The following is a 115529-nucleotide window of genomic DNA, read 5'->3' as shown; positions in this document are numbered from 1 at the left end:
TCAGCTTTCGTCATTTATAAATATTGATTTCACTATTCGCAATTTTGGTATGTTTTTATCTTAATATAAGGATCCCCTGATGTATCCGTATAAATATGACAGAAAATGATGAAAAGCACAAAATGTCCATCTTAAAAGATGTTGAAAACAGGAATTTCCCTTCTATCTTTTCTACATGTAAAGACACACCCAAATTCCTACAATGATTTCAGTGTGACAGATGGCGATGAAACTAACTTCCTGACTTCCTTATTTCACAGAGGAACTTGTTAAACACAGTGTTATTGTTTTTAACATGACTGCACAAAAACAAAGTTTCCACAGGACTTGATGGAGTCCCATTGCATGACCAAATTTGGACCAAGCTTTAGCGTTGGACAATATGGCCTCACATTTGACAGGGTCATGTGACATGAGCCCAAGGCTGTTAAAAACATGTTCTGCAGAAATATGTGGTCCTCCAGCACACCTGCATTTGCAAAAGGTCCTAAGCCTGTGAAACACCTCTTGCTTAGTCCCTGTTGCAAAGGAGAGTCATCACACCAAATACCAAGACTATAAGACCCGTAGTGCTCACCACATGTCATTATGACGCTTGAGGGGCTGGTCCTCTCGTATATCAGAGTTTTTGTGTCAAATCAAACCTTATTACAGCTTGCTTCCTTAGACCACAGTATGTGCATTAGCAAACATCATCTCTATATGGTAGGCACTGCACGGCCTGTTTTTTGTGTGTCCACAATGGAGACAAACATATCAAGAAGACTAGCTCTGTGTTACAGTCTCAAAACGGAGGTAGTCCATCAGGTGGTGGAAGAATAATCCTCTTGAAAGTGAAGTCAATTATGATCAACCCTGCACACCCACGCCATGCCCTGGAGGTTATCAACAGTAGCATCTTCAGCCAAAGACTCAGTGCACCACAGTGCAAGCTGCTATAAGACTGTAATGCACAATAATATTCGATCCAGGTTTGCATGTTATTGGCAGTTGTATTTAATTGTTTATATATTATTGACTTTATTAGGAATTAATATTGTTTTACTGAGGAGATAACTGACTGTGAGGTGCCGGGGTGTGTGTACTGCAAAATAAGCATCTGGTCTTCATCAGCCTTCCAGGGACTGATGATGAAAATTAGCCCGTATGTCTGTGTGTGCCATGGCTACGGAAGAGGATTAGGGCCACTGGGAAAAAAAATCTGAATTCTGAGATTAAAGTCAGAATTCTGACTTTTTTCTCAGAATTCAGGAAAAGAAGAAAAAAAAAGACGTGCCCACTTTTTTTCCCCAGTGGCCCTAATCCTCTTCCATACATGGCTTTGTGAGTAAAATGAATATTATCTGGTGTGAAAGGCTTAAAATAAAAGACAACCGAATCAAATACACTGACATTTATTTCAATACAGTCATTCATACATAATGAAACAAAATAAATACAAATCCGGAAATAACAGTACTGCAGTATATGCAATTTTCCCTTTGCATATGATATGTTCTGCATATCACAAAATGGAGTTCAGTACATCTTCAACTTATTTTTGTTCTTTGCAGACCCCAGAGAAGTCTGATGATTCTCAGTTCAAAGTCAAAAATGAAAGAAAAGGGAAAAAAAAAAAAGCTCATAAACACAGCTGGGTTTTTAGTTTAGGGATAATTTAATGTGGCTGAAGATATCAGAGCTCAAATAACTCAGCTGAAATATCCATTTAACAGTCATTTCCGAGTGCAAATATGCAAATTACGTTTTAAACTTTATAAACACTCATCTCAAATCTTCATTTTTAATGTTTTTGCCACACAGTTATTATTAAATTATTTCATTAAATGCATGAATAAGCAGCATAAACAAATCTCCTCTGTGAGCCTTAACAATTGCCTGTTTAATCACACACACACACATATATATACATATATATACATACATATACATACATATATATACATATATATATATATATACATATACATATATATATACATATACATATACATATATATATACATATACATATACATATATATACATATATACATATACATATATACATATATACATACATATATATATATACACATACATACATACATACATACATACATATATATATATATATATATATATATATATATATACATACATATATACATACATATATATATATATATATATATATATATATATATATATATATATATATATATATATATATATATATATATATATATATATATATATATATATAGAGAGAAACATTCCACAAAGCGCTCATATTTACACTAAATTTTTTTATTGATCAATCTAATTTTTTTATTGCATGATTATGGGTATAAAAAAAAAAGTTTTGGCCCCGTAATAGTGAGATATCATGGGAAAACTGTAACGCTTAAATTAAAAAAAAGAAGGCACAATCAAGATCTGTTAATCAAAACATTTCTCATTATTCTACAAGTACAGTACTAAATATTAATGCTGGAAATCATGTCTGAATAATTTGTGCATTGAGAGAAACAGAAAACATACTGTGGATCACTTTTGTGTAAACATGATGGTTAAGAAGACATTGACAAGCAAAGTAAAGAGTGTGAATGGTCACTTTTCCACTGCACAAACTTGTAGCAGGAACCAAGTTTACAGGAAGTCCCCATGATCAGCTCTTACAATCTGTGGAGATCCTGAATGCACCAAAAAAAAAAAAAAGGCGAAGGGTAAGACAACGCTATGATTTCTGCTCATACCTTGGTTTTTCTCTACTGATCGGTGCATTACAGCTTTTACCAGACTAGTATGTTTTGGTTCAGGAAACTGAAATAAGTCTTTGACGCAGTCTCCGAGACTTTCCATCTTGATTTCGGTCTCAGTTTCAAAATTATTAAACCACTAGTTAAACTATGAATCTGTGAAACCAGATGATGATGGTTGTCATTCGTTTTATCCACTTAAATTTTACAATTTGAAAGACTCCTAAACTTCTTTGTTCGAATAGGTTTGGGGGTTTTTCAAAGATTTTCTTGTTCTGAAACTAAAGAAGAAAAAAAAAAAAAAAGTAGTGTTTGATAGTAGTTAAGAACCTCTAAGTACAGGCTCTTATTCTGGAGTAGATTCTGATCCAGAAGCAGTCCTACAAGAGGTTTTACAGGAGTGGGTGTGGGGATTCCTGAGTTTAGAATAGGTAATGGTGCAAGCTACTTATTAGTTCCTGCAGTGGAAAACGGCCAACTGTAAAAAATGTTTGGATACAATAGATTGGCAGCACCCTCGACGTCTGACCAGGCCTTTTTTGATGTCGTGGCTGAATCAGAAATCAGAGAGGTATTTAAATCACTGGTCAGTAACATTTGGCTGCATCATGTGAGCAGCACGAGGCTCTGAATGCCTCTACATTAGTGCAAGAGAGTCTAGCTACTGTAGCACTGTGACTTCAAATACCTTCATCTTCATGCTTGCTTTAAGTCAGTTAGGGCAGGCAAACTCATAATTGCACTTGAGGTTACATCATGTGAAAGCTAAATTTTGTTTTCTTTACTCTCCACCAGCTTACGTTTAACAGTCTGGCCCCGTGGCTCACAGCTCAGCACTGTCCCTACTGACCGTGCTCAGTCCTGCAGATCCCTCTCCATGTATTTCCTCATCCGCTGACAGCGAGGACAGGACTGCTCATCAGCCTTGCAGCTTATATGAAACAAAGCTTTGCAATCTTCACACCTGGGCAAGAGAAAAAACAAACCAAATTAAAGGCACTGTGGACACAATTTCCACACCACTTCTAGTAAAAATACTAATGACCAAATTTAGCATATGTTAAAGGTTTTGTTTTGCTTTTCCACAAACTTAAAGTATGATTTTCACAAAAGAATTTCTCAGTCAGTTGACGGTGTCAGCCTTAAATCCTCCGATAGAGAAAATGTGTTTCCCCAATAATTTCCACACATATAGGTGTTATTTTTATAGCTTTGGAGACACAGATTTTAAGATCTTATCAATATTTTAAAATGAGGTACAGGACAAGACAGTCATTTATATTAGAACAGTTTGAATTCACGTTCTATAAAGCGCTTCTTTGGTAAAGCTGAGCGAGTGGTTGCAGTTGTCACACTATACCTTAGGCTCCTTCCGCCTCACACCCACTCTCACTCAGAAGCTCAAAGCCCCCTTGGACTTTCTCCACACTAATGAGTACACTGTAATTTTCAAAGCCACCAGACAGCAGTTGCTAATCTAAATCTAAAGTGTGTTCTCAGGTATAATTACTATTTTTGTTAGTGGAATCTGGCTGGTTTGACAAGAGTGCAAAGACTTCAGTTCCACTTCAAAAACAGCACATGAAAACAGGGCATTGAGGGATTTGTAGATGAGAAGATGGATCTCGTAAGTAATGCGTTACTTGATTGGGAGCCAGTGGAGATTTATGAGGGTGAGTGTGATATATTCCCCGAGCTTAGTGCATGTTAGAAGCCTGGCAGATGAGTTCTGGACATACTGGATTCTGTCCAGGGCTTTGCAGGAATTTCCGAACAGGACCCCACTGCAGGAAGCCAGCCGGGTGGTGACAAAGACACGGATGATCATCTGTTACAGATTTTGTGTGACTGATGTCAAGAGATGTTCATTAGGTTGGTGACAAATCCCATATGAGCCTGGAAGCAGTGATTGTAGTGAGACCTACTAAGATGGATGGTTTGGAGATGGTGGCACTGGCAGAGTTGCAGGTAGACAAGTTAAAATGCTAAGAGTTTCAGTGCGAGTGAGCAGGACAGACAAGTTTATTGTAACAGAAGGACTGTTCAGGATGAGCGTTTTGAATACAAAGTTAGAGAGGCAAAGCCGAGATGGTTTGGACATGGAGCTGCCAGACAGGAGGAAAAGCGGAAAACCACAGAGAAGAGAAGGAGGACATGCAGCGGGTTGGAGTGACAGAGGAGGGTGCTAGATATAGGGTGAGATGAAGGCAGGTGATCCACTGTGGCGACCCCTAAAAGTAGCAGCCAAAAGAAGATCATTTTGGTCTGTGTGCTTTATTAAAAGTGTTTTCTACGTCTCTCTGGTAGATTGTGTCTTGCTATTCATATTAACAAGAGGGCTTCAGTTTATTTTTGTCCTGTTTACACTTTATATAGCCCACGTTAAAAAGCGACAGACAGTGGCGACTAAAAAGAACACTGAAAACACAAACAAGGGAAAGGAAGTCACACAGAAGAACAGGATGTTTAAAAAGTTGGAGCTGGTGTTTAGCATTTAATTTAGAATATTTGGACAAAAGGCTGGCCTCATTGTGGAGACTTTTTCCTCTTTCTTTTTAAAACTATTTTGTTTTAGGGCTCAAATAAATAAAAAGAATGAGGAATGAAGAGAGATGCCTTTGGAAAACATACCTTGTGGTTGTCTCAAACTGGAAGGGGAAGATGGTGTCATCAGAGTGGCATATCTGACAAATGTAGCCACGCTGGGTGCAAAGGTCGCAGCTGAACACGTGATTAGAGGCATGTTGCACCAGCCTGCGCAGAAAGTTTACATACTGGCCCTCTGCTACCTGACAAAAAAGAAATAAAAAAAATACAGATGCCTATATGTAGGTATTTTAAGGTGGCGGATCCTAGATGCAATAAAAGCGGGCCAGAAGGTTACCTGTCGCAAGTCCTTGACACTGTACAGGTGGTTTGACTCCAACAGGTAAGTTCGCTGCCCCATTCTAGAGAGAGAAATGGAAGGAGATGAAAAAAAGAAAAGAAAGGTGTTTAACATGTTTTATAGCATTTAAATTGATTGTTCCTATTAAAAAGAAATTCAATAGGAACAATGTAGCCTAGAGTAATTTATTGTTATTGCCAAGGCATTCTGCCAAACACCTCGCTTTGAGTTTCTTGCAGGCTCCACTGCGGCAGGTATGCAGATATTCACCCAGAAGGCATAGCTTCTGCCTCTGCTCGTGGGCCTGACCCATGGACTCTGTGTGCGCAACCAACTCAGGGTTCAGCTGCTCCAGGTTGAGCAGAGGCTCTTGTTCTACCTGCTTCAGAAGCCACAGGGCTTTCTTAGACACCTGTGCAGACAAACAAGTGTAAGCAGTCTCATGAGGCTGACATGTTGCTTCAAAATGTTCAGCAATTTAAAAAAAAAAAAAAAAAAAAGACAAACTAGAATATTTAGTTATGAGTGGGTTAGAATACATAAAACAAACCCGCACAGAAAAACTGTAAGAGGACTGTACTGTCAGTTAGCCTGGAGGAAATGCAAATAGTCTGTACTGCCATTTAACTCTATTTCAGCAGATGGCGCTGTATGAACAGTTTCTGTGACAAACAGCAACAACCAGACTTTTTGGTCTTAGAAAGAGGTGACCTCCTCAAAATATAAACACTGTTAGCACATTTAGTACATATTAGCCTAATCCATTCTTCAATTCCTGATTCAGGTTTGCACTGTAATAAATCAATGTTTGAATCAAACCTCAAAACTTGCAAGAAATAAAAAAGAAAAAAAGGTTACTCATTCATATTCATGACAGTGATCACATTTATGCTCATAATTAGTGTATGTGAACATAAATATTTCCTTAATTAAATTTGAGATATTAAATACTGAAATGGCATTTACTTTTTGACTTGATTGTTTTAGCAAAGCCGTCTTTTTATTTAACCTCAGAGGTCACAAAACAGTTAAGTTGCAAAAAAACAAACAAAAAACAAACAAACAAAAAAAAAATATTAGAAAATATTTCAAATGAGACTCAGACCTTTAAGATGCAAGTTCATAGAGTTTGGTGTAACACATTACACAGTGTGCTTCATGCTTCCAGTCTGCAGCACTCGTGTTAATACCCAAGGCCAGTTTCTTCAAATGACACTAAGCTTTCATCTAAATTAGCAGGTAGGAAGTCATATATGTTTGTTTTTTCTAATTGCTGTAACAAATTTTTTTATAGAAGTTTGTTTGCAGATAGTTACGTGTTGCACCTACCTCTCTTTGGGCAACATCCCAGTTGTGTACCATGCGTGAGGGGATGATGGAGGTGTCACCTTTGTGGCATGACTCACAGTAGTACAGCCCAGAGAACTCACATAACCTGGCTCTGCCCAGTGACAGTCCAATCTTCTGAGGACAGCCTGCAAGACACAGCAAAGCACAACTCAGTCTGAGTCACATCCACTCTAACAATGAGTCGGATTCCTCTTCCCGTAGACTCAATCAGTGATACATTATGATTTACAAGGCTATGCTTGATCTGCTCCACGTGTCAGAAGTTGATGTCTTTCATCCCAAGATTTATCCCCCCCCCCCACAAAAAAACCAAACCCCAAAACAGATCTGTCAGCGGGATTACGCAAAGAAACACCTGACCGAGTTTTAAGATACTTGCTAGAAAAGTGGGACAAAAGCAAAGGAATAATACTTTAAATTTCTTTTGGGAAAATAGGTGGATCTTAAAGATGGGTTTTATTGGTTTTGGGGTAAAAGGATCGTAAAAAATACAACTGAACACAAGATCAGGTCTTAGACTCCTAGGCAACATGCTGATTTTTATCATCACACTCAAAACCAAACTAAACAACAGGAAATGAACAGACTGAACAGACAAGTGCAAATCTTCCATAATCTCCAGTTTTCTTAATGTAAAAGTTTCTTCTTTTTTTTTAGTACATAAAATGACATTATCTACTGGTTTATGGATCCTGGATTTTAAAGTTTCAGCATTATTGTTTTGGCTGTCAATATATTAGTTTTGCAGAGCCAGAAGTGAACAATATTTGAACAAGAGATTGAAGTGCAAAGTTATTAGCTAACACAAGCAAGCTCAAGCCATAGGCTCACACACACACAGACGCATCTGCAATGATCAGTACCACACAGCAAGTCAGGTCCATTAAAATGTTCCAAAATGCACATTATAAACATTAGGCCATACCCTTAACTTCAAGTTTTAGTCAAATGCAAACAAATGCATTATTAAAGCATTCATTTACTGTAAAGGTTATTAATGAAGGACGAAACTATCCAAGAGTCCAAAACATGCTTTTTAATGCTGTTAAGCTGATAATTTTAAAACAAGGTTGATTTTGTCCGTCTCAGACTGCTGAAGTCTTAAATTTAAAAAAATGGTGTGCTCAAACCCAGTAAAGGGTTTTGACCCAATCACTTACACTAGAAGTGCAATGAAAAGCTTCAACTTTTGATACTGCAGACAGGATGGATTACCACAACAAGCAAAATCTGCTTGATTTTACATCAAACAGGCTTCAAAAGGTTTAAAGATATTTTTTAAATTCTAACATTACCTGCACATTTGAAGCCCTGAGTGTCCAGGCCCTTCTCTGAGGGAACTTTGAAAAGGTGAACAAGAAGTGCTCCATCTTCTTTTAGCCTATGCTGCACCAGTCTGTACAGATTTCCAGTCGCTTCCAAAGGTACCTCAGAGCCTTCACACTCCCCATTCTCCAGGTATGAGTCAAGAGCCTCTCGGATAAACTTCCTCCAAAAGCGAGCCTCCTTGTCATTCTCCGCTCTAAATCTAAGCGTTTCTCGAATTGTCAGGAGCTTGAAAAAGGCTGGTCCCCCCTGAGAAACATCGGGTACCACATCCCGGATTTCCTCAACAGGGTAATTTAGCCGCTGTAGCTTCCTTCCTTCTTTTACGAGAAATCCTTTCAAGGTCTCCAAGGAGAGAGAGAAAACCATACGTTCCCACGTCCGGGCCTCAGGATCTGTGGAGAAGTACAAAACAGCTTCTTTGATGGAATCTGTTTCTAAATTTGTAGTCGATGTCCAGTCAAATTCCTGCTGAGGAGGAGATGGAGAATCCTGCCCTCCACAAGCATCAGAACCAGACGGGCCTTGCTCAGGGCTGGAAGGGGACAAGGGTGGCGAAGAAACTGCACGTTCATCCACACCATTCTCACACCCGGTGTGCAGCACCTCCCACTGCTCGCCATGCGGTACTGGTCGGCTTTTGTTGACAGCCTCAATAATCCGGTCCACCCAGTCCTCAGCTTCGTCACGATTGGCCGCCCGGAGGTAAAGCCGTTTTCCAGGAAAGGTCAAGTCAAAGCGGCCCTCAGTTGAGGTGATGTGAACGTCTTCACATCGCACCAGGGAGCAGTTTTCGCAGCATGTCCGTTCATCTGCATTCCCATATAGGCGGAACTCAAAGGGTGACAGCTCGCAGTAGTAGTCGCGCCATAATCCTACGGCGCTGCGTCGTTCTAGGTGACCGAGCTTCAGCAACCCTCGAAAGGGGTTTGACAGCCCTGGGAAAAACACATACATAGATGACATTGTCGTGTTTTCACACTGAGAAGGCCTCTTTTATATCCATGTTTACTAGCTGAGCAATACATACAGAAAATTAAGCCACAATTGAACCTTTTGCATTATTTTGAGCAAAGTTGCAGGGTTGTCATAAATAAAAATAAATAAATAAAAGCTGGACTGGTTTTCAATGTAGCTGTCAACTGTGTGTTAAAACTTAAAGACTAAAAGAAAAATCCTCATTAGGACAGGGATTTGTGTCTATGTAAGAAACTATATTATTGTTTGTTAATGTGTTATTACATTAACGTCTGGTAATTCTATGACATTTAGGCCACGTTATATGGTAATGCAAATGTAACATAAGTAATCTAACAAATTACTTTCCCCAGAAAGTAATTCTTCCCTGGCAAGTCCTCTCAACTTGCTACAACACAGTGATGCATTGTAGAGAAAAAAAATGGAGAAGGAAACGGGGTTACAAGAAAAAGAACAGCCCGATATGTGAACTGACATTGGATTTCCAATCAACTATTACATGACTTCAGAGTTCCTGTTAGCAGCGCGAAAACAAAATGAAAAGAAGGCTTGGAATTCAAGTTGACATCCCCAGTGGGATAATTTCACCAGCCAACATTCCCCATTATTTGCTTCAATAGATAAGTTAACATTGACTCACAACACGGTTAAATAATCTAATCTGTTCATGTGAATGACTGAGATTAGCTACTCGTGAACAGTCCCATTATTGACAAAATGATTTTAAAAATAAATAATAACCATAGTCCATATGCTTTGTCACAAAATGTCCCATGACATGCTTCACTATCTGCGCTGTTAACGTTACTGTGTTACACTCTTTCACATTATTTCTATTTTTAAAACAGGCCATGGGACTCATCCAGGTGACGTCCTGCAAATGTAGTAAAATCACATTCCACAGTGATGTGGCCACACGCCAAGCATTATGTAACAGCAGGCGTTTTCTCTTTTGAGACCTGAAGGAAATTACCTGCTGGGAAAATCTGGGGGCGTGGCTTTAATCTCATTCCACGCTTTCTAGTGCTCCTGGACTTTAGTGCAGTATGTTACTTCATTTGTAATCCCTCAGTGGCTACCTGTATTGACCAGGTGTGCGCACACTGCAGGTACCACTAGAAGTGCTGTGGAGCAACGATTTTATATGTGGGCTTCTGTTTAGTTTGTTAACAGCTCTGTCTCTTTCACTTGAATGCAATGATCTATTTGTGATAGAAACAGTTTGTTCAGAGAAACTCAGTTGGCAGAATTCTGAAACTCAGATTTCTTTCCTCGGGCAGTGAGATTGCTGAGATTCCCCATAATTACTTATTCCTTCATTTATGCATTTTTCTTATATTGCATAAAATTCTTACATCTTTTTTTTTTTTTTTTTTTCCATACACAAGCTTGTAGTGCTCAATTACAAAAAAAAAAGAAAGAAAGAAACTTTATTATGTTCTCACATTGAGCACTGACTGCTGTGAATTATGCCCAGCGCCCAAAACTCTTTTCATACAACCGTTTATCATAAGTTTTACACTCAAAGCTTGGGGGACAGGGGATGGTACCTATTTGTCTGCGATGGACGACACTTGGACGTGACGGCGAGATGCTGGGCTCAGGTGCGGGAGGAGAGACAGGTGCGTCATCGCTGTCCGGCAAATTCTCCAGGTGGGGCTTATAAATGTCATCGTCTGAGATCCAAGAATAAGAATGCTGCAAAAAGCAGGAAAGGATGTTTTATTTAGCATTGGGAACTAAAGGGTTTCATTTGCATGTTAATGGTAAGTAGCAGAGTGCAGTTTGCAAAAAAAGGGTTCCCCTTTTATCATGTGTCATTGGTGTTAGTGGTGTAGAAGCTATAAACAGTGGTCTCTAAACGGTCACGTGAATTTAAGCACAAATGTGTCTGTCTTGACTAATGTTAAGAGATTTTCCTATATTTATGTAAAACACTAAGAAATATCTTTAGTTTTTCCCCATTCAGAGATCACAATTAAGAGTTGTTTTCACTCTAGGCATTTGCTGGTATAGTATGGCTACCTTCTGTACTCCATTTTATTAACATTTCGCCACAGGACTGGTTTCATATCACTACTAATTTGCCTTCCGGCAGTATTCTCACAGTCTATTAACACTGAACACTAGAACAGCAGGTTGGTGTGTTTTTGCTGTGCCCATGTGGGTTTCTGCTGCGTGCTTAAGCTACTTCCCACAGATCAGAGGTGTTTTTCAGGTAAAATGTCGCTGTGGATGTGAGTACTATAGTAAGACTCAGTACTCAGTCAATAAAAGTTAGCCCTAATTAGTAGGGGTGCAACGATATTCGTATCGATATTGAACCGTTCGATACAGTGCTTTCGGTTCGGTACGCATATGTATCGAACAATACAACATTTGTAATTTATTTTATCAATTTTCCTTCTGACGATGCTGTCTGTGTTGAGCGCTCAGTGAATCTGTGTTCGACTACTCCGCCTAGGCTGCACTGTCCAGCGCAGATCCACTGAGCGCTCAACACAGACAGCATAGTCAGAAGGAAGAGCGCAGGGCAAGCTAGCGAGACAGAAGTTAAGCTCTCCTTGCAACAGGCAAATTGAACCTCATTCAGATCTGGCGTTTGGAATTATTTTGGTTTTCATGTGACGTATGACCCTGAAGGTAAGCGAGTCATGGACTAAAGTAAAACAGTATGTTGGATGTGCCATGCAATGCTCAATTACATTGGTGTGAACTAGTGTGTTAGCGCAGTTAGCTCGTTAACGTGTTGGCCGTCTAGCCCCATGCACGGAGCGATCGGCGGTAGCTCGTTAACGGAGATTTGCCGTGTTGTGGCGTTAAGGTCATTTCAACGAGATTAACCTGAAAGCACTAGTGGGAACACAACGAATATGACTGCACATTTACGCCGACATCATCCTAGTGCAAAGACAAGTGGAAGCAGACAAAAAAAAAAAGCAAGCATGCTACTAACTTTAGCCGAGTCATTTAGACAGCTGTTAGCACATGATTCTCCTTATGCTGCTGAGAATATAGCCCAGAAGAAGCGGATAGTATAGCTTTTATTTTGGAAAGAGCCATTTCTCTGTAATAAACTCTCTTTTCCAAAGATGAGTGATTCCTCAATCAGATACAGGGCTTGCAATATCGCTAGCCCGACGTCCCGGAGCTAGCGATTTTTTTCAGTCGGGCTACCAAAATCTATCTCTGCCCTGCCCGTCGGGCTATTGTAGGAAAAATATATGTCAATGCTTTTGCATTCTTTCAGAAATGTAGCTGGGTAATTATGTCATTGGCATCGGTGAGCCACTGTCAATATGTGACATATTGAAGTCGCGTTTGAATTTGCGCTTGTTTTTTTGCTTTCACTTTGCAATCGTGCGAACTGTGTATAGAGAGCGACAGCACTGATCTGTGAGTGATGATAATTTGTGCACCAATTCCTCTGACATCGTCTTATTAATCGTTAGCTTACTATGCAAACATGACAAGTGAAATCTCCCGCAGCAAGCTTAAACATGTGAGAGGTTGATCGCGCAGAGAATCGCTGAGCTTATGTGAGTCGGTGTGTAAAAGCAGCAGGATATATATTTGAGTTCTGCTGAGCCAAATAAGACAGGTCGGGGTGAAGAAGTGACAGCCAAAGAAAAGCTTACCACAAAACGGAGAAGTTATGACAAATCAGACTATAAGGCAAAAAGAAAGTGCAGCTTTATGGTTTCATGGACAAAAGAATTTCTGTGGCTGCAATATGATGAGCTAAATAACCAGGACTGCACATAAGTGGTCCGCAGGTGCGCATTCGCTGTCAAAATAAAAAACACACAAGGGTTAGGGTTAAATTTAAAAACTGTACTTTTGAGTTAAAATATATATTTATAATTTTAATAAATGACAAATTAAAAATGCATGAACATTTTTTTGTATCGAAAAAATATCGAACCGTGACACCAAAGTATCGAACCGAACCGAACCGTGAATTTTGTGTATCGTTGCACCCCTACTAATTAGACAAGGAGTTAGACGATGGATGGATGGACAGACTAAGTTAGTAAAACTAATGCGACTACTCACCATTTTTGTGAGGGGTTTTAAAATGGAAAACAATAAACACAAAATAACATTTTTCCATTATTTATTACAGATATTGTGTTGTTTTTTTTCTCTATGCATTATTCAAGATTCAAGAATAAGAGTTGAACATCCTACTTGACATTTCATGCAACAAATATCAAATAGTTTTTTTGCATTCTACGTAATCAGCAACCACAGTATTCATGAACTGATATGAGTGCATTTGACAAATTTGCATTAAGGCCAGATAAAGTTTGTGGTTTTGCTCAAATAACGGCTACCCTCTACAGAGATGTTACACTTACTGATAGTGAATCTGAAGATGGCTTTCTGCTCAAGATGCTTGTAGAGCGACGTGGGCACTGATGAACTGCAGAGTCTGCGTTGGTTTTTTCAGAGCTTTCTGTTGGCTTCTCTTCCTGGACAGGCTCAACAGTGACACTTACTTCCTCCACAGGTTCTGCAGGTTCACTGACTGCTGAGACAAGACATATGTCCGAGTGCAATTCTGAAGAGGCACTTTTGCAGACTTCAGCGGGACACTTATCATCATCAGATGACGGCAGCTCAGTGGTTGTTTCTGGTTGCTCTAAATCAAGCTGTCCAAAGTTTGGAGGCTGGTACTCAGAAGCCTGGGGCTCACTGTCACTGATAATACCCTTCTCAGAGAACTGAGAAGGACCCATGCTGGAGACAAATGAGTCTTCCTGTGTCGAGTCCTGACTGCAGTGTCCGCTCTCCCGGAAATCAGTCAGCGAGCTGCAGAGATACAGATAACTCAAAACATGTATTCTACTTCAAGTTAAATAAAAGAAAAGCTTTTGTTGACGAAAGACCAAAAAAAAAACAAAAAACAAAAAACCTCTGCATCCAAGCTGCTAATTTTATATACTGGTTATTGGCTGCTTTTCAGTCCCGTGCCAGAGCCCATATTGGGGTGGATGTTTTATTGGAGGCTATTTCCTGCCAATGATTAACACATATCTGGTGCTCTATTGATTATTAGAACAACAGGATGGTGTATGAGGGACTGACTAAAAATATACTACAAGATGGGGCTCATTCAGGTGCTAAGAACAGTTATTTAACTCCTATTTGCTCCAGAATGATTAAAAACTGTTTAAAATGTATACATACTCTTTCTGTGGCCTCTTGGTGCAGATGTTGGGATTAATGGCTGCTTCCAAGTCACATGAAGACCAATGCTCTCCTGTCGGGCTGCGGGGGTCCTGTCCCTGCAGAAGGCTGTCAGAGCTCAAGCTGGAGGACAGCTGAGAGGAGCCTGTGGTATCCAGGCTTAAATTAGAAGAACGAAGAGCAGTCTGACTCCCTTGTAAAAGATCTGATCCCCTTCCCACTAAAACTGGGCAGCCTCTCTGTACATCCAGTGCGTCCGAAGAACCCGATGACTGAGACACTGTATCCCAAATTTCCTTCCATATCGGTTTGGAGGTGGGAGGGTCTCCACCATTGAGGGGCAGGTCGAGTAAGTCTGCCTGGGACAAAGGGCAGAGTCCGGCAAGAGCCAGAGGCGTGGTGGTCCACTCATTGAGGACAGATGACTTGTAAGACAGGCTGAATGTGAGGGAGGCCAGACCCTGGAGGTAGCTGAGCAGAACCTCTCGCTCCTCCGGGTTCAGGAGCAAGGCACTGGGCTGATAATGGGCCTGCAGCTTGGAGTCTTCACGGAACAGCGATACGAGGTAGCACTCCAGGAGGCCGTGGTTGAGGGCCAGCCGTAGCCACGCTCGGCAGCGACCCACATCAGTGCCCACAAAGCTTATCTTCTCCAGCTCTGTGATCACATCACTAGGTAAAAAAAAAAAAAAAAAAAAAAAAAAAGAGTGTGATAAACATATTGCATTTTCACAGAATAATACCTTAAATCAGTCATACTTAAACTTAAGAACAGCATCACTCAATATGAACTCTGAAAATCTTCAGGGACACTTCAATTCAATTCGATTAAATTTCTTTATTGTCCCACAAGGGGAAATTAGTTTAGCAGCAGGATATAAATAAACAGAACAATACTATAAAATAATAATGAAAATAATAGTGATAGAAAGTCCAAGGACAGTTATTTGCCATTGAGGAGACAAGATGCAGTGGGGATAAAAGAGACCTGGAGTCTTTTAGTCTTCCTCACAGGTACTCTAAAACGGCAGCCCTAACCCTTTACTAAAAACTCTGATTTAAACACAAGACTCGGATTAATGACCTCCTGACGTTTCTGTTCTTCATTTCATTTGATCAATCATCTCTCTTATTCTGTGTAATTCTCTATTAACAGCCTTCTTTTTTGCCATGTGATAATGATCAGTCAATTTTTTAAATCTTTTGTCTTGTACTTGTTTTGTAAATGGAAATATTAAAGCTTGAAAATGTTACTCAGGGAACTCAGAACATTTTAACTTCAAGCTTAACAATTGTAAATTTTTCACTGACCACACAGACAACCTGCATACCTTCAATACCCAAAAGGAAGCTGAGGGCCACACTTTGGGAATCACTGATTTGAATTTCTCAATAACATTGTTATTGAGAAGATTGAACATTGTATGTTCACTTTTCTTCTTTGCAGCCACCACATGCTGCTTTAAAGAGACACACACACATACACATGAACACACACCAAAACCCCCTCATCCAGGAGACACAATACTGTCAGAATTCTTTTTGCCTCCTGGAAGATAGTCTTAGCCCAAAAAAGTAGTTGTCATCAGATTACTCGATTAATCAGTGGAATAATTGTTAGAATACTTGATTATTCAAGTTGCCTCAAGGCACTTTGCATAAGGTAAAGACACTACAATAAAATGAACCTGAAGTCTAAGATAAAATCTCCAAATGTATTTTTTCCAAAGGGAAAAAGTCCAAAACCCCCCAAATTTAGGAATAATTGTGCCTTGGTTCTGACTTACCGGTGGGTGACACTCTTGAGGAGGCTCCAGAAAAAAGGCTGAGGGAGGGGTCCACGGTCCCCTTTCCTACTGCTGCTTCGAGACTCTGAGCGGATGTACTTGCTCTTGATACCGTGGATGAAGATGGCCTCCAGGGCACAGCAGAGGAGGTTAGCATCGGAATCATCACTGGTGACTACCGAGTCTGACGCTACATATCGTTTCTGCAGGGCCTTGAGCGACTGCGCCAACTTCTCTTTGATCTAAGAAACAATACGTGGAAGAGGAAAAGGATTTTAATAAAACACATGATAGGTTCAAGCTACAAACCTATTCGCTGGAACGTTGAAGGCAATATAATTACACAGCAAACAAGACACGAAGTAGGCAAAGTTCTTCATGTTTCTCGTGCACAGGAGAGAACCGGACAAACGCCGTTCCTTCGCTTGACCCCAGTTGCTCTTGTCCGTTCTCCCGTAACACTGCTCTTTTATTGAGGTTACATGAATATGCATAGGTTCATTAACATATGACGTCTACACACACACAAAGAGTACCTTGCCTTTGTGTGTGTGTGTATGTGATTTGTGTGAGGTCAAGATGTGACCCTGTGAAGACTCCCCAAAAGCTGGTGCCAGGAGTCTAGCGGGTCCATCTGAACAAAAGGCTCTTATACTTAAAGAGATATACGTGTGTTTGCTATATCAACAAAGAGAAGACAGGACCTCTCTTATGCTCCTAGGATGTGGGTGTGCATTCCACTCTAGAATGCACACCAAGCCTTTGCAGCCTGCTAAAGATCACAGTCCTATCACTACACAATTGATTATACACCTCTAAGCATATATGGTTAAATATTTCTAAGCATAAATGACAATCAACAATACAAAACCTAACAACACATTCCTCAACTGGTTCTGATGGGAAGCAGCTGTCAAACAAGAAAAAAAATTCCTGTTCAACCACATACATAGAAAACATCTTCAAGCATTAACTGGCACTTTTTTCCTGCATTTCATTCCACAGTGTGATGACAAACAAGCAGTTTGAGATCAGCTGTGATGTTATGACACTCAACCTGTATATAACCTCCTGTCACATGTCACCCACTGTCAGCTGATGGGGAAAAAATAACAAACACATTACAAACAGACCTACATTATGTAAAAGGTTAGAGGACAAAGGCAGCTTCTTTCGCAACACACAAGAAACTTAGTGCTCTTGAGCACTGAAGAACTCTTCCTTTGCAGTGCTTGACTTGTTAAAAGAAAAACATCTACAGGTCCAGTTCCAAGCACCTGGACATATACGGTACATTAATGCAGCGGGGTTATTTTCTGCAAAACTAGAATTACAGGGTTTTTCCACGGTCCACGATGGGCCAGACAAGCACAGTTTGTCCAACTATACTCAAAGCAATGACTTTGTTTCACCTTACCTAATGATCTGAGGTCTCAAAGCCTTGTTAACAAAACATAAAAATTATTTATGTTTTTTTAACTCATTTTTTTCCTTTCATTGAAACATCTGAAAAACACATTTGAGAAAAAAAAAAAAGCCATAACCCTGGGGTTTTCCTGGCGTCTGGAGGATGACTACGCACGACTGGTCCATAGTGCCGGAAAATAAGATTTGGCATCTAAGCTAACAGAAGTTTCTCCCTGTTATTTTTAGCTATTTTATAAACAACAACAAAAAAAAAAAAGGTATTTTAAACTTGGGTAAAATAAGCCTCACTTTAAAAAAAAAATATACTGGTTACAAATATTTGTAATCATAGTTCTGGTTACTTTTCTTTGGTGAAAGGTCAAAAACCTCTTTAGTGGGTAGCTCCACCTATGACTCAGGCTTCCTACTTTTAAAGGATAATTTACGTCTTCATTTTTATGATCCTAGGAAAGCCTAGTTGGAACACTTCTCCATCTTCTTTAATTGAACCCTCTGGACATTGTGGAGGAATATAAATACCTTGGAGTACACAAAGACAATAAACTGAACTGGGTTAAGAACACCACTGCACTCTACAGTAAGGGCCAGAGTTGTCTCTATTTTCTGAGGCGGCTGAGGTCTTTCAACATCTGTCGGACAATGCTCAGGATTTTCTGTTAGTCTGTTGTGGTCAGTGCTATCCTCTATGCTGTTGCATGCTGGGGCAGCAGGTTGAGGGTTGCAGATGCCAACAGACTCAAACTGATCCGCAAGTTCCTGTTGCAGGAAGGGTCGTGTCTAGGGATGGGTATCGTTTAGGTTTTATCCGATACCAGTGCCAAACCGGTACTTTTGAAACGGTGCCGGTGCTCAAACTGGTGCTTAAAGAATGGAGAACACAAAATTGGTCCAAAAACCTCTCATGTTTAGCTGTTTTTTTGTAAAAAGATAACAATGTTACCTTTTCTGCAGCTATGGGGCATATATGGTATCACTCTTGGCTGGAAGCAGTGCTTAAACAACCGCAGTAGATGCGCTTGGTGTGAGGTCTCGCAGCAAGCTATCAAATACGGCGCATTTTTCGGCTTTTAAAAAAATTTGAGGTGTTACTTCCTTTGACAGTATCACAGTATCAGCTTAAAGCACTTGTTGCAGGCTGCTGAGTTTGCATATTTTGCTGTGAAGTACAGCCAGACTTTTGACCGCTTCGCCTTGGGCATTTTTAATCTGTAGTTCTGCTCTAAAAGAACGTACGTACCTGGACCCGCCTACTATCCTCGGAAACGTAAAATGATTGAATTCAAAGTGTATCACATCTCAGGAAAAACAAGCACCGAAATGTGCGCTGCTTTTCGGTCTGGTCGTTTATGTCAGAACCGGTGCCATGATACCGGTACCCATCCCTAGTCGTGTCTGAGAGGTGGATGGTGTCCAAGATAAGGACAATGCTGAATAATACCACTCCATTACATGCAGGCTAGTCACAGGAGCACGTTCAATGAGAGACCGAGATTACCAAAAATCACACTGCACCACACAGGAAATCATTCCTGTCTGTGGCCATCTCCCTGTACAACTCCGCCATCTAATATACTGTAAACACTGCAATAGTTACACCCTTTAACACACTCTCTACAGTAAAATAACAAATGACAAAGTTCACAGGTTAGAGTTAAATGTCAATCATATATATTTACCTCTGTAATATTCTTGATATTTATAATTGAGCAATTTGTATATGTTAGCACTGTTTCTTAAATTTGTAACCTTTGTAGCATATTGCATTATTTATTTAGTTTGGTCTGTTACTGTCTTGGAGCAACTTTAACACACATAATTTACTTAGGGATTATAAAGGTATTCTGGTTCTGAAGTCTACCATTCAGGCTAGAGTTAGACTCTCAAAGAGTAGCCCACAGACTGGTGGCAGCCCTTGGCAGTTAAGAACACAGTTTAAGTTATACAATCATATACAGTGCACAACAAATCTCTGCAAGCCATCATAACAGATTGAATATGAATGATGTTGAGGGGTTTAACTGTTGTTAGTGGTTAAAAAAACAAACAAACACGTTTGAAGCAATAACATGTTTAACATAACAGCGTTGATGGTGAGAGGTGACCGTCTCACTTGTTGTCATTATTTAGATTCAAGAAACACGGGGTGATTCATTAAAATCTCAGAGTTATAATCAATTCTCAAAAATAGTCACACTGAAAATAAACTAATGTCGCATGTATCAAGTATAAGAAAGCCAATGTGTGAGTTAAAATATTAAAAGTAAACAGCAAATATTAGCCAGATCTATTCTTTGTTAAGTAATTCAGCTTTGTACTTCAGTGGTTTTATATTACAGTTCACCATAGACACACAAGCACAAAAAGTACTAACAGCAAGTTCCTGATTCCTGACACGATCACCCAGGACTGATGCGTCAGTTATGTCTATGAAAAAAATCTTGAAATACTTCTGAAATATGTGAAACTATTTCACATTAATTGTTCAATATTTGACTCTTGGGTTAATTTATCAAAGTAAGTAAGACCCTCTGAGACAAAACATGTCCACCACTGATCTAAAAGGATAGAACTTGTTACATGTTTCTTAGGTTAACCTTCATTCAGTCTTTCAATGCAGGTCCCCTGAAGTGTGCACAACAGCAGCAGAGCGGTCCATTTGGGCTTTTTTCCCCTTCCTGTCTGTACCAGAAGACCTCCTGTAGCCCTGGGACTACACCTATGCAAGACCAGCTTCACCATTAAACATAATGAAAATCCTCTGTTGATGAGCTTAGTACCGGGATTATGATGCATTTCCTCTGCTGCATCCACTATTAGTGGCGTATTGAAAACAGGCTGTGCTGTTGTCGTTTTGTTTTTGTTTTTCTTTTGGAGCACCCCATGTCCCCCACAACCTAAACATCAAGGGGGTACTTTGCATTACAATACTACTTAAATCTCACAAGCCAACTCTCACGCTGTCTCACCAGCAGAGGAAGGAGCCAGACAGAAGTGAAATCCGCAACGTGAAACGAGCTGATTCTTACCTTTTTAACATCCTTAGTCTCGTGGTGAGCTTCAGTCTGCGTGGCGAGCATGGCACCTCCTGGAATAAGTTACTCCAACATGGCACACTGAAACACACACAAAAAGACCTGCCCTTTTTGCACTTGCAGGCTTGACTAACAGCGACCAAACGAGTCATGCGAGTTTGTATCCTGAATATGGCCACGCCTTCGAGCCAGACATGTGACGAGAAGGAAACGAGTTTCCCTCCTCACATCGAGTTTCCAGAATTTCCTAATCACGAGGCTGTGCTCTGTGACATTATTTGCCATTTCATCCTTTCTGTGAGTAGCCCTCCAAGTCACGTGAAGCACAGATTAAAGAAGACGTCTGCAGGGAAGTAGCTTCTTACTTCCCCAATAAAAACTGAGAGGCACTCTGAGAACTAATTAGCATGTAATCCAACCACCCTGACATCATCACATCCAAATAAGATTGCGTTAAATACATCAAGTGCTGGGCTATCAGCAAACAAAGTACTGTTTACCAAACAGTGGCTGGTTAATAGTTTCGTTTTAAACACCCAAAGCGACATTTAGAAGCATTTGTTTTCTCTGCAGACGCTTTGCAGTGACGAGCACTGGGCGTATGTGCATTAATGACAGAAATGCACGACCGAAACACTGTAAATTAAACAAATAAAATAAAAAAGCTGTGTAAATAACGAAATGTCTATCAGCTATGTAATAATATTAAACCCAGACGTTGTCGGCGGCTTTTACTAGCTAAGTTTTGCTTACCGAAACAAACAGCCTGGCTAACAGGTCGAAAAACAAGCGCGTGTCCTCCTTAAACTAACGTAAACACGGGAGCTGCACGTTAGAGGCACAAAAATCCGTGCAGTCACTCTCCATCGCTTCCAAAACACCTAAAAATAGAGCAGAAGTCAGCTCGACTTTAGACGCTCAACTGTCACCATCCAACTGAAAACGAAGTGCATCATGGGAACTCAGACTAGTGATGCGTTCAGGCTCCATCACAAATGCTGTGAAACTGAGCTTGTTCTCATGGATTCTCTTCTTGTCGATCTTTTTCTTCTTCGTGAGCTTCTTTATGATTTTCTTGATCTTCTTCTCATTCTCATCCTCTTCAAGGACACAGTGGATCATCTATCTCACCCTATCTTAAGCATCCTCTTCTGACACACCAACCCTCTGCATGTTCTTCTTCGCTACACCCAAGAACGTCCTCCGTGGTCTTCCCTTTTTCCACGGAGCTCCATCTTAAACATCCTCTGCCCAGTATATGCAGTATCTCTTGTCCAAACCATCTCAGCCTTACCTCTCTAACTTTATCTCTAATGTACTTGATCTGAGCTTTGTCTCTGACATGCTCATTTCCAGTCTGATTATTTGCACAGAAAACCTTAACATCTCCAGCTCAATTTCCTGTCTTTTTGTCGATGTCACCACCTCCAAACCATAAATCATAGCAGGTCTCTTTCCTGTCTTGTAAACCTTCCCTCATGGCTCGTACCTCTAGGTCCTTTTCCACCTGCTACCTACTCTCACTGCAGATGACCTTGCGATCTGCAGATCGCAAGGTCATCTGCGAGCATCACAGCCAATGGAAACTCTTGCCTGAACTTATTCCTCAGTCTACATGACAAAAACAAAACAAACAAACAAAAAACATAATTTATTGACATTATTTGTGTCACTTGCATGCCTACCCTGCCACTGACATTAAAATTATTCTTCATGAATTGTAAAAGTGACCTCCTATGTTATTTAATCTGACTTAGAAGTGACAAATTATAGCTATTAGCTTTATGACTTTTACATTAAAACAAAAAACAAAAGACAAAAATGGCTATTTTGCCCTTCTGGATGATAAAATGGTTTATCACCCAGAAGATAAACCATTCTATCATGGTATTTGTAAAGGGTTAAACCCAAATAGCTTAATAACATGAAAATAACAAAAATACACGAAAGTAAAAAGCTCAATTAAATAGAAAAAAGTAAATAGAATAAAATTGTTTTATCTGTTATGTATGCTTTTAGCTTATTTATATAAGGATTTATGTGGCAGGAGTTACATAGAGCGTGTTTGCATTTCACCATCTAAACGAGCTCCAACTCAAGTTGATTTCCAATCCTCTGGCGGGATTTCATTTTTACTGTCGACATATTTTTTGTGTCTTATGGTTTCCGGGTTATTTTTTTTATTTAAGACAACACATTAAAAACGAACAAAATCAACATGCAGAAAGTAGGTTAACTACTAACCTTAACTAAAGGTAAACAGAAGCGGTAATAAAAACAAAACAAACAAAAAAACAAACCTAAAGTAGAAGCTGTAGTTTACGAGTAACACTTAAAGACGACATAGTGGTTCCATTGTTGTTGACACCACAGACTTTCTGTTCTCCGTTCTCAGCTCCTGCTCTGCTAAAGACTTTTCATAACACACTCTGCAACTTATAAACTACTCCACCGCATAGCCTCACCACCGAAACAATATATTTCCAGTATAGTTGGCTTTTTATTGGTTTCAGAAACTCAAAAAACATAAACTTCAATCACTCTATACTCCTTTCTTATCCTCTGTAATCGTAGCATACTTGAAAATGAAAGCAAACGTGCGTACGGAAGTTTCGTACTTTCATTTTCCTTTGTGTCTACAGTCAAGACACAGCACTGATGTGTGTGTTTCTACAGACACAACACTGATGTGTGTGTGTCTACAGACACAACACTGATGTGTGTGTGTCCAAACTGGATTTTAACTGGCTGTTTGATCTTTTTTTTTTTTTTTTACTTTTTTTTTTTTAAATTACCTACCTTAATGTCTTGCAAACTGCCAAAAAGGTAAAGACTCCCTGAAAAACATTGCTGTAAATCTCCGCTCTTCAATTTTCCAAGATTAAAATCAAGAAGTAAAAACAGATTTCGGATAAATAAACTTTTTTTTGACGGTAATTAAATTACATTTAAATCAACTGAACTAATTAAACGACTATGACGATGACATAAATCTGCCATGTTTTTACTTTTGAGACGTGTGCCTGTGAGGATTTTCCAGCTGATTAGAAAGTGAAATAGGTGTGTCCTTGGGCTCTGCTATAAATGAAGCGCTGGAGGTTTGCTCCATCAGAACACCAGGACACATGAGCGTTTGCTTCACATAACGGAAATTTCTACATTTTTCAAAAATGATCAGCAGGATTTTCTTCGCTAGCCTGTTTCTCGGGATGTACAGTACGGGCTCCTCGTTAAGTTGCAAATGGATTGTAAAAGATCCAGGCGACAAAATGTGTCAATTCAGTCTGCACAACAAACAAGCTTTAGGTCTACTTGATATGATGGTGAGTGCACTTCTTTGCATAATGTTTAACATGGTATTGATTTAAATAGTTTGATTAGTTCCATGGATATGATGTGTGTGCGTGTTTTGTGTGTGATGCAGATTACTAACACCACTAAGGTTGCTGAAATTGAGCACAACGTGGCTTTCCCTAATCGACTGTATCGCAAGACGTCCAAAGCAACAGTAAGTCACCCCCAACTTTTTACATAAAGTTGTTTCTTTTTTTAATGGAAGAATGGAAAGTGTCAGGATGGCAAATCTACAAAAGTTTGTCTTTACCTATATATAGACTGTTCGGCTATTAAAGGGTCGTAAGGATTCTCTCCCACAGAGCCAAGGGAGTTGTCTCTTATCACGACTCTGTCATAACTGTGCATAATTCAAGGACGAAATACAAAGAACTCATTTTCAACCATTTATTCCTGTGCAATCTAAGATATATCTGGGAAAATTTTCATTGCTGTGTGAATTCTTGTTCTTTGACTTTCTAAGCCGTCCATCTTCAAGTGTCACAGAAGTATTCCTATAGTAATTATTTCTTCTTCTTCTTCTTTGTCAATGGAAAATTGTACTTAGTAGTCAGTATAATCTTTTAATGATATAAGTTTGCATATGGTAGAATGCTGCATGTAATTATTTGTGTGTAGAAGTATATAGTTGGTGGCATATTGAAAGAATGTCTCATCCTAGGAGGTCTGTAACATTCTAGGGTATTCACCCCCACATCCTAGGAGCATGAGAGAGGTCGTACCTTGTCTTATTGTTTTACGGTAGGATTAACGTAGCTATGTCAGTTTTAGTTTAAGTGCTTCTTTACATATAGATGAACTGTTGGATTTTCCAGACCAGCAGGTTAAGGGAAGTTGTTTATGGGGCCACACTCTGACCACACACACACACACACACACACACACACACACACACACACACACACACACACACACACACACACACACACACACACACACACACACACACACACCTCCACATTGCAATGTAAGGAACAAACGCTCACTGAAGTATAAATAAAGACCGGGGCAGTTTCTCAGCGCGAGTCTCAGTTTCTGGAGACTGCCCTTGCTAGCAAGAAGTTCTGTGTGTTTCTCTTCTCTGAGTCTTTACTGAAGAAGTGTTTTAGAATATATTTCTTAACATTCTTCTTCTTCTTCTTCTTCTTCTTCTTCTTCTTCTTCTTCTTCGAGGATAAACTGGCTTTCATAGTTCAGATTCTGGAGAAGCTGTTTGCCCTGTTTGAGGAGGATCACAGCTCTGCCTCATGGGAGGAGAACACAGTGGAGAACTTTCTCAATATTGTCAACAAACAGGCTGAAGAGCTTCGCTCCTGTGTAAGCTCACTTTCATTTGTTTTTGTAATTTTACAATGAATTCAGTCTCTCTTGTGTAAAAGACCTGACAACTGTGAATAAGTTAAAGTGGTGAATGATTTATTTAAATATATTTTGTTTTATTTCTCTTGATTTATTTAGATTGGAAGCCACAGTTACATGACACAGAAGGTGCAACGGCGGACAGAAATTCATTTCAAGCGACTCTTAAATAAAATCCTAAAGAAAAATGTAAGCCTGCATTATTTTTTTTTACTGAGCCTGTATTTAGTATTTAGCTATGACAGATTTTACACCGCTGGTATTTTAATAATGATAATATTGTTTTGTTTGTAGGGTTACAGTGCTGAAGCCTGGGAGACGATCAGGAACATAACAAAAGATCATCTGAGGCAATGCGGATTCCTGGTTAACTCTCTGGGAAATGCCCACTAAAACTTATCTCTTGGATAATTTTTTTTTAAAATATGTTAGTTAATTTATTTTTTAAATTATATCTTAGTTGGTTTCATTTATTTATTGTATTTATGATATTTGCACTATTTTTAATATTTATATATTATTTATTTATTTATTTATTTTGTAATTTTTATTAAAATAAACTAGACATATTATTCTACATGTCAAAGTCAATAAATATTTTCTTATCACACAGATTGAAATATGTTGACTTTTCTGTTCCTGAAATATCAAGAATAATGGTTATGCACTTATTTTTAATGAGTGCAATCAAACATTAGACACATTGTCCAGATTTATATAGAAAGATTGTTTTGATTCTTCACAAAAGCTCTTATAACATAGAAAGTAGAAGTATTGATACCTCATGTGGAGTGAGTATGAGCACCAAGACCACTTTAGAGACTTTCTTTGGTTTGGTTTCTTTTGATTTATAAAGTATGACGAGTAAACTGAGAGCTTTGCCTTTACACTCAGCTCTCTCTTCACCCTGATGGACCAGTACAGCAGCCGCAGCACTGATCTGTCTGTCAATGTCCTTCCCCCTTCTCCCATCACTCGTGAACAGGACCCCAAGATACTTAAACTCCTCCACTTGGGGCAGGAACTCATCCCTGATCACGAGTGGACAGTCCACCCTTTTCTGGCTGAGCACCATGGCCTTAGATTTGGAGGTGCTATTCTCATTCACTTCATTACATTTGGCTGTGCAGCATTCCAGTGCGAGCTGGAGGGCATCAGCCGATGAAGGCAATATTGAGAGCATCCTGAGCGGCTGCATCACTGTCTGGTTTGGGAGCTGTGCCATATCAGACCGCAAGACCCTACAGCGGATAGTGGGAACAGCAGAGAAGATCATCGGGGTCTCTCTACCCTCTATTGAGGACATCTACACCACACGCTGCATTCGCAAAGCCACCAGCATTGTGGCTGATCGGACACACCCCTCTCACACACTCTTTACACTCCTGCCATCTGGAAAAAGGTACCGAAGCATTCGGGCACGCACATCCAGACTGTGCAACAGCTTTTTTCCACAAGCCATCCGTCTCCTCAGCAAAAAGGGACTGACTGATAAACACGCACACACACACATACACTAACATTATCACTCAGCTTAACTCAAATACCTCAAAACACTGAGACTGGACTGACTAACCAACACAAGCGCAAACACACTGACCTACACCACCAACCCATCGCACACACCAACCTGTAAATGCTCTTTTGCACAATATTATTACTAGATATATTATATATTATTATTTTTTTTTTGCACTAACTTGTCTTGTAGCACCTTGGTTCCTGGAGGAACGTTGTTTCGCCTCACTGTGTATTTTTAAACTGTATATGGTTGAAGTGACAATAAAGTTGAACTTGAACTTGAACAACATCATATACGAAATGCAGAGCTGAGATTCAGAGAACACCTAAGTAAAAGCTTTCTGCCACAGATACAAGAGGACTTGTTTTGCAGCCATAAGATGTGAACAACTTGTAGTCCCTGAGTAGACCATGAACTCCTCTCTATGTCAAAATATTCCAAATGTGAGGCCATCAGTTAAAATTTGGCCCAAACTGGATCAATGTAAAACAGAAAGGCTGGAAAAACATTACCCACGTTTTTGTTTATTTCATCATGAAATAACTGTCCTAATCGTGTCAATTTATTGATTAAGTGACAGAAGAGTTACATCTTATATTATGGGCTTTCCTTTTAACCCATTAAAGAACACTTTCATTCCACTTTCGTGAACTTCCAAGCACTGTGGAGTTTTGTTTTTCATTTTTTAGTTTAATTGCAATCGAAATCTGGTTAAAGGAACTTACAAGTTCACCATTTTGATATTAAAAAGTAATATAAACAATAAATTCACTTTGTAAGAAGATAGATTCTTTTATTTGGTAAAATATATTTTACAAAATGTTCATTTTGCTCATTATAAAGATAAAAAATATTCCTAAATCTTCATCAGCACAGAAAAACAATCAAAACAAAACAAAAATAAATATACAAACAACCAAGTGAATAAATAAATAAATAAAATAAATAGACAAGCAATTAAATTAACACAGCCGTCATTACAGACATGACAAGAGACAGGTTTTATTGGGCCGTGTGCAGAGATGAAGCCAGCTGTTCTGCTCTCATTAGATGGGCTTTGGTTTCTTTCCTGATCACCTCCCAGGCTTCAGCACTGTGACCCTACAGAAATACCAATATTAGTATTCTTATTGTTATTGAAACAAGTTATTATATCTATTTATCTTAAGGATGATCTAAACCCCAAATTAATGAGAATGATGTGATCTTACCATTTCCTTTAGGATATGATGTGAGAGTCTCTTAAAGCACATGCGCAGCTTTGTGGTTTTCTTCTTGTGACTGTGGCTCCCAATCTAATTTAATTACAAGCAAAATGACAATTAAGAATATGTCATGTCATGTAAAGTATCATATTCGAATGTAATAAAAACCTAACTGAAAGTGAACTTACACAGGAGTGAAGCTCTTCAGCCTGTTTGTTGACAATATTGAGCAAGTTCCTCACTGTGCTGTCCTCCCATGATGCAGAGCTGTGATCCTCCTCAAACAGGGCAGCCACCTCCTCCAGAATCTGAACTGTGAAAGCCAGTTTATCCTCAGCCTGGAAGAAGAAGAAGATCAAATACAGACCACTTTAGAAATGCTTCAATAATAATAAGAGTGGATTTAAAAGACAAAATTAATCTGTCCTAAGGGAAAATTATGTTTTTTTCTATAAATAGGCAAAAGCTGAGGTTCACTTACTGATGATTTGGACACCTGGTGGTACAGGTGATTAGGGAAGGCCACAGTGACCTCCACTTCAGTGGTGTTAGTGGCGTTTTTAGCCTGCAACACATTGAATGTTTTAGTCATCAGATGCTCAAGTGAAATAATTCTAAAACTATTTAAATAACGAATCAACTAATATTAAAACATTAAAACACTCACCATGGTATCAAGCAGATTCAGAGTTTCTTCGTTGTGCTGTCTGAATTTATGATCCATCCATCTGCAGCTTAGCGAGGAGCTTTCAGTGGACAGAGTGAGAAACAGGCAAGAAAAGAGAATCCTGTTCATCATTTTTTTTAAAGGTATAAACTTCCTTTGTATGAAGCAAACTCGGATGTCTCCCGGTGTTCTGATGGAGCAGACCTGCAGCGCCGCATTTATAGCAGAGCGAAAATATTTCATTTTCTATATACCTGGGAAACCCGCAGGTACAACAAGCTGTAATGTCGTACACGTGGGATTTAAATTTCCGTCTATAGAAAAAAAAATCCCACACTTAACAATATATCTTAAAGAAGATAAGATATCATGATGTATGAGGGTTTGACCTCATTATGAGGATTCGTGGACATACACATCCATTTGAACACCTAAGAAACATGACGACAAACTCAACTCACGACTGATGATTTCATTTGTAACCAAATCGTGTATAGGCTTACGTTTTGATACTAAACAGGTAACGTGTTACAGGGATATTAATGCTGCTTTGAGGACATTTTCATCTATTATTGTCAAGAAACGGGCATGTGGCAGGCAGACGGTGGACCCACATGCATGAACAGGTGATGAAACAAAAGTGATCAGATCACAGGTCAGATATATGTTAACGATAACGTCATTGCAAGTACTACATGTGCTGGATTGCTTTTCTTGTTTGTTTGTTTTGTTTTGCTGAGGGGGGCTTTTTTCAGTTATTATTATTTCAGACTCATTCAGAATCGGAGCAGATAAATACTCCTGGTTTGACCTCCACTACCGGTTACATGAGGTTAACACAAATACATCACAACTGATTTACAAGTACAGCAGAAGTGCAAGCTGCTTAATAATGAAGAAACTGCTAAAAAAGCTAAATGCAGGCCACATGAAATGACGCAATGATGCAATGAACCAAGGTAAATACACCTGCTCATTCATACCTGCGCCCATTCTTCACTCACGTGGCAGCCGCTTTCATTTTCCTCGGTAAAGAGAAAAAAAATACCCAAAGTGGAAGCTGTAGTTTACGAGTATCACCTATAGGCGGCGTAGAGTTTCTACTTGGAACAAGTGTCACCTGGCAGTTTGCTGCTTTCTGCCGTGTGATTGGCAGAGGAACTTTGAAAGTTAATAGGTGTGTGAGGTGAGGTCAGCGCTCCTCGGTGAGGAAGTTCCAGAGACAATTAACTCACTCTGGTGCGAGTGGGTATGTTGTTCGTGTGACGACAAGTTTTAATGGTGTTCAAGCTGTAGATCGACAGCGCACGGGGAAATCGATCAATATTCTGTTGTTGTGATTCCTCTGCAGTTAATTTTTAGTTGTTCTTTTGGTTGATTTGTAATTTCCTTTGGTTAGTCCGTCCAGCCGTAAAGACTGTTATGAATGAAGAGCGGACTAACCTCTCTCGTTGTTATCGTTATCCTTTCGTTTATTAATTTGTGCCACTTCCCTTTTATAAATCCAGACTGCAGGTTACACATACCGCATATTCCCAGCTGTGCTGAGACCAGAACTGTTTGCAGTGCGTGCCCAGTGATAAATTGATTGCAGTGTCTCTAAACTGGGTTTAGTGTAGTGCAGTGTAGTGTTATTTGCTCGCACCTTTGGTTTGATAGGTTTAATGTGCAGCTGGAATATTAGTAAAATATGTTTTGAGTCCTGTTTGGGAATGAATGGGAAATGTATGTTTAATTGATGGAATAAATAAATAAATTATACATTTATCTCTTTGACATTTTATTTGACACCTTAGTGCTCTGTTACATATTGTTGTAGACGCCACAGACTTTCTGTTCTCCGTTCACAGCTCCTGCCCTGCTAAAGACTTTTCATAACACACTCTGCAACTTATATGACCTGTATATTTGGCTTTTTATATATTTCAGAACCTGAAAAAACATAAACTTAAATCACTCTATACTCTTTTCTTCTCTCCTGTAATCAACCCTACAACCCTAAATGAAAGCAAACGTGCGTAAGGAGCGTCACTGACGTTTGGCGCACATCCGCTTTCATTTTATTTCATCATAAGTAACGAAATGTGTTCGACGTTGACTGTTTTCATTTTTTAACATTTTTTTTTAAACTGCCATTAATGTCTTGCAACCAGTGGCGGTCCTAGCCTGTTTGGCGCCCCGGGCGAACACTCCCTCTGGAGCCCCCCCCCCCCCCCCCCCCCCCCCACACACACACACACACACACACACAAAAAAAAATATTAAGAATTGTACATTAACATAAAATTGTTGGACGGAACCATACTGAATTTCACCAGAGAAACACACATACACACATATGAAGAGAGAGAGTGTATGCATTGTATGCAAACGGCTACCAAACAGCCATCATAATTCGTCATACAATGAGAACAGGACGAATCAACAATTGACAATGACTAATTAATATTAAAATCTGTAACATAATGTATTGTTTGGAGTTTAGTCTGTTACTGTTACTATTTTTACCATTTCTCTTTGGAGCAACTGTAACCCACGTTATTTCCTTAGGGATTAATGAAGTATTCTGATTCTGATTGTTTCAGGATGACCTGCCATTATCCAATGACACATCTGCTTACCTGTATCTTTTGCTCGTTTCTCCTCCTCTTCTTTTCTATTTTTTCTAAACTGAGCACCTGATGGCTTTGAACTGTTCTTGTTCATCTTCCATTGGTTTTAATTTTGCACTCCAGTATGAACACAAATTCCCCAACTCGACGATCGCCACAATATAACCTAATAGACCTACACCTAGTTCACAGATTCACTTTGTCTAAGGTGTATTTCTGGGATTTCACACAACCCAGGATTCAAATCATGAATACATATGGGCTTGGATTTACATCTTTATGAATGAAATGTGCTCTATTTGGAAGCAGCCGGCCCCCCTCCCCTGTCGACAGGCTGTATGTACAGGCTGTAGTGAGTACAAGCTATGTACAGGCTATGAACAGGATATAAATATGAAAAACTATACAGAATATGAAATAAATAACTTTACAGAATCTGAGATATACAGTTATACAGAAATGGGAACTATGCAAGTTGTAGGATTAAAGATTATCGAATAGAGACCAAACAGCCACTTCACAAGCGCATGGCACAACACAGAAGAGCCACCTCCACAGGACAAGACTCAGCAGTCCATCTGCATCTTAAGGATAAAGGACACTCTTTCGAGGATGCCAATGTTCACATTTTGGACAGAGAGGACAGATGGTTTGAAAGAGGAGTGAAAGAAGCCATATATGTCCACTGTGAGCGACCATCTTTGAACAGAGGCGGTGGTTTACGGCCAGGTTTCACAATGAACTCACCCGAAACTCTGGCTGATTGGGACCCACACCCAGTTTCACACCTTGGCTCAGACGATTAGAGGATCATCAGGGGGTCCTTTTGTCCCTCTGTGGGGGGTTTATATCTGGGACTCTCCACCATTTGACCTTAGAACTGAAGAAGCTTCTCGGATGAGAGGTGAAACGTCTTCAAGTAACTTAAAGAAGTCCAGACGCTTTTCTTTGCAAGCTCCTTTGACTACGATGACCTGGATGACTGAGAACCTTCACAGACAGATCATCAAACTGTAAATTATAAATTTTAAATTGTTATTGATCCCTTTACCCCGAGTCCTAAAGTGTGTATTTATTTTCTTACTCTTCTTATATTTGTTGTTCGTTTACTTGCACTGCTGTAACTGGAGGCTCGGCGTTTCGTCTCTCTATATACCGGACTGTATATAGCGGAGATGACAATAAAGTTTACTTTGACTTCAGCAGCAAGCAGGCGCACCGAGGGCTCTCGCGCTCACTTTTCGCGTATAGAATTTCGAAAAAACATCGGTGCAAATTCTAAGTCAGTATCATGATGTCTCGTGTTTGGTGTTTGTTGGTTTTTTTTATTGTTTTATTTTGCGAGTTGGTTATTAGATGCTATCCAACCAGCCAAAGAATCCCCCGCCGCCCCGCCCTCTCCTCCCTGTGCCGCAAGAAGCAGGCGGACCTCGCAAACGGAGGGCGCCCTTACTCCCAGCAAATGGGCGATAGAAAACCGATGGTGCCTATGCCATTCCCAATACGCGCTGGCTGATGTCTGGGCAGCATGAGTACGAGCAATTTATTTATTTATTTATATTTGCCGATGCCCGTGAATCCGCCCCCCACCACGATGCTGATATCAAAGAAAGAATTGAGAAGAATATACTTTTACATGACGGTAATTAAAATACACATATATTAACCCTTGTGTGGTGTTCATATTTTTGTTACTCAGCCAGTGTTCATAGGTCTGGTGGACCCGCTAGAGTTTTGGCTTTCCAAATTAACACTATCAAACAATTTTATGTTAAATACTCAACAGATGTTTACTTCATCCCAATTACAAGACATATGAACAGCAAACATGGTTAATTTTTTCCCTTTACCTTTGTTAGATCACATTTATGAATTAATGTGCTTCTCATTTTTTTTTTTTTTTTTTTATAAAATGTTATAAAAAAAATAAATCCGTTATAATCAAGTGGAGTGAGTGGAAAGACACAACACATTTACACGTGAAGCAATATGTTTCACAACTAAATGGGATCAGCTGCTCATCAATGGTGACATTAGGCCCAGGGTTGTAAAACAGGGAGAGGTGGTGCACACACTTATCCCACACTGTCCTGATGGCAGCTACCTTGTCTCTCTGCCATCGAGCTGGTCTGTCGTCTCGGTTATCAAAACGGATAATCCTGGAAATTTTGTGGAAGTTTTCCAGAGACACTGATGCACGGATAGGTTCTTGCCGGTTTCTGCATCCCACAGGGATTCTGTCGATTCCCCTTTGGACCTGAAAACTCCTGCAAGGATAAAAACCCCAAAGTAGGCCTTTGGGGTTCTTAGATGAATTTGGTCTCCTTCCACCTCTCTCCAAAAAAACCACCTTCCTTCTGCAATCCAGAATAATTTTCTGGATGGAATCTGGGATGAAAAGCTCAAATGAAGACTTGATGTCCTGCACATGAGTAACTGTCAGCCGTGTTGGCCCTGGCTTATCACAGTAACAGCTCTGCAGGGTGGCTCATTTCTTGGGCAAGAAGACCATTCAATTTCACCATTTATTGACATCCATATTTCTTCACTTGCTGTCTGGTGGGCTTGTTCTGGTCCTGGAGCTGGCTGCAGATGGGGTACTCGTCTTCGTTTTGTTACTAAATGGTGCTCAACCTCATCCTCTTCTTCAAAGTCACTGTCAGACTCTGAATTTTCAGAAATGTGAAATATTCTGAAACCTCTTTGTCAACATCATCATCCGAAGCTCCTCTCTCTCTTCCGAAATCAATTGGATGGCCCTCGCAGCAGATAATCTTTTGCCATCTTGATCAGTTGTGATAAAGAGCCACACTGGCAAAGTCTTATTTATAGTATTATGCCCCTAATTTGCAGGTGGGACAAGAAGTAAAATCAAGAAGTAAAAACAGATTTTGGATAAATAAACTTTTACTTGACGGTAATTAAATTACATTTAAACTAATTGAACTAATTAAACTAATTAAACGACTATTGTTCTACGTTTACTTTAAAATCGCCTAAAGGTTTCATGTTAATCGCAAGTATTAAGAGATTGACATAGAGGTGGAGATTTGTGTTTTTATGCTTTTATGTGGTAACTTGACGTCATCTCATGGTGCTGCTGCCTCAGTTTTTGTTATATCATAGCCAATTTTTGTACAACACTGTCTTTATATGACACAATTATCATCAAAAACAACAACAACGACAACAACAACAACAACAACAACAACAACAAAAAACACAAACACAAGCTAAAAAAAATAATGACATAAATCTTTTTTCTGGTTCACGTTTTTCTAGTTTCTACTTGATAGAGTTAGAAAACGAAATCTTGCACTCTCTATAAATGAAAGAACAGATATTAAATCTTAAAAGGATGACATAAATCTACTATGTTTTTACTTTTGAGACGATTATCCAGCTGATTAGAAAATGAAATAGGTGTGTCCTTGGGCTTTGCTATAAATGAAGCGCCTGAGGTTTGCTCCATCAGAACACCAGGAGACCTGAGAATTTGCTTCACACTAAGGAAATTTCTACATTTTTCAAAAATGATCAGCAGGATTTTCATCGCTTGCCTGTTTCTCGGGATGTACAGTACGGGCTCTTTGCTAGGTTGCAAATGGATTGTAAATGATCGAGACGACATAAAACATCAATTCCATGTGTACAACAACAGAGCTTTGGGTTTCCTTGATATGATGGTGAGTGCACTTCTTTGCATAATGTTTAACATGGTATTGATTTATATAGTTTGATTAGTTCCATGGATATGATGTGTGTGCGTGTTTTGTGTGTGATGCAGATTACTAACACCACTAAGGATGCTGAAATTGAGCACACAGTGGCTTTCCCTAATCAACTGTATCACCAGAAGTCCAAAGCAACAGTAAGTCATCCCCAGCTTTTTACATAAAGTTGTTTCTTTTTTAATGAAAGAATGGAAAGTGTCGTGATTGCAAATCCACAAAAGTTTGTCTTTACCTATATATAGACTGTTCAGCTATGAAAGGGTCGAAGGGATTCTCTCCCACAGAGCCAAGGGAGTTGTCTCTTATCACGACTCTGTCATAACTCCTGTGCATAAAAATGTATAATTCAAAGACAAAACACAACAATGTTATTTTCAAACATTTGTTCCTGTGCAAACAAAGATTTTCGGTCCCTGGGAAATTTCTCATAGCTGTGTGGATTCTTGTTCTTTGACTATTCAGCCATCTTGAAGTTTTAAAGAAGTATGATCTCTTCTTCTTCATCTTCGTCTTCTTCTTCTTCTAGGATGAGGATAAACTGGCTTTCATAGTTCAGATTCTGGAGGAGGTGGCTGCCCTGTTTGAGGAGGATCACAGCTCTGCCTCATGGGAGGAGAACACAGTGGAGAACTTTCTCAATATTGTGAACAAACAGGCTGAAGAGCTTCGCTCTTGTGTAAGTTCACTTACATTTGTTTTTGTAATTTTACAATGAATTCAGTCTCTCTTGTGTAAAAGACCTGACAACTGTGAATAAGTTAAAGTGGTGAATGATTTATTTAAATATATTTTGTTTTATTTCTCTTGATTTATTTAGATTGGAAGCCACAGTTACACGACACAGAAGGTGCAACGGCGGACAGAAATGTATTTCAAGAGACTCTCAAATGAAATCCTAAAGAAAAATGTAAGCCGGCATTATTTTTTTTTACTGAGCCTGTATTTAGTATTTAGCTATGACAGATTTTACACCGCTGGTATTTTAATAATGATAATATTGTTTTGTGTGTAGGGTTACAGTGCTGAAGCCTGGGAGACGATCAGGAACATAACAGAAGATCATCTGAGTCAATGCGGATTCCTGGTTAACTCTCTGGGAAATGCCCACTAAAACTTGTCTTTCGGATAAATTTTTAAAATGTATTTGTATTTCTTAATTGGTTTAATTTATTTATTGTATTCATAATATTGACACTATTATTTATTTTTAGTATTTGTGTATTATTTATTCATTTATTTATTAGATTTCTGAACATTTTCCATAAAATAAACTAGACATATTATTTGATATGTTAAAGTCAATAAATATTTTCTTATCACACAAATTGAAATTGTTGACTTTTCTGTTCCTGAAATATCAAGAATAAGGGTTATGCACTTATTTTTAATGAGTGCAATCAAACATTAGACACATTGTCCAGATTTATATAGAAAGATTGTTTTGATTCTTCACAAAAGCTCTTATAACATAGAAAGTAGAAGTACTGATACCTCATGTGGAGTGAGTATGAGCACCAAGACCACTTTAGAGACTTTCTTTGGTTTGGTTTCTTTTGGTTTATAAAGTATGACGAGTAAACTGAGAGCTTTGCCTTTACACTCAGCTCTCTCTTCACCCTGATGGACCAGTACAGCAGCCGCAGCACTGATCTGTCTGTCAATGTCCTTCCCCCTTCTCCCATCACTCGTGAACAGGACCCCAAGATACTTAAACTCCTCCACTCGGGGCACAAACTCATCCCTGATCACGAGTGGACAGTCCACCCTTTTCTGGCTGAGCACCATGGCCTTAGATTTGGAGGTGCTATTCTCATTCACTTCATTACATTTGGCTGTGCAGCATTCCAGTGCGAGCTGGAGGTCATCAGCCGATGAAGGCAATAGAACAACATCATATACGAAATGCAGAGCTGAGATTCAGAGAACATCTGAGCCTTCTGCCACTTGGCTACACCTAGAAATTCTCTAAATACAAATTATGAACAGAACCGGTGACAAGGGCGGCCCTGGTGGAATCCATCACCCACCGGAAACCAGTCTGACTTATTGCTCATTGCTGGCTATGTGGACCAAGCTCCTGAAATGGTTGTATGAGAATTGAGTGGTCCATAGCAATGGGCCAAACAGCCCATACTCCTGAAGTACCTTCCACAAGACACTCTGATGGACATGGTCGAGTGCCTTCTCCGGGTCCACAAAGCCCATGTAGACTGGTTGGACAAACTCCCAAGCACCCTCAAGTATCCTCAAGAGGATAAAGAGCTGGTCCAGTGTTCCACCATCAGGATGTAAACTGCATTGTCCAAGGTTCGACTAACTGCCACCTCAGAGGTACCACCCCTGATCTGGTAAATGGACTGATTCTTATATAGCACTTTTCTACTCTCCCGGGGTACTCAAAGCGCTCTATACAACATGCCTCATTCACCCATTCACACCCACTCATACAAGCACTTCAAGTGCAACCTAAACTACATTCACACACATTCATACTCCGATGAATGCAACTCAGGGTTAGTATCTTGCCCAAGGCATGCAGACTGGGGAAGCCAAGGATCGAACCACCAACCTTCCGATCAGTAGCTGATCTGCTCTACCACCTGAGCCTCAGCCACCCCACACAAAGTAAAAGTTAGACTGATGCAGTACATGAGCACAATGCCTATACAAATATACCTATATCATGCATAAAAGAACTGAAAAATGGTACATACTTCTTCAATTCTAAGTTTTTCCATATTCGAGCATTAAAAATAAATAAAAGAATAAATAAATAATTTGGTCATTTTCAGGTTGTAAAATAATTTAAGTGGAAGCTTAGACGACAGTATTTATAATTATTTAACAAAAAGTAAACTTCACAGCATCACATCTGAAATTAAGTATATTAGCGCAGATACAAGAGGACTTGTTTTGCAGCCATAAGACGTGAACAACTTGTAGTCCCTGAGGAGACCATGAACTCCTCTCTATGTCAAAATATTCCAAATGTGAGGCCATCAGTTAAAATTTGGCCCAAACTGGATCAATGTAAAACAGAAAGGCTGGAAAAACATTACCCACGTTTTTGTTTATTTCATCATGAAATAACTGTCTTAATCGTGTCAATTTATTGATTAAGTGACAGAAGAGTTACATCTTATATTATGGGCTTTCCTTTTAACCCATTAAAGAACACTTTCATTCCACTTTCGTGAACTTCCAAGCACTGTGGAGTTTTGTTTTTCATTTTTTAGTTTAATTGCAATCGAAATCTGGTTAAAGGAACTTACAAGTTCACCATTTTGATATTAAAAAGTAATATAAACAATAAATTCACTTTGTAAGAAGATAGACTCTTTTATTTGGTAAAATATATTTTACAAAATTTTCATTTTGCTCATTATAAAGATAAAAAAATATTCCTAAATCTTCATCAGCATAGAAAAACAATCAAAACAAAAATAAATATACAAACAACCAAGTGAATAAATAAATAAATAAAATAAATAGACAAGCAATTAAATTAACACAGCCGTCATTACAGACATGACAAGAGACAGGTTTTATTGGGCCGTGTGCAGAGATGAAGCCAGCTGTTCTGCTCTCATTAGATGGGCTTTGGTTTCTTTCCTGATCACCTCCCAGGCTTCAGCACTGTGACCCTACAGAAATACCAATATTAGTATTCTTATTGTTATTGAAACAAGTTATTATATCTATTTACTTTAAGGTTGATCTAAAACCCAAATTAATGAGAATGATGTGATCTTACCATTTCCTTTAGGATATGATGTGAGAGTCTCTTAAAGTACATGCGCAGCTTTGTGGTTTTCTTCTTGTGACTGTGGCTCCCAATCTAATTTAATTACAAGCAAAATGACAATTAAGAATATGTCATGTCATGTAAAGTATCATATTCGAATGTAATAAAAACCTAACTGAAAGTGAACTTACACAGGAGTGAAGCTCTTCAGCCTGTTTGTTGACAATATTGAGCAAGTTCCTCACTGTGCTGTCCTCCCATGATGCAGAGCTGTGATCCTCCTCAAACAGGGCAGCCACCTCCTCCAGAATCTGAACTGTGAAAGCCAGTTTATCCTCAGCCTGGAAGAAGAAGAAGATCAAATACAGACCACTTTAGAAATGCTTCAATAATAATAAGAGTGGATTTAAAAGACAAAATTAATCTGTCCTAAGGGAAAATTATGTTTTTTTCTATAAATAGGCAAAAGCTGAGGTTCACTTACTGATGATTTGGACACCTGGTGGTACAGGTGATTAGGGAAGGCCACAGTGACCTCCACTTCAGTGGTGTTACTGGCGTTTTTAGCCTGCAACACATTGAATGTTTTAGTCATCAGATGCTCAAGTGAAATAATTCTAAAACTATTTAAATAACGAATCAACTAATATTAAAACATTAAAACACTCACCATGGTATCAAGCAGATTCAGAGTTTCTTCGTTGTGCTGTCTGAATTTATGATCCATCCATCTGCAGCTTAGCGAGGAGCTTTCAGTGGACAGAGTGAGAAACAGGCAAGCAAAGAGAATCCTGTTCATCATTTTTTTAAAGGTATAAACTTCCTTTGTATGAAGCAAACTCGGATGTCTCCCGGTGTTCTGATGGAGCAGACCTGCAGCGCCGCATTTATAGCAGAGCGAAAATATTTCATTTTCTATATACCTGGGAAACCCGCAGGTACAACAAGCTGTAATGTCGTACACGTGGGATTTAAATTTCCGTCTATAAAAAAAATATCCCACACTTAACAATATATCTTAAAGAAGATAAGATATCATGATGTATGAGGGTTTGACCTCATTATGAGGATTCGTGGACATACACATCCATTTGAACACCTAAGAAACATGACGACAAACTCAACTCACGACTGATGATTTCATTTGTAACCAAATCGTGTATAGGCTTACGTTTTGATACTAAACAGGTAACGTGTTACAGGGATATTAATGCTGCTTTGAGGACATTTTCATCTATTATTGTCAAGAAACGGGCATGTGGCAGGCAGACGGTGGACCCACATGCATGAACAGGTGATGAAACAAAAGTGATCAGATCACAGGTCAGATATATGTTAACGATAACGTCATTGCAAGTACTACATGTGCTGGATTGCTTTTCTTGTTTGTTTGTTTTGTTTTGCTGAGGGGGGCTTTTTTCAGTTATTATTATTTCAGACTCATTCAGAATCGGAGCAGATAAATACTCCTGGTTTGACCTCCACTACCGGTTACATGAGGTTAACACAAATACATCACAACTGATTTACAAGTACAGCAGAAGTGCAAGCTGCTTAATAATGAAGAAACTGCTAAAAAAGCTAAATGCAGGCCACATGAAATGACGCAATGATGCAATGAACCAAGGTAAATACACCTGCTCATTCATACCTACGCCCATTCTTCACTCACGTGGCAGCCGCTTTCATTTTCCTCGGTAAAGAGAAAAAAAATACCCAAAGTGGAAGCTGTAGTTTACGAGTATCACCTATAGGCGGCGTAGAGTTTCTACTTGGAACAAGTGTCACCTGGCAGTTTGCTGCTTTCTGCTGTGTGATTGGCAGAGGAACTTTGAAAAGGTAGTAGGTGTGTGAGGTGAGGTCAGCGCTCCTCGGTGAGGAAGTTCCAGAGACAATTAACTCACTCTGGTGCGAGTGGGTATGTTGTTCGTGTGACGACAAGTTTTAATGGTGTTCAAGCTGTAGATCGACAGCGCACGGGGAAATCGATCAATATTCTGTTGTTGTGATTCCTCTGCAGTTAATTTTTAGTTGTTCTTTTGGTTGATTTGTAATTTCCTTTGGTTAGTCCGTCCAGCCGTAAAGACTGTTATGAATGAAGAGCGGACTAACCTCTCTCGTTGTTATCTTTATCCTTTCGTTTATTAATTTGTGCCACTTCCCTTTTATAAATCCAGACTGCAGGTTACGCATACCGCTGATTCCCAGCTGTGCTGAGACCAGAACTGTTTGCAGTGCGTGCCCAGTGATAAATTGATTGCAGTGTCTCTAAACTGGGTTTAGTGTAGTGCAGTGTAGTGTTATTTGCTCGCACCTTTGGTTTGATAGGTTTAATGTGCAGCTGGAATATTAGTAAAATATGTTTTGAGTCCTGTTTGGGAATGAATGGGAAATGTATGTTTAATTGATGGAATAAATAAATAAATTATACATTTATCTCTTTGACATTTTATTTGACACCTTAGTGCTCTGTTACATATTGTTGTAGACGCCACAGACTTTCTGTTCTCCGTTCACAGCTCCTGCCCTGCTAAAGACTTTTCATAACACACTCTGCAACTTATATGACCTGTATATTTGGCTTTTTATATATTTCAGAACCTGAAAAAACATAAACTTAAATCACTCTATACTCTTTTCTTCTCTCCTGTAATCAACCCTACAACCCTAAATGAAAGCAAACGTGCGTAAGGAGCGTCACTGACGTTTGGCGCACATCCGCTTTCATTTTATTTCATCATAAGTAACGAAATGTGTTCGACGTTGACTGTTTTCATTTTTTAACATTCTTTTTTAAACTGCCATTAATGTCTTGCAACCAGTGGCGGTCCTAGCCTGTTTGGCGCCCCGGGCGAACACTCCCTCTGGAGCCCCCCCCCCCCCCCCCCCCCCCCCCCCACACACACACACACACAAATATTAAGAATTGTACATTAACATAAAATTGTTGGACGGAACCATACTGAATTTCACCAGAGAAACACACATACACACATATGAAGAGAGAGAGTGTATGCATTGTATGCAAACGGCTACCAAACAGCCATCATAATTCGTCATACAATGAGAACAGGACGAATCAACAATTGACAATGACTAATTAATATTAAAATCTGTAACATAATGTATTGTTTGGAGTTTAGTCTGTTACTGTTACTATTTTTACCATTTCTCTTTGGAGCAACTGTAACCCACATTATTTCCTTAGGGATTAATGAAGTATTCTGATTCTGATTGTTTCAGGATGACCTGCCATTATCCAATGACACATCTGCTTACCTGTATCTTTTGCTCGTTTCTCCTCCTCTTCTTTTCTATTTTTTCTAAACTGAGCACCTGATGGCTTTGAACTGTTCTTGTTCATCTTCCATTGGTTTTAATTTTGCACTCCAGTATGAACACAAATTCCCCAACTCAACGATCGCCACAATATAACCTAATAGACCTACACCTAGTTCGCAGATTCACTTTGTCTAAGGTGTATTTCTGGGATTTCACACAACCCAGGATTCAAATCATGAATACATATGGGCTTGGATTTACATCTTTATGAATGAAATGTGCTCTATTTGGAAGCAGCCGGCCCCCCTCCCCTGTCGACAGGCTGTATGTACAGGCTGTAGTGAGTACAAGCTATGTACAGGCTATGAACAGGATATAAATATGAAAAACTATACAGAATATGAAATAAATAACTTTACAGAATCTGAGATATACAGTTATACAGAAATGGGAACTATGCAAGTTGTAGGATTAAAGATTATCGAAGAGAGACCAAACAGCCACTTCACAAGCGCATGGCACAACACAGAAGAGCCACCTCCACAGGACAAGACTCAGCAGTCCATCTGCATCTTAAGGATAAAGGACACTCTTTCGAGGATGCCAATGTTCACATTTTGGACAGAGAGGACAGATGGTTTGAAAGAGGAGTGAAAGAAGCCATATATGTCCACTGTGAGCGACCATCTTTGAACAGAGGCGGTGGTTTACGGCCAGGTTTCACAATGAACTCACCCGAAACTCTGGCTGATTGGGACCCACACCCAGTTTCACACCTTGGCTCAGACGATTAGAGGATCATCAGGGGGTCCTTTTGTCCCTCTGTGGGCGGATACTCCCACTAATATCTGGGACTCTCCACCATTTGACCTTAGAACTGAAGAAGCTTCTCGGATGAGAGGTGAAACGTCTTCAAGTAACTTAAAGAAGTCCAGACGCTTTTCTTTGCAAGCTCCTTTGACTACGATGACCTGGATGACTGAGAACCTTCACAGACAGATCATCAAACTGTAAATTATAAATTTTAAATTGTTATTGATCCCTTTACCCCGAGTCCTAAAGTGTGTATTTATTTTCTTACTCTTCTTATATTTGTTGTTCGTTTACTTGCACTGCTGTAACTGGAGGCTCGGCGTTTCGTCTCTCTATATACCGGACTGTATATAGCGGAGATGACAATAAAGTTTACTTTGACTTCAGCAGCAAGCAGGTGCACCGAGGGCTCTCGCGCTCACTTTTCGCGTATAGAATTTCGAAAAAACATCGGTGCAAATTCTAAGTCAGTATCATGATGTCTCGTGTTTGGTGTTTGTTGGTTTTTTTTATTGTTTTATTTTGCGAGTTGGTTATTAGATGCTATCCAACCAGCCAAAGAATCCCCCGCCGCCCCGCCCTCTCCTCCCTGTGCCACAAGAAGCAGGCGCACCTCGCAAACGGAGGGCGCCCTTACTCCCAGCAATCCGCCCCCCACCACGATGCTGATATCAAAAACCGCTACTGCTTGCAACCCGCAAAGAAGGTGAATACTACTGCCTGAAAATAATTACTGTAAATCTCCAACCTTCAATTTTCCAAGATAAAATAATGTAAGAAAGAATTGAGATGAATATACTTTTACATGACGGTAATTAAAATACACATATATTAAACGACCATTATCCGAGGTTTACTTGAAACCAGCTGAAGGTTAAAAAACTAAAACTAATTTTTATTTTTTTTATTTTAGCTACCTTAATGTCTTGCAAACTGCCAAGAAAGTAAAGACTCCCTGAAAAACATTGCTGTAAATCTCCTATCTTCAATTTTCCAAGATTAAAATCAAGAAGTAAAAACAGATTTTGGATAAATAAACTTTTACTTGACGGTAATTAAATTACATTTAAACTAATTAAACTAATTAAACGACTGTTGTTCTACGTTTACTTTAAAATCGCCTAAAGGTTTCATGTTAATCGCAAGTATTAAGAGATTGACATAGAGGTGGAGATTTGTGTTTTTATGCTTTTATGTGGTAACTTGACGTCATCTCATGGTGCTGCTGCCTCAGTTTTTGTTATATCATAGCCAATTTTTGTACAACACTGTCTTTATATGACACAATTATCATAAAAAAACAACAAAACAAAAAAAACACAAACACAAACTAAAAAAAATGACATAAATCTTTTTTCTGGTTCACGTTTTTCTAGTTTCTACTTGATAGAGTTAGAAAACGAAATCTTGCACTCTCTATAAATGAAAGAACAGATATTAAATCTTAAAAGGATGACATAAATCTACTATGTTTTTACTTTTGAGACGATTATCCAGCTGATTAGAAAATGAAATAGGTGTGTCCTTGGGCTTTGCTATAAATGAAGCGCCTGAGGTTTGCTCCATCAGAACACCAGGAGACCTGAGAATTTGCTTCACACTAAGGAAATTTCTACATTTTTCAAAAATGATCAGCAGGATTTTCATCGCTTGCCTGTTTCTCGGGATGTACAGTACGGGCTCTTTGCTAGGTTGCAAATGGATTGTAAAAGATCAAGACGACATAAACCATCAATTCCATGTGTACAACAACAGAGCTTTGGGTTTCCTTGATATGATGGTGAGTGCACTTCTTTGCATAATGTTTAACATGGTATTGATTTATATAGTTTGATTAGTTCCATGGATATGATGCGTGTGCGTGTTTTGTGTGTGATTCAGATTACTAACACCACTAAGGATGCTGAAATTGAGCACACAGTGGCTTTCCCTAATCAACTGTATCACCAGAAGTCCAAAGCAACAGTAAGTCATCCCCAGCTTTTTACATAAAGTTGTTTCTTTTTTAATGAAAGAATGGAAAGTGTCGTGATTGCAAATCCACAAAAGTTTGTCTTTACCTATATATAGACTGTTCAGCTATGAAAGGGTCGAAGGGATTCTCTCCCACAGAGCCAAGGGAGTTGTCTCTTATCACGACTCTGTCATAACTCCTGTGCATAAAAATGTATAATTCAAAGACAAAACACAACAATGTTATTTTCAAACATTTGTTCCTGTGCAAACAAAGATTTTCGGTCCCTGGGAAATTTCTCATAGCTGTGTGGATTCTTGTTCTTTGACTATTCAGCCATCTTGAAGTTTTAAAGAAGTATGATCTCTTCTTCTTCATCTTCGTCTTCTTCTTCTTCTAGGATGAGGATAAACTGGCTTTCATAGTTTAGATTCTGGAGGAGGTGGCTGCCCTGTTTGAGGAGGATCACAGCTCTGCCTCATGGGAGGAGAACACAGTGGAGAACTTTCTCAATATTGTGAACAAACAGGCTGAAGAGCTTCGCTCCTGTGTAAGTTCACTTTCATTTGTTTTTGTAATTTTACAATGAATTCAGTCTCTCTTGTGTAAAAGACCTGACAACTGTGAAGTTGTCAGGTCTTTTACAGTTAAAGTGGTGAATGATTTATTTAAATATATTTTGTTTTATTTCTCTTGATTTATTTAGATTGGAAGCCACAGTTACACGACACAGAAGGTGCAACGGCGGACAGAAATGTATTTCAAGAGACTCTCAAATGAAATCCTAAAGAAAAATGTAAGCCGGCATTATTTTTTTTTACTGAGCCTGTATTTAGTATTTAGCTATGACAGATTTTACACCGCTGGTATTTTAATAATGATAATATTGTTTTGTCTGTAGGGTTACAGTGCTGAAGCCTGGGAGACGATCAGGAACATAACAGAAGATCATCTGAGTCAATGCGCATTCCTGGTTAACTCTCTGGGAAATGCCCACTAAAACTTGTCTTTCGGATAAATTTTTAAAATGTATTTGTATTTCTTAATTGGTTTAATTTATTTATTGTATTCATAATATTGACACTATTATTTATTTTTAGTATTTGTGTATTATTTATTCATTTATTTATTAGATTTCTGAACATTTTCCATAAAATAAACTAGACATATTATTTGATATGTTAAAGTCAATAAATATTTTCTTATCACACAAATTGAAATTGTTGACTTTTCTGTTCCTGAAATATCAAGAATAATGGTTATGCACTTATTTTTAATGAGTGCAATCAAACATTAGACACATTGTCCAGATTTATATAGAAAGATTGTTTTGATTCTTCACAAAAGCTCTTATAACATAGAAAGTAGAAGTACTGATACCTCATGTGGAGTGAGTATGAGCACCAAGACCACTTTAGAGACTTTCTTTGGTTTGGTTTCTTTTGGTTTATAAAGTATGACGAGTAAACTGAGAGCTTTGCCTTTACACTCAGCTCTCTCTTCACCCTGATGGACCAGTACAGCAGCCGCAGCACTGATCTGTCTGTCAATGTCCTTCCCCCTTCTCCCATCACTCGTGAACAGGGCCCCAAGATACTTAAACTCCTCCACTCGGGGCACAAACTCATCCCTGATCACGAGTGGACAGTCCACCCTTTTCTGGCTGAGCACCATGGCCTTAGATTTGGAGGTGCTATTCTCATTCACTTCATTACATTTGGCTGTGCAGCATTCCAGTGCGAGCTGGAGGTCATCAGCCGATGAAGGCAATAGAACAACATCATATACGAAATGCAGAGCTGAGATTCAGAGAACATCTGAGCCTTCTGCCACTTGGCTACACCTAGAAATTCTCTAAATACAAATTATGAACAGAACCGGTGACCAGGGCGGCCCTGGTGGAATCCATCACCCACCGGAAACCAGTCTGACTTATTGCTCATTGCTGGCTATGCGGACCAAGCTCCTGAAATGGTTGTATGAGAATTGAGTGGTCCATAGCAATGGGCCAAACAGCCCATACTCCTGAAGTACCTTCCACAAGACACTCTGACGGACATGGTCGAGTGCCTTCTCCGGGTCCACAAAGCCCATGTAGACTGGTTGGACAAACTCCCATGCACCCTCAAGTATCCTCAAGAGGATAAAGAGCTGGTCCAGTGTTCCACCATCAGGATGTAAACTGCATTGTCCAAGGTTCGACTAACTGCCACCTCAGAGGTACCACCCCTGATCTGGTAAATGGACTGATTCTTATATAGCACTTTTCTACTCTCCCGGGGTACTCAAAGCGCTCTATACAACATGCCTCATTCACCCATTCACACCCACTCATACAAGCACTTCAAGTGCAACCTAAACTACATTCACACACATTCATACTCCGATGAATGCAACTCAGGGTTAGTATCTTGCCCAAGGCATGCAGACTGGGGAAGCCAAGGATCGAACCACCAACCTTCCGATCAGTAGCTGATCTGCTCTACTACCTGAGCCTCAGCCACCCCACACAAAGTAAAAGTTAGACTGATGCAGTACATGAGCACAATGCCTATACAAATATACCTATATCATGCATAAAAGAACTGAAAAATGGTACATACTTCTTCAATTCTAAGTTTTTCCATATTCGAGCATTAAAAATAAATAAAAGAATAAATAAATAATTTGGTCATTTTCAGGTTGTAAAATAATTTAAGTGGAAGCTTAGACGACAGTATTTATAATTATTTAACAAAAAGTAAACTTCACAGCATCACATCTGAAATTAAGTATATTAGCGCAGATACAAGAGGACTTGTTTTGCAGCCATAAGACGTGAACAACTTGTAGTCCCTGAGGAGACCATGAACTCCTCTCTATGTCAAAATATTCCAAATGTGAGGCCATCAGTTAAAATTTGGCCCAAACTGGATCAATGTAAAACAGAAAGGCTGGAAAAACATTACCCACGTTTTTGTTTATTTCATCATGAAATAACTGTCTTAATCGTGTCAATTTATTGATTAAGTGACAGAAGAGTTACATCTTATATTATGGGCTTTCCTTTTAACCCATTAAAGAACACTTTCATTCCACTTTCGTGAACTTCCAAGCACTGTGGAGTTTTGTTTTTCATTTTTTAGTTTAATTGCAATCGAAATCTGGTTAAAGGAACTTACAAGTTCACCATTTTGATATTAAAAAGTAATATAAACAATAAATTCACTTTGTAAGAAGATAGATTCTTTTATTTGGTAAAATATATTTTACAAAATGTTCATTTTGCTCATTATAAAGATAAAAAATATTCCTAAATCTTCATCAGCACAGAAAAACAATCAAAACAAAACAAAAATGAATATACAAACAACCAAGTGAATAAATAAATAAATAAAATAAATAGACAAGCAATTAAATTAACACAGCCGTCATTACAGACATGACAAGAGACAGGTTTTATTGGGCCGTGTGCAGAGATGAAGCCAGCTGTTCTGCTCTCATTAGATGGGCTTTGGTTTCTTTCCTGATCACCTCCCAGGCTTCAGCACTGTGACCCTACAGAAATACCAATATTAGTATTCTTATTGTTATTGAAACAAGTTATTATATCTATTTATCTTAAGGATGATCTAAACCCCAAATTAATGAGAATGATGTGATCTTACCATTTCCTTTAGGATATGATGTGAGAGTCTCTTAAAGTACATGCGCAGCTTTGTGGTTTTCTTCTTGTGACTGTGGCTCCCAATCTAATTTAATTACAAGCAAAATGACAATTAAGAATATGTCATGTCATGTAAAGTATCATATTCGAATGTAATAAAAACCTAACTGAAAGTGAACTTACACAGGAGTGAAGCTCTTCAGCCTGTTTGCTGACAATATTGAGCAAGTTCCTCACTGTGCTGTCCTCCCATGATGCAGCGCTGTGATCCTCCTCAAACAGGGCAGCCACCTCCTCCAGAATCTGAACTGTGAAAGCCAGTTTATCCTCAGCCTGGAAGAAGAAGAAGATCAAATACAGACCACTTTAGAAATGCTTCAATAATAATAAGAGTGGATTTAAAAGACAAAATTAATCTGTCCTAAGGGAAAATTATGTTTTTTTCTATAAATAGGCAAAAGCTGAGGTTCACTTACTGATGATTTGGACACCTGGTGGTACAGGTGATTAGGGAAGGCCACAGTGACCTCCACTTCAGTGGTGTTAGTGGCGTTTTTAGCCTGCAACACATTGAATGTTTTAGTCATCAGATGCTCAAGTGAAATAATTCTAAAACTATTTAAATAACGAATCAACTAATATTAAAACATTAAAACACTCACCATGGTATCAAGCAGATTCAGAGTTTCTTCGTTGTGCTGTCTGAATTTATGATCCATCCATCTGCAGCTTAGCGAGGAGCTTTCAGTGGACAGAGTGAGAAACAGGCAAGCAAAGAGAATCCTGTTCATCATTTTTTTTAAAGGTATAAACTTCCTTTGTATGAAGCAAACTCGGATGTCTCCCGGTGTTCTGATGGAGCAGACCTGCAGCGCCGCATTTATAGCAGAGCGAAAATATTTCATTTTCTATATACCTGGGAAACCCGCAGGTACAACAAGCTGTAATGTCGTACACGTGGGATTTAAATTTCCGTCTATAAAAAAAATATCCCACACTTAACAATATATCTTAAAGAAGATAAGATATCATGATGTATGAGGGTTTGACCTCATTATGAGGATTCGTGGACATACACATCCATTTGAACACCTAAGAAACATGACGACAAACTCAACTCACGACTGATGATTTCATTTGTAACCAAATCGTGTATAGGCTTACGTTTTGATACTAAACAGGTAACGTGTTACAGGGATATTAATGCTGCTTTGAGGACATTTTCATCTATTATTGTCAAGAAACGGGCATGTGGCAGGCAGACGGTGGACCCACATGCATGAACAGGTGATGAAACAAAAGTGATCAGATCACAGGTCAGATATATGTTAACGATAACGTCATTGCAAGTACTACATGTGCTGGATTGCTTTTCTTGTTTGTTTGTTTTGTTTTGCTGAGGGGGGCTTTTTTCAGTTATTATTATTTCAGACTCGGAGCAGATAAATACTCCTGGTTTGACCTCCACTACCGGTTACATGAGGTTAACACAAATACATCACAACTGATTTACAAGTACAGCAGAAGTGCAAGCTGCTTAATAATGAAGAAACTGCTGAAAAAGCTAAATGCAGGCCACATGAAATGACGCAATGATGCAATGAACCAAGGTAAATACACCTGCTCATTCATACCTACGCCCATTCTTCACTCACGTGGCAGCCGCTTTCATTTTCCTCGGTAAAGAGAAAAAAAATACCCAAAGTGGAAGCTGTAGTTTACGAGTATCACCTATAGGCGGCGTAGAGTTTCTACTTGGAACAAGTGTCACCTGGCAGTTTGCTGCTTGCTGCCGTGTGATTGGCAGAGGAACTTTGAAAGTTAATAGGTGTGTGAGGTGAGGTCAGCGCTCCTCGGTGAGGAAGTTCCAGAGACAATTAACTCACTCTGGTGCGAGTGGGTATGTTGTTCGTGTGACGTTTTAATGGTGTTCAAGCTGTAGATCGACAGCGCGCGATCAATATTCTGTTGTTGTGATGCCTCTGCAGTTAATGTTTCTTTTTGGTTGATTTGTAATTTCCTTTGGTTAGTCCGTCCAGCCGTAAAGACTGTTATGAATGAAGAGCGGACTAACCTCTCTCGTTGTTATCTTTATCTTTTCGTTTATTAATTTGTGCCACTTCCCTTTTATAAATCCAGACTGCAGGTTACGCATACCGCTGATTCCCAGCTGTGCTGAGACCAGAACTGTTTGCAGTGCGTGCCCAGTGGTAAATTGATTGCAGTGTCTCTAAACTGGGTTTAGTGTAGTGCAGTGTAGTGTTATTTGCTCGCACCTTTGGTTTGATAGGTTTAATGTGCAGCTGGAATATTAGTAAAATATGTTTTGAGTCCTGTTTGGGAATGAATGGGAAATGTATGTTTAATTGATGGAATAAATAAATAAATTATACATTTATCTCTTTGACATTTTATTTGACACCTTAGTGCTCTGTTACATATTGTTGTAGACGCCACAGACTTTCTGTTCTCCGTTCACAGCTCCTGCCCTGCTAAAGACTTTTCATAACACACTCTGCAACTTATATGACCTGTATATTTGGCTTTTTATATATTTCAGAACCTGAAAAAACATAAACTTAAATCACTCTATACTCTTTTCTTCTCTCCTGTAATCAACCCTACAACCCTAAATGAAAACAAACGTGCGTAAGGAGCGTCACTGACGTTTGGCGCACATCCGCTTTCATTTTATTTCATCATAAGTAACGAAATGTGTTCGACGTTGACTGTTTTCATTTTTTAACATTTTTTTTTAAAACTGCCATTAATGTCTTGCAACCAGTGGCGGTCCTAGCCTGTTTGGCGCCCCGGGCGAACACTCCCTCTGGAGCCCCCCCCCCCATCACACACACACACACACACAAAACATATTAGGAATTGTACAGTAACATAAAACTGTTGGACGGAACCATACTGAATTTCGCCAGAGAAACACACACACACGCACACACACACACACACACACACACACACACACACACACACATACACACACATACATACATATGAAGAGAGAGAGAGTATGCATTGTATGCAAACGGTGACCAAACAGCCATCATAATTCGTCATACAATGAGAACAGGACTATTTTTACCATTTCTCTTTGGAGCAACTGTAACCCACATTATTTCCTTAGGGAATGAAGTATTCTGATTCTGATTGTTTCAGGATGACCTGCCATTATCCAATGACACATCTGCTTACCTGTATCTTTTGCTCGTTTCTCCTCCTCTTCTTTTCTATTTTTTCTAAACTGAGCACCTGATGGCTTTGAACTGTTCTTGTCCATCTTCCATTGGTTTTAATTTTGCACTCCAGTATGAACACAAATTCCCCAACTCAACGATCGCCACAATATAACCTAATAGACCTACACCTAGTTCGCAGATTCACTTTGTCTAAGGTGTATTTCTGGGATTTCACACAACCCAGGATTCAAATCATGAATACATATGGGCTTGGATTTACATCTTTATGAATGAAATGTGCTCTATTTGGAAGCAGCCGGCCCCCCTCCCCTGTCGACAGGCTGTGTGTGAGATCATCAAACTTCAAAGTTCACCAGGGAAGACACAAAGGATAACTGTTTGCCTTTCCTGGACTGCGCTGTGCACATTGAAGAGAATGGCAACCTCAACATCGAAGTTTACCAGAAGCCCACACACACGGACCAGTACCTCCTGTTCGACTCCCATCACCCTCTGGAACACAAACTTGGAGTAATTAGGACCCTACACCACCGGGCAGAACATGTTCCCTCTAAGCCTGAAGGAAAAAAGAAGGAACACACACATGTAAAGGAAGCACTCAAAACGTGCGGCTATCCTAAATGGGCGTTCTTAAAGTCAGCAAAGAGGCACAGAAAAGAAGATCAGACACCAGCGAGGGAGGATAAGAAAGACAGACGCAACAACATTGTCATCCCCTATGTAGCCGGTGTATCAGAAAAACTCAGGAGAGTTTTCTCCAAGCACGACATCCCAGTGTATTTCAGACCCAGCAACACGCTCAGACAAAAACTGGTTCACCCGAAAGACAAAACGCCAAAACACAGACTTAACAATGTGGTGTATGCTGTACAGTGCAGCGAGGAATGCCCAGACCTCTACATTGGAGAGACCAAACAGCCACTTCACAAGCGCATGGTACAACACAGAAGAGCCACCTCCACAGGACAAGACTCAGCAGTCCATCTGCATCTTAAGGATAAAGGACACTCTTTCGAGGATGCCAATGTTCACATTTTGGACAGAGAGGACAGATGGTTTGAAAGAGGAGTGAAAGAAGCCATCTATGTCCACTGTGAGCGACCATCTTTGAACAGAGGCGGTGGTTTACGACACCAACTCTCTGCCATCTATAATCCAGTTTTGAGATCCCTTCCCAGACGCCTTAACGCCCACTCACATCCTGGGCCATCTGACCTCAGGAATTCGCATGATAAGGTGGGGCCAGGTTTCACAATGAACTCACCCGAAACTCTGGCTGATTGGGACCCACACCCAGTTTCCCACCTTGGCTCAGGCGATTAGAGGATCATCAGGGGGTCCTTTTGTCCCTCTGTGGGGGGTTTATATCTGGGACTCTCCACCATTTGACCTTAGAACTGAAGAAGCTTCTCGGATGAGAGGTGAAACGTCTTCAAGTAACTTAAAGAAGTCCAGACGCTTTTCTTTGCAAGCTCCTTTGACTACGATGACCTGGATGACTGAGAACCTTCACAGACAGATCATCAAACTGTAAATTATAAATTTTAAGTTGTTATTGATCCCTTTACCCCGAGTCCTAAAGTGTGTATTTATTTTCTTACTCTTCTTATATTTGTTGTTCGTTTACTTGCACTGCTGTAACTGGAGGCTCGGCGTTTCGTCTCTCTATATACTGGACTGTATATAGCGGAGATGACAATAAAGTTTACTTTGACTTCAGCAGCAAGCAGGCGCACCGAGGGCTCTCGCGCTCACTTTTCGCGTATAGAATTAGAATGATAAGTCAGTATCATGATGTCTCGTGTTTGGTGTTTGTTGGTTTTTTTATTGTTTTATTTTGCGAGTTGGTTATTAGATGCTATCCAACCAGCCAAAGAATCCCCCGCCGCCCCGCCCTCTCCTCCCTGTGCCACAAGAAGCAGGCGCACCTCGCAAACGGAGGGCGCCCTTACTCCCAGCAAATGGGCGATAGAAAACCGATGGTGCCTATGCCATTCCCAATACGCGCTGGCTGATGTCTGGGCAGCATGAGTACGAGCAATTTATTTATTTATTTATATTTGCCGATGCCCGTGAATCCGCCCCCCACCACGATGCTGATATCAAAAACCGCTACTGCTTGCAACCCGCAAAGAAGGTGAATACTACTGCCTGAAAATAATTACTGTAAATCTCCAACCTTCAATTTTCCAAGATAAAATAATGTAAGAAAGAATTGAGATGAATATACTTTTACATGACGGTAATTAAAATACACATATATTAAACGACCATTATCCGAGGTTTACTTGAAACCAGCTGAAGGTTAAAAAACTAAAACTTTTTTTTTTTTTTTTAATTTTAGCTACCTTAATGTCTTGCAAACTGCCAAGAAAGTAAAGACTCCCTGAAAAACATTGCTGTAAATCTCCTATCTTAAATTTTCCAAGATTAAAATCAAGAAGTAAAAACAGATTTCGGATAAATAAACTTTTACTTGACAGTAATTAAATTACATTTAAACTAATTGAACTAATTAAACTAATTAAACTAATTAAACGACTGTTGTTCTACGTTTACTTTAAAATCGCCTAAAGGTTTCATGTTAATCGCAAGTATTAAGAGATTGACATAGAGGTGGAGATTTGTGTTTTTATGCTTTTATGTGGTAACTTGACGTCATCTCATGGTGCTGCTGCCTCAGTTTTTGTTATATCATAGCCAATTTTTGTACAACACTGTCTTTATATGACACAATTATCATAAAAAAACAACAACAAAAAAAAACACAAACACAAACTAAAAAAAATGACATAAATCTTTTTTCTGGTTCACGTTTTTCTAGTTTCTACTTGATAGAGTTAGAAAACGAAATCTTGCACTCTCTATAAATGAAAGAACAGATATTAAATCTTAAAAGGATGACATAAATCTGCTATGTTTTTACTTTTGAGACGATTATCCAGATGATTAGAAAATGAAATAGGTGTGTCCTTGGGCTTTGCTATAAATGAAGCGCCTGAGGTTTGCTCCATCAGAACACCAGGAGACCTGAGAATTTGCTTCACACTAAGGAAATTTCTACATTTTTCAAAAATGATCAGCAGGATTTTCATCGCTTGCCTGTTTCTCGGGATGTACAGTACGGGCTCTTTGCTAGGTTGCAAATGGATTGTAAATGATCAAGACGACATAAACCATCAATTCCATGTGTACAACAACAGAGCTTTGGGTTTCCTTGATATGATGGTGAGTGCACTTCTTTGCATAATGTTTAACATGGTATTGATTTATATAGTTTGATTAGTTCCATGGATATGATGCGTGTGCGTGTTTTGTGTGTGATGCAGATTACTAACACCACTAAGGATGCTGAAATTGAGCACACAGTGGCTTTCCCTAATCAACTGTATCACCAGAAGTCCAAAGCAACAGTAAGTCATCCCCAGCTTTTTACATAAAGTTGTTTCTTTTTTAATGAAAGAATGGAAAGTGTCGTGATTGCAAATCCACAAAAGTTTGTCTTTACCTATATATAGACTGTTCAGCTATGAAAGGGTCGAAGGGATTCTCTCCCACAGAGCCAAGGGAGTTGTCTCTTATCACGACTCTGTCATAACTCCTGTGCATAAAAATGTATAATTCAAAGACAAAACACAACAATGTTATTTTCAAACATTTGTTCCTGTGCAAACAAAGATTTTCGGTCCCTGGGAAATTTCTCATAGCTGTGTGGATTCTTGTTCTTTGACTATTCAGCCATCTTGAAGTTTTAAAGAAGTATGATCTCTTCTTCTTCATCTTCGTCTTCTTCTTCTTCTAGGATGAGGATAAACTGGCTTTCATAGTTCAGATTCTGGAGGAGGTGGCTGCCCTGTTTGAGGAGGATCACAGCTCTGCCTCATGGGAGGAGAACACAGTGGAGAACTTTCTCAATATTGTGAACAAACAGGCTGAAGAGCTTCGCTCCTGTGTAAGTTCACTTACATTTGTTTTTGTAATTTTACAATGAATTCAGTCTCTCTTGTGTAAAAGACCTGACAACTGTGAATAAGTTAAAGTGGTGAATGATTTATTTAAATATATTTTGTTTTATTTCTCTTGATTTATTTAGATTGGAAGCCACAGTTACACGACACAGAAGGTGCAACGGCGGACAGAAATGTATTTCAAGAGACTCTCAAATGAAATCCTAAAGAAAAATGTAAGCCGGCATTTTTTTTTTTTACTGAGCCTGTATTTAGTATTTAGCTATGACAGATTTTACACCGCTGGTATTTTAATAATGATAATATTGTTTTGTCTGTAGGGTTACAGTGCTGAAGCCTGGGAGACGATCAGGAACATAACAGAAGATCATCTGAGTCAATGCGCATTCCTGGTTAACTCTCTGGGAAATGCCCACTAAAACTTGTCTTTCGGATAAATTTTTAAAATGTATTTGTATTTCTTAATTGGTTTAATTTATTTATTGTATTCATAATATTGACACTAGTATTTATTTTTGTATTATTTATTCATTTATTTATTAGATTTCTGAACATTTTCCATAAAATAAACTAGACATATTATTTGATATGTTAAAGTCAATAAATATTTTCTTATCACACAAATTGAAATTGTTGACTTTTCTGTTCCTGAAATATCAAGAATAATGGTTATGCACTTATTTTTAATGAGTGCAATCAAACATTAGACACATTGTCCAGATTTATATAGAAAGATTGTTTTGATTCTTCACAAAAGCTCTTATAACATAGAAAGTAGAAGTACTGATACCTCATGTGGAGTGAGTATGAGCACCAAGACCACTTTAGAGACTTTCTTTGGTTTGGTTTCTTTTGGTTTATAAAGTATGACGAGTAAACTGAGAGCTTTGCCTTTACACTCAGCTCTCTCTTCACCCTGATGGACCAGTACAGCAGCCGCAGCACTGATCTGTCTGTCAATGTCCTTCCCCCTTCTCCCATCACTCGTGAACAGGACCCCAAGATACTTAAACTCCTCCACTCGGGGCACAAACTCATCCCTGATCACGAGTGGACAGTCCACCCTTTTCTGGCTGAGCACCATGGCCTTAGATTTGGAGGTGCTATTCTCATTCACTTCATTACATTTGGCTGTGCAGCATTCCAGTGTGAGCTGGAGGTCATCAGCCGATGAAGGCAATAGAACAACATCATATATGAAATGCAGAGCTGAGATTCAGAGAACATCTGAGCCTTCTGCCACTTGGCTACACCTAGAAATTCTCTAAATACAAATTATGAACAGAACCGGTGATAAGGGCGGCCCTGGTGGAATCCATCACCCACCGGAAACCAGTCTGACTTATTGCTCATTGCTGGCTATGCGGACCAAGCTCCTGAAATGGTTGTATGAGAATTGAGTGGTCCATAGCAATGGGCCAAACAGCCCATACTCCTGAAGTACCTTCCACAAGACACTCTGACGGACATGGTCGAGTGCCTTCTCCGGGTCCACAAAGCCCATGTAGACTGGTTGGACAAACTCCCATGCACCCTCAAGTATCCTCAAGAGGATAAAGAGCTGGTCCAGTGTTCCACCATCAGGATGTAAACTGCATTGTCCAAGGTTCGACTAACTGCCACACTTTTCTACTCTCCCGGGGTACTCAAAGCGCTCTATACAACATGCCTCATTCACCCATTCACACCCACTCATACAAGCACTTCAAGTGCAACCTAAACTACATTCACACACATTCATACTCCGATGAATGCAACTCAGGGTTAGTATCTTGCCCAAGGCATGCAGACTGGGGAAGCCAAGGATCGAACCACCAACCTTCCGATCAGTAGCTGATCTGCTCTACCACCTGAGCCTCAGCCACCCCACACAAAGTAAAAGTTAGACTGATGCAGTACATGAGCACAATGCCTATACAAATATAACTATATCATGCATAAAAGAACTGAAAAATGGTACATACTTCTTCAATTCTAAGTTTTTCCATATTCGAGCATTAAAAATAAATAAAAGAATAAATAAATAATTTGGTCATTTTCAGGTTGTAAAATAATTTAAGTGGAAGCTTAGACGACAGTATTTATAATTATTTAACAAAAAGTAAACTTCACAGCATCACATCTGAAATTAAGTATTTTAGCACAGATACAAGAGGACTTGTTTTGCAGCCATAAGATGTGAACAACTTGTAGTCCCTGAGGAGACCATGAACTCCTCTCTATGTCAAAATATTCCAAATGTGAGGCCATCAGTTAAAATTTGGCCCAAACTGGATCAATGTAAAACAGAAAGGCTGGAAAAACATTATCCACGTTTTTGTTTATTTCATCATGAAATAACTGTCTTAATCGTGTCAATTTATTGATTAAGTGACAGAAGAGTTACATCTTATATTATGGGCTTTCCTTTTAACCCATTAAAGAACACTTTCATTCCACTTTCGTGAACTTCCAAGCACTGTGGAGTTTTGTTTTTCATTTTTTAGTTTAATTGCAATCGAAATCTGGTTAAAGGAACTTACAAGTTCACCATTTTGATATTAAAAAGTAATATAAACAATAAATTCACTTTGTAAGAAGATAGATTCTTTTATTTGGTAAAATATATTTTACAAAATGTTCATTTTGCTCATTATAAAGATAAAAAAATATTCCTAAATCTTCATCAGCATAGAAAAACAATCAAAACAAAAATATACAAATAACCAAGTAACTAAATAAATAAATAAATAAATAAAATAAATAGACAAGCAATTAAATTAACACAGCCGTCATTACAGACATGACAAGAGACAGGTTTTATTGGGCCGTGTGCAGAGATGAAGCCAGCTGTTCTGCTCTCATTAGATGGGCTTTGGCTTCTTTCCTGATCACCTCCCAGGCTTCAGCACTGTGACGCTACAGAAATACCAATATTAATATTCTTATTGTTATTGAAACAAGTTATTATATCTATTTACTTTAAGGTTGATCTAAAACCCAAATTAATGAGAATGATGTGATCTTACCATTTCCTTTAGGATATGATGTGAGAGTCTCTTAAAGTACATGTGCAGCTTTGTGGTTTTCTTCTTGTGACTGTGGCTCCCAATCTAATTTAATTACAAGCAAAATGACAATTAAGAATATGTCATGTCATGTAAAGTATCATATTCGAATGTAATAAAAACCTAACTGAAAGTGAACTTACACAGGAGTGAAGCTCTTCAGCCTGTTTGTTGACAATATTGAGCAAGTTCCTCACTGTGCTGTCCTCCCATGATGCAGAGCTGTGATCCTCCTCAAACAGGGCAGCCACCTCCTCCAGAATCTGAACTGTGAAAGCCAGTTTATCCTCAGCCTGGAAGAAGAAGAAGATCAAATACAGACCACTTTAGAAATGCTTCAATAATAATAAGAGTGGATTTAAAAGACCAAATTAATCTGTCCCAAGGGAAAATTATGTTTTTTTCTATAAATAGGCAAAAGCTGAGGTTCACTTACTGATGATTTGGACACCTGGTGATACAGGTGATTAGGGAAGGCCACAGTGACCTCCACTTCAGTGGTGTTAGTGGAGTTTTTAGCCTGAAACACATTGAGTGTTTTAGTCATCAGATGCTAAATTGAAATAATTCTTTCACGAAAAATAACAAATTAACTAATATTAAAGCATTAAACACTCACCATGGTATCAATTAGATTCAGAGTTTCTTCGTTGTGCTGTCTGAATTTATGATCCATCCATCTGCAGCTTAGCGAGGAGCTTTCAGTGGACAGAGCAAGAAACAGGCAAGCAAAGAGAATCCTGTTCATCATTTTTTAAAGGTATAAACTTCCTTTGTATGAAGCAAACTCGGATGTCTCCCGGTGTTCTGATGGAGCAGACCTGCAGCGCCGCATTTATAGCAGAGCGAACATATTTCATTTTCCATACCTGGGAAACCCGCAGGTGAGCGGGTTGAGGCCTCAACGTACAACAGGCTGTAATGTCGGAAATCTCAGATTAGAATTTGCATCCAAATCAAAGAAAATATTCCACAGTGGAGGATAGGCAGCGTTTTTAAACAAGCTAAGGTATCACCCTCGTTAATTTAGTAATTTACGTCACTACGAGTTACCTGCCAAACATAAATACATGAACTTAAATACGTGAAACACAAAACAAGAAACACATCTCACAGCTGATTTTTTTCCCCATTAGGCTACCTCTACATGTTTCTGAAATAGTTAAGTTGTGATATGAAAAAAATTACGTCTTCCTTGAATATTTATCTCGATTTTAGCGCCAGTTTACACCCCGAAAATAAAAATAATTAAATACAATGAGATTTCATTAACGGCCACCTTACTTAAATCTGTGTAATTTATAATAAAAGCTGGTACTGCACATTTCATCAATTTGCATTACTTGTTTGTGTTTTTTTTTTTCCTTTTTTCGGCATCTTTTTTTCACACAGCACACAGTGTTTTCGGTTTGAACAACGAACAATGTATTTTTGTCACAGTTGGAATTACTCAGTTGCTTCTTTTACCTAACGCTCCAGGTCTATTGCACAGTGTCCATGTGTGCTATAAAAGGGAAGTTCTTACTTTCAGAAACTGAAAGTGGCTTGATGACTGTGCGGAATGTGTCGTAACGCGAACCGATGAGTGACATTTCGCCTTGTTTTATCTTGAACCTGTGGCTTCCCTGTGTGAACCAGGTAACCTATACGGAAAACTGCTTCACGTCTTAATCGGAAGATTAGCCCATGTTTTCATCTCAATTGAGAAATAATGAATAAAGACACTACTATTGTATAGGCAGACACGAGATCAGTAACCCTGACTGAAACCCACAATTTCAATTTTCAAAATTTTCTGGACCGGTACAGGACAAATACGGCCTAGCTTGAATTGTGACCACTATAAAAAGCATAAAAACTCTCATTTTGAAGACCCTGAGTAATTTATCGCCTGTAGATTTGATTAAGCAATTCACTGTATATTGGAATGAACAACACTAATACCCCAGTGCAGGTGGTTCTGATGTCATGCAAATGTGAGCATATATTCACTGGTACATATATTAACGAATTAATAAAATATTAGCATTTGTGAATTTTGTAGCTCATTTTTAAACACTTAAGTAACCCTTAAGAAGAGTAACTCTTCTTTATCTGACGGACTTATTGCACCAATATGCCAGATCACACTCGTCTAGATCACTGGAGCAGATCTCGAAATTTCAGGTTAGGTCTATTTACCGTTTCCACTACATTATGATCCTATATTACTTAAAGCGTCATTTTTAGTTTCTTTAATTAACTCATTTTTTATTCATTTTATTATATACTGATTTAAAATAAAGTCGATCTAAACTTCTGCTTGTGTGGTCACGTTAACCTGTGTCAGTTTGTGTGCTAAGCAATGATGAGAAATTAGTTTGTGAGTTCGAGAATTGCATTCGAAATCCAGTTAATCCTGCAACCTGGAAGAACAATCACAGACTACCTAACAGATACTTTTACACCACTGCTCAGGAAATTTTTAAAAGGAAAGGTCAATGTATTTATTACATCCAGTGATTTTGTTTAAAAGAAGAAGAAGAAGAAGAAGAAGAAGAAGAAGAAGAAGAAGAAGAAGAAGAAGAAGAAGAAGAAGAAGAAGAGAAGTAGGTTTAGAAGTAAAAGCTGGGGACGCCTGACGGTACAGATGATTGGGGAAGGGTATATTTTCCTCCACTTCAGTGGTGTTGGTTCAGTTATCCTGCATTAAACTCATCAAGTGTTTAAAGCATCAAACACAATATTGAAATATTTAAACTAAACAAAAATCCAACTTATTAGATGGCATTGAGTAGCTTTAGTAGCTTTTTATTATAAATTCAAAGTTTCAGATTTTATCACTGGAATAGCTTGTGTTTTGGTATAAAAAAAAATATAATGTGTTACAACAATATCATTCCAACTTTATTACATTTAGACTATTATACAATTAAAATGATTTGTTAGCTGCTGAATTTGGGTATTGTGCATTTACACATGAATTATTTCCACAGATTGTTAATGGTTTGGTTTGGTTAATTGTTTTCTTATTCCTGGGTACTTTTCCACTAGGGCACAACCCTTTACTGTACGCTGACCTATGTGATTTTTTTATGATTACTCAGTTGCTTGTGTGGAAAACTAATACTTCATAAATAAATGAAACTGCACAGTATCCACACGAGACATAAAAAGGAAGCGATAAAAAGTGGCTTTGTGGTTCTGCAACTGTTGCCATTCAGCATTCATTCAAAGGAACCGGCCAGTGATATTTCACCTTCTTTTACCTAGAATATGTGAAACTTGTGGCAACATGGGAAGATTAACATCCCTTGAGACTTTACAAAATTACAAAATAAAAGGCATGGTGAGGAAGAGAGCCAGAGAATAATAACACAGCTGTGTTTGAAGAAAGAAATGCATTTCAAGAAACTCGCAGATGATGATCTGAAGAAAAAAAATCTACATTATTCTAATTCTTACAAGAAGGATTTTTTCATTTAGCTTATAATTTTGTAATATATTCTTCTTTTTTTTCATTTACAAGCTGCTTGGATAAGTGATTCTTTTTTTCCTCTGTGTGGGCTAACAGATATACATAATTATAAATATGTATTAAACTTAACAGTTGATATAATTATTTAATACTTAATATTTAAGCTTTCTGAAGGGTTATTAAATATTAAACTTTGGTTCTTCTTTGTTTTTTTGTTTCTAAAGTACGTTGTGTGTAATTTTTTATTTATTATAATTATTCATTAAATTATGTCTGGTCAAGACTGTAATAATCCAACAGCAAACATGCTGGAAAACGTGAAAAAAAAACTTGAGAACCAAGTGACTTCAAGAACCAGTAAATGCCATCAGACATTTTCTGTAGGCTCTTATCAAAGCTGCACAAAAAGGGGAAAATTTTGACCTGCTTTGACCTTTTAATCAATAGAACCTTTTCTTTCTGTTTGCCCTTTGGTTGCTTTTAACTTCTTTCATGATTTCCCACTGTGATGTTTCAGCAACTTTGCGGCCGTTTCCAGCTTTTTGTTTTTCTATAGAGCAGTAAAAGACATGATCATAGCATGGTTCACACAAGTCTGTTCTGACAACAACTCCAAGAGGCTTTTGAAAAAGTCTTTAGCAAAACTGAAACGTAAAACACAACAATAGTAAAACAGTCACCATGGTATCAAGTAGAATTAGAGTTTCTTCATTGTTCTGTCTGAATTTATGATCCATCCATCTGCAGCTTAGCGAGCAGCCTTCAGTGGACAGAGCGAGAAACAGGCAAGCAAAGAGAATCCTGCTGATCGCTTTTTCAGAAGCTATAAACTGCTTTTGTATGAAGCAAACCCTCAGGTGTCCTGGTGTTCTGATGGAGCAGATTGTTAAATGTTGGCTTTAAATCTATAATTACACAAAAGAACGGAGAACATGGTAAAATATCAGAATGATAAAAAAGAAACATATGTACCTGAAGATCTAGAAAAGACCAAAAAAAAGCATGACAAAAAATACAACTCATAACTGACTATTTTGTTTATCATAGGCTGTATATGTGTTAGCTTGATAAAAGAAATAAAGTGTTTATATGGTGACTTTACATCAAACAAATTAAAACAATCAAATCAAAAACAATTATTGACTGCTTGATTTAATATTACAGAACATTTGTAGTATTGGGCATTTATATATTTATTATTAAATTTCATTTATTTCAGTATTATTATTTTTTTGGCATGGCTTTATAGGAATTCTTTCCATACTCTGTGGGGGTACAGGTGATTTGATATGTACAATTAGCAATGTGGTATTTTCCTATTGTTCAAATCACCAACTTAATTACCAGGCGTGTAAAATAGAGAACTATGTAATAGAAAAACCTGGAGGTCTAAAAGCATAGTATCCATAGAGCCATAAACAGGAAGTTTCTGTATGAAGAAACTGAAAGTGAGTTAGTGACTGAGTAACTGCACTGTCACGATCATTCATAGGAATCGATCAGTGATATTTGCCTCTCTAGGATGTAGTTTTAGAAGTAGGTAAGCCAAAGAAGGGGATTCTCCTTCACATTTTAATGGGAAGATTTGGGAAGATTGCTGCAAAAGGAAGCAAAAAGGTGTTGCCGTTATTTATAATGAGTAGAAAAAAATGTCTAAAACATGGTGAGTGTTTAGTGTAGAAATATCTATTTGATCATTCACCAAGACAGATCTGCTCTTTTAATACAGAAACTACAAAAATAGTTGGACCCGGACCCGACTACACAGTTCACTCTTTTAACAGTTTTATTTGGTTGCTGGTTATTACGACACTCAGTTGCAACTTTTCAGCTACAACCCCACACACACCACAACAACCTCAGGTGCCAGCACGTTTTTTCCGGGGCAGGCGTGATGAGCTCCAATGTGTGTCAGCCTCCCCTGCAGCCGCGCCACAAACCACACCCAGCCACAGCTATTTTAATACAGATTTTATGAATGCTGTGCAACATTTAACCAAATTTTTTTTATTTATGTTGAAGGTTTAATGCCTTTGAAGATCCTCTGCAATCATGCAGACAAACTGTTGAAATGCAATAGTTTAGATATTTCAAGCTGTTTGTCATCGCTTTCATAAATTGAAGGCTTATTAAATATTAACCATAACTTTGACTTTTTTACATGAAAAAAAATACATTTTTATGTTGTTGTTTTTCTGATATATATTGTGTAACCTTATATTGAATTATGTCTGGTTGAAAATCTAATAATTCAGTGACAAATGGGATTGAAAAAGTGAATAATTGCATGAATGAAGTAACTTCAAGAACCAACTTTAGTAGTAGCAAACTCCATCAGACATTCGGTGTAGCTTCTTAATAGAAATGCGGAATAATGAGCCTTTCATGACTTCCTTCTGTGATGTTTGCAAGGACAGCAGCAACAGTACACTTGGGCCTTTAGAAATGCCTTTATGCTAAAGATGTGGCTGTGAATATTGTCTGCTTAACTGGAAAACCTCACTCCAAGATGTTTTTGGAAAGGTCATTAGCAATGAATTGTAAGTGATTGAGCCACATTTTCTCATATTGCAAGTAGTTCAAGGCTTTTCTTTTTTACACTTGCTTTCCAGCAACCAATAGCAATAATTCCATAAAACAAAACAAAAAAAGACAACTTTTGAAAACAATAAGAAGAACAGATTTGATTTGAACCTTGAATTTGAATTCTAATTTAAAGGGGGGGGGGGGGGGAGGGCAGCATGGTTCTGTAGTTATTCATAATGCCTATTGACTGGACCAACAAAATCCAAAGCAGATGTGTTGACTCACAACAATGATGGCCAATTTGAATCCACTGGCCAGCTATGGTCCTTCTGAGTAAGGTTTGGTGTTCTTCCCATGCTTGTGATTTCATCTTACAGTAAAGGAATGCATGGGTTAGGTTTCATTTTATTATCATCATCATCACCATAAAATTAATCAAAAATATACCCAAAAGGTAGAGTATATAGTGAACCTCTTGAAATTGAGGTACACAACAGGTGTGAGGGGCTAACAAAGCAAAATAACCATCAGTGCCAATAGAAAAGGATCAGTCAGTCAGAGAAGACTGAAACCAGTGTGAAGCTACAAAGAAACTGCTCTAGACTAGAAGTAAGACTCTCAGGTTCCTCTCTTCCTTACAAAGGACACTTACCTATATAAATTAAAAACACATTTTTAATTCTTTTGTGTTATTTTGTTTTCCAGGAATCAAAATAATGAAAACATTTAATTGGAAATAAGAGTTATTTTTTATTGAATTCCAGACAAAACATTTATAGAAAATGTTAGTTTCAGTTGGTCATATTTGAAAATAGATACAAATCCAATCAACTAATACATAAAATCAATGGATAAATAAATAAATAAATAAAGGCAATAAATTTTACATTCTTTATGTGACAGAGATTTTAGTTGGCAGTGTGCAGAGATGAAGCCAGCGGTTCTGCTCTTAATAGATGGGCTAATGATCACCTCCTGATCACCTCCCATGGTTCTGCACTGTGACCCTACAGACACAACAACATTATCACTATTAAAACATGCCAGAGGTGTTTAATTAAAGAATTGGTCAAAACATTAAAGACGTACCTTCTTCTTTAGGACATCATCTGAAAGTCTTTTGAAATACAGCTGTGAGTTCTTCTTCTTGTGACTGTGGCTCCCAATCTAAATAAGGAAAAATGGTCATTTAAATATATGTTTTAGCCATGTAAGCAGTATAATTGATCTCAGTTATCTCAGTAGTGGTGTTACTGAAAGTGAACTTAAACAGGAGTGAAGCTCTTCGGCCTGTTTGTTGACAATATTGAGAAAGTTCCTCACTGTGCTGTCCTCCCATGATGCAGAGCTGTTATCCTCCTCAAACAGGGCAGCCACCTCCTCCAGAACCTGAACTGTGAAAGCCAGTTTATCCTCAGCCTGGAAGGAGAGCAATCACAGATTATGTATTCACATGACTGTCTCTGAAAATAAATAAATACGTTGATTAATTAATTAAGTCAAAGCTGAGGTTCACTTACTGATGATATGGACACCTGGCGGTACAGGTGATTAGGGAAGACCAGTGACCTCCACTTCAGTGGTGTTAGTGTAGTTATTAGCCTGCATCACATACAGAGACATATCATGTTTGAGTTAACAGGCACTACGTTTAAATAACTAAATTACAGTCAGTACACTTTTAAATATTTAGACTGAATATTAAAAGATGTGCACTCACCATGGTATCAAGTAGATTCAGAGTCTCTTCGTTGTGCTGTCTGAATTTATGATCCATCCATTTGCAGCTCAACGAGGAGCCTGCAGTGAACAAAGCGAGAAACAGGCAAGCAAAGGAAATATCCACATCATCATTTTTTCAAAAGGTATTAATTGCTTTTGCATGAAGCCCTGAAATGCCGCGTTTATAGCTTTCCATTTCCATTTTTTTCCAACCCCCCCCCCCCCCCCCCCCCAAAAAAAAAAACCCCCCTCTTGATTCTTTTGCTTTGATGTAGTTACTTATCTAAGGTGGAAAGTTTTTTGTTTGTTTGTTTGTTTGTTTGTTTGTTTGTTTGTTTGTTTGTTTGTTTGTTTGTTTGTTTGTTTGTTTGTTTGTTTGGTTTTTGCTTTGTTTTATTATTTGCTTCGAGCTGCATGCAAAAAGATATTTTGTGAAAAGGGTTGGCGTAATAAGCAAATGCTTCAGCCAATACCTTTTGATTAGCCTTGTCTCATGCTTTCTTGCTTTGTGGTAGATCTTTGTTCTGTTTTCACTGAGATATTTGAATGCTAATCAATAAAAATCAAATCAAATCAAAATAACCTGCTGTGTGAATCCCGAAGGTGAATGACGGCTTTCACTATGCAGAGAACATTACGGATTTTAATTTGTATCATAAGGAAATAAAATATCCCAAATGTTAGGACAAACAAAAATTTAAACACTGAGGATTAATTGCCATCATTATAATGGTTACAGGCAATCGACATGTGTAACTGAATACCTAAAAAAAAAAAAAAAAATCACAATTAAAACTCACAACTGATGGTGTAATTTGAGTTATTTGATGTTCGATATTGAAAACGTGTATTACTGGGCTGAGTTTCCAGCACAAAGCTCAGAAGATAATTTCTGACAAATTAGATACCTTAAATGAGTGCTAAATTACAAACACCAAGCAATGCACACATATAGGTTTTTTTCTTGGAAGACGAAGAATAAGACTCTAAACAAAGACGCATTCCTTTATAATGTAAACTTTGAACAATGCGCAAGTTTTGTTTCCATTTCAGGGTTAAAATCTGCTCAGATTTTCCCATTATAATGTAAAGGTGAACTCCTAGGTTACCTACTCATCACTCTAAATCCTCAGAAGGTGAAATATCAAAGGTCGATTCTTAAGAATGATAGCAACAGTGCACGCGCACATTCACTAACTTTCAGTTTCTTTATGTTTGAACTTCCCATTTCTGGCACAACAGATACCTACTGTGCAATTAGACCTGCAGCTTTACGTATTGGGTGATTTTCCGTTTAAGTAATTAAATCGCTCATTTGGACAGTAGAAAAATACCGCGTTGGTCAGTGTGCAGATCGAAAACGTTGCTTGTACGCAGAGAATTCCTGGGAAAACAAGACCATCACTGACAATCACAGAAATAAATTAGTATGAAAGAAATTAAGTAAATATATAAATGGGCAATAGCACAAATATCCTGCCTTAGATAGAATTAAATCAAGTAGCCAAAAATTTCAAAAATTCCATGGCTGGTTCCCTTGGTAAGACTGTCCTATGTAGCTATGTCGGTAATAATTTTAATAAACGTGAGCACAAGACAGGACGACACTTGACAATAAGTAGAAACATTAACTTGTTTATTCTTTGATATGCATTTTTTATCAACCATATTGTGTCACTTTGTATGTCTCTCACAATTTCCCGTCGTCACCCCCTCCCCTCTGCTGTGCCCCTACGCTGTTCTGTTTTTGGTGTACCACTCATATATTTTTCGTGGCCCCCATATGGCCACCTCTAAAAAAAAAAAAAAAAATTCTGGCCGTGCACCTGCTTCAGTTATATGTGAACACTGGCATCCTCGAAAGAGTGACCTTTGTCCTTTAGACCTTTGTCCAGTGGAGGTTGCCAATGTTCACATTTTGGAATGTAGATGGTTTGAAAGAGGAGTAAAAGAGGGCATCTATGTCCACTGTGAGTGACCATCTTTGAACAGAGGCGGTGGTTTACGACACCAACTGTCTGCCATCTATAATCCAGTTTTGAGATCCCTTCCCAGACGCCTTAACGCTCACTCACATCCTGGGCCATTTGACCTTAGGAAATCACATGATAGGGTGGGGCTAGGTTTTACAATGAGCTCCCCTGAAACTTTGGCTGATTGTGACCTACACCCGTTTTCACACCTTGGCTCATGTGATTAGGTAGTGGATCATTAGGGGGTCCTTTTTTCCCTTTTGGGGGGTAAACTCCCACAGGGTTTAAATCTGGGACTCTCCACCAATTGACCCTAGAACTGAAGAAGCTTCTTGGATGAGAGGTGAAACGTCTTCAAGCAACTTAAAGAAGTCCAGACGCTTTTCTTTCCAAGTTTTTTAGACCTTATGATTTATGTTTACTTAGAATTAATATTTAGGTATTAAGTATTCCAGAATATGTTAATAATAACTACGATCATATTGTTGTGTCTGTAGGGTCATAGTGCTGAAACCTTGGAGGTGATCAGGAATGAAACCAAAGGCCATCTAGTAAGAGCAGACAAGCTGGTTTCATCTCTGCACAGTGCCAACTAAAATCTGTCTGTTATCATGTCTGTGACATGAACGCTGTTTTAATTTATTCGATTCTCTATTTATATCTATAGTTATTATTATTTTTTATTAAATTGTTTGTGTATGTATGTATTATTGCTATGTTGATTTTTGATTTATTAATGCTGATCAACATATTCATTTTTCTTTTAATTTATACTGAGCAAATATTTTTATGATATTCTTTCTATATTCTAAACACACGCTGCCAGCATCTAGAAGCGTCTTGGGATATCAGTGTTGCTCATTCCAATATACTATGTCAATACATAGTCAAGTCTACAAGTAATAAATGATTTACTCAAGGTCTTTAAATAGGAGTTTTTATACTCGTTTGCAGTTCAGTTTCAACATTTTTACTCTTAATGCCAACTACTGTAAACCCGAAAAAGCTGATGAACTTAAAAGTCGAAGCTTATCATCTTATCAGAACTTTAATATTTTGATTACACTTGTACCTGTTCGTTACAGTAAAACTAACATGTTTAATATTTAAACACTGAACTGCTTCGCACTCCGTCCAAGCACTTTGCTCTCCAATGTTGTCTTTCTATTGTTTTGTATATAATCCTCTAGTTTGTATAATGTAATAAGGTCATCCACTGTTATTTGTGCATGCAACTGCATTTTAGACTTTTGACTGTGAGTCCCTCAAATGGTAAAAGGAAGTGACTCCAGCCTGGCAACAATAATTAAAGTTAAGATTAAATTCTGTCAGCTTAGCTAATCTATGCAGGTTTATCAAAAATGCAGACAGTTTTGAAGCTGACAGTATTCTGCATCTTGATGTGACTTGCTGCAGGTAGCCAGGATGGATCGGAGATGGTAAAAATGGCATAAAAATTGTTTTTATATCAGGACAGATGACAGAAAGAGGCAGTTTGACTTAAAAGAGACATTTGTATAATTTCATTTTTGTATTTAAAGTTTGCAAGGCGATACAAGACACTTCAGTGCCTTGTTTTTGGAGAATTTTCCGAGGTCCATTTGATGCACTTAAGTGTGCACCTGTTTATAAAAGCTCCAAAACGAAAGTCTTTAAACCTGCATCCCTCTGCAGCAGGGGGCTTTTCTTGCCACACACCTACCATTCTGTATCCAGGTTTATTGAAGTGATTTTATCTGACAGAAATTTGCATTTAAATATGAAAAAAGAGAAGCAAATTAAAAAGGGCAGCGTGGTGGTGTTGTGGTTATTGTTACTGAGTCACAGCAAAAAGGCTGGGGGCTTTCTGTGTTGGGTTTTTCTGTTCTTCCAATGCTTGAGGTTTCCTTCCACAAAGAAATGCATTCTTTAGGCTGACTGCCAATTATTGGCTATAGTTGTGAATGCATGTGTTAATGGTTGTCTGCCCTGTGATAGATTTGCTACCTATACCCTGTCTGTGGCTCTATGAGAGCTCATGTAGGCCCCAGTAAAGAGACTGAGAAACAGACAAACAAAGAAAATCCTGTTTATGAATTTTTGAAAATGTATAAATTGCCTTTATATAAGTAAACTGAACGTCCCCTAGTGATTTAATAAAATGATCTAAAAATATTTAGAATTTGCTAAAAAAAAAAAAAACCATTGATAAAGATTATTTTACATCATTATAATGGCTTCAAGCAGGAACACAGGTAACCAAATACCTTAAAAAAGCATGAAGACAAACACAACTCATGCATGATGGCATAATTTGAATTGTTTAAACTCTCACATGTATTATTGGGAAATTAGCTGCCAATACAAAGCTAAAAAGATTATTTCTGTAAAATTAGATACAGTCAATTACAACACCAAGCAGTGATGACGTATAGGGTTTTGGCTTGGAAGAATAAAAATCTAAAAAAAAGTCGCATTCCTTCATAGTTTAAACAGTGATTTAAAAAAAAAATCAGGATTCAAATCTGCTCAGGTTGCCACATTAAAATGTAAGGGTGAATCCTCTTCTCCAGGTTACCTGCTTCTCACTCTAAATTCCCAGAAGGTTAAATATTACTCAGAATGCGCGACATAGCGCAGGCGCTGGGTCACGAAATCACTTTCAGTTTCTTTATACAGGAACTTTGTGGCACTGTGGATATGGTGCAATTAGATCTACAGCTTCACGTACTGCGTAATTAACAGTTTTACGTGTTTAGGTAGTTAATTAGATAATTCGAAAATGAAGAAAATCCGCATTACTACCGAAAACATCGTGTCTGTATGGAAAGAATTCCTTGGGGAAAAAAATCATTACATAAAAGTCAATGAAATAATTTATTATTAAATAAACAGAGTAAATATTAAATAAATAGAGTAAAATATAAATGAGCTTAAATGCTTAATATATTTTGTGTTAAATATATGTAAGTCAAGTATCCAACAATAAGTTTAAAAATTTGATTTGTTACATGTTAGGTCTCGATATAAACAGAGAGAAGGTAAAGCATTTCAGTGATTATAAATAAAATGCATTTCTTAACAGTAGGCGTTATAACTAAATTAATAGTAATTATAAGTAAATGAATCTTTATTAATAGTTTAGGATGTTTGAAATGTATAAATTACAATATAAATACAAATTCTGAAATGTGTCACTTACCTGCATGATGTAATGAAAGCCACAGGTGTTTTCCTTTTTCCGTTTTTTCTGCTATAAATCCGGCGTTACTGGTCTACATCAGAACACCAGGAGACATTTGAGTTTGCTTCATACAAGAGCAGTTAATACCTTTTGGAAAATGATCAGCAGGGTTTTCTTTGCTTGCCTGTTTCTCGGTCTGGTCACTGCAGGCTCCTCGTTGAGCTGCAGATGGATGGATCATAAATTCAAACAGCACAACGAAGAGACTCTGAATCTACTTGATACCATGGTGAGTGCACGTCTTTTAATATTTATGCTAAAAAAAAATTTAAATGTGCGTAAATTTAGTGCCTGTTTACTGAAACACTCCATGTGCTTCTGTGTGTGATGCAGGCTAATAATTCCACTAACATCACTGAAGTGGAGGTCACCGTGGCCTTCCCTAATCACCTGTACCACCAGGTGTCCAAATCATCAGTAAGTAAATCTCTGTTTTTCTGATTTAATCCCGTAATATCCCAGACAACTCTTTAAAGTAAGCCAACTTCAGTTTTAACTTAGAAACGTAATTTTCTTTTCAGAGACAGTCCTGTGAGTAAATTATATTTGATTACTCTCCTGCTAGGTTGAGGATAAACTGGCTTTCACAGTTCAGATTCTGGAGGAGGTGGCTGCCCTGTTTGAGGAGGATCACAGCGCTGCATCATGGGAGGACAGCACAGTGAGGAACTTTCTCAATATTGTCAACAAACAGGCTGAAGAGCTTCGCTCCTGTGTAAGTTCACTTTCAGTTAGGTTTTTATTACATTCAAATACTTTATATGACATGACATATTCTTAATTGTCATTTTGCTTGTAATTAAATTAGATTGGGAGCCACAGTCACAAGAAGAAAACCACAAAGCTGCACATGTACTTTAAGAGACTCTCACATCATATCCTAAAGGAAATGGTAAGATCACATCATTCTCATTAATTTGGGGTTTAGATCATCCTTAAGATAAATAGATATAATAACTTGTTTCAATAACAATAAGAATACTAATATTGGTATTTCTGTAGGGTCACAGTGCTGAAGCCTGGGAGGTGATCAGGAAAGAAGCCAAAGCCCATCTAATGAGAGCAGAACAGCTGGCTTCATCTCTGCACACTGCCAACTAAAATCTGTCTGTTACAGGAAGGATTTATTAATTTAGTCATTTTTTAACTTATTTATCTACTAATTTATTTACTGATTTTTACATTGCTTGTATAAGTGAATATTTCTAAGTGTTAAACAGCATGTCTTTATTTATTTGTGAATTTACTTTAAATTAAACAGAACATTTTCTGTATCATTTTATATGTTGAAATCAATAAATATTTCCCATTTAAAAAAGAAAGTGGACATGTTTTTTTCCTGCAAAACGAAGTAAACAGATGTTGCATTTTCACAGATGATGCTTTTTAATAGGTAGAATCAAATATCAGAAACCTGCCGAGCCAAAGAAAAATCTCTTTGATCGTTCACAAAGACAGATCTGCACGTATAACATAGAAATTACAAAAACAGATTAGTCTATTTTTTCCCTCTCACTTTATCATAAGATTGATATCATAAGATATCACAACATTTAGCTAAAGGGGACGAAAAAAAACCTGATTCAAATTTCTTCATACACTATGCTGCTGACATTGTGTGGTGTCACTGTGATGGATTACTGAAAACTACAAATGAAAACATTAATAAAAATCATTAAACAAGATAAGCAAGTTTCAAAGCAAAGCACGTATAATCCAAGAATCTTTTGGAGAAGTCATTATAACTACTACTACTTATAATGTTTTGTTTCATTTTAAAAATATCAGCTGTTGGAGTCTTTCTAAAGAACCAGAGTTTATGTTCTCAGTAGACCTGGAGTATAGTAAACTATGCTTTGTTTACATTTCTTGATTCTTAAGAAGAAAAGAAAATGTTATTTGCACCAAATCATTTTTGCCCTTTCCACTTTTTGAAGCCAGCTTTCCTCTGATTGGATACTCAGCCTTCTACATAAATCTCCTATCTGTCTTGCTGAAATGACCATATTAAATATATCCCATCTCACTGACATCATATATAGCCAAGACAGGTGAAAAACCTAAGATGCATGTTTGTTTCAAAGTACATACTCTGACAATACCTGAAACTTTGGACATATTTAATAAGCCATCGACCATTGCAATAGTAAATTTATATATAAATGCAGAACTAAGAAAAGCACGATAGTTCAATTTAAACGAGGGCATAATGGGAAGGATACAACTTTAAGAACAAATTTGAAATGTCTAATTAAACAGAAGACTCAAATAAAACAGAACAGTGCTGTGATGTGTTTAGTTTTGTTGACTGCAGTGACACAGTCACAGGTTTTAATCCGTAGTCACAGGGGTCCTTTATTGTTGTGGGGTTTGGATGCTCTTTCTGTTCTTGTGGCATCTTCCCACAGAACAGACAAGTATACATGGGTTAAGTCAACAGGCGATTCAAAGTTGGTCGTATTGTGAGTGTCATTGTGCGACCTGTTCAGAGTACGTCCCTCCTTTAGCCTTATGAGAGCTGACATAGGCTCCATGATGGATTGATGAATGTTGTATAAGGATGAGCCTATTACATAAGGGAGGCATTGAAGCAAGGTCTGTGACACCTCTGGCAGGAGAGAAGGATTAATCAATAAACTTTCATTTAAAATGGCAAAGTGTAGAGAGACAGAGAGACCTGAGATTTAACATAAGATTAACTTTGTAAAGAAATGACAGACAAATAATTGTCAGCTTTCATTATCTACTGATCATCATCATAAAATTCATTAAAATATAACCAAGAGGTAAATCTGAACACTACAGGTGTGAGGGGCTAACAACGCAAAATGACCATCAGTGTTAATAGAAACAGATCAGTCAGTTAGAGAAGACTTAAACCAGTGTGAAGCATTTATAGCTACAAATAAACTGCTCCAGACTAAAGGTAAGACTTTCATGCTCCTGTTTACTGAACCTTACTGAACTGACCAAACCGCTTATTTGTAATAATTACAAACAAGTTTAAATTTCTTATTTTTCTGTTTCTTATTTTGTTTCCTATGAATCAAAAGATTGACAATATCCATTTGCAATAAGTGTTCTTTTTATTACGTCAAGACAAAAAAAGTTATAGAAAATATTAGATTTAGTTTGTAAGCACTGAAAATACTGATGCAGTCAACCGATAAATAGAAGTCAATAGATAGATAAATAAATAAATACAAAAAGTAACAGGCAAGCAGATAAATGAATACATTTTCATGTAACAGACAGATTTTAGTTGGCAGTGTGCAGAGATGAAGCCAGCTGTTCTGCTCTCATTAGATGGGCTTTGGTTTCCTTCCTGATCACCTCCCAGGCTTCAGCGCTGTGATCCTACAGACACAACAACATTAACATTAGTAAAATATGCCAGAGGTGTTTAATTAAAGAATTGGTTTTTAAAAAATAATAAAGACCTACCTTTTTCTTTAGGACATCATCTGAAAGTCTTTTGAAATACATTTTTGTCCTGAAATACAGCTGTGAGTTCTTCTTCTTGTGACTGTGGCTCCCAATCTAATTTAATTACAAGCAAAATGACAATTAAGAATATGTCATGTCATGTAAAGTATCATATTCGAATGTAATAAAAACCTAACTGAAAGTGAACTTACACAGGAGTGAAGCTCTTCAGCCTGTTTGCTGACAATATTGAGCAAGTTCCTCACTGTGCTGTCCTCCCATGATGCAGAGCTGTGATCCTCCTCAAACAGGGCAGCCACCTCCTCCAGAATCTGAACTGTGAAAGCCAGTTTATCCTCAGCCTGGAAGAAGAAGAATAGATTACCATAATTCCCTCCTCTATTAGAGAGACATTCAGTAGCCAGAAATATATTGTTTGGCTCACATAAATTACCAATATAATATTTACATAACATTGTAGATTATTGATACTATGGGCTAACGTTTAAAGAAAAACACATAGAAATATGCGCCATGTGGCCCATTTGGACTGTTTTATGTATAAGGAGATATTGTTCTGTGCTCTCATTGTGAACTAAGAGATAATTAGTTTATAAATAAACGCTAAGATTAACTTACTGATGCTTTGGACGCTTGGCGGTACAGATGATTAGGGAAAGCCAGAGTGACCTCCCCTTCAGCATCTTCAGTGGTGTTGGTGGAGTTATAAACCTGTATAACAACCAGAAACACACAGCTTGTGTGTTAAAATAATCAAACATCAAGTTCAAACCACTAAATGTTGTTACAGTTTTCTTAAAAAGAGCGCACTCACCATGGTATCAAGTAGATTCAGAGTTTCTTCGTTGTGCTGTCTGAATTTTTTGATCCATCCATTTGCAGCTCAGCGAGGAGCCTGCAGTGACCAGACCGAGAAACAGGCAAGCAAAGAGAATCCTGCTCATCATCATTTTCAAAACGTATTAACTGCTCTTCTATGAAGCAAACTCGGATGTCTCCTGGTGTTCTGATGGAGCAGACCTGTAACGCCGCATTTATGGTAGAGCAACATATTTCGTTTTCTACCTGCGGGACCTGAACGTAAACTGTGGCTTTCACCGCAGCATTCAGGTAGAGTCGAACATATTTAATTAGATCCCAAATCGTGTGAAACAATCACTGGGGTACAAAAAGTAAGAATATCGGCTCAAGTAGGAAGAAGTTATATAATAAAATAAAAGGGCTCCTGGTAAAACAGCAGCCTACAGACACCGGCCATAACACGGAGCAAGTGAAAACAGACACAGCTCACGACCGATGCGGCAATTTGAAATGTTTGATCTTTGATATTTGATATTGAAAACTATAAATGGTAATAATGACTATTGGGATTTTAGCTGCTAATACAAGTAGGTTGCAAACACCAAGCCATGATCACCCATCATTGCCTATAAGATTTATTTTTTTTATTTATTTAAATATTATTTTTGGCAGAGGAACAATAAAAGTCTAAGCGAAGACACCCTCTCTTATCAGTCTTAGGCTGAATATAATATTGCATGACTTTCGTTTTTCTACTAGGATGAAAGTCCACTCTAATCTTCCTAATAAAAATGTGAAGGACAATCCCCTTCTCCAGGTTATCTGGTTCACACGCTGATAAAACAAGGCGAAATATCACTGACCGATTCGTAAGAATGAGCGTCACAGCTCAGGCGCCCAGTCACCAGGACGCTTTCACTTTCTCGACACAGTTTCTTCCCTTTTACGGCACACTGGATACTGAACAAGCAGATCTGCAGTTTTACGTATTGCATAAAGGGTTATTATTCAAACAGGCGCAATTAGGTAATTTGAACAACAGAAAAAAAAAAAAAAAACAGGCCGAAAACACTGTGCCTACATGGAAAGAACGACTGGGGAAACAAAACCATGACAAATATCCGTGGAAATGAAATAAATTAAGTAACTATATAATTGTGAAATACCAGAGATACATACATATATATTATTTTAAAATAATAATAATTATATATATATATATATATCTTATATAAATCTAAATGAAAATGAAATGTTATGTCTGTTCTGTATTCTTTAAAATGTTCATTGAGCAAAATTAGATATTTTTGCATTATTTTATAGCATAAAAGGATCACCTCCTCTTGGAATCAGAAAGGTATTTATTGCTGTTATTATTATTTCTAAAATTAAAATTGAGGAAGAATGTAGTTATCTATTTTAATTTGAGTCAGTTTATGTATTAAGTACAGTTATACCTCACAGACACAAAGTACAGTATAGCATGAGAAATAAGTGAAATTTAGACTTGATTTCAAATTAAGCAACAAACAATAAACACGATCAATCATTTTAATGCGGTATAATACTGTGTGAGGCCCGTTCTTCCTTTTCAGCAGGGGGCGCAAGAGTGCTTGATCTGTCTATCTAACTATCTTACTGTCTATCTGCATGGTCACGTACATAAACACATTCTTAAACTGAAAAATGTGACAAAAGAAACAGTTAGACCTTTTCCTTAACAAAACAGCATAATCATACCTTAGTAATAGTTTAAAATTCAATCCAACTTTTTGCAACAAAGCACTTTAAAATACCCACCACAGGACCAAAGTGCTGTGCAGTAATTCAGTTAAGAACAATACAATAAAACAAAACAGAGAAAATAAAACACATAATACATAAAAATGAAAACAGCCTTATATTTAAAAAACAAGATAAAACATCATAGAATCAACTAAAACAAAAAACCGAGGTGTCAAAGGCCATGAGATGGGTTTTCAGAAGTGATTTAAACACAGGCAGAGAATAGGCCTGTCTAATCTCTAAAGGCAGATCGTTTCACAGTTTTGGAGCTGCTACAGCAAAAGCACGATCTGATGATGCGTGCTTCATTCACCTGTTCACTTTTGTTGCTGGAGATTTTAATTCCTTAGGTTGGATATCAATATTTCTGAATACTAGTAAACAGTAAATAAAGCCTTAACACGAATAGTATAGTGCAAAAATATTGTCCCCAATAGGTAAAATAAGGTAAGGTAAGATGATTTATAGTGGAGAAGAAGTAAAAATAATAAAAATGTACTTAAAGTACACGTACATTAAAACAGTACTCCAGTAAAGTATTTGAGTTCAACTTCTTCTTTTGGCAGCTGACTTTAAGCGGGCCAAGTTCAACACCTACTTCCATCCGAGTAACCAATGTAGTATGAAATTGTTCTGATTCGCACAAAGATTTAGCAGCAAATCATGTTATATTCCCTTCATGAAGCAACTCTCCCCATTTATACCCACATATTGAGTTCGCTGGCGTGTACACCTTTGGATTATTTTCCTTGATGCCACTAATTTACCCTATGGCATTCGTGGAGGGCAAGTCATATTTCAGTGGGGGTCAGTACCGCCTCATCCCCCTTCTTCTGGACTCACCTCTCACCACACATTCAAACGATGTGAATTAACGTGACGATAATTCAGCACCAAACACTTGTATCAGTGCCAGCATATGAGGAGGGTCGTAATGTGATTGATACTGATGTTAATGCCAGAGGAGGTTTATGTATCTGTAGTTACTGAGACAGCGAAGCGTTGAAGACTTGTGCGCACTTTGCGCCTGACCATTTGGCAACCCCGTAACTTTACGCGCTCTTCCCCTTCATTTCAAGTTACAATAATACCACTTACGGATGATTGTGGAATAGGAGGAAATACATTTTACAAATACACTTGTTGCATCGGGGATATCATATTATAATTCAGTACCGCGCTGCGTTGGAATTTTTAGTGATTAGACATGCACTAATAATTTGTTTCACATGTCTTGTCCTTTGGCAAAACAGACAAATGCAATAAAACAAAAAGTTGTAAAACAAGTTAGACCAAAATAAGGGAAGAAGAATATAACAAAAGCATTAGCAAAAGCACATATTGGCACATTTTTGATTTATATAAGGCTGAAAATATGCTCTAATTTCCCCACTGATCGTGAAGGACAATCCCCTTCACCTGGTTCCCACGGTGAAGCAGATATTCTCGATAAAACAAGGTGAAATTTCGCTGACTGGTTCGTATGAATGAGCGTCACTGTAGGCCAAAGAGTCACGAAGCCACTTTTTTTTTCTCCGTGTAAGAACTTCCCTTTTATGGCACAATCACAACTAGAAGTAACTGTGAAATGTGACTCCATTCAAAAGCTTTAATATACACTTACAACCACCACACTGGAGAGAGTGCGTAAATGTAAACATTTTTTGTTTGTTTGTTTGTTTTTTAATCATCATGAATTGCGGAAATTTCATCCATGCAACGTGCATTTAAGTAAGGACATATAAGTAAAATGTTTAGGCTTTAAAAACATTTATATGTATACTCACAGTAAAATACCTATAACACTAACGTTTCTATACTTTTTAAATGTTTTTCTTTTACACTTTACTAGTCTATATTTGTGCATTTATGGGGATATTTTGCACATTGTGGATTATACTGTTAGTATTTCATTATCCATATTGTTATGGATATTATGCTTGAGCAGACGGGGGTGAAGGCCAAACTGGAGAAAGATAGAAGAAAACGGAGGAATATAAGAAGAAAACAACAGAAAAAGAGAGAAAAGAAGGGGGTAGGAGGAAAAGTCGACGATAAAGCAAACAGACATGCTGGATCACAAACAAATATACGACTTTGCAGTGTGTGTTCTTGTACGTTCAGATATCTTTGTAAGGACAGAAAATTAGCATGCTGCTATACTTGTGGGGACCAACAGTCACTTGTAGGGACAAAGTGCCCGTCCCCACCAGTTTGAAGGCATTTTTGAGGTTTAAAATGTGGTTTTAGTGTCAGGGTTGCAATTAGGTTATGGCTAAGTTTAGGCTAAGGGTTGCAGTTAAGCATTCATTTTTGTTTGTTAGGGTTAGGGTAAGCAGCTGGGGAAAGCATTATGTCACAATTAGGTGTCCTCACTAAAATATGAAAACCAGTGTGTGTCTGTGAGTGTGAGTGTCTGTGTATGCACTTTTGTCATGAAAGACACTTGAAAATGATCTGGTCAAGTGCTCCTCTTTAGAAAGCAAATATATGTGGCACAACAAAGCAGACCATTATTCTGCTTTATACAACAGCTGAACCGGACAAAAAAAATTAATGTGGGATTTTTTTGCTCCCATAGAAACCAAGTCTGAAATGTGTGACATCAGAACCCACCTTTGTTGAGGTGAAAGCCACAGAGGTGAATATGGAAAATGAAACAGGTGTGCTCTGCTATAAGTGCTGCTGGGCATGTCAGCTCCATCAGAACAGGAGATATCTGAGTCTGCTTCATACAACGACAATTGTCATCCTTAAAAAATGATCAGCAGGATTCTCTTTGCTTGCCTGTTTCTTGGTCTGTTCACTGCAGGCTCCTCGCTGAGCTGCAAATGGATGGATCATAAATTCAAACAGCACAACGAAGAGACTCTGAATCTACTTGAAACCATGGTGAGTGTGTTTCTTTTAATAGGCTTAAAATTTTGTCGAATTTTTATTAAATTAAATTATTCAGACTTAGTGTCTGCACTTCAACTCTAAGTCTGGTTCTGTGTGTGATCCAGGGTAACAACTCAACTAACACCACTGAGGTGGAGGACACCGTGGCCTTCCCTAATCATCTGTACCACCAGGCATCAAAAGCATCAGTAAGTCAACCTCAGCTTTTCTCATTGTATCGCATAAAATCCCAGACTAATTTCTCCTTAAAGTAAAATAATGTAAAGGTTTTCAAATTTTACCATGGGTATGACATACAATCAAAAACTAAAATTCATAACCGTCATAACTTTAAGTTCCTATTATGCAAACCCAGGTCTGAGTGTTCTGATATTTGTTCTTATTTTTCAAGTTTTTTGAATTACAAAAACCTATGATTCTTCTTCTTCTTCCAGGCTGAGGATAAACTGGCTTTCACAGTTCAGGTTCTGGAGGAGGTGGCTGCCCTGTTTGAGGAGGATCACAGCTCTGCATCATGGGAGGACAGCACAGTGAGGAACTTGCTCAATATTGTCAACAAACAGGCTGAAGAGCTTCACACCTGTGTAAGTTCACTTTCAGTAACACCACTACTGAGATAACTGAGATCAATTATACTGCTAAAACATATATTTAAATGACTATTTTTCCTGATTTAGATTGGGAGCCACAGTCACAAGAAGAAGAACTCACAGCTGTATTTCAAGACAAAAATGTATTTCAAAAGACTTTCAGATGATATCCTAAAGAAAAAGGTAGGTCTTTATTTATTTTTTAACCAATTCTTTTATTAAACACCTCTGGAATATTTTACTAATGATAATATTGTTGTGTCTGTAGGGTCACAGTGCTGAAGCCTGGGAGGTGATCAGGAAGGAAACCAAAGCCCATCTCATGAGAGCAGAACAGCTGGTTTCATCTCTGCACACTGCCAACTAAAACATGTCTGTTACAGGAAGGATGTGTTAATTTATTTGCTTCTTTTTATTTATTTATCTATTTACTTATTAATTTACAGTATTTCTATTTACCATTGTCTTTTTAATCAAACATGTTGGTGATTTTAAAAAAAGAAAAATGTTTTCCTTAGTTATGGAAAAAAATAAATTTCTTCAGCAAAGAAAGATGTATTTATTGTTTTTATTCATGTCAAACAAACCAAATACATATGTATACACTTAATCTTAACAAACAACTGAAAAATAAAAAAACAAGTAGATGTTGTTTTTGTTCTTTGACACAAGTTAGTCTTTGTTTTTGCACCACCCTCAGGCTTCAAAATTTCATGTTAGCACAGTCAGTATGACATTATCCATCTACTTACTTAAGACTTATTTTGTTAGGAGTCATAAGGGGCGTGAATTCTGTCCCAGCTCACACTGATCAAGAGCAGGGGTACAACCCAGAGCCTGTGAGACTGATAGACTGGACATTTATAGGACCAACTGATACACAATACAGTTTAAATAAACATCACCAGAAGCACCAAAAAGATCCGCTGAAATATCAGCTTTTGGGTCTAAATTGCAGAAGGGCTTATTTACACTTTATGACAACAGATTAATTCAAAACAGTGTTACTAAACATCACATTAAAAAAGGGGGGGGGGGGGGGGGGGGCAAGCATGCTGCTGCACATCTACAAACAAACCATGTATTGTGTTGTGAGAAAAATGCACGTCTCCATTCTCAGTAAACTATTTAAGGACTTACTTTACAACTTGCAATTAAGAACATATAATCTGTCCTCATTCAGAGGCTTTAGCAGGTGAAAAGTACTTGTGTGAGTCTCACTCCCACGGGGCCTCAGCTCCCTCAGCCTGAGCATACACGGAGAGTTCCTCATACAGACCTCCACCACATGTCTCGATTGCCAAGCCCTAAAAGACGGAAATAAGTCAGTTTTACTAACTTAATTTGTTTTACTTATACATGTGTCTAGATTGATTAAAAAAATTCTGAAAATCCATTACATAGTTACTGTATATGTCTGGGCATACTGGCAGCTACAGTTTTTATTTGCATAGTTGGTGTTTCAGACATGACTCAGAGTTAAAAATGGGCTCCTGCTTAATGTCACTGCAGAATGACATTAACTGAAAAAGTAACAAAACATAACAATGTTTGCATGAACCTCAAACGCTACTGTTCTTCATTCATAATGCAAATTGGAGCTCAGCCCAACATCCTTACTTCATTTGAGTTCATGGATTTTACTTCGTTTGTATTTATTTTTGAATTTTACTTAATTATATTATTAATGTATCTGTAATTGCTGTCTGCATACTAAGAAGTGTAATTGGGTGTTCTTTTATTTTTTATTAGTTTTACTTAATAATTTGTACCAATAGTTGTTCATATTTAACTTCAAATCCTTAGTTTGGCAGTGTTTAGGTTATTAGGTTTAGCCATTGCGACTGACAGTCCTATAGTGCAGTGTACATATTCAGGGTTGTTCAAATCTTAATAAAATATATTGTAACTAAGTGATGTATGAGTCACAGGACTGCAAGAAAAAGTGAGCTCACTGACTTTTAAAACAGGTGCAGTCTTACCTTCCTAGTAGTTCCTAAAAGGGTGACTCAAAGTGTTGATATTAGTAAAACTTAGAAATTCTGAATTACAGCCATGTTCATTTGGTTAATTTGTGGGTTTGACTGATTTACATGAGACGTGCATGCTCAAAATAAAAGTTATCATTTCTCCCACTTAACCCTGTAAAGCCTGAAATATGAAATAATGAAATAACCTTTTTTTAAATGGACCTTAAATATTATTTTGCATATATGAGCTTTAATTTGTATCACATATGCTGCATCCAGCATTTTATGTTATTTTCTTTCTCTTTTTTTGGCAATTTTTGTGTAAAATATATTTACTTTTTTTAAAAGGATTTTCAGGGGAAAACTCACACTGATGATGAAAAAGTCTCAAGAAAAAACACAAAGACTCATGCATTGAGTACGATAATTGAAGTTGATCTTGCTATTGTTATTATTATTATTTATTAACTTACACTTATGTACACTATTCTGGAGCCTTAGTAAGATTATAATTTATGACTATGTTTTTGCTATGTTGCTTTAAATGACTCTTCACTATATGAAAAGTCAAGCAATCACAGTAAGACTACTATCTACACTTTTGGTATAATTGATTTACAAACAGTTCTGTTTGTTGTGCAAGAGAACAGCAGCAACAAGATCTATAAAAATCCTTCAAATGTGTTATTATTAATGCAATAAACAAATGAAATACAAATTCAGCCAGCTAGATGTACTTTATTTATTAACTCAAATATAGGATGTGTATTCATACATTCAACAATAAACCTGACGGTAAATTTGTGGTTAGGAGCGCAGTGGTGCACGGAGATTGCGATTCCTGTTTTTTCGCTGTCTATTGTGCGCCTGCATTTTTATGTAAAGTCACACAGCTGTGGTGTGTATTCACTGTGACATGTTTACACAAATGAGACCACACAGTGAAGCATCACTGTAATATTTTTTTTCTTAAAGAAAGCCAGTGTCTTTCTTTTTTTCACTTTTTATTGTAAAACAAAGAGCTGACAAACCTCATAGATGTGATCTGTTTCCGGCTCCTCGTATTCGCTGTCCCTTCGTTCCCACTGTTAAAAAAGGAAATGGGGGTGTGGGTGGGGAGAATGAATGCAGTTAAAGAGCGGGTACCATCTTATTTAGAGACACATCGCACATAACACACAATAAAATAAATTAAAATGATATTTAAAGTTTTGTTTTCTTTTTTTTCAAAATTTGTCTTTTTGCAGTAATGTGGAAGTAGGTGTTGTAAGCATCGGTCAACTCAAATAACTGTAGTGAAAATCACTAAAGCGAGTTTTGTTGTAGGTTATATTTAAAAAAAAAATACAGTTGCAGTTGCTTTCCTGTGTTATAAAGACAAAAGCTAAATAAATGTTTGTAGAAAATGATTAACCTATTAAATGGCAACATAATTGTAGCTAACACTGTGATAACTCAAAAACTAGATTTAACTTCATATATAGAATTAAACCGAGTAAGAACTATTTTAATAAAATGTATGGATTTTCTTTTTTAACTATCGGTGGAAATCACTGTCAGTTATTAATATCAACACACCTTTGGTAATTTTTGGTATGTTAGAGAACCTCTTATCTAATACGTCTATTTGAAACCTGCTATTATCTCCACTTCCAGTTTCGTAGGTGCTGGTTACAACATAGAATGAATGAAGGCCTACGGAGCTGTAGCTCAAAAACAGATATATCTTGGGGTGCACATGTTCCCTCTGGCAATACTGATCATCTTTTTTTAGATTTATTACAGGTTTTATTTAAAGTAAAATGGATTCATGTGTGTATTAAGGATGTCGAAACATTCTAAGACACTTTATGGCATTGACAACTTTGATTTCAGGCAATTCAGATTCTGAAAAAGTGTTGTATAGGTAAAACTGGCTTACTTTTCAGAAAAATTTAAGGACATAGGTATTGTTTTAATTTAATTTCAGACATATATGAAGCAGGTGTAAATAGTTATTTTAGCTGTGTAGCTCAATAGCTATCTCATGAGCACCTGGATGAAATGCAGCCATTTACAGTATAGTGGGAATGCCTAACCTAGATTGGCACTGATTGGTATCTGGCTGGCGCCTTAGTAATCGGGTACTTGTCATTTCAACATGTCAGAAATCTTAACAGCTAGCTTCTTTTTAAGTAAAAACTAAGCTAGCATCTTGACAAAAAGCCAGCTTCTGTTTTGCAACAGCAACATTTATATGTGCATTTTATTGAGCAAATCACAAGATGAGATAACAAAGCATGTTCTATAAATATGATACAATTTAGAAAATGATCAGGCAGCAGCTATGATATTTGAGCTACTGTTGATCGACTGTCTTCTTAATTAGATGATTTTCTGCCTTTCTTTTGCTTTACTTTGGACTGTTAGTATGTTTACAGAAAAGTCAATGTAAAGCTTTTGCCTTCGCCACTGGGATACAAAGCATTTTACTCAGTGCACCACGTTGCATACACATTAAGCAATGCGAAATGATCAGTTAGAAAGCCTTTCTGTTGTGAGTTTAATCATAGTAAATGCATATATTTTTCTCCACAGCCTTGTCATTTCATTTCCCTGCTTCTAAAGAAAAACCTCTAAGTTTTCCTGAAATAAACCATATTTTAAAAAAATTCTTGATCCAAAAAACCCTGCTTTTTGCTGAAGATTTGTTATGCAAGTTCTGCACAAAATCCTTTTTTGGAGCACACATTTGCCTCGAGTTTTGTTCATCGTGTGCCTTACCAGTTTTTGTTTACGTAGCAACAGAGCAGCAATGAACACAGCTAAAAGAAAACCCTGGAACACAATAAGACCGTCCTTCAGATTGCTCCTGTAGAGTGCCTTTTCCATCACAACGGGTCCTGCACAGTGAAAAGATGTATGTCAGCTGCGCATTTTCATGAGTGAGTTGGTACATACTTAAAAAATAAAAAATATGGTAAAAGTTCACTGTATTTTTAAAGATCTGCTGATGACATGCTGTTCCAGCTACTTACTGAAAACTTTTACTTCGGTTCCGGGTCCCTGTGTTTCATTTATCTTGCAGTAGTACACGCCACTGTGCCTCATTTGTATGTTGTTGATGTAAAGATAGGCCATTTGGAAACGAATGTCGTCATCTATCAATGTCGATAGCGGTGTTTGCTCGTCTCCGATCTTGTTGGCCTTGAACCACTTCACAGTAGAATTATGTTGTCGTGAGGATGAACAGTAAATGGGCACACTGCTTTTAACTGCCACACCATAGAAGCGGGGTTTCTGTTTGATCTGCAGTATCTTGTTATCAGCAACTAAGCAGACAAAGAAAGGTTGAAAGAGACTGTGACACAGTTATACCAGCAATTATCACACATTTCAAATGGACAAAATATACATTAAAAGGATTTTGTCATTGTGGTTGAGGATAAATAATGTGTATGCCACTTATGAGATGCTTGCTTTACAGAGAACAGTGATGTACGTAACCTCCTGGGACCCCGTGTTCTCATACAGGGACATTGCATTAAGACTTTTCTTCACCATATATATTTCATTCTAATGAATCATGTTTCTTAGTTTTTTGTTTGTTTGTTTGTTTGTTTGTTTGTTTGTTTGTTTGTTTGTTTGTTTGTTTGTTTGTTTGGGGTTTTTTGTGCCTGTCCCGTTCGGCACTGTAGCAATCAGAATTATTGTCTGAAGGCCAAAAACCCAACAGATTTTTTTTTAATCAAGTAGATCATTATTGGCCCACTAGATTGATTGGTATTATGTTTTCATTTATTTTTAACTTTTAAGTTATTACAAACAGAACAGACATGACTGGGGGATAGGAAAGGGGAAGACAAAGACAAGAGTTCAAGAAAAGGAGAGGGGAAAGAAAAACAGGCAGAAGGACATTGAGAAAAGACCTTAAAAAGTCCACTGGTTCACCTGCTGGAAGAAAAAAAAGAGAACAACACAGTAGGGAGACCACAGCAACAACCTTGGTAACTATAAATAACAGTAAATAATAAATGTTGAATGTTACCAAGCAGAACACAAGACCGTCAATGCACAGTATGCTTTGAGGCAGCAACAAAGGAAGATATAGAGTGTGTCTATGAGCACCCATGTGTACACCTGTGTGCAGACTTGTCTGCGTGAGCGCGCTTGTATGTAAAAGGTTTCTCCATTTAACTATCTGATAGAGGGTGTGGGGAGCCATAGCCTTGTCCCCCAGGGCATGAAGCAGACATGGAGGAGATCCAGGTCCCAAACATCTAGAGGCCCTCCAGAGCGCGATAGCCCAAGGAGGACCACCGGAGGGGCAGCAGTGCCATCCTCCTGGAAAGAGCTGAGGAGAGCCCCAGACTGAGGGTCACCCAGCAGCCACGGTGAAGAAGCTACAGGAGACTGCGGTGACATGCCCACAGGCCCTGTTGGCAGCCAGCCGCGGGACGAGCCCCAGGCCCAGAGGGCCGAGGTCCCCCCACCCCCCCAGAAGGGGCCCAACTGAGGCACAGGTGCCATGCCCCACCAAGATTGAGTCGGTGCATACCTGAGTGCAGCCCCGGACACCGAGAACCACCAATGCACTGACGTCTGCGGGCATCAGCCACCAGCAGGGTAACCCCTAACCCACACCTGGGGGGGCTGAGATTTTGTACTTTTTCAAATAATGTTAACTTTCTTGTTTTATCCTGTGAAATAAACCCATTGTCCCCAGATGAGGACATGTTTTTCTGTGAAATCATAAGGGCTTCCTGTTGAAAGAGGAAGCTTAGTTTGTATCACGAAGGAGCTAGCTAGGAGAAGTTAAAAATGCGTACTAAACAAGAGCTCAGGTCTCAAGAGTATGGAAGCCCGTTTCCGCCACTAAAAAAAAAAAAGGATCCATAACTCAAAATTTCGAGTTATTTTCTCAAAATTTCGAGTTATTTTCTCAAAATTTCGAGTTATTTTCTCGAAATTTCAAGTTAGTTTCTCGAAATTTCGAGTTATTTTCTCAAAATTTCGAGTTATTTTCTCGAAATTTCAAGTTAGTTTCTCGAAATTTCGACACAATAACTCGAAATTTCGATTTATTAACTCAAAATTTTGAGAAAAGCAACTCGAAATTTCAAGTTAGCGCTGCCAATCAGTAATCTACGTGAATGACGTCATTTCCATGTTACCCGAAAGCTGAAGCCCTAGGCTACAAATGCTATAGCTAAGCTACCGGTATTACATCCAGTCGTGAATGCACAGATTGCTGAGTGTTTTCAGCCTGGCTTCACAAATGATGAAATCCCTGTGTTATTAGCTGAATCACATGGTGTTACTATCAGCAAACGTACTCGCGAAAGCGCCAATTTGTTGGGATCCGTTTTTGAGTGCGCGTTCCTCTGCGCCATATGCTTCCGGGTAACAAGAAAGCGACCTCATTCACGTATATTTTTTATTGGCAGAGCTAACTCAAAATTTTGAGAAAAGTAACTCAAAAATGTGAGTTATATTTCTTGAAATTTCAAGTTACTTTTCTCGAAATTTCGAGTTAATAAGTTGAAATTTCGAGAAAATAACTCGAAATTTCGAGTTATGGATACTAGCTGTTTTGTTTTTATTTAGTGGCGGAAACGGGCTTCCATACAAGAGGCTAATGCATGTGGAAACAAAAGATAAATGCCCTGTAACACTAATTATGAAAAATTACTACATAAAAAGAGACAAACTTCAAGATGATGATGGAACCAAATGGTACACATGGTGGAGAAAAGTGCCATTGTTGTAAGAGACATTATTCTTTGTCTCCATTATTCAGTTTATTCAGTCTAAAAAACATAATAAAAAGATGTTGCCAGATTTCCAGGTTTCATCTAACCTACAGTATAAATTACACAAACCACAAGCATCAAAAATAGGAAGATTTTATGAATGTTGCTACAAAAGCAATCATTGCAGATAAGCTAAAGTTTAATTGATAACCTATAGTAATCCACAAAGTTTAGAAAACAAAGTGAATAATGAATTTCCTTTTTGAAATGGTAATGCCAATGAAATGATAAATTGCACTATTTTCTCTAATACTATGGAGTAATGATAAATCAATTAATATAAATAAAAGCCTTATCATCCACTGATATTGAAAATAATTCTTATTTATGGCCCAAGACATGTATACATGCATGTATGAGGATATCATATTTGTTTGTTTTTAATGTTTACAACAAATAAATATCAGATGCTTTTTTCTTTTATTTGCTATTTCTATATTCATTCTTTAAATTAGATTACAAGTTATATGTAAAATAAAGCAATGGAAACTAGGAACTGAATAACTTGGAGGTGCAGGTGTGATATTTATTTACTATAAAATTATAAAGGACTTCAATTCATCAACATGACAATAATCTTATAGTCTTTGTTTCAGAAGAAAACTTCCTCTTTTCCCCAGATGGGCAGGAAGTAATGGTGCTGCAGAGTCAAAAATAACATGCAAAACACTAGTACGCAGTGTAGTTGTGGTTTAACAGTTATAAAAAATACAATTAAAAAGACTGCGTGAGGTGTTATAAATTACCAGTACTGTACTTTACTGAATTATTTTGGTGTACTGGCACTGTGAGTTAATATATGTAGCACTCAAACTGGTATTTTTCCTGTATTGGTTTCATTTTTCAGTCACAAAATCGTGTTGATTATATTCCAAAAGTTTCCATTTACCTGACAGACTGATTAAAACAAGCCCCCACCATCCAGCTAACATCCAGCGCATGATGTCCTCAAAAAGAAGAGAAATACACTTCAGATGCTGACTCCACGGCTGTATCTGAGTTTCTCTGCAGGTCTAAAAGTGTTGTGAACGAAGATGAAGTGTCTGCATCAGTGGGTGTGCAGTCTGTCTTCTGTCACCATGCAGGCAGGCAAATAAGAGGAAGAGGGCTCTATCGTTGAACCAAAATAACAGCCCACACTTTTACTGTCGGTAACCCGTGTGATTAAATGTTCCATTTTTAGGGACAGATGAAACAGCATTATTAAGCTAAACATTAAGGTTATGATTAGTGATACTACAGCCAATATAATATCATAGTTTCAATATTGATGCCAAGATGATGGTTTTAGATAACTTCGATTTCTATAGAAAGCTTTTATGGTCAAGAAACCAAAGCAGATCGTTTTTAAACATGTAATTCCTTTTTAAAAAGACCATTTACAAGACACAGTATGCAAAAGAAGATACTATACTCTGCAAAAGTCGTTGAGACTTTTCAACCCTTTTTATTTGTTTGTTTGTTTTGTTTCCAATGAGTCAAATATGTCTTTAGCAGTGGTCTGTAGCAATAATTCTCCAGGCTTGGACTAAAGTTTCTACAGTTTTTAAACCACTCAACACTCAACTATGAATCATTCCAGCATAAAAATGGCACCTATTGAAATTGATGAACTAGTTCACAAGCAAATTGGCAAAGAACCAATTTTAAATGGTCTCTTCAGAACGAAAACCCCAATTTATAGAGAGCTTTTACCAGAAAGCTAGCATATTTTGGCATGGTGTGCAGTGTATCCTTAAAGAAATGAGGTAACTGGAAAAGTGAAGGACAGAAGAAGAAGTGGCGATATATAGCAATATATATCTGTGGTAAATTAGCAGTAACTGAAAGTTATGTATGAAAAATAACAGAAAAAAACCCTACCAATTACCTGAAACAGGGCCTGAGAGATAAACCTGGCCCTTAAGTTGATCCATATATACACAATTTGCCAAAGCTTCCTCAGAAATGCTCTGAAAATCAGTGGCAAGAGGTGACAAATCAAGTAACAAATCCAAATTTGTCCGAAAGGGAAATAATGGCTATTAAAGTAGCTATCATTGCCTTTTGGTAGTTATTTTGTATAATAAATTAGCACCAGAGAAATAAAAGTATATATGACCAGAGAAATTAGTGACACATTACAAAAGCATGGTAGCTATGATATGCTCATTTAGCCTTCATTACATTTATTTGAAATAGCTGCCATAAGATAGTAGTTCATAGTTTTGTATAGCAGAAAAGTGTGAAGAAATGACTATCAGGTATCAGTAACTAACTACCTGTAATCATTTATATTTAACCGATTACAGGGAACTTTTATATGCTCATCATTCTAACCAGGCTTGTAGTATTATAGCATTCTCCTCATGTTTAATCTGTTTCTGCTGTCTGTCTTGCAAAAATCAGGTATTTTATAAGTAGTTTGTCTAATGTCTGAATTTTTAATTATGAATGAACGTTGACTCACATCTAACTTGCCAAATTTTGTGAGTTCAAGTGAAAATAGCAGGCTTTTTTAGACTTTAGTTAGCCTAAAGTCTAATTGTAAACCAAAGCCTCCTTTTGGGCATAAATACCCAGTGGTGTTAGACAGAAAACCGTCTGTGTGACTGTCATTTGTTACAGGATGGTTTGGTTAGTTGCACTAATACATGCAGTGGTGGTTCTTAAAACTAGATGGAGATTTTAAAAAACACAATGTTGTTGTTTTGGGGGGATTGAATTGCAAAGACACACAAACTTCTTTAGTCTTCTGCCAATAAAGGCCATGCCAGTCCCCTCTCTGTGCCTCGAGTCACACAAGCTCAACTAATGGGTAAGAGTTGGAGGATTGTTTACTCTTTTATAAGTTATGAACTTATGAAAAAGAACAAAAAAATAAAGGTACTGTTGAATTAAACTCAGCTCAAAACACCTGATCATCTCAGTCTTTGTTCATTTTAGTCCTTCTTACTACACACAAATTTGTCAACCCGACAAGCATCAGGAAGCTTTAACACAAGCGTGTTTTGGGAGTGCTTGGCTAAATGAGTGCTTGGCTAAATGATATTAAAATGATGTGCATAGCAATAAATGTTCTAAACTTCTGAATGCCACCCATGTTATAATGGTATAAAACTAAAACTAAGACTGAAACTAATAAAAAACTAAACTGAAACGACCAAATCAGCTCTGGAAACTAACTGAAACTAAAGTGAACTGAAAATAAAAAATGGAATATACAGTAAAATAAATAAACAAACTAAGAAAAATATAAACCTATAAATAATAAATATATTTGAGAATGAGAATTGTACGAACACAACATACAATGCCATTATGTGGCTCGGTACATCCCCCAAAGAGCTTTTAGCTTTGCTGTGGACTCTCAATCTTGTTATGCAACATAAAGCTGCAGTCAAGAGTGAAGTTTTCAGGTCAGTCAAGCTGATCTCATTTCCCTAATTTTTAAAGCTGATAAACTCCGCACAGCAGAGTCCTCGATTTTTGCGTACAGTGTGGATTTTTATCACCTATCACAGTCTGTAAGGAAGAGATAAAAAGCTTCTTTCAAGAAATATGTAATAACTAGAAATGCTGTACCTCTCCTAAAAGAAAAGAAATATTTCCAAAAAGATTTGCAATGTTTAGGATGTCGAACCTTTACATTTTTATAAGAAATGGTGGCTGCAATTGTTTGCAAAGCTGATTTATTTAATCAATCAAAAGTAAAATGCAAGCACAAAATCTACAAAATTAAATGTCATTTGGTGTTTGGCTCTTAATTGTGACAGATCTATTTACAGTTTTCTAATTATTTGACGTAAAAATTCTGGATTAATCCTACTTGTTAAAAAAATGTTGCCAACCTCAACCAATTTGGTTTACTAGACATTAGGGCCTGAAGAAAAAAACAACCAAAAAAAGAGTAGCATTGAAAACCAGGTGGCAAGAAAACAGTCACTAGAAACATGCATTTGCAGAGGTGATCTCTAGCTGGGTGATGCAGAATGAAATGACATAAAATGCAAATAAATCAAAAATCCCATCGTCCCACTCCATGACAGAAACAGGGTGCTTTTTAATCTACTGACACTCATGCTTGAAAAAGTCAGTGAATGCATATTTTTCAACATAGAACCTGCTATTAAGTTAAGGCCTCAATTAATCCCCTGTTAATAAAAATGGTTTGACTGTAAAAAAAAAAAAAAAAAAACCACACTGCACATGTTTAACAGTTGTAAGTTGTTTTTGAGGAGGTTAAAGTAGAGCTCTCGAAGTGTTGCTCCTTAGTGATGAGGCTTTTTTAATGTGCTTTTTCTTACTCATTAACCTACATTTCTTATAATTATGCAAAAAGATGGACACTCATAGACATAGAGATTAATGTAAAGCATAGTTCATTAAAAAGTCTGACTATAGTGGCTTTTTTAAAGAGTAAAAAGTCACTACATTATGTTCTCTTGGTTGTTTTCCATCTTCAGTTTTTAGTGTTGCTGTCAACCTCTCCACCAGCAGAGGGCTACAGTGCATCAATGCAATTTCACAGACAAGACAAAGTAGTAACTGACAAGTGATCGCACAGCCTACTTTTCTTTACAATAACTGTTTTATTCTAACAACATAGTTTTAAAATAACAAAATGATATAAATGTACATTTCAGAAGAAAAAAAGAAAAAAGTATGTACAAGCAACATTGTAGGTGATTGTAGGTTGTACCAGCAAAGCTCCCCATGTGTCTTTTCCTCCAGTAGAAATGTAAACAAAAAGAGGACACTGTCTTGTGAATATGACTGTCCCATGAGAGGACACTATAGCTGAGTGGTGCAGCGGTGTCTCAGTCTCACATAGGAGTTCGGATGGTCACGTTACAGTCTCCTGACAGGAAAAACTGCCATGCTGTAGCAGCAGGATATGACAAGAGAGACCCCTTGTGGAGGAAACATTCATAATTTATGTACCTTCTCCAAAGATGAAATTGGAACAGTGTCAAACTCAATGAAAATAGACATGTTATTGCTTATTGTTAAAAAAAACAAGCTAGAAAACTGTAAAAGTGCATATGTTATTCATGTATATACAGTACTGTGCAGAATGTAAAGGGGCATCTGATCAGATATCAACATCATTTTGTGAGTCGAGAACTGCATGAAGAGAAAAAATAAATCCACAAAACAGTCAAGGAAAGTCTTTAGGATGCTTGGGACAACCTACCTGTGCAAATTAAAATGAAAAAATAAAATAATAATAATAATAATAATACTGCATGACGAAGTACCAAAGAGGAGTGGTACCGTTCTCGAAATAAATTATATTCACAAAGAGTGATTTTATTTGATTTCTTTCTGTGTTTACTGCACTTTAAATGAAGTTTATTGCTAAATTTAAAAAATATATGTTTATATGAAATTACTTTTAAAACTGCCTGCAAGTTTTACACAGTACCATATATTTAAAGTAAGACATCATAATTTCTATTAAGACTTAGACAAAAGCAAGAGAATTAACATGTTTATATGACTAGATCCACTGCAGGTTTTCTTGTAAATTTGTAAAAAGATCTGATTAACTACATTTTGGAAAGTGGCACATGTTTTTTTTTTTTATTCAACCATTCAATGTGTGTGCCTTGCATCTTGTGATCTAACCTGAGACGAAACTTCCTTTTAATGCACAGCGAGTAGGTATGTGCTTAGCAGTTCTCTAATACAGCCACATTAACATAAAAACATCACATTGTAAGTTTACAGACAGCGTTCAAACCTGAATGCTGAAAGGGAAATCCAGCTATGAAATGGCCAAACATGGCTGATTTAGGTTTTGAGAACATCTGATATCTGAAGGGACCAAAAAATATAAATATAAACATGCATACAGTATGTAAGTGGGAAATAACCTTTGAAATCATTCAGTGGAGTGCAGTGAACTGCTCTTATTTGACTTGGAGGGACATAAATAGTGCAATATAAACTGGGCCTGCCTGAATGAGCCTGTTAGGAACAGATGCTAACTATATTAGCCACACCATGTGGGTTTAGTTAACCCCATTGTTAACTAATAAGTAGTTTCACAGAAAGAGAGGGACAATGAGATCCAGAGACTCTATTTTATAGCAATTTATTTACCTGTGTACAAAACAGATTCCCCATAGAAAGTCATCTGGTACCTAATTAATAATAAAACACTAATATTAGTCTTTTATACTCTTTACCTTTTGATAACATGAATTATGATTTTTTTGTTTTATTTTGTATTTTCTTTGCTTCTTATATATTGAGATAATACTTGTTCCAGTATTATTAATTTGTCTTAGTTGAGTTTTAGTTTATGTTTCGTCTATGTCTCCTGATATGAGTCTTTTCCTGTCCCCTGTGAAGTCTGTCATTTGTAATGTCTTTGTGTTCACGTTGTCAAGCTTGTCTTGTCTTGTCTACGTTCTGTTGTTTCCTGTTTTACTTTGAAGGGTCTGGTGTTCCATGTTCAGTGTGTTTAGTTGTACTTCCCCTGTTGCATTCAGATTCAATTGTGTCAGCTCATTATCCCCAGGTGTTTTCACTTCCCTCATTATCATTATCCTGTGTATTTAGGTCCTCTGTCGTTCTCTGTTCAGTGTCGGGTTATCTGTTTGTCTAGCATCATGGACTTCAAGTCACAGGATTATTTTCAAGCTTTGGTTTATGTTCATGTTTTTCATCATAGTTTTTGCAATCCATCTGTTCTGATTCACGTTCATGTGAATCAGCTATTGTTAGCTTATCTCAATTTAGGTTTTGCCTTTGTTTTTCTTTCTGGTTTTTTTGTTTGTTTGTTTGTTTGTTTTCTTCCCACTAGAAATTTACCATAAAACAGATTCTAGTCCACAATAATGTTTCAGCCTACAGTAAAGTCTAGCATATTTTTATTGGATAAAAAAGGTTAAAATAAATATTAGATCTTGTATTTCTGTTAAACTGAAAGAAATCATATCTTACTGTTTCATTATTTTTGAATTGTGCATTAAATCACAATTTTCCTTGACCAATTTTGTTAAGTTTTATGTTTCTATGAAGGAAACATTGAGGGGTGTACGACAAGGTATGTTCAGACTTAAACCAGAGATTTTAGTGTCACTAAAACCTCTTTTAACCCGGATAGGTTAGGTATAATTAGCTGTAAGTGTTGTGTTTTCAAAAGTTCTTTTAATGAAATATGATTCTGAGCTGAGAGAATATTATTTTAATACCAGCTGAGCCACAGACTATTATTAGTGTAATACCCCAGTCTAATTGCAACAGCGCAAACTCCAAGCTTCGCATTGCCACGAGAATTAGCACACGTTAATTTGATGATGCATGAAATGTATATGTACGATTTCATGTTTATTCCATCATTATCGTTCATCAATATCATGATGAAATATAGTTTGAAGTTTCAGACCTCCTATGTGTAACTGACGAGAATGGTAAAACACATATATTCATGTGGATTTACAACATTAGCAGTTTTCTGGTGTGTTCTTCTCATCATATTTTTTTTATTTTTGTTTGATTTTGCCTCCTTTTCCTCCCTACTGATGCAAGGCAATTTGTTTATTTTGTGTAGAAGAAAGCATCAAATTTCCCTGAGCCTGAAACAGAAAACTGGGGTTAACAGAGAAAGTTGGTTACCAACTTTCTCTGTTAACTTGTGAACCACCACCACCAACTGAACTCATTAAAACTGAACTGAACCTTAAAACTGAACCTGTAGGTTTTGTCAAGGCAGTTAACGCGCACTTTTGCACACAAAAACCCTGTTATTTTGAACCTGCTTGGCAGTACACACTTCAGTTTCACTTTCAATACCCAAGAAAATTAAATGTAGCATGAAAAAAAAGAGGAATAGATTCTTAAGTTTAGGGATAAAAACTGCATTCGAAACATCAGTTAGACTCTTCTGTATCTAGAGTTAAAAAGCATATCAGCAACACTTATACATTAACAAGAACAGTTTCCATCACTGTTAAAAAAAAAAAAAAAAAAGAATAGAGGGAAGAGACAAATAATTATATTGTGCAGTTTACTATACAACTGACTCTGTCAGGTTTTCTTGTAGAGTCAAGAGGTGTTGGTTGGGGGCAGAATGCAATAAAACCTCATTAGTGACTTCTACAGGAACAACGACAATATTTTGCACGGGGGTTTCTGGACAGCACCGTGCCTCTCTGTAATGTGACATTGCCTCAGGATTAGAGGGCTGTTGTCTTGCCAAAGTTTCTAAAGCTGCTTGCTCCATTTCCTCAGCAAGCTCTGCATTACTCCCATAGAGAACCCCTAACCTTCGTGCAATCAACCCTTTTTTTTCTGGTGGATCGTCACCTTCTTTCTTTCTCCCCATCTTCTTAGATCGATGCATAAAAGCTGCATGGCATAAGCAGCGCCTCAGAAGATGGCTGCGGTAAGCCCTCTGAATAACCACAGCGGCCCTCTGCTCTTCTTTGTGGCGCACCGTTGTGATAACTGGTGCAAAGGTGTCTTTGCTATCCTTAAATTTTTCCTCAGTGCTATTCCGTATTGCTTCCATCTCCACTGTGTTTCCCAAGATCAACTGAGTGACAGCCATCAACACATCCAAGTAGTGGATCTTATCTCCAGCAACCAAGGGGAGATCCATTTCGATCAGCTGGAACAGGTTGGGTTTGGCAACCTTCAGTGGCTCCTGCAAGGTATCACAAAAATCTGAGAGCTGGCTATACTCAATAAACTGAGTTCCATCAACGTCAAATTTCTCCCATGTCTCATTGAACATCTCAAAGTCGTCCTCACTGAGTGGATCGCTGCTTTCCTCCTGAGCCACATTGAAGTTCTCTAAGATGATCGCAATATACATGTTGACCACCACCAAGAATGAGATGATGATGTAACTGCAGAAGAACACCATGCCCATGCCAGGGCTTCCACAGTTGCCCTTTACATTCGTGCCAGGATGCTCAAAGTCTGGATCACAGTCTGGAGGCTCCCGGTTCAGCATTGGAAGTAGAAGTCCATCCCAGCCTGCAGATGTTGTAATCTGGAACAAGCAGATAATGCTTCCTCCAAATGTTTCAAAATTAAATATATCATCAATCCCAGCCTCCTTTTTGACATAGGCAAAATTTGACATCCCAAATATAGAGAAGATGAACATATTGAGGAAGAGCAGGAGACCAATATTGAATAGAGCAGGTAGGGACATCATCAGGGCAAATAGAAGCGTCCGAATGCCCTTAGCTCCTTTAATAAGACGTAGAATCCTGCCTATCCTGGCCAGTCTGATCACCCTGAAAAGAGTTGGTGACACAAAGTACTTCTCAATTAGGTCTGAGAGCATTGTACCTGAAAGAAAACACACAGAAAAGCAACAATGTATCAATATATCTGCTGGACCAAATTAGCAATTCACAGCTGTACTTTTGATTCATTAATTACCCACCAGCTATTGACAAGATGACCACGACAAAATCAAAAATGTTCCATCCATTGGTGAAGTAGTACTGCCGCAGGGCAAAGACCTTCAACACACACTCTCCAGTGAAGACCACAATGAAAGCCACGTTTAACTTAAAGAGGAAATCCTCTTTCTCTGCACTTTGGTCATCTGTTTCCACCATCATGGACACCATATTGAGGCAAATGAGGACCATAATGAAGATGTCAAAGAATTGCTGACTGATGAAGTCAAACACTATGCCCTGGATTAGGTTCTGTAAAGGAGAGGAAGCAAATCGAGAGCAGTGAGGAACAGAAATACAAATCCAGGAAAGTCATTTGGCCTGTTAACACAAGTAGTGTGCAGAAAAGGTGAACATAGCCACATTATGCATGCCAACGTGAAGCATCATTACTTCTGATGATGTCATTCATACATGCAAGTTTTCCAGTCTTGGACTGATCAACATAAAGCATTGCTAATACAGAAAACTAAAATAATCATAATGTCTTACCGTTGGACGAGGAATTGGCTTCTGTGGCTTCTTGGAACCAAGTTTCTTCATGGCTTCATAGTACTTTTTCTGTTCATCAGTCATAAAGATGTCTTCATCTCCAAAGTGCGGAAAAAGCAGAATTCAAACGTAATTATAGGAATTTAAATAATGTCACAAGTCTATGTGGTTTAAAGTTATAAAATTGTACACTTGAAAATAGGAAAGAAAACACTCAATGCTTTTGCACAGGCACTATTTCAGATGAACAAAGTCTTATACTTATCTTTTTCTTTTGCTGACTAAAGTTATCAATAATGACCCCAATGAAGAGGTTAAGTGTGAAGAAAGAGCCAAAGATAATGAATATGACAAAGTACATGTACATGTAGAGGTTGATTTCGTAGGATGGTTGCTCTTCCACCTAAGTAGAAAAAATACAGGTGAATAAATGCCTAATTATCATCATTTGCTCAGTTACAGGTTGGAAGATTTTCTTCATTTGATTCATCGGATATTTTATAATGTCGGATTGCAATGCATACATGCTCTTCTAAGGAAATAATTGTAATTGGACTCATAGTCGCAATTTATTGCCCCAGATGAGGATTCCTTTATGCAGCTCACCAGAACTTCAAAGACACAAAATCATTACCTCTCTTGAGTCGACAGCAGCATACATGATGTCCATCCAACCTTTAAAAGTTGCCTGCAGTCAGTGAAAACATTTATTTAAAATATGTATCAGTAAATATGACTACTAATTTTCTTTAACTCAAACAAAACACCTCACCACTTGAAGTAGGGACAGGTAGCCTTGTCCAACATTGTCATAGTTGACTTTCATGTTGACCCAGCGGGCCTCCTGTGTCGCTTCTTTGATGGCCATGCAGTCGCTCCGGTTATTGACTTCAGTGATGGGGAAAAGCTCCTCCGATGTGGTGTTGATGCAGCGGTAGAACTTCCCAGCAAACAAATTAACTCCCATGATGCTGAAGATGAGCCAAAAAATCAGACACACCAGTAGCACGTTGAAGATGGAGGGAATTGCTCCAACGAGAGCGTTTACCACCACCTGCCCCACAAGACAAGACTCTGTTTAGAACTTTGCAATAGATATTCAGATTTATTCAATAATTTATTCAGCTGTAAGACCTGAAGTACTGTGCAAAAGCACCCCACATTTCTCTATAATTTGTTAGCAAGATGGGAAATAGGTGGAGCAATTTATTGAAAGGTGCAAATATTCATGAGAGCACAGTATGTAAGTCACAAACAGAGTTTTTAGAACCCTAACAAGATTTCAAGTCAATATTTGGCATTGCCACCTATTTTCTATATTGTAGTCTGAGCTTTCTTAGGCAAGTTTTATTCTGTTTCCTAAAAGGAGTCCTCTGGTCTAGTTCTCCAGGCTTCTTGACTTTTGTTTCGTTCTCTACCAAAATGATCCCAGACTGCATGTCATGTTTTATAGACTCAGCTAAAGAAAAGAGAACATTATGTGCTTTTGCAACAGGCTGCTAGAAACAAAGTGCTTAAAGATACAATTCAAATTGGTTCTTGGCTAAACTGTTATTTGCTGACACACAATACTGATCCTTTGAGTTGGATACATCTTTTATACTTGAATGATTTATAGGTCAATCTTAGGTGACTTAACAAACAAATAAACAAAAATAAAAGGAAAGATAAGGTCGGGTACAAGAACCTGACTGAAAATGAGTGAAAAAGCAGCTAATGTCCAAAGAAAAGCTTTGAAAGATCTTCAGAAACAAAGGAAAACTTGCTCAAAAACACTTTAAAATAACAAGAATGTCTGACTCCTTGGAAAGGAAAAAAGAAAAGAAAGAAATGAGTGGTGGTTCAAGACTTTTGCACAGGGCTACAACAATAATCTTACTTAAGTGAATGCATTGATTAGTTAGTCAACTGACTCCGGGAAACCCACCTCAGTCACCTCTGTTACAGCAGCTGTGGTTTAAGCATGCATTCAACAAACACAGTTGGACAAAGCCAGGCAAATTAGTACAAGAGTGCATCAAACATGACAGGTTTGCATCTTCTAAATCAGTGTTAACCATTCAAAATATTATAATGTTAACATTAAGTATTACAAATTCCATATGAAACAAGCATTAGCAGCCAATAACTTACCCTCATCCCTTCAAATCTTGATAGTGCGCGAAGAGGCCTTAGTGCTCTGAGGGTTCTGAGGGATTTGATTGGCCCAAGGTCAGAGTAGCCCATCCAGTTGGCAACTAAACTAATCAGGGAAATCTGTAGCAGAATCAAAACATTTCCCATTCAAGTGCTATCACAAAACCTTTCTGGCATAGGAGATGTATTATCACATACAGGCAAGCAGTGAAACTTACATCTACAATGAAAAAGTCTAGCCAACACCAGGCATTGGTGAAATAGGTCTTGAAGCCATATGCAACCCATTTAAGGAGCATCTCGATGACAAATATGTAGGTGAAAATCTTGTCAGCATACTCCAGAATTATCTTGATCGTTCGGCGCTTTTCTATGTATATATCTTCAAAAGCCTGCCAAAAGAAAACATTATCTACCTAGATATGTGTCATGACAGGATCAGTGTCTTAACGCTATCATAAAAAGGTCATCGTTTCTAAATTTGTTGCTGTTATGACAACACTCACAAGAGCTCCACTGCTGAGGAGGATCATAAAGATTATGAAGGTTTCAAACCAATCATGCTCCACAATAGTAAAGCAGGTCTTGCGGAGGTTCCACCATTTTTTGCCTTTGTCTTGGGTGATGTCCACCATCAGACATGGCCAGCGCCTCACACAGTCTGAGAAAAGTGGAAAGGTTTGCGATTACCTCATAATGTCAGATTACAGAATGGCTACTGAAAAAGACTTCTGTGACTTTTTAGTTTTGCTTATTTAATAAAATTGTTGTTCATACTGTCAGTGAAGCACGCCTCTGGCTCCAGTGGCTCTGGCTCTTCTATTTCCGGTTCAGGCTCAGGTGGTCGATAGTCTGCTGTGCTGCATACTGAAGAATCTTCACTATTCCGAGCACCCATCAGCTAGACAAGAATCACAGTTAAAGTTCAGATGCAAATGCCTTATGCAATCACACAGATGAAAATACTGTTAACTCACTTTGATATTTCCTGGGATACTAATTTGATCTTTCACATTTTCCTGAAACAGCAGACGAACAGAAAACAAACTTTATTAAGCGTTCATAGGAGTTTGAGAAACATCCAGCACACAAGTTTATTGTCCCAAAAATACATTATGGGGATCCTGGGAGCACAGACAAATCCCTTTGAGGTTACGTCAGGAACAACATCCGGTATTATTTATTTTGAGAATAATTATTTTCTTTGCTGCCTTATTTCCAACAGTTACAAAAATATATATATTCTGATGATAGTTAGGATTTATTTTAATGTTTGGTAAATTTCCTAATACAAAGTTCCAATACATGTTTAAGCTATGTTGCCAGTTTGTTAACCAAAGTCGAATTTTACTTATGCTGGATATATATTTCCTGATTAATTGAATTTTAGCTGCAAATTTGAAAACAAAAAAGTCAAGTTGGACTCGTGAATGAATGAATGAATGAATGAATGAATTAACCAATACAATTTATCGTTGGTGGTCAAGAGCTGTTAAAATCTTATTTTGAGATGAATAATAGATCACAAGATGGCAATTATTTGAAATGAACTGTATAAGACTTTGGATAAGAAGTTTTCTTACGGTATTCTGCTGGCTATGTCCCTCATCTAAACTCTCAGAGTGATTATCATCATTGGAATCACTGGTTTCATCTTCATCATCCTCATCGTCCTCTCCCAGATTTTCAAAGTCTGACTCTCCCTGGGCAATTGGCACACTAAGACTAAACTCTCCATCCACAATAAATCCAGAAGGCCGGCCTTCAACTAGGCAATCTGATATCCCATCTGCCAGTTTGAAAGTCTGACTGGTGTCCAAATGGTTCATTTCAATTCCTTCCGTTTTAGGGTCGACGTCATCAGCAGGGCCCTCGTCAGGCTCCTTGGGCTTTCTGCCAAGAGTCCGCAAGATAGTTTGAATGATGAACGCTTTAAACCAGTCGATGAACCGTGTGATCCTGCCGATGGCAATCTGGAGATTGTTCATCTCTCCGTCATCTTCTCCTGCAGAAAGGTTGTCTCCACTGAACGAGCTGAGCAGTAAGGCCAAAAAGAGGTTCAGCACCTGAGTTCAAAGAGTAATGAAGGTAATTAACAGCTTCTTATTGTTCATTTTGTTTAGTGAAAATAAATATTTGACAGTCAAAGTGATGCCTAAAGAAGTGAGAATTAGGAATCATTACTCGACTGCAAAACAGTGATCAAGTTTATATCCAGTGATTAGTGAGTAAAACTGTACTAACTTTGCTGAACCAAACACAAGTTTGGAATAGCTCAAGCAGACATCATATACCATATTGTTCCTGTGACGTCACATCAGTAAATATTATGTTGTCTGCCTCCTGTCTCAGATGCAGCTATCTTTAGTTACTCAAACATGTTATTTGATTTCGCGGCTTCTATTTCCCAGGTTTAGCAGGAGATCATGGTTACATGGACTAGTGGGAATGCTCATCTCGTTTATTCCAGTGTCAGAGATGTCAATAAGAAAATAAAGCTGATGGACAATATGAGCTGCACAAAAACCAAACGCGACAATGAAAGATCGGAAATGGATTTGATGATCTTTGATGAGTGGAAAAAATAACTGTGGTAGAGGTTATAGTGTTTTTCAGGGTCATGTTCCTAGTCTCCTGGAATATAATTCAGGTGATTTGTCAGCTAATTCCATTAGCTTTGTACAGTTCCGGTAACCTGATGAAGTGAGACATTTCTTCCTTGTCTTAGAGGAACAGTGTGGCCTATAGGAAATGTACCCAGTCAATTTCTTGCTGCAAAATAGATTAAAATAAAATAAAAAAATCTAAACATTTAAAACTCATTACTTTTGGTTTTATCTGAAGGCACAGCCAGCAGCTTGAGCTGATGTTATATTATCATTTGTTTAATAAAAACTATGCATAAAAGCTAGTGGTGATTTCATGCTCATTCAACTAAAGAAAATACTCTGCGTGATTCTCAGTTCAAAATAAGCCCCTCCCTCTGAGCCAAGTTTATTCTAATTGGCTGCCCATCTCACACAGAATGATCATCCACCATTCTAACAGTAATGTATGACATAAAATAAATAAAAACATAATAAGTCCCCTTTAAATCTTCTCTGCTCCATATGCTGTGGTGTTGATGGCTCAATATGATTACCTCTACATCGATTAGAGTTCAATCTGCTATCAAATGACTTCTCTTTTACACCCAGACGCACTGCCACCTGAGCTGTGCTCGCTCAGCTGTCCGCGTTTGTTCCATCAGTGGCAGCATGCTTACTTGAGCCGGATCTTAGCGCATACTCAAGGTCAAAACCACTGTTTGGTAGCTTAAGTCATTAGATTTAAATAGAAACCCCCTCCCATGAACCTTGTAAGTATATTATTTGCCTCATTATTAGAGAAAAAAGTGTACATTCATGTGTTAAGTAAGCATGCTCAGGTTTAACAGTGGGTAAGTAACTTTAAGATCCAAGAAGCCTCAACAATTTTGGCACAGCGTGCCTAACACAATACTTCAAACCTTGATGATGAGCCATTTCCTTTTCATTTCTATGAATAACCTGATAGGAAATGGATTTGGCTCTAGTCATTAAATATGATGCTGAAATGATGTCTGACAGTGATGGTCTGTATGGCCTTGTTTCGTGAGGCCAAGATAAAAAGGTCAGGGGGCAGCGTTTTCATGCTACAGACACTCAGAATTCTTCAGAAAGCATTACAAACCCTGAAGCCTCATCACTCTCAATCAGTTCAAAGGCTGTTCTGTTAAATTGTATATGTTGGACTGAAACAATCTCCTGGGAAATAAATGTCACTCTGACACATGTCATTCATCTAGATCCCCAGTTGGGCAATGAGTCCAATCAAACAACAAAAACTGCTCAGGAGCAGCTTGAGGAACATGAAAAATCTCAAAACACCCGTGAGAGGTGCCATAACAAGCCTGATCCATGGATACTATGCAACAACCCACAGAACACAGAGGATCTGAAGTCTCGAACCACAGGGGTGAGGAGGTCAGGTGATCCTGCACTGATGGGTCAAAATTTTCTTGGCTGCACGACTGGGGCATGCACGGTATAAGAGAGGTTGTTTTAATCTTTTGGCTGATCCGCATAAACAGTTCTTTCCTCCAGCTCCAACAAAAAAAAGTTTCACAAGTTTTTCCTTAACATACTCAAATATTTACTTCACAATCTCCTAGATGGATCACTGAAATAACTAAGACTTTCTTTCTTCAATCTTCAGTCTGAAGATAGCATGCAGTTGTTGGACTCACCACTAGGTTTCCAATGACCATGACCAACATGAAGACAACTAAACACATCCCAGTTCCGGCAACCTCCATGCAGTCCCACATAGTCTCGATCCACTCCCCACACAGGATGCGAAACACGATAAGAAATGAGTGGAAGAAGTCGTTCATGTGCCAGCGCGGCAATTCACAGTCCAAGGAGATCTTGCACACGCAGTCGTTGTAGTTCTTGCCAAAGAGCTGCATGCCCACGACGGCAAAAATGAAGACGATGATGGCCAGCACCAAAGTCAGGTTTCCTAAAGCCCCTACTGAGTTACCGATGATCTTGATGAGCATGTTGAGAGTGGGCCAGGACTTTGCCAGTTTGAAAACTCGAAGCTGTCACCAAACATGGGACAAAAATAAATAAAAACATTTAGTAATAGCAGAGCAGGTAATTCCACTGTGTTAAACTGATGCAAAGAAATTTAATCAGTGTGTCTCACCAGACGGAATGATCTGAGGACTGACAGACCCTGAACATTTGCCAGCCCCAACTCCACCAGACTGAGTGTAACAATGATGCTGTCGAATATGTTCCAGCCAACTTGAAAGTAGTAGTAGGGATCCATAGCAATAAGCTTGAAGACCATTTCTGCTGTGAAAATACCTGTAAAAACCTTTTTAAAAAAGATAAATGTTTTTTTCACCCCTTAAATCTGAGCAATGTCTTTAAAGTATTTTAAAATGTTAGGCAGCACATACCAGATTCCCCACTGACAGCATATAGTCAAACTCCGGGGTCATGGGGTAGTGCTCCATGGCCATGAAGAGGGTGTTGAGCACAATGCAGATAGTGATAGCCAGGTCAACAAAAGGGTCCATCACAACAAAGTATACTCGCTTTTTAAAGACCACCCAGGGGGTACAGCAGTCCCACTTCAGGAAAAGGTCAGCAAATTTGTACCAGCCAGGTGGGCATGGCCTCTGAGCCTCCTCCAACTCTAGAGAAAGAGGCAGAAAACAAAAGGTAATATTAAACCTCACTTAAACCTAAACTTTCAACCTAAAGTCCAAGTCTTGTTGCTTCAGGTTATAGCTGTGCTGAAATAGATCTAGCTTAACACCATGTTTGACAGGAATCTCTGCTACACACAATATATTTAGCCTCATTATGATAAGCTCAAGACAACTCCACTGTATCGGCCCTGGATAAATTAATGAACAATGTTAACAACTGCTTGATAATCTTAGGAATTATTGCTCACACCAGAGCACCTAATGCTAAGCCTTGTGTACTTCACCCCCAGTGGCACCCGACACTTCCAGATGCCAGATTTCTCCACGCAGTATAAAAAAAAAACATTACCCCGAAATAGAGGTTATGTTGTTGTGCCCTCAGCTTACATTAATCAAAGCTAAACAACATATCCTAATTTTGTTAGTGTGATATCAATATTGTGTGTGTTTGGTGCTGTACCTTCCATGGCAGCTGCAGTGAGCACAGTCAGAGCACTAGCAGTTCTCTCTGCCATGCATGGTTCATCCAGTTGAAGCATGCTGTGAACGGAGCCCAGTGACTTCTCTCTGCATTCATAATCCATGGCAGACTGTAAAATAGCATAGCATAGCATAGAGTCTTTATTTAAACGCACTTTATATCCAACAATGTTGACCAAAGTGCTACAAATATAGTTTGAGAATTTCTCAAAACACAAAAGTCAAGGTATGCAATTGCAGATGGACAAGGCAAAGGTTTTTAAAAACACTCATACAGGCACCACTAACTATAGCTTACCTCGTTCATGGTAGGCGCTCTGATCATTAGACGTGGAATAATTCTCCCATTGCAATCTTTGACAATTTCATCACGGTCAAGGCTCTGTTCGTCATCTGCCAAATCAGACCCAGTGTGATGGCTGAGCGAGTTCTTGCTGGTTAGAGTGCCTTGGCTACCAAGCATCTTAGCCTGATTGGCAGAAGATAAGTCATTCAGTAAGAAGTCTTTGTTATTGCATTGGACAGTTTATAAAACCCTTTAAAAGATGGCTCGGCTGTAATTTTACAGTATAAAATATTACTTTATTATAATTTAGTACTGAATAGGTGACATTCCATGTCCCATCTGCTAGTCTTGGTAGCCAGGGATCGGTCCATCAGGGACACCGCTCCTGGCCACCACCCGGCTCACAATGCACCTGACCCCAACGGTGCCTCCTGCAGGAGGTGGTCCTGCAGAAAGATGGGTCTTCCTGCAGGATGGGTCAGGAAGATGGCCACCAGACGCTTGCCCTCGGGCAAACTCTCCGGACCTGGCTCCAGAGTGGGGCCCTGGTAACCCTATCCCGAGCAGGGTGAACTGTTCCCTAGGTGTTCTTCTCATAGGGGTCTTCTGAATTGCTCTTTGTCTGGTCCCTCACCCAGGACCAATTTGCTATAAGAGACCCTACCAGGGGGCAGAAGCCCCTGGACAACATAGCCCCTGGGAGCCCTGGAACACAAAACTCCCTACACCATGATAAGGTAGCGATTCCCTACTCTCACCTATGGTCAACCAAAAAAAGAAATTGGAAAAGCTACACTACTGTGAGTAGTGACCGAAAGAACAAGATCGCGGATACAGGTGGCAGAAATGGGCTTCCTCCGAAGGGTGGATGGCATCTCCCTTTGAAATAGGGTGAGAAGTTCAAGGTGAGAAGTTCAGGGAGGAGATCAGAGTAGAGCTGCTGCTCTTCCACATCGAAAGGAGCCAGCTGAGGTGGTTCGGGCATCTGACAAGGATGCCTACTGGGCCCTCCTGGTTGAGGAGTTCCAGGCATGTCCCACAGGGAGGAGGCCCTGGGGCAGACCCAGGAAACACTGGAGAGATTATATCTCTCGGCTGGCCTGGGAACGCCTTGGTGTTCCCCCGGACAAGCTGGAGGAGGTGGCTGGGGAGAGGGAGGTCTGGGCTTCTCTGCTTAGGCTGCTGCCCCCGCAACCCAGCCCCGGTTAAGCAGAAGAAGGTGGAAGGATGGATGGATAATACTGAATAAAAAGAAGAAAACAAAGTTTTTACTATGAGCCATAGGATGGCAAAAACCAGTACTGGGATTTTGGCTAAAAGGCTTGAAGGTGAGACTAGTTTTGACCTGTAATAATACTCTAAACGTTTGAACACGTGGACAGCATGGGAAGTTATTGTAAAGTAATATAAATTTGGCAATGAGTCAGGGATTGCTGGGACACTAAATCCAAATAGTTGTGGTTAAAAGTGGTTGTTGTGGCACATATTTGTGTCTTATACACTTTGCATATTCAGTTTTATTTTGAATTTGATCCAGGCAAAGACCAATCTCTTCCAGTCATCCAGGAGGAATTTAGTGTTAATCAGTGCATTTTTCAGGAAGGAAAAAGCACCACGTCACAAGGCAAAGTAAATAATAGTTTGAATCTATGACCAAGAGTCTCCCTAGATCACATCCCTTGAAAAGCATCCGGTGCCAGAAAGAACTGCATATAAAGAAGGAGGTTCAACACTGTAAATACTGTCTCTGTGTATAAGTTTGATTTATTTGCCAATAATAGTCTTTGAAACTTGCATCAAAAATGCTTTTGATTGTTTTTGGAAAAAATAATAAATCAAGCAAATGGAACACAAATTTGTTTGCCATTTGTTTTAATCAGTTTTTGAACTAATTCTGATTTCAGTGTAACAGGCCGGTGCAAGTTACCTGCTCTTGATTCTTGACTTGCTCTAGTAGTCGCTGGAACTCCTCCTCTTTTTCGATGGCCTCTTGCCGAGTTGCCTGATTCTGTTCGTCATAAGCCATGGCTACCACAGCCAGGATAAGATTGATGAGGTAGAAGGAGCCCAGAAAGATAACGACTACAAAGAACATCATGTATGTCCTACCAGCTGCCCTCATGATCTGTTTTAAGAACAGAAAAGAAGCTACGAGGACTAAGGACAAATTTCTTCACAATACATTTTTAAAATTAAAGCATAAACTGTAATGAAGCAAATGAAAGAAGAGCCAACCAGCTGGAAAAGGTTCTCCCAGTAGTCCTGGGTCATGAGCCTGAAGAGGGCAAGGAAGGCCCAGCCAAAAGAATCAAAGCTGGTGTAGCCAAAGTTTGGGTTCCTCCCAGCCTTCATGCATGTGTATCCTTCGGGGCACTTCCTGTCAGCAGAGAAGAAAAGTTATCCAACTACATCTGGACTCCCAGCCTCCAAATCACACTTGCAACCTTTCTAAAACTTCAGTTAAGGCTCATGTCTGGACTGAAACTCCAGTACCCCAAATAAAAGACAAAATTAGCACTGTAGCATCTTTGTGGTGATACGCACCCAGCATCGGAGCTGTTTCCACAAATCAGAGCATCTTGGCTGCCTTCCAGAAAGTAGTGATTCTCTATAATCAACCAAAAAAAGAAATTGGAAAAGCTACACCTTTACACCACTGTGGACAATATTGATTTAAAATTACAGATGAAAAACTTAGAGATTAGATGAAAAATACCTGAGTTTTCAATATATTCAGTGAAATTGAAGGTGCTGTTGGTATATGTATCATTTAAGCCAATGGTGTCGTTGAAGTCCACTGTGTTATTGGATGAAGAGGTGCCGTTAAAGATTTCAAACATGGTGTCATTTGTTTGGATGGGCCATCGCACACATTTCTGTCGCAGGTTTCCCATAAAAAGCTGAAGACCAACGAGTGCAAAAACCGCAAGGGCGAAGACTGTCAGAATCATCACGTCCCCCATTTTCTTCACTGACTGGATCAAAGCAGCCACAATTGTTTTCAAACCTGACAAAACACAATTGATACATGAGTGGTCTATATTTGGAAGTCTCAAAAACCAGTAAAAATAATGTGTACTGAGTGGAGTTAAACTATTAGTGTTATATTAAAACAGAACGCATACCAGGAATCACAGTAATTGTTTTAAGGGCTCGAAGCACACGAAATGTCCTCAGAGCAGACACATTGCCGAGGTCAACGAATTCAGTGACGTAACTGGGAAAAGGCACAAACATATCAAGGAAATGGTTTCCGTGCCACCCGATGTAAGCAGAGGTCTCATCATAAAACATAAAAATAAAACAAAAACATTGGCAGCGGCCAGCGGTACTCTGTGTTTGTGTGTTTCCGATTTTTAATAGATACACCTGTGGTAATTTGAAAATCCTAGGTGACTTCCTTCTTGAATTATCACATTCACAAACTTGGGTGTCTATGTTGCCCACCCTCCCGGCAAGGTGACGACAATACCCCATCAGAATTTTACAGCCGAGGTGTAAAAAGGGAACCACACTAGCAGCTAATAAGACAGGTACACTGTTCTGATGTAATGAAGCAAATGGAAAAACATTTGGTTTTAGTCAATCTTTTACTAAAACCAAATGTCTTTGTTGGATAACCTTCAGTGGTTATATTGCACCAGCAAAAAGGGTGGAGTTCCTACTGTCATTTAAGTACTAACAACTATTTACCAAATGCATCTACATAGTTTAAATAAACACACAAGCAGATACTTACGCCATGCTGATCACCATGAAATCCAGCCAATTCCATGGATCTCGAAGGAATGTAAAAGATCCAACACAGAAACCTCGAGACAACACTTTAACTGTTGCCTCAAAGGTATAAATACCAGTAAAGACATACCTACAAAGAAAATAATCAGAATTAATTATCCAAACTACTGTGTGAGGTGTGACGTGTGAATAATCAGTGATGAGCTACTTACTCAACAGTTTTACTCCATGCTGGTGGGTTGCTCATTGTCATGAACACGCAATTCGATAGAATTGTAATCATGATGAACATGCTAAATAATTTAAGTCAGGATTAAGGAAGCGTACAAGAATACTGTCACACCATTCAAACTAAAATACACTCAATAAATCAAAAGGATATGAATGTATGAGAATTTTGATGGCTCCTCTCCTAACCAAACTAAAGGGGCTCAGAATGTTGCACGCCGGTTCTGCGTTGAACCTGAAGATCGTGTTTCCTTTGGTGATCACAATGAATGTCTGAAAAACACAAAATTATCTATGAAGTTTGTAATTTTTTGCACAAAAAACAACATTTCAATTAATTCTCTAAGAGACCCTGCATGGAGCTGCAATGACACATTTTAAGATACAGTCGAGTTTATTAGAGCCTGAGTGTGCAATGTGTTTGTGTGCTTCAGCAGAGCTTTTTCTTCCATGTGTGCTCATACTGACTTTCTGTGTTTCATAGAAGGGGTCTATGTCCTCCAGGGGTGTGTTGAGCAGCTCTGGTGGAGGGTCCCCAAAGATCATGGGCAGACCCTTGCCTGCCTCCAGATCAGCATTCGGGGTTGCTGGTTCCTCGTCATCAGCCTTTACTTCTGCTGCCTTTTTCCTTTCCTCCTCGAGCCTCTTGATCTTCGCCAGTGATTCCAGAGTAAAGGGGCGAAACGCATCGGTGCCTGGGGGAGGAAGCAGCAGCACCATCTTTGCATTGCGAAGGGATACCGCCTTGCCGGGGTTTCCCTAGAAGGAGCTGGTGGGAGGACAGTGAATGAACAGAGAGAATATAAAACAACCATAGATTTTTAAATAGGTCCAGGTGTCACATGCAGATAGGACATACAAAAACCTTCAACACAAAGCAAATCAAAACATGAGCTTTACAAATTTACATAACCCGTATAACATTGCCTTTTCTAACTAACAATATGCATCAGATGCCCAGGTGAACTCTTGTTTGTCTTGACTGTTGTGCATCTTGGGTTCTTGGGTCTGACTTCTTGTCCTCCTCGGCTGCTCTGTGCAGCTTGTGCAGTGCTATTTTAAGTGTCACTGAGCAGAGAGCCACTTTAAGGATGCTTCTAAAACTCATTCAGGTGGAACTTAAAAAGCAGTTTTGAATGGTTGCAATCAGCTCAAGCAGCCTCATCAGATCCACAATGTGATGCAGATGTAAACAATAACTAAAGGTTAAAGGTTGACTGAAACCTCAGTGTGTAGTTTAACAGTCTTGTGATTTATAAAACTGCTTCTCTGCCTGCTACTTTACAAACATGTTATACATGTTATAAATGTAATAACCTTAAAAAAAAGATTTATGAACACTTGTTGCAACTTTACGATAACCTTCAAAATGATGGTTTACAAACCAATTATGGACCAAATACACCAGTAAACATTAGGAGTTGTTGTACATTTGCTGATACACTCAGTGCCAAATGTAACTCAAATAACTCATTATAACCAAGGCATGCAGAACACCACCTCCAAACACATAGCATATCAAACCTTCAAGCAGATGGGCTACAGTGGTGGCACTCCTGTCAGCTAAGAACAGAAAACTTAAGGCTATAATTCACACACAAAAAAACTGCATAATAAAAGACTGGAAATATGATGCCTGGTCTAAGCATTCTTGATTTGTGCTGCAATGGACATGAAAGCATGGATCCATCCTGGCTTGTATCAATGATTCAGGCTGGTGGTGGTGGTGGTGTAATAGTGTGGGGGATATTTTCTTGGTCCACTTTGGGCCCTTCAATGGCAGGAAAGCATTGTTTAAAGTATTGTTGCTGTCTAAGTCCAATCTTTTACAGCAACAGTAAATGGATGGACTGGTACTTATATAGCAGCTTTCTTCTCAGAATAAGACCTCAAGGAGTTTTGTATTACGTGCCTCATTCACCCATTAGTACACAGTGCTTTTATCTACACCTAAGCACTTTTACCTAACATTCACTCACTCACAAGCCAATGGATGCAACTCAGGGATCAGAGGGGATCAATCCACCAACCTTCTAATTGGTAGATAAACAACTCTTCCACCTGAGCCCTAGCCACAGTTGCCCCAGCTGTTTGCCCACCCTCTGATGCCTACTTACAGCAGGAGAGTGTGCCATGTCACAGAGCTCAAATCATTTCAAACTAGTTTCTTGAACATGACAATGAGTTCTAAAAAGCGTCCTCAGTCTCTAGATCTCAATCCAACAGAGCACCTTTGGGATATGGTGAAACAGGAGATTCATTCATGCATGAGCAGCCAACAAATCTGCAACAACTGTGTGATGTGGTTGCCTCAATTTGGACCACAATCACTGAGAAAGGTTTTCAGCATGCCTTTGGATCCATGGCATAAAGAACTGAGGTGGTTCTGAAGGCAAAAAGAGGATTCAACCCAGAACTAGCAAAGGTATATCTAGGCTGTGTACATTTTACTGACAAAGATAGGAAATGGCTGTACCTTTGCAAAAGCACATAAACCTATGATGATCTGAAGCCAAATGTAAACACACCCTGCATTTCTCTACATATGTCCTAAATACAAAGAATTAATTATAGGTCTTAGTTGCTCTAATGTGTGTCCAAACACCTCACCATCTCTCATTTCTGCCTTCTACCTTCTGCTTTACATCTTCAGCCCAGCACTGCCCCCTCACCTCACCCTCCTCGCCCACCACTGCACCACAAGCAGTTAAAAGTGACCATATGGTAGCAAAATGATTAGACAGACTTAGGACAGGGTCCTGGACTTTCCCACCACTCTAAAGATACCGTGACATTAGTTGTCTACATCGGATTACTTATTACCTTAGCAGGCGCTTCACATCAGGTCCAAGCAGCATTTTCTTACATCCTTTGATGTGTTTAGCAGCCAGAGGAGATCACTTTTGTCTGCAGGAGCTAAAGTTAGCTCCCACTGTGCTGGACATGATCATTTATTAAATCAAATATATGTCTCTATATGACTAATGAATAAGACGAATAACATCAGCATCCTACAGAATAAATAAACATTTCCCCTTAGGAATTTGCCCAAGAACAACAATATTAATATACAGTTATATGCTAATTTCAAGGAGGAAAACAAAGCATAACTGGAGCCTTAAACTGAAAAGAATAATTAATACAATCTAAGAAACACACTGTCTACAAGTCAAGTACCAAAAGTTTGGATTTTCTTAAATAAGGCTGCACAAGAAGGAATTACATAACACCAAATCACCAAAACAGGCAACGAAGACTGTACAAAGAAAAAGGTTCTTGAGTTCACATACATAAGTCAACATGATGGCATAAACAGACTGATGCACTGATCAAAGACGTGAACGTGCAGTTATACTTGCTCGAACCACTTCACTCGAACATAAAATTCTGCATTCACACACATGTGAAGACACGCACACGCTCGCACAGATACGGTGGCTGCCCAGCTGCTACAGGCAATCAAGACGGAGCGTCGTGTTACAGAAGCCCGATGACTCTGCTCATTCCTTCCTGGCTGAGTCTTTGCCCTGTGCCTTACATCCCTCCGATAAACAGGACAGCATGCCAACTTATCTTACCACGCTTCTTCTCTTTACCTTCTATTAAACCCAAGGCCCCCAAATATACAGTAAGCTTCCACGTCTGCACCCTTACCAAACCCACCCACTATTCCGCCACATGGCATTTGAGACTCTCGTTCTTTCATTCAGTCATTACCATCTTTACCCTATCACTCATCAAACTCATTACCCTATCACCATCCTTGCTCCTAATCACAACAAAACACAAACCAGACTAACTCTGTGGTCCCCTGAAATAATACCAATAAATTGGTCTGCATGTCCTTTATTTATGACCATTCACCTATAAAACCAGGCTATTTCAGTTGGGCAGATCTGCACCTACCCAGTAATCCCTTCACACCCCCTTCTTAGCGCCAGTTTCCTCTCTCATCATCCCGTTTCAAAACCCCCATTTTGGACCCCGAGGGCCTCGCTGCTCGCGACCCTAAAATACACATCGTGAGATTGGATGTGTTTCTACGTGGCTTATGGGGGAAATTTCCTGATGGCGTTACATCACTCCATAACTGCTGAAGCCAGCAAATGTCCTTTAAAGAAAAAAAAAAAGAGCTAGGTCCTTCAGTATCAAAAAAAAAGTCTTCATGAGTTGGTTGTTCCCTCATAAGTTAGGTAAGTAATACGTTTCGTCACCATTTTTTTAAACTGCAAATATCAGTGTGTGTTTCCCCACAGGAAAGAGCCAGCACTGAAAGAGCCTGCGATATTCTGTGTCAGCCAAAGGAGATTCTTGATATCTTACTCCTCAATAAACCATTTACAAACCGTAAATAAAATCCTGTCTAATTTTGAGTATAAGCACCAAGAAAGCATTTGGTTCACTGTTTTAAATAATCAGGTCCTGTACTTAAGTAAAAGTAATAATCTAAAATCACTTAGTTTTCAGTAGGTCTTTAACATCAAA

At 38.3% G+C, this 115529-nt stretch overlaps 12 protein-coding genes and 3 pseudogenes across 13 annotated transcripts; 6 read left to right on the top strand and 9 right to left on the bottom strand.

Annotated features, from left to right (window-relative positions):
- Positions 1–2238: 2238 nt before the first annotated feature.
- Positions 2239–21671, bottom strand: plekhm1 (pleckstrin homology and RUN domain containing M1). The gene is made up of 12 exons (XM_086304252.1): positions 21476–21671; positions 20717–20803; positions 16263–16504; positions 14476–15147; positions 13644–14097; positions 10833–10980; positions 8274–9242; positions 6958–7103; positions 5847–6040; positions 5626–5689; positions 5373–5530; positions 2239–3705 (listed from the first exon to the last, which is right to left on the bottom strand). The coding sequence occupies exons 2-12, from the start codon at positions 20765–20767 to the stop codon at positions 3597–3599; spliced, it is 3207 nt and encodes a 1068-aa protein (XP_086160378.1). The 5' UTR covers positions 20768–20803; positions 21476–21671; the 3' UTR covers positions 2239–3596.
- Positions 21672–23892: 2221 nt separating this feature from the next.
- Positions 23893–26004, top strand: LOC147323721 (interferon a3-like). The gene is made up of 5 exons (XM_086304900.1): positions 23893–24045; positions 24147–24230; positions 25250–25393; positions 25535–25624; positions 25730–26004. Exons 1-5 carry the CDS (start codon positions 23893–23895, stop codon positions 25826–25828), a joined length of 570 nt encoding a protein of 189 aa, XP_086161026.1. The 3' UTR covers positions 25829–26004.
- Positions 26005–27586: 1582 nt separating this feature from the next.
- Positions 27587–29888, bottom strand: LOC147323720 (interferon a3-like). 2 transcript variants are annotated; one of them, XM_086304823.1, is made up of 6 exons: positions 29813–29888; positions 28830–28908; positions 28644–28727; positions 28351–28500; positions 28169–28252; positions 27587–28058 (listed from the first exon to the last, which is right to left on the bottom strand). In XM_086304823.1, the coding sequence occupies exons 2-6, from the start codon at positions 28884–28886 to the stop codon at positions 27960–27962; spliced, it is 474 nt and encodes a 157-aa protein (XP_086160949.1). In that variant the 5' UTR covers positions 28887–28908; positions 29813–29888; the 3' UTR covers positions 27587–27959. The 2 variants fall into 2 exon arrangements, with proteins under 2 accessions (XP_086160949.1, XP_086160948.1); XM_086304822.1 differs by lacking the exon at positions 29813–29888 and having other exon boundaries at positions 28830–28961.
- A 5086-nt stretch (positions 29889–34974) lies between these two features.
- On the top strand, positions 34975–36286 carry LOC147323719 (interferon a3-like). Its single transcript, XM_086304824.1, has 5 exons — positions 34975–35127; positions 35229–35312; positions 35702–35851; positions 35993–36082; positions 36188–36286. The coding sequence occupies exons 1-5, from the start codon at positions 34975–34977 to the stop codon at positions 36284–36286; spliced, it is 576 nt and encodes a 191-aa protein (XP_086160950.1).
- Positions 36287–38244: 1958 nt separating this feature from the next.
- LOC147323718 (interferon a3-like) lies at positions 38245–39722 on the bottom strand. Its single transcript, XM_086304821.1, has 5 exons — positions 39591–39722; positions 39405–39488; positions 39112–39261; positions 38930–39013; positions 38245–38819 (listed from the first exon to the last, which is right to left on the bottom strand). The coding sequence occupies exons 1-5, from the start codon at positions 39720–39722 to the stop codon at positions 38721–38723; spliced, it is 549 nt and encodes a 182-aa protein (XP_086160947.1). The 3' UTR covers positions 38245–38720.
- Positions 39723–44642: 4920 nt separating this feature from the next.
- Positions 44643–45969, top strand: LOC147323717 (interferon a3-like; annotated as a pseudogene).
- Positions 45970–47900: 1931 nt separating this feature from the next.
- Positions 47901–49409, bottom strand: LOC147323716 (interferon a3-like). Its single transcript, XM_086304819.1, has 5 exons — positions 49278–49409; positions 49092–49175; positions 48799–48948; positions 48617–48700; positions 47901–48506 (listed from the first exon to the last, which is right to left on the bottom strand). Exons 1-5 carry the CDS (start codon positions 49407–49409, stop codon positions 48408–48410), a joined length of 549 nt encoding a protein of 182 aa, XP_086160945.1. The 3' UTR covers positions 47901–48407.
- A 5493-nt stretch (positions 49410–54902) lies between these two features.
- Positions 54903–69116, top strand: LOC147323713 (interferon a3-like). Its single transcript, XM_086304820.1, has 5 exons — positions 54903–55055; positions 55157–55240; positions 55630–55779; positions 55921–56010; positions 69018–69116. The coding sequence occupies exons 1-5, from the start codon at positions 54903–54905 to the stop codon at positions 69114–69116; spliced, it is 576 nt and encodes a 191-aa protein (XP_086160946.1).
- Positions 58135–59593, bottom strand: LOC147323715 (interferon a3-like). Its single transcript, XM_086304818.1, has 5 exons — positions 59462–59593; positions 59279–59362; positions 58986–59135; positions 58804–58887; positions 58135–58693 (listed from the first exon to the last, which is right to left on the bottom strand). The coding sequence occupies exons 1-5, from the start codon at positions 59591–59593 to the stop codon at positions 58595–58597; spliced, it is 549 nt and encodes a 182-aa protein (XP_086160944.1). The 3' UTR covers positions 58135–58594.
- LOC147323714 (interferon a3-like) lies at positions 65734–66680 on the bottom strand (annotated as a pseudogene).
- A 2724-nt stretch (positions 69117–71840) lies between the features above and the next one.
- LOC147323712 (interferon a3-like) lies at positions 71841–72844 on the top strand. Its single transcript, XM_086304817.1, has 5 exons — positions 71841–71972; positions 72077–72160; positions 72309–72458; positions 72552–72635; positions 72746–72844. The coding sequence occupies exons 1-5, from the start codon at positions 71841–71843 to the stop codon at positions 72842–72844; spliced, it is 549 nt and encodes a 182-aa protein (XP_086160943.1).
- Positions 72845–75001: 2157 nt separating this feature from the next.
- Positions 75002–76137, bottom strand: LOC147323711 (interferon a3-like; annotated as a pseudogene).
- Positions 76138–80536: 4399 nt separating this feature from the next.
- LOC147323710 (interferon a3-like) lies at positions 80537–81634 on the top strand. The gene is made up of 5 exons (XM_086304816.1): positions 80537–80668; positions 80782–80865; positions 81112–81261; positions 81355–81450; positions 81536–81634. Exons 1-5 carry the CDS (start codon positions 80537–80539, stop codon positions 81632–81634), a joined length of 561 nt encoding a protein of 186 aa, XP_086160942.1.
- A 106-nt stretch (positions 81635–81740) lies between these two features.
- cd79b (CD79b molecule, immunoglobulin-associated beta) lies at positions 81741–90063 on the bottom strand. The gene is made up of 5 exons (XM_086304814.1): positions 89919–90063; positions 86255–86548; positions 86001–86119; positions 84269–84322; positions 81741–82574 (listed from the first exon to the last, which is right to left on the bottom strand). The coding sequence occupies exons 1-5, from the start codon at positions 89968–89970 to the stop codon at positions 82485–82487; spliced, it is 609 nt and encodes a 202-aa protein (XP_086160940.1). The 5' UTR covers positions 89971–90063; the 3' UTR covers positions 81741–82484.
- Positions 90064–92758: 2695 nt separating this feature from the next.
- Positions 92759–111784, bottom strand: scn4aa (sodium channel, voltage-gated, type IV, alpha, a). Its single transcript, XM_086304250.1, has 26 exons — positions 111513–111784; positions 111188–111317; positions 111029–111122; positions 110818–110946; positions 110204–110295; positions 109795–110085; positions 109623–109686; positions 109314–109455; positions 109006–109203; positions 107091–107261; positions 106773–106902; positions 106058–106296; positions 105799–105972; positions 105335–105691; positions 102651–103133; positions 102045–102086; positions 101845–101968; positions 101574–101728; positions 101286–101459; positions 101065–101187; positions 99704–99985; positions 99566–99619; positions 99193–99334; positions 98932–99032; positions 98421–98691; positions 92759–98323 (listed from the first exon to the last, which is right to left on the bottom strand). Exons 1-26 carry the CDS (start codon positions 111762–111764, stop codon positions 97032–97034), a joined length of 5706 nt encoding a protein of 1901 aa, XP_086160376.1. The 5' UTR covers positions 111765–111784; the 3' UTR covers positions 92759–97031.
- Between the last annotated feature and the right edge of the window lie 3745 nt (positions 111785–115529).

This window comes from Aulonocara sp. 'chitande type north' Nkhata Bay, linkage group LG8 (genome assembly GCF_057382095.1).
Source record: "Aulonocara sp. 'chitande type north' Nkhata Bay isolate Kocher_YH1m ecotype deep benthic linkage group LG8, A_spYH_male_GT1.1, whole genome shotgun sequence".
Lineage (NCBI taxonomy): Eukaryota > Metazoa > Chordata > Actinopteri > Cichliformes > Cichlidae > Aulonocara > Aulonocara sp. 'chitande type north' Nkhata Bay.
The sequence above is the reverse complement of the archived record's forward strand: the minus strand, read 5'-3'. Positions and strand labels throughout refer to the sequence as shown.

Excerpts from the sequence above, each read along its gene's own strand:
- LOC147323716 (XM_086304819.1), bottom strand. The coding sequence starts at position 49,409 with ATGATGAACAGGATTCTCTTTGCTTGCCTGTTTCTCACTCTGTCCACT. Across the intron at positions 48,701-48,798 it reads CTGAAGAGCTTCACTCCTGT|ATTGGGAGCCACAGTCACAA; the intron begins GTAAGTTCACTT and ends TAATTAAATTAG. Across the intron at positions 48,507-48,616 it reads ATCATATCCTAAAGGAAATG|GGTCACAGTGCTGAAGCCTG; the intron begins GTAAGATCACAT and ends GTATTTCTGTAG.
- LOC147323715 (XM_086304818.1), bottom strand. The coding sequence starts at position 59,593 with ATGATGAACAGGATTCTCTTTGCTTGCCTGTTTCTTGCTCTGTCCACT. Across the intron at positions 59,136-59,278 it reads ACCAGGTGTCCAAATCATCA|GCTGAGGATAAACTGGCTTT; the intron begins GTAAGTGAACCT and ends TTCTTCTTCCAG. Across the intron at positions 58,888-58,985 it reads CTGAAGAGCTTCACTCCTGT|ATTGGGAGCCACAGTCACAA; the intron begins GTAAGTTCACTT and ends TAATTAAATTAG.
- plekhm1 (XM_086304252.1), bottom strand. The coding sequence starts at position 20,767 with ATGCTCGCCACGCAGACTGAAGCTCACCACGAGACTAAGGATGTTAAA. Across the intron at positions 10,981-13,643 it reads CATCTTCAGATTCACTATCA|CATTCTTATTCTTGGATCTC; the intron begins GTAAGTGTAACA and ends TGCTTTTTGCAG. Across the intron at positions 5,690-5,846 it reads TGCAAGAAACTCAAAGCGAG|AATGGGGCAGCGAACTTACC; the intron begins GTGTTTGGCAGA and ends TTCTCTCTCTAG.
- LOC147323710 (XM_086304816.1), top strand. The coding sequence starts at position 80,537 with ATGATCAGCAGGATTCTCTTTGCTTGCCTGTTTCTTGGTCTGTTCACT. Across the intron at positions 80,669-80,781 it reads TGAATCTACTTGAAACCATG|GGTAACAACTCAACTAACAC; the intron begins GTGAGTGTGTTT and ends TGTGTGATCCAG. Across the intron at positions 81,262-81,354 it reads CTGAAGAGCTTCACACCTGT|ATTGGGAGCCACAGTCACAA; the intron begins GTAAGTTCACTT and ends TTCCTGATTTAG.
- LOC147323718 (XM_086304821.1), bottom strand. The coding sequence starts at position 39,722 with ATGATGAACAGGATTCTCTTTGCTTGCCTGTTTCTCACTCTGTCCACT. Across the intron at positions 39,014-39,111 it reads CTGAAGAGCTTCACTCCTGT|ATTGGGAGCCACAGTCACAA; the intron begins GTAAGTTCACTT and ends TAATTAAATTAG. Across the intron at positions 38,820-38,929 it reads ATCATATCCTAAAGGAAATG|GGTCACAGTGCTGAAGCCTG; the intron begins GTAAGATCACAT and ends GTATTTCTGTAG.
- LOC147323719 (XM_086304824.1), top strand. The coding sequence starts at position 34,975 with ATGATCAGCAGGATTTTCATCGCTTGCCTGTTTCTCGGGATGTACAGT. Across the intron at positions 35,128-35,228 it reads TGGGTTTCCTTGATATGATG|ATTACTAACACCACTAAGGA; the intron begins GTGAGTGCACTT and ends TGTGTGATGCAG. Across the intron at positions 35,852-35,992 it reads CTGAAGAGCTTCGCTCTTGT|ATTGGAAGCCACAGTTACAC; the intron begins GTAAGTTCACTT and ends TGATTTATTTAG.
- scn4aa (XM_086304250.1), bottom strand. The coding sequence starts at position 111,764 with ATGGTGCTGCTGCTTCCTCCCCCAGGCACCGATGCGTTTCGCCCCTTT. Across the intron at positions 109,204-109,313 it reads GGGAGAACCTTTTCCAGCTG|ATCATGAGGGCAGCTGGTAG; the intron begins GTTGGCTCTTCT and ends TTCTTAAAACAG. Across the intron at positions 99,335-99,565 it reads CTGCTGTCGACTCAAGAGAG|GTGGAAGAGCAACCATCCTA; the intron begins GTAATGATTTTG and ends TTTTCTACTTAG.
- LOC147323712 (XM_086304817.1), top strand. The coding sequence starts at position 71,841 with ATGATCAGCAGGGTTTTCTTTGCTTGCCTGTTTCTCGGTCTGGTCACT. Across the intron at positions 72,161-72,308 it reads ACCAGGTGTCCAAATCATCA|GTTGAGGATAAACTGGCTTT; the intron begins GTAAGTAAATCT and ends CTCTCCTGCTAG. Across the intron at positions 72,636-72,745 it reads ATCATATCCTAAAGGAAATG|GGTCACAGTGCTGAAGCCTG; the intron begins GTAAGATCACAT and ends GTATTTCTGTAG.
- LOC147323720 (XM_086304822.1), bottom strand. The coding sequence starts at position 28,961 with ATGATGAACAGGATTCTCTTTTCTTGCCTGTTTCTCACTCTGTCCACT. Across the intron at positions 28,728-28,829 it reads TGAATCTGCTTGATACCATG|GCTAAAAACGCCACTAACAC; the intron begins GTGAGTGTTTTA and ends AATGTGTTGCAG. Across the intron at positions 28,253-28,350 it reads CTGAAGAGCTTCACTCCTGT|ATTGGGAGCCACAGTCACAA; the intron begins GTAAGTTCACTT and ends TAATTAAATTAG.
- LOC147323721 (XM_086304900.1), top strand. The coding sequence starts at position 23,893 with ATGATCAGCAGGATTTTCTTCGCTAGCCTGTTTCTCGGGATGTACAGT. Across the intron at positions 24,046-24,146 it reads TAGGTCTACTTGATATGATG|ATTACTAACACCACTAAGGT; the intron begins GTGAGTGCACTT and ends TGTGTGATGCAG. Across the intron at positions 25,625-25,729 it reads ATAAAATCCTAAAGAAAAAT|GGTTACAGTGCTGAAGCCTG; the intron begins GTAAGCCTGCAT and ends TTTTGTTTGTAG.
- LOC147323713 (XM_086304820.1), top strand. The coding sequence starts at position 54,903 with ATGATCAGCAGGATTTTCATCGCTTGCCTGTTTCTCGGGATGTACAGT. Across the intron at positions 55,056-55,156 it reads TGGGTTTCCTTGATATGATG|ATTACTAACACCACTAAGGA; the intron begins GTGAGTGCACTT and ends TGTGTGATGCAG. Across the intron at positions 55,241-55,629 it reads ACCAGAAGTCCAAAGCAACA|GATGAGGATAAACTGGCTTT; the intron begins GTAAGTCATCCC and ends TTCTTCTTCTAG.
- cd79b (XM_086304814.1), bottom strand. The coding sequence starts at position 89,970 with ATGCGCTGGATGTTAGCTGGATGGTGGGGGCTTGTTTTAATCAGTCTG. Across the intron at positions 84,323-86,000 it reads TGCTACGTAAACAAAAACTG|TGGGAACGAAGGGACAGCGA; the intron begins GTAAGGCACACG and ends CTTTTTTAACAG. Across the intron at positions 82,575-84,268 it reads AAACAGATCACATCTATGAG|GGCTTGGCAATCGAGACATG; the intron begins GTTTGTCAGCTC and ends TCCGTCTTTTAG.